Below are 133279 nucleotides of genomic sequence, written 5' to 3'. Positions count from 1 at the left end.
AGCAGTGGGAGGTAGAGAGGTCAGCGAGCTAGAGCTTGCAAAATAGTTTTAATTGGCTCAAAAGAGGAAGCATATAACTGTATTGTGGTTAGAATGTGTGCTAAAGGAGGAATTGTTTACACAGATGTTGGAGTCATTGACCATTTCAGAAGCAAACAGGGTAGTTTAAAAGGAGTGCTGTACAAACAAATATAATAGAAATTGAGTTAAACATTTAAGTATTTGGGGGCAATTTTTAACTTCTGCTTGCCCATTTCTTGCCTGAAAAATGAGCAACTGGCAGAGGAAAATCAGATGGGCACCTTGGACAACCCTTTGATTGTCTTTAAATGGGCACCCAGCATTCTTGCCCAGATCAGGCAGAAAGCTGTTTAAATGTGCAAATAGGGATCCGATTGCCATTTTCATGTACAAATGGAGGGAGTGTGCATTGTGCACACTAGGCTCAGTTGTACCAGGTGTTGAGCAGCCTGACCAGCGGTCCTTAAAGGGACTGCTGGAGGCAACTCCAAAATGGCATGTGAAATTTTTGTGGGGCCCGGTGGGACTCACTGCCAGCCCACTCTTGTCCCGCCAGCTGTCAGCTCTCTCAGCTCTTCCCCACCCTCCCAAACAGGCCTGACCTGCCAGCCGCCTCTGTGCAGAAGCCGGACGATTTTCAGCCTTCTGAAACCAGCAAACTGCAGCAGACCACCCGTTTGCTGCCTGCAGCTTGTTGGTTAAATTCAAATGACGCCTGAACCTATATCAAGTATTCAAAGGAGGGGTCAAGCCATTCAATACGAATCCAAATGTCCTGTGGGTTTTGTTTGAATATATGTTTGATTGGCAGCTCTATTTAAGTTTACAAAATACATATTTAAATTTCCTTTGCCCCAGTCAAAATTTGAATATTTTGGGCTGCATTCTCCTCCTGTTGGAGTTAGCTGTGGGGCAGGACTTCCACCTGCCTTTGTGACTCCGCTATTGACTCGCTGAAATTTTCTTTCGGCGCAGTCGTTTGGCCATGCAGGGTGGGTTGCGGATGATCCGATTACCACCAATAGAGGGAGGGGCATAGACTGCTTGTGCAGCCTTTAAAAGACTGCAGCCAGTTAAAGTGGCGGCATTACTTTTTCAGCTGCAGGAAACACAACTGCTAGGATGGTTGATGGAGCCATTAGTCTTGGGGGAAGGAAGATCAGCAACAGGGAGGGCTCCCAGATTTACAGTTGCATCTATGGCTAAAATCAGGGTGAAAAGAGATTGCCTGTTTGGCACTGAGGAGAGGAAGTCCCAAAAGAGGGTGATTCAGGCTGTATGGGGAGAGGTTTCAGAAGCATAGTCAATGCAAATTCAACCACCCCAAGAACTGCCACACCGTGCAGGTAGATGTTTAATGACCTCTCAAGGATGGCCAAGGTATGGCAGGCATTGTTTGCCAATCCACATCCTGTAACACTGATAGAAGCTTTACTCACCTCATTACCGTTCTTATTTTTTGTCTGTCACCTGGGTGTCATGAAAATTCACTAATGCAAAGGAGGACACCAACTGAACTCACAACCACTCTGTCAATTTACATAGTCACAAAGGCTTCTGTTAGTCTTCAAGGATAGTTCATTTAAAGGGACAATGCACATTCATCTCTCATTATGCATTATGGGGCAAAAGCAAGTCTCCATGCCACTCAGGTTCCTTTAACGTTGTCTTCTCTCCACATAAGGGAAAGGTGGTACACAACCACTGACAGAATTGGGAGAAGGAACATCATTATTGAAAACCCTTGAGTCCACATGAACAGAAAGCTCTCCAAATAATAGATAGACAGGAGACACTGTGGAAAACCGCAAGGGTGAGGTGGCACAGAAAGTTGGTCAAGGCAAGGCTCCTCATAAGTAATGTCAGCTTTATCTACTTTCTGAAAGTATTGCAGCGCTATTTTTCCAAGGGAAAAAGTCACTGTTTGCTCAGTAAAACTAACTTTTCTCTGTTTTACATCAAACGGAGTGCCTTGGAAGAAGAGGCTAGCCACTCCGACGATCACCCAGTGACTTCTAGAGCTACAGATATTTTCACATTCAGATCTGCACTTTCTGCCATTTCATCACCAACTCCTGTAAGTTATGTAAATCGAAATATAGTGATGAGGGCTTTCTCTTTGAACCTTGCATTTGTTACGGGTTACTTAGATACTGAGGAGGGAGGGGCACTCTGTGGTTCATGGGAAATGAGGGCTTGCCTATGGGAGTTGTCTGAGATTCTGAACCTAAGAAAAATATCTGGAGTAAAAACCCAAGCTGATTGCTTCTGCCCACATTCTGAAAACATTTGTAATTTAATGCCTGGAACCAGAGTTCTGCAGATGCATGTAAGCCCACTGCAAAATTCTCTTATGGCGGCAGGAGTGTAAATTTGGAATGATCTGCCGGTAGTATAAATGTGGTGCTGCTGGTTGCAAACCACTGGTCTCAGAATAGTAGGGCAGTATAAAGGCAGCGTATCCAATATGTAAGACATAGAATGAAGATACAGTTTGCAGTGCGTGAGTCATCTCTCTGAGGACACAATCATTTATTTATTCAAACGGTGACTTCAGTTACATGAACAAGATGTTGATTTTTTGAACTGTTTGGAGCTGATATTTGTGGGTTGAGAGAATTTCTTGGACTAAACTTACAAAAGTGAGCTATGCAAGAAATAAAACCGTATTACTGTAGGTCTGTTAAAAATATTAAAACAGTTTTAGGCTTTGACTTAATATTTTTGGCAGCGAACCTAAATTCTATTTAATTGTTGCTATAACTGTTGTAAACAAATTTTCATTTCTAAAAGTGAAATACATTGAATACTGTTTTAACAATGAATTTGCATTTATATAGTGCCTTTAGACATCTCAGAAATGTCTCAAAGCCTTTTACAGTGAACTGCAGTCACTGTTGTCATGTAGGGAAACACAGCAGCCATTATACACACAGCAGTGTCCCATAAACAGCTGTGATTGAATGATCTGTTCATCTAGTTTTGTTTTGGTGCTGATGGTTGAGAGAGGAAGGCTGGCCAGGTTACCAGAACTCTCTGCTCTTCTTCAAATATTGCCATGGGATCTTTTACATCCTATTTAAATCCCCAGAACACATCGATGGGGTCTCAGTTTAACATCCCATCTGAAGGATGGCACGTCTGACAATGCAGCACTCACTCAGTAAGGCACTAAAGTGCTTGCCTAGATTAAGTCCTCAAGTCCTATAATGGGGCTTGAACCCACAAGTTTCTGATTCAGAAGGTACCAACTGAACCAAGCTGATGCTTGAAATGAGAGGTAAATATTGTTATAAGCAATATGTTACACTGGTGAAATTCAATCGATTGTAAAGGAGGTCAAAAATCTTTATATGTCATTGGGCAAATGCACTGTGTGATTTGGTACTGTGCTGCTCAGACCAAGAAGGTTCCAAGTTTGATCCCAGGTCTTCGCTACATCAGCTGTGGAAGATTGAGGCACTACTATTCCCCTGTGCATCCTTGCGCTAGCAAGGAGAAAGTCAGCTATAGTTTCTGCTCCTGATTTCAATTCTGTTGGAACCGAGTATATGTGGACAGCGGATTAAGAAGAAAGAAGAAAGAACTTGCATTTAAACAGTGCCTTTCAAATTCTTAGGATGCTCCAAAACACTTCACAGCCAATTAAGTTTTTTTTCAAGTGTAGTCACTGGCCCCAATTTTGGTCTCTACCAGCCCATTTTTCACCATCAACCCGATGTTACTGAGACTAAAATTGCAAAAGTTACTTACCGCCATCTTTCTAACCAAGGCCTGCCCAGTGTGATTTTCGATTTAGGTGGCCAACACTAAACTATGCAATTCAAGATGTTTTAATCACATGGGTAGAACCAAAATACCATTTGATAGTCCTTAGTGTAGTGCCCACCCAGAGGTAACCTCACCCACTATACCAAGTGGGAAAGGGCCAGAACCATCATCACTTAAAGAGATCACTGGAAGAATAAAAATTAATTTATTTAGCAATTTTTTGACTTCAAGTTGACCTTACTGCTCTCCCTGCCCCTTGTTGATCATTTTCCACCACTGCCACCCCCGTTGTTTCGTCCAGCCCTCCCCTTTAACCTGTTGCTATAGGGCTGTGCTCTGTAGCTGCCCCTCCAGATTTCCTGTCCTCCAAATTGGCAAGCTGCTTATCAACACTCAACGTGTGGGCAGCTTGCCAGTTGAATTTAAATGAGGCATGACCATCAAAATGGTTTGGATCTCTCGCTGTCCGACATTGTGCAGGCATTCTGATCACTCTGCCCATTGCCTGCCTGATGTATGCCTAGGCCCTAAGCTCTGGAATTCCCTCCCTAAACCTCTCTGCCTCCCTAATCCTCTCCGCCTCCCTACCTTTCTCTACTTAGCCAAGGGGGCAGGCAACCTTGGACCTGGTCCTGTGTAATGAGTCAGGATTAATTAATAATGTCCTAGTTAAGGATCCCCTTGGAACGAGCGACCACAACATGGTTGAATTCCATATCCAATTAGAGGGTGAGAAGGTTGATTCTCAAACAAGCGTACTGAGCTTGAATAAAGGAGACTATGATGGTATGAGAGCGGAATTGATTAAAGTGGACTGGGAAAATAGATTAAAGGGTAAGACGGTACATGAGCAGTGGTGTTCATTTAGGGAGTTATTTTACAACTTTCAAAATAAATATATTCCACTGAGGAAAAAAGGGTGTAAAAGAAATGACAGCCACCCGTGGCTAAGTAAAGAAATCAAGGATAGTATCCGACTAAAAACAAGGACATATAAGGTAGCCAAACTTAGTGGGAGGATAGAAGATTGGGAATTCTTCAAAAGACAGCAAAAAGTAACTAAAGGATTGATTAAGAAAGGGAAGTTAGATTATGAAAAGAAATTAGCAAAAAATATAAAAACAGATAGCAAGAGTTTCTATAGTTATATAAAAAGAAAAAGGGTGGCTAAGGCAAACATAGGTCCCTTAGAGGATGAGACCGGGAAATTAATGGTGGGAAACATGGAGATGGCAAAAATGCTGAACAAATATTTTGTTTCAGTCTTTACAGTAGAGGACACTAAGAATATCCCAACACTGGACAAACAGGGGACTCTCGGGGGGGAGGAGCTAAATACGATTAAAATCACTCAGGAGATGGTACTCAGTAAAATAATGGGACTCAAGGCGGATAAATCCCCTGGACCTGATGGCTTCCATCCTAGGGTCTTGAGGGAAGTGGCAGTAGGGATTGTGGATGCTTTGGTGATAGTTTTCCAAAATTCCCTGGACTCAGGAGAGGTCCCGGCAGATTGGAAAACTGCTAATGTAACACCGTTATTTAAAAAGGGTAGTAGGCAGAAGGCTGGAAATTATAGGCCAGTTAGCTTAACATCTGTGGTGGGTAAAATTTTGGAGTCTATTATTAAGGAGACAGTAACGGAACATTTAGATAAGCATAATTTAATAGGACAAAGTCAGCATGGCTTCATGAAGGGGAAGTCATGTCTGACAAATTTGCTTGAGTTCTTCGAGGATATAACGTATAGGGTGGATAAAGGGGAACCAGTGGACGTAGTGTATTTAGACTTCCAGAAGGCATTCGACAAGGTGCCACATGAAAGATTATTACTTAAGATAAAAAATCACGGGATTGGGGGTAATATTCTGGCATGGGTGGAGGATTGGTTATCAAACAGGAAGCAGAGAGTTGGGATAAATGGTTCATTTTCGGACTGGCAACCAGTAACCAGTGGTGTTCCACAGGGGTCGGTGCTGGGTCCCCAACTCTTTACAATCTATATTAACGATTTGGAGGAGGGGACCGAGTGCAACATATCAAAATTTGCAGATGATACAAAGATGGGAGGGAAAGTAGAGAGTGAGGAGGACATAAAAAACCTGCAAGGGGATATAGACAGGCTGGGTGAGTGGGCGGAGATTTGGCAGATGCAATATAATATTGGAAAATGTGAGGTTATGCACTTTGGCAGGAAAAATCAGAGAGCAAGTTATTTTCTTAATGGCGAGAGACTGGAAAGTACTGCAGTACAAAGGGATCTGGGGGTCCTAGTGCAAGAAAATCAAAAAGTTGGTATGCAGGTGCAGCAGGTGATCAAGAAAGCCAACGGAATGTTGGCTTTTATTGCTAGGGGGATAGAATATAAAAACAGGGAGGTATTGCTGCAGTTATATAAGGTATTGGTGAGACCGCACCTGGAATACTGCATACAGTTTTGGTCTCCATACTTAAGAAAAGACATACTTGCTCTCGAGGCAGTACAAAGAAGGTTCACTCGGTTAATCCCGGGGATGAGGGGGCGCACATATGAGGAGAGGTTGAGTAGATTGGGACTCTACTCATTGGAGTTCAGAAGAATGAGAGGCGATCTTATTGAAACATATAAGATTGTGAGGGGTCTTGATCGGGTGGATGCAGTAAGGATGTTCCCAAAGATGGGTGAAACTAGAACTAGGGGGCATAATCTTAGAATAAGGGGCTGCTCTTTCAAAACTGAGATGAGGAGAAACTTCTTCACTCAGAGGGTGGTAGGTCTGTGGAATATGCTGCCCCAGGAAGCTGTGGAAGCTACATCATTAGATAAATTTAAAACAGAAATAGACAGTTTCCTCGAAGTAAAGGGAATTAGGGGTTATGGGGAGCGGGCAGGAAATTGGACATGAAGCTGAGTTCGGATCGGTCAATGCCCTGTGGGTGGCGGAGAGGGCCCAGGGGCTATGTGGCCGGGTCCTGCTCCGACTTCTTGTGTTCTTTAGATTTGTGGTTGGGATCAGATCAGCCATGATCTTATTAAATGGCGGAGCAGGCTCGAGGGGCCGATTGGCCTACTCCTGCTCCAATTTCTTATGTTCTTATGTTCTTATGTTCTTATGTTCTTCCTTTCAGACACTCCTTAAAATCTACCTCTTCGACCTGTCCTAATATCTCCTTATGTGGCCCAGTGTCAAATTTTGTTTGATAACGCTTCGGTGAAGCGCCTTGCGTCATTTTACTACATTAAAAATGCCATATAAATGCAAGTTGTTGTTGTTGAAGACAAAAATAGGGGTCACGTAGTCAAAGACAGCAGCAGGCTTGGCCATAACGGCACCCCATAGTTTCACAGCCTATACTTGAAAAATGGCTGCTGGGGAGAGTTATTGGAGGGTTGCTAGGATAGAAAGGTAAAGAGAAAATTGGTAAAACATAACTAGAAACCAGTTACTTTCATGAATAGGAATTTCAAAGTTTTTATGCATTGATTCACCAGCAGATGTCACTCTTTGCATTTACCTTGACAATCTCTCTACCTATCAATATGCTGTTGAACTTAAAATACAGAGCTGCCTCACTGAAAGAAATGATTTTCTTGTGTTTACTAGAATAGGAGACAGTTTATTTCTATAACTTTGTCCTCAGATAGAGAGTACTCTATGGCAAATTATATTCAATAAATTATATTCCAAAAACGAGGGAGTAGAAGTAGATGATACTTCCTGACCTGCTGAATGTTTCCAGCATTTTCTATTTTTATTTCATATTTGCAGTATTTTGCTTTTTATTCATACTGGGTAAAAGAAATATGCCCCAATGGGTAAAAAGTGTGTATTCCTTACTGCGCAGATAGAAACACTACAGGTGGGCGTAAATTTCTAAGTAGCTTGATTTGAGACTGTAAACATAATCAGGCTGAAATTGCTCAAGATGTGATCCTGGCACAGGGAGTGCACCTAATTAGCATGGGGCAGGCAAGCGAAAGCACTCCTGTAGGCAGGCACCTGCCTGCCCCATGCAGCTGGAAACTCCAACACCCATTCATCATTGGTGGGAGGGTTGCCCAACCACCTCCCCCCCAATCCCATTCATGTTTCTCTCAGTCCCCTTTTAGGAGGCTCATCTGCAAAAGCAAAAATAAATGTCTTTTGACCAAATGTTCGGCATCTTTCTGCATTTTAATTGGTATGATAGTGGACTTTGCTATTACAAGCAGTGAATATTTTCTTACATTTAGTTAATAGGGTATAGGATTAACTGAATAGAATGGTTACCAGGTATGCTTGCTGACCAAAACTGCTCTCAAGGAAATTTATGATTGGGACCAGTGTCGAGTTTATTAAAAAGCCAGGCCTGATTGTACAACAAAATCTATGCTCCATAAATCTGAAGAGAGTGATTCAGGTTATCAAAGCCAACTAGGAGAAAGAACTTGCATTTATACAGCACCTTTCACACCTTTTGAAGTGTTCTAAGGCAGGGAAATACAGCAGCCAGTTTATACACAACAATGAGAAAAATGACCCGATGATGGCTTAGAATTTGGTCTGCATAGCACCCGTTTTTCTGGTGCTACATGGACTACTAAGGCCCCAATATAGCGGGCAGGAAGCTTGTGCACATTTCTGTCCGGAAGTGCGCCGCTTGCCATATTAGGTAAGGACAAAAAAAATTAGGCCCTTTGCATATGCAAATAAGGTGCCTGACACCTATTTGAGGTCCTCTGTCCAAGATTGTTTGCTCTGAGGCAGCCAGCGCCATTGCTGGCTGTACTACATTTACCTGAGGAAGGAGGAAGTCTCCGAAAGCTTGTGAATTTAAAATAAAATTGCTGGACTATAACTTGGTGTTGTAAAATTGTTTACAATTGTCAACCCCAGTCCATCACCGGCATCTCCACATCATAGGGAAATCAAGACTAGGGATCACCTGCCAACCAAGAAAGTAAGTAACTTACCTGAGTGTGGAGCCGAGAGGAGCAAGAGTGCTCCTCCCAATCCCATGTTAAAGTAATTGATTGCCACTGCTTCCCCCACCCCCGCCCCCAATCCATCGCTGCCGCTCCTGGCCCCATCCACCGCTCCTGGCCACGATCCCCGATCCCCAATCTTCTCTGATCCTGGCCCCACGATTCCCGGCACAGTGACCCCAATCCCTGGTCCCGACCCCCAATCTTCTTCGGCCCCCCAATCACCGGTCCGACTTACCTTGGGCCCCCCCCCCCAATCCTCAGTGCCGCAACCCCGGACCCACTTCCGCTTGCAGCGGCCAGATTTTCCACTCGTCTTCGCCAGCAGACTCTAAAGCCATGCTGGCTCCATTATAATGAGTTCCGAGGCCTGAGGACACCAGGCAAACACTCCAGTTCTTCTATGAATAGTGCCATGGGAACTATGATGTTCACTTGAGAGGGTAGATGGGGCACTGGTTTAACGTCTTATCTGAGAGACAGCACCTCCAACAATGCCGTGATCGGTGTTAGACTCTTCTTAATGATAGCTTATCACTTAAGGGAAAGTAATGTCGTTATCTTCATATAGCGTTTGATGGAAATCAAAATGCTTCTCTGTTGTGAGGTTGAGCACAGATGCAATATTTTTGATAGTAAAAAATGGTATCAGATTTTTTTTCCCATTTCATTCAGGCTCAAAATTGAGACCGTTTCTCCAATTTGTAAGCATATATAATGTGCTTTGTTTGGGAACAGGAACCTGAAGAGTACTTTAGGTTTGTAGAAATTGTGTTGAACTCCAGTGTATTGTCACTGCATAGGAGTAGATAGAAGCAGCACTACCTTTGTATATAAATATAAATTAATACATTGTAAAACTAAGGCTGAGGAAGATGGCTACACAGCTCCAGCGTGTCTGGCCCCAAATTCAGAAGATGGCTTTAATTTTCAGTTCCCATACATTTAATGTGTTCAAAAGCAAGGAAGACATCATCTGGGATATATGAACAAGACTTCCCTTCGATTCATCCAACCGACCAGAGCAATTATTATGCAATCAAATCTGTAATATTGATATGCATTGTTTTATGTCTACCCAGAATTTGCCATACATTCCAAGAAATTGAAAGGTTAATCAAACATTTAAGTCTCTTGCCTAAAAGACAAAGAGAGGCTGAACCACAAAGCATGGGAACCAGGGTGTTCCTGGGTAAAACAGAACTGAAAGTGGGAGCTGGAGAATGTTACAGTCTGTTGGTAAAGATACTCTCACTGCGTTCTTTGGAGCAGAGCGTAATTTTGAAACATCAGGCTATTTACTGCTATCATTGTACATAAACCTGTATTATTCGGTATGTTTCACGCTTTGAAACATATATCTAGTTAGTTAATTTAGTTTCTAAACCCAACTTAAATGGCTTGGAGAGAAATAAAGTGCAGTGGAAACTAGCAATCTAGGATTGTGTGCATCCTGAGAGGTACAAGGTATCTTCAGGGAAAGTAAACTGTAGGGCTGCAGCTTCAGATGGATATAATGGCTGTTTACAAGAAGTGTGGCAAGATTATTTCAAGAGGAAATTGCCCAAGACTGAAGGTATTGCTAAAACTGACTGTCTTTTGCAAGCAAGGTACGTTGGTTGGTCAATGTTTTTTTAAAATCACTTTTCTGCTATTAATTTTCTGCTTACTTTTCCTCACTTAAAGGTTGTGACTCCTGCTGAAGTTTGCTGCAGTTGGCAGAGGTAGGCTGCTGGCATGACTTCCAACTCAGCATTCTTCATCAATGATCTCATACAATGTGTGTTGAAGAGCTATTTAACAATAGGTAAGAGGTAGGAGGAGGGGAATTGTAGCCAAGTCAAGTCGTGTTCCTACATACATTTTTCCAGCAGGCATCGCTGAACAGTAATCAGGCTACGCTGAGTATTTTCCCCTCACTAGCTCAATGATACTAAAGTTAACTGTAAAGCTCCCACTACCACCCTGGCTGAGAACATCATAGACCACCTATTCAACATGGCAGCCTTCCTGTTCTGTACAGCCCAGTGGTAACCCACACTGTCATTGCAAGGTTCTTTATCCCAGTGAACTGCTATATCTGCAAAAAAGGTGTGCCAGAGTGAACATGTGTCTCTGGCATTGATCTGGCATTGATCTTTCCTCCATACAAAGAGGGACCAGGCCTTCACCCAGCCACTCTTGTGATTATGTAGCTGACTGAGAATAGGAACCTATGTAAGGGATCATGGGCCATGCTATTCTAAGATGCTGAATATTTGCGATGATGGTGTCCCTCATAAATAACATAATTGCTGTGATTTTTAAAAATACAAAACTGCCATTTCAAAATCTACTGTTACACAAAATAGTTCCTGTCAGAAGAGATAGGATAATCTGGCTTGTGGATATCTCTTCAGTGAAAGAAAATGAAAGATGTACTTATGTAGGCTAAACTGGGTTGTGACAATTCCTTTCCTCTTAACATGAAACCCTTTGCTGCTTTGCAGGGTTCCACCCAGTGGCCTAATCTAAAACCAATAAAACTCACCCGGTAACAGCAGCGAACTTGAAGTGTTGGTAAAGGCTGAATTCATGACCCTGTGGTTTAGAAGTCCACTATGGTTCTGTTGAGCCACTGCACTTCTACATTATTCATAAATATTTATATGCCAGTGAGGCATTTTGGTGCTTTAACAAAATACAATGCAGGAATGTGGGTCGATGTTCGCAGTTTGTCATGTAATGGATTCCTGAACTCAAATTGTGCTGTCAGAAGGAATGAAGATCAAGGACTTGCTCACAGGGAAGGGAGAAAATTAGAGCACACACCACCATGGACCATTCTCACAAACCAGTCGGTAGATACAGAGAGGGACTGGCAGAATCTTGGCACCTGTGCATCATGTGGATAAATATACAAAAATCTCAATGGATAAATGCATCGAATAGTATGGCGCTGAGTACAGATCAAGAAAGTTCCAGGTTACACCATTCATTAGTGCTGAGTTTGCTGCTCTTAGCTGCTGTGGCAGTGGGGGCAGCACCATTGACTTTAGCATCCTCAAGCCTGGAAGAAGAAAAATTGGCAAGGGATCCCACTCCTGATCACGAGCCAGTGATCCTGCTTTAATGTTTGAGTGTAGATGTTAGGTGAGGAGAGGGTCAGGCATAGTTATTATAACCAGTAAGATTAAATAGTCTGCTGACACTCACTGTGGAGGCTCGCGTCAAGAATAGTCCCAGCTCATGAAATTATGCCCATTGTGAGTTGCTACTTTCTGGAGAGGTGAATTAAGAGGAAAACTGTAGAAAAAAAGAATTTGTATTTTTGGTGATTTTTTGTGCTTATCAAGATAACAACACCAGTGCCGGGGAATGCAACTTTCCTATTTTGGGCACTCAGTGCCAGTAGCATCAGTGAGAATTTTTCTGCTTTTTGCTCTAGCCATTCTTATGGCCTCTCTGAGTGACTCTGCCAATCTACTGCCAATAGTGCTGAATTATAGTAAATTTTATGCTATTAACCCACACCCCACCTGGAATTGGGTTGAGACTACTGAAATTGATTTCTATGTATGACTATTACAGAGGAGAGAGATGATTCGAATCCAGATCCCAAAGGATGTGGTAATCCATTGAACCATACAATCCCCTTATCTGATTTTCTTTACAAAAAATCTTTCCGCTCACTTGATGGATTAGCTGGTAACAGCAGTGGGTAGTTGAGCTATACAGACCAGGAACATTTTAGGTTCAGTCTATAGTTTGTGCTGAGTTAGCTGATCTCAGCTGGGACAACAGTTGTGACACTACACTCGGCCTGAGCAACCCTGGGTTTGGGAAGTGGGAAATCAACCAGCATTACTATTCCTGATTGCCATCCAGCAATCTCTGCTACAAGTGCATGTGTCGGAAACAGGTATCCATCCTGTTTAAAGTTACATCATTCAGAAAGAAAGACCTTACATTTATATAGCGCCTCTCAGGGCCAGGTACCTCGCTGGAAACTGTATCCTCGAATATTGATAGGCTATTCAGCCTTGTAGGACATCACAACTTAGCAATCCTGTCCTCACCCAACTTCTATACTCGTGCACTTTCACACGGTTTCACTAGATAGCAGATTTCCAGAATGGGAATCCTAGTTAAATTTTCCCATCCTTAGCCCAGTGACTGAGGAAAATGATAATGTCCCATCAGTATCTGGGTTGAGATGAGCTAAGTCAGCACAGGTAATGGATTGAACCAAATACCTTCCTGAGCTGCGTGAGTCTTAACCACAAACATGTTGTGCATGCACCTATTGAGCCATTGTGGAGCAATTACACATTTCTTGATTGAATATTTTGCTTCATATACAAAGTTAGAAGTGACAATGGAGATTTTTCATGCAACATATTGTACCTACAGGTGAAGCAATAAAATTAACAAAAAATTACAGAAGAGAGACTTTTAAGCCTGTAACAGTCACCTGTAGTCATTGAACTACAGCTAAATTGTTTGTCTTTCATTAGCATATTTTAACTAAAGTGGTCATTGCAATGGATGGACTAGGGAGGGGAAAATTAGTCTGGTCCTGATCCCTGCCCATCTATCCTTGCTAGTTGTGTGTGCATAGTTGTTTTTATAATGCTGTACTGCCTTGTTGCCGCCAGCTCCTGATCCATTGGTCTCATGCAGCCAGCAGCAACCTTATATTAACTTGCTGGATTCACTAAGCCCAGCAACTGGGAACACTCAGTAAAAACTCACGTCTTGGCTACTGGCCTTAGCAAATCTGGCAAGTTTATTTTGGGATCGTCGTTGGCTATCCAAGACTCGCGTCGGCAACTGATGAGACGAGTAGAACAGTAAAGCAATATAAAACCAGTTTGTGTTGCATGAGGAGATGATCAGAGTTGGTTGTGATAATATCCTGCCAAAACTCATCTTCGAGGCTTACACAGAAATATTGCCAACTTGGATAAGGTACTGGAAGGAGACCAATATCCATGGAACCATATCCTAGCAAGAAGTCAATGCCTTTAGCAAAGAAGACAAATGGATACTCTAACAGTCAATAACTTCAGGAAAGAATGGGAAGGGATATTCTAGGAAAGTGTCAACACCTTCAGGAAAGAAGACAACATTTGCCAGGGAAAGTTAGAGAGAAAAAAACTTAGAAAATTGCAATCTGTCGTGCTCTTTTTTGATCATAAACTTTGCACCGAATAGCTCTGTGACCTTGACAGCTCTGCTTCCTGTATCTTAGCCAACAAACTGTGTGTTGCCATACAAGGGAAAATACATCACATAGAATTACATAGAATGTAGAGCACAGAAACAGGCCATTCGGCCCAACAGGTCCATGCCAGTGTTTATGCTCCATACGAGCCTCCTCCCTCCCTACTTCAGCATACCCTTCTATTCCTGTCTCCCTCGTGTTTATCTAGCTTCCCCTTAAATGCATCTATGCTACCTTGTGGTGGTGAGTTCCACATTTTAACTAATCTCTGGGTAAAGAAGTTTCTGTTGAATTCCCTATTGGATTTATTAGTGACTATCTTATATTTATGTCCCCTAGTTCTGGTCTCCCCTGCAAGTGGAAACATCTTCTTTACGTCTACCCTGTCAAACCCTTTCATAATCTTAAAAACCTAAGGTCACCCCTCAGTCTTTTCTTTTCTAGAGAAAAGAGCCCCAGCTTACTCAATCTTTCCTGATAGGTATAACCTCTCACATCTGGTAACATCCTAGTAAATCTTTTTTGCACCTTCTCCAGTGCCTCTATATCCTTTTTATAATATGGAGACTGGAACTGTTCACAGTACTCCAAGTGTGGTCCAACTAAGGTTCTATACAAGTTTAACATAACTTCTCTGCTTTTCAATTCTATCCCTCTACAAATGAACCCCATTGCTTTGTTTGCTTTTTTATGGCCTTATTAACCTGCGTCACTACTTTTAGTGATTTGTGTCTCTGTACCCCCAGATCCTTCTGCTCCTCTACTCCATGTAGACTCTTATTTTCCAAGGAATATATAGCCTCCTTATTCTTCCTACCAATTTACCACCTCATACTCATCTATATTGAAATTCATTTGCCAATGACTTGCCCATTCTGCAACTTTAATAATGTCTTCCTGTATTTTGTCGCAGTCCTCCTCAGTGTTAACTATACCCCCCAATTTGGTGTCATCTGCAAATTTTGAAATTGTACTTCCGATTCCCGATTCCAAATCATTTATGTAAATAGTGAACATCAGTGGTCCCAGCACCAATCCTTTTGGCACAGCACTTCCCACCTTTTGCCAGTCTGAGTAACTACCTTTAACCCCTACTCTTTTTTATTTGTAGCCAGCTTGCTATGCATTCTGCTACTTGTCCCCTGACTCCACATGCTCTGACCTTAGTCATGAGTATACTATGCAGTACCTTATGGAAGGCCCTTTGAAAATTCAAATATATGATATCTATTGCATTACTCTTGTCTACCCTTTCTGTTACTTCTTCAAAGAATTCAATAAGGTTGGTGAAGCATGACCTTCCCTTTTGAAATCTATGCTGATTATTCTTTATTATATTTTTGGTTTCTAGATTTTTTTTATTACATCTTTGAGTGAGGATTCCATTATCTTTCCTACCACCAACGTTAAGCTAATTGGTCTATAGTTCCCTGGATTTATTCTATCTCCCTTTTTAAATATAGGAATCACAATAGCTGTCCGCCAGTCCTCTAGCTCTATTCCCTTTTATAATGAATTTATATATATATGTAATAGTGCCTCTGCTACCTCTTCCCTAACTTCTTTTAATATGCGCAGATACAATCCATCCGGAACAGGGGTTTTGTCCTCTCTAAGTTTGATTTGTTTATCAATTATCAGCCCCCTTTCTATCTTAAAATGTCTTTATATTTTTTTTAATCTCTTCTTCTAATGTCATGCCTACCATATTAGTCTCCCTGGTAAATACTGAGGCAAAATAATTATTTAATATTTCTGCCATTTCACTGTCATTACCTGTGAGTTTATCTTGTGTATCCCTTAGTGGCCCTATCTCTATCATGATTTTTCTTTTGTTATTTATGTGTCTGTAGACTATGTTACCATTTCTTTTTATATTCCTTGATAATTTCATAGTTTCTCTTTACCTTCCTAATTGTTTTTTTGACTTCTTTCCCAACTTTTCGTATCCCCTTTTGTCATCCTCTCCTTTGTTGTCTATGTACTAAGTGTATGCCTTTTTCTTCAGTTTCAATTTTGCCCTTATTTCTTTATTCGTCAATTTAAATAGGGAATTATTTATACTCCATGTAAAAATGATCTTTGTTTATGTGATTAAGGTAAACAGAAGCTATTTCAAAAGACTTAGAAATATTGAAGCCCAATATAGAGCTTTATATTATTTAGCCCCAAGTACTCCATGCCCCTGTGTAATAGTACAAGAAAAGACTGTTGAACAACAACTTTGAAGATATTATTTTTCAGATTTTCTGTTTTTAAAGCTCCATAAAATGAAATCAATACCAAAACTTTGCTTGGCTGCATTTGATGCTAAAGGCCTAATTTGTTTCCTCAGAACAATGTTAATTAAAACAAATTGAAGATTATTAGCTTTAGGGAACTGTAGTTAAAATGCTGTTGAGCATAGTTAGCCATTGTCAGCTCTGCCTCAAGGTTATAAAACCCATCTACGAAATTGGTGTCATTCTACAGAATTAAAGCACAAGGCTGTCAACTCTAATTCATTTGAAGTGAAACTCAATCATTTTTGGTTTAAAAATATGGCCTATTTTCATATTTAGCACTCCTAATAGTAAGAAGTGTTTACAGTCTGCCTCATTCTTTTTGATGGTAAAATCACATCCCTACCATTTCCCAGATTGTAAACAATTTTACAACACCAAGTTATAGTCCAGCAATTTTATTTTAAAATAAAATTGCTGGACTATAACTTGGTGTTGTAAAATTGTTTACAATTGTCAACCCCAGTCCATCACCGGCATCTCCACATCATTTCCCAGATTGACAGCTCTGAAACAAAGGAAAGAAAAAACTTGCATTTATATAGCATCTTTCACAGCCTTATGATGCTCCAAAGCACTTTACAGCCAATGAAGTAGTTTTGAAGTGTAGTCACTGTTGTAATGTAGGAAATGTGACAATTTGTGCACAGCAAGGTCCCAAAAACAGCAATGAAATAAATGACCAGATCATCTTTCTTGGCATTGGTTGAGGGATAAATGTTGACCAGGACAATGGGAGAACTCCCCTACTTTTCTTTATCTGGGGCCTGGGGCTCTTTTAAGTCCATCTAAGAGGGTAGACAGGACCTCGGTTTAACATCTCATCACAAGGGTGACACCTCCGATAATGAAGCACGCTCTTAGTATTGCACTTGATAAGTGTCTGAGGTGGGGCTTGAACCCATGACTTTCTGTTTCAGAAGTGGGAATGCTACCACTGAGGCAAGGCTGATACTTTGCAACACGCTCCCTTTTGCAACAGCGTTTTACCATGAAGAAAAATTAAAATATATCTCCTAGAAACTCAAATTTCACGGCGGCGTTGCAAGAAAATTGCGTGCACCTCTGTCGTCTGTTTTCTTTCTGTCTGGTTACATGATTCATGCAGAGTGCAGTCCAGCAGTATTGGAAGCCAGCCCCACAGAACATTGTGAGCCACTTGTGACTCATTTCACAGCTGGAGTTACTGTTAAACTAGAAGAACAACAGAATTAACAACGGTTCAGAAATAACGGGCGCACTGGCAATCCCAAAATGTTGGGTTGAAATAAAATAACATATTCTTGTGTGAATAATTTGTTTACCAATAAAAAAAAACTGTACCGGTTATGTTAAGTTAAATGAAACAAAATAAAAACAAGCTTTAAAATCTTTCACCATTCAAAACCACATTCAGACAGCCACCACTCAGGCACCTTTGTGGGCTGAGCAACATTTCAACTACCCAATCGCAAGGCAGTTATTCGAATACGATGAGCTATAAAACAAACCCGTGAAAGCTCGAAGTCTTGCGTTTGGTTAGGAATCTCCATACATCGTATGCTTCATTGGAGCCCCTTCATCATGGCTTTAACGTGGAGCGTGCTACTTGTTGCAGTGTTCGGTAAGTAAGTTTTATTCTGTGCAGTACTTCAACTTAATTTTACAATACTTTGCTTTGAGTTGTCAGGAACCAAACAATACTTCAGTGCTGCAGTGTATCGGGATGGTTCGTTTAAGTTTTTTTTTAAACAGTTAACGTGAATAGATTTTTTTTTGTTAATGAAGCTTTTATGCCACAGTATAAGGTCGGAAAATAATTAGATTTTATTTTTTTAAAAGGATCGGTATCTTCCGAACGCTACATAGCTGATATAAATATGGCAGGAATTCAGGGGACAGTGGAGTTTAACACCACTTCTCAGTGGATCCTGATAAATTTGCCGGCGGATTGCGGCCAATTTAACATTTCCTTACATGAATTTCCTGTCATGTACGGTAACTCCGAGGACCCCTGCAACGAGTCAAACATCGGTGAGAAAATTTATGGATTCATGGCAAACAGTACGAACGGGACACAGATGGAGAGCCGGCTTTTCCAGATCAAATCTGACCTCTCAGATCTGTCAGTCACCATTGACGGTTGTCGAAACGCAAGCAAAGCGTGCGCCACTGTATGGAAAGCAGGGAACACCAAGACCTGGCAGGGGAAATTTTTCTCCTCAATAGCCGGAGATATCTACATCCGCCAGAATGATGAGAGCTCGGCAAGAATACTGACTGATCTGATGGCGATCAACATCAGCAAAATGGAAATGAACGCGTCTGTCTACCTGGAAGTAGGGGCAGCGAGCTGCACCCCACCACCACAGGCAAACGGGCCAAAAAATTGGACATTACTCGGCACGTTCAAAGTGGGCACCCCTTTAAACCCTGTAAAAAGTCGCAGTGATGGGGTCATTTTACCAGCCAGGACCGCCAAACAATTCCTGCACATGTACGATGGCACGGAGTGGTCTTGCGCGGAAGTTCGGGCGGTAGAAGCAAAGCAGGTCTGGGCTTACATAGATATGAAAGCTGTCAAAGGAACTTTCAAGTTTCGTCAAGTTTCCCCATTTGATACTACTGACTGCACTGTGTCTCTGATGAATCTGCGACAGATGGCCAGTGCCTACCATGTCCATAATTTCCCAGTGCCTCAGCGCCGTACTCCAGGAGACAAGCTTTGTGGTAATGATAATCTAGGAGGACACTGGGATCCATTTAGGAAGATTTCTTCCAGTCCTTCCTATCCCCAAACCACAAACGAAACCCATGATCAGTATGAAATAGGGGACTTGAGTGGAAGACATGGCTTTTTAAAAGGGCTGGACAAGTTTGACAGCACTTTTAAGGACTGGAATCTCCCATTGTTTGGGAGGAATAGCATTGTTGGCCGTTCTGTAGTCATCCACCACCCCAATTCATCTCGATGGCTGTGCGCTACAATTGAGTACCCTGGAGAAGTTATAACAGCAGTAGCCATATTTAAGAGCCCAGTGGCAGGAAGAATCATTTTTCGACAGCTGAAAAACAATCCCTATTCAGACTTGTCCATTTTTATAGACCTTTCTTATACCAACTCATCTGCCCCAACAACAGTTGATCATCCTTGGCACATTCATGAATATCCCATCAGCTCTGAGTTGGATTCTGACGCAAATATTTGTTTAAGTACCAAGGGGCATTTTAACCCTTTCAAAGTAGATGTTGGTAGTAGGTATAACATGGAGTGCAGCCCGGACAGCCCTTTCCGATGTGAAGTTGGAGACTATGCTAAGAAACATGAAGCAATAAAGCTCACCAACCATACTAGAGCAGTTGACACCAAGTACTTCTTTACTGACAGCACTTCAGCACTTGCTGGGCCACTGTCAATTGTTCCTCGGTCAGTGGTCATTCATGGACAAAATCTCTCAGCTTTTCGCTTAGCTTGTGCTAATGTAACCTTTCTTCGCCCAGCTTCAGTGGAAATTGATTCATGGAGAGGTGTTGAAAAAGTAAATGGAAATGTGGCATTCAAACAACTTTCTGATTTAGACCGTACTATTGTGCAGGTTAATTTAACAGATCTGAATGGTGAAACAGGAACTTATGAAATCCAAACACTTCCCATCAAAACTGGTTCTTCTAACACAGATGCCTGTTCTGACACTAGTATTGAAGACCGTTACAACCCATTCTATGTGAATGGATCTCTGTCTCCTGCACCAGGCAATGGTACAGTTGACCAGTATGAAGTTGGTGACCTCAGTGGGAAATTTGGAACACTGAATGGTCTGAACCAAACAACTGAGAAGTATATGGACATGAACATGCCCTTGTTTGGACCTCACAGCATTGTAGGACGTTCATTGGTTATTTATCGGACAAATGGATCGCGGTAAGTTTTACAAACTTGTCAATTTTTGCTGCTTGAGGCTGATTGAATGGTTCACTACTCTTATTGCTCGAGACATTTTAGGCTTTGGATTATAGGTATCAAAAAGTATTTTTTCTTTTCTCCCAATTTATTCCTGTCTTCAAAAAGGTGTCTCAGACAGGGATACAGTTCCACGGACACTGGCAGCTAGCTACTCACTACCTTGTCCAAGCGGCTGGTCTTTATATGTGTAATCTCAGATAGTGAGTGACAGCAACCTGCTGAACTTTGGGGCCCAGTCCTGTTTTCACCCAATATCCATCATGCATACTTTCCATCAGGGGTCACTGGATAGAGATTAGGAGTGAAAGATCTAGCTAATTTTTCTCCTGCTAACTTTGAGGCATTGGTTCAACCGTACTGCCACCCTGACTGAAACTTGATAACTTAGCACAAACCAGGGATCAAACACAGGACTTTCTTGATCTGGTATGGCTCAATGGATTTATTCATTGCGCTATTGGAACAGTCAAAGGCCATTTAATATAATAGCTTCAGGAGCATTACATAGACATCTACTGCTAAGAAATGTATGTGTTCAGGTGCATACCCACAATCTCGGAAACCTCTACACGTTCAGGTGTAAGATATAAATTATATGTGCTCTCTTCCTCCAGTGTTGTGATATTTAAATAGAAATTTTGTCTCCCAACTTCTTTCCTGACTCTTGCTGCTGAGTCAAAATCTCCTCTGCTACCTCACTTAACTCCACTATGCTGCCTGATTGCTTGTCCAGCATCAAGTTGTGCTTGAACCAGAACTTTCCCGAACTTATTGGGCCAGATTTTGTTGTGAGCAGCAAACGTTTGTTAGACTTGCACTTGCCCATAGACTGTCCATGGGGTATAGCAAGCTGCTGTCAGCGGGAGATCCAAACAGTGCGGCGCCCTCTACAGGGCAACTGGGACTTGTGGGAACAGGGCAAGCAACTGTGTATCTCCTTAACCAATCAGATTGAAGAATTGTTAATGAGCAGTGCAGAGTCTGAACCAGGAAGTGTAAGTTAGAATAGTGAATTCAATGTCAAATCAGGCAAAGAAAGATTGGATTTAGAGAGAGAGATAAAAGAGACAGAAAGAAAAAGGTAAAAAAAAATCTCCAACAACAATTAAAAGCTGAAGGAATGTGACTCCAGACCTGTAAAAGTTAATTTTTAGTGTGAGAGAGGTCTTTTGCTCAAACTGGAATCACAACTAGATTCTAACACTGTAAAATATAAGAACATTTGTTGCTCAATGTTACATGATCATGTTTCCTTTTTCTGGAGAACAGAGGCTGATACTTAAGCTTGTAAATCCATGTGATACTGCAGCACCAGGCCAGATGGTAATTACTTTGATACAGGTGAATCAATTGGTTTGGTTGGCATCTTTAAAGTTGGTGTGTCATACATAAAATATGAAACTTTGCCTGTTATACAGGGTAATGTATAAAGTGCAGAAGTGGAGGTTTTGGGAGACTAGATATCATGGCTTAGAAATTGGACTGCGCCTGAACCGGTGCTGCACACTCTGCACGCACCTAATGAGGACCACGAAAAATTGGTCCGCCAACCTCACTTGTTTATTATTGGCGATCTGCAAGTGTCGGTCGCAGCAAGATCAGCCGAGATCATTACGATAGTCTGGGGGGCAAATGGGAGTGGAGCGAATGGCTGTTCTGGATGTCTGTGGAGGAAACATTATGGCGGGTGGTGCACTTCCGCCGTGGAATGAGCACACTCACGCCATCCAGCATATACTAAAATGATACAGGGGCTTAGAGGGTTAAATTATGAGGACAGGTTGTATAAACTTGGCTTGTATTCCCTTGCGTATAGAAGACTGAGGGGGTGATCTGATCAGTGTTTATAATGTTAAAAGGATTTGATTGGACAGATATGGAGAAACTACTTCCTCTGGTGGGAGAATCAAGAACAAGTGGACATGATCTTAAAATTGGAGACAGGCCATTCAGGAGCAAAATCAGAAAACTAGGACAATTGGAGCTTTCAAGACTGAGATAGGTTTTGCCTCTATTTGCATCTGCAAAGGGCCTAATGTCTGTTTCAGGTGCCCGCCAAGGATACTGACGGAGGAGCCTTTATGACTTGTGGTGTGGAATGCACATAAGCAAGCCGCACGCCATATTAGATGCTTAGGTGCCCGTTTTATTCCTGTAGGTGCAGCGTGGTCCAATTTCTGGACCCATTATAGCAGTAGAAGTGATCGGTACTAGGGATATATAAACATATATTACACTGTGTAGGTATTTATCTTGTGATCACCATGTCATTTAGGGGCATACACATTCTGTTGGTCTGTGGGAACTAAAGGTACAGCCACATTAATCATGGGTTTAAGTCTTGTATCATAGCATATGTTTTCCAATAACCTATGCCCAAATCTGTTACCAAATCCAGAGATTAGGAAGGTTATATTCTGAGATATTCAATTAATGCAAGGACACTTAGTGGATTATTCTGTATGTCCACTTCCTCTTGTCTTAAGTATTGCATACTATATGAAAGCTAGCATTATTTCAAGAATATTTTAATATTACATAGTGACCATCAATGTTTGGGAGTGTGTTACGAGATAGTGACACGTTGATTCTGTGCTCATGTGATTTGCCAATATCATCTGACTTCTGAGATGTATTGCATCCTTGAAACTTGCACCATTCTGTATTATGTTTAGAACATTAGTGGATCTCCGATTACGTTGTTCACAGCGAGACAGGATACAAAATTGGATTGACGACAGAAGACAGAGGGTGGTTGTAGAGGGTTGTTTTTCAAACTGGAGGTCTGTGACCAGCGGTGTGCCTCAGGGATCGGTGCTGGGTCCACTGTTATTTGTTATTTATATTAATGATTTGGATGAGAATTTAGGAGGCATGGTTAGTAAGTTTACAGATAACACCAAGATTGGTGGCATTGTGGACAGTGAAGAAGGTTATCTAGGATTGCAACGGGATAATGATAAATTGGGCCAGTGGGCCGATGAATGGCAGATGGAGTTGAATTTAGATAAATGTGAGGTGATGCATTTTGGTAGATCGAATCGGGCCAGGACCTACTCCGTTAATGGTAGGGCGTTGGGGAGAGTTATAGAACAAAGAGATCTAGGAGTACAGGTTCATAGCTCCTTGAAAGTGGAGTCACAGGTGGATAGGGTGGTGAAGAAGGCATTCGGCATGCTTGGTTTCATTGGTCAGAACATTGAATACAGGAGTTGGGATGTCTTGTTGAAGTTGTACAAGACATTAGTAAGGCCACACTTGGAATACTGTGTACAGTTCTGGTCACCCTATTATAGAAAGGATATTATTAAACTAGAAAGAGTGCAGAAAAGATTTACTAGGATGCTACCGGGACTTGATGGTTTGACTTATAGGGAGAGGTTGGATAGACTGAGACTTTTTTCCCTGGAGAGTAGGAGGTTTAGGGGTGATCTTATAGAAGTCTATAAAATAATGAGGGGCATAGATAAGGTAGATAGTCAAAATCTTTTCCCAAAGGTAGGGGAGTCTATAACGAGGGGGCATAGATTTAAGGTGAGAGGGGAGAGATACAAAAGGGTCCAGAGGGGCAATTTTTTCACTCAAAGGGTGGTGAGTGTCTGGAACGAGCTGCCAGAGGCAGTAGTAGAGACGGGTACAATTTTGTCTTTTAAAAAGCATTTGGACAGTTACATGGGTAAGATGGGTATAGAGGGATATGGGCCAAGTGCAGGCAATTGGGACTAGCTTAGTGGTATAAACTGGGTGACATGGACATGTTGGGCCGAAGGGCCTGTTTCCATGTTGTAAACTTCTATGATTCTATATAAAGAAAGGACTTCCAATTTTATAGTGGTTTGTTATGTCTCTTAAACATCTCAATGCTAGAGTGAGTTACTTTGTTATGCAGGCAAATGTGGCAGCCATTTTGCACTTAGCAACACCCCACAAACAGCAGTTGGATGAATGCTTCATTGGTCAGATTTTGGTTGTGGGAGGGACACTGGGAGAACTCTCTATGCTATCTTTCACTGTCACCCGTATCACCAGAACAGATAGATGAGGTCTCACTTTAACATTTCATTTAGAGGATGGCACCTCCAACAGTGTGGCACTCCCTAAAATATTCAACTGAAATGTTAGCCTGTATCGTGTGTTCAAGTCCTAGAGTGGGGTTTGTACCCTCAAACATCTAACTAAGCCAAACTGACAAACATGCTGTTTCATATCCGCATTGTAGTATGCGATACAGAAAGCATTGAATAATAGACTTGGTGATGAGAACAGTGAATAAAATTTTAATCTCAAGTAGTTTCAGTTGCAAAGGTAAGACATTCTATAGCTTAGTTTTGTTGAAGTCCAATAATAAATGACAGCCAGCACAGATTTGTTAAAGGCAAATTGTGTTTAACTAACTTGATTAAGTTCTTTGATGAAGTGACGGAGAGGGTTGGTGAAGGTAGTACGGTTGATGATGTGTATAAGGACTTTCAAAAGGCATTTGATATAGTACCATATAATAGACTTGTTAGCAAAATTAAAGCCCTTGGGATTAAAGGGGCAGTGGCAGCGTGGATACAAAATTGGCTAAGAGATAGAAAGCAGAGAGTAGTGGTGAACTTGGAAATGTATTGCCATTCCTTCATCGTCACTGGGTCAAAATCCTGGAACTCCCTACCAAACAGCACTGTGGGAGAACCTTCACCACACGGACTGCAGCGGTTCAAGAAGGTGGCTCACCACCACGTTCTCAAGGGCAGTTAGGGATGGGCAATAAATGCTGGCCTTGCAAGTGACGTCCACATCCCATGAACAAATAAAAAAAAATGGTTGTTTTTCAGACTGTTGGGAAGTATACAGTGGTGTCCCCCAGGGGTTGAAATTAGGACCACTGCTCTTTTTGGTATGTCTTAATGACCCTGATTTGGGTATACAGGGCATAATTGCAAAGTTTGCAGATGACACGAAACTCAGAAATGTAAACTGTGAGGCGGATAGTAACAGACTTCAGGAGGACAGAGACAGACTGGTGAAATGGGCAGATGCATGCATGGCTGATGCAATTTAACGCAGAGAAGTGTGAAGTGATGCATTTTGGTAGGAAGAATGAGGAGAGGCAATATAAACTAAATGGTACAATTTTAAAGGGGGTAAAGGAACAGAGAGACCGGGGGTGTATGTACACAAAACTTTGAAGGTGGCAGGACAAGTTGAGAAGGCTGTTTTGAAAAAAAAAGGATACGGTATCCTTGGATTTATAAACAAAGGTATAGAGTACAAAAGCAAGGAAGTTATGCTATACCTTTTATAAATCACTGGTTAGGCCCCAGCTGGAGTATTGTGTCCAATTCTAGGCACCACACTTTAAGGCCTTGACATCCTTCCTAGAGAGGTTGCAGAGGAGATTTATTAGAATGGTACAAGGGATGCGGGACTTCGGTTATGTGGAAAGAATAGAGAAGCAGGGGTTGTTCTCCTTAGAGCAGAGAAGGTTAAAGGGAGATTTAATAGACGTGTTCAAAATCACGAAGGGCTTTGATAGAGTGAATAAGGAGAAACTGTTTCTAGTGGCAGAAGGGTCAGTAACCAGAGGACAGAGGTTTAAGGTAATTGGCAAAAGAACCAGAGGTGAGATGTGGAGAAATTTTTTTACACAGCGAGTTATACTCTGGAATGCACTGCCTGAAAGGGTGGTGGAAGCAGATTCAGTAATAACTTTCAATGTCCAAGGGTATTCAATATTTAGGAAGGACAGGCAAAATGGAAAATAAGGTGATGTGGCGTTGTTAGTAAAGGATAAAATCAGAGCAATAGTGAGAAAGGATATTGGCTCAGAAAATCAAGATGTAGACTCAGTCTGGGTAGAGTTAAGAAGCACCAAGGGGCAGAAAATACTGGTGGGAGTTGTCTACAGGCCTCCAAACAGTAGTGGTAATGTAAGGGATGGCATCAAACATGAAATTAGAGAGGCATGTAACAAGGGTACTATAATAATCATGGGTGACTTTAATCTCCATATAGACTGGCCAAACCAAATTAGCAATAATACTGTGGAGGATGAATTCCTGGAGTGTGTACAAGATGGTTTTTTTTAGACCAGTACGTTGAGGAGCCAACTAGGAAACAGGCTATCCTAGATTGGGTATTGTGCAATGAGAAGGGGTTAATTAATAATCTTTTTGTGCAGGGCCTTTTAGGGAAGAGTGACCATAACATGATAGAATTCATCATTAAGATGGAAAGTGAAGTAGTCCAATCCGAAACTAGGGTTCTAAATCTAAACAAAGGAAACTACGAAGGTATGAGGAGTGAGTTGGCTATGATAGATTGGGGAGCTTCATTAAATGGCATGACTGTGGATAGGCAATGGCTAACATTTAAGGAACGAATGCATGAATTGCAACAGTTATACATTCCTTTCTGGCACAAAAACACAAAAGGAAAAACGGCCCAACCATGGCTAACAAAAGAAATTAAGGATAGTATTAGATCCAAAGAGGCGTCATATAAAGTTGCCAGAAAAAGTAGCAAGCCTGAGGATTGGGAGCAGTTTAGAATTCAGCAAAAAAGGACCAAGAGATTGATTTAAGAGGGGAAAAATAGAGTATGAGAGTAAACTTACAAGAAACATAAAAGTGGGCTGTAAAAGCTTCTACAAGTATGTAAAAAGAAAAAGATTAGTAAAGACAAATGTAGGTGCCTTACAGTCAGAAACGGGAGAATTTATAATGGGGAACAAGGAAATGACAGAGCAATTAAACAAATATTTTGGTTCTGTCTTCACAGAAAAGGACACAAATAACTTCCCAGAAATGCTAGGGAACCAAGGGTCTAGTGAGAAGAAGGAATTAAAGGAAATTAGTATTAGTAAAAAAAAAATAGTGCTGGGGAAATGAATGGGACAGAAAGCCGATAAATCCCCAGGACCTGATCATCTACATCCCAGAGTACTAAAAGAGGTAGCCATGGAAGTGGATGCATTGGTTGTCATCTTCCAAAATTCTATAGATAATGGAACAGTTCCTGCAGGTAGGAGGATGGCAAATGTAACCCCACTATTTTTTAAAAAAGGAGGGAGAGAGAAAACAGGGAACTACAGACCAGTTAGCATAACATCAATAGTAGGGAAAATGCTGGAGTCTGTTATAAAGGATGTGATAACAGGACACTTAGACAATATCAACAGGATTAGACAAAGTCAACATAGATTTATGAAAGGGAAATCATGTTTGACAAACCTACTGGCGTTTTTTGAGGATGTAACTGGTACAATAGATAAGGGAGAACCAGTGGATGTGGTGTATTTGGATTTTCAGATGGCCTTTGATAAAGTCCCACATAAGAGGTTAGTGTGCAAAATTAAAACACATGGGATTGGGGGTAATATACTGGCATGGATTGAAAATTGGTTAACAGACAGGAAACAGAGAGTAGGAATAAATGGGTCTTTTTTGGGGAGGCAGATGGTGACTAGTGGGGTACCGCAGGGATCAGTACTTGGGCGCCAGCTGTTCATAATATATATCAATGATTTGGATGAGGGAACCAAATGTAATATTTCCAAGTTCGCTGACAACACAAAACTAGGCCGGATTTGAGTTGTGAGGAGGATGCAAAGAGACTTCAAGGTGATTTAGACAAGTTGAGTGAGTGGGCAAATACATGGCAGATGCAGTACAACGTGGATAAATGTGAAGATATCCACTTTGGAAGGAAAAACAGAAAGGCAGAGTATTATTTAAATGGTGATAGATTGGGAAATGTTGATGTACAAAGGGACCTGGGTGTCCTTGTACACCAGTCACTGAAAGCAAACATGCAGGTGCAGCAAGCAGTTAGGAAAGCATATGGTATGTTGGCCTTCATTGTAAGAGGATTTGAGTACAGGAGCAAGGATGTCTTACTGCAGTTATACAGGGCCTTGGTGAGACCACACCTGGAGTATTATGTGCAGTTTTGGTCTCCTTATCTAAGAAAGGATATACTTGCCATAGAGGGAGTGCAGCGAAGGTTCACCAGACTGATTCCTGGGATGGCAAGACTTTCGTATGAGGAGAGATTGGGTTGACTAGGCCTGTATTCACTAGAGTTTAGAAGAATGATAGGGGATCTCATTGAAAAATTCTGACAGGGTTAGACAGACTGGATGCAGGGAGGATGTTTCCCCTGGCTGGGGTCTAGAATGAGGAGTCACAGTCTCAGGATATGGGGTAGGACATTTAGGACTGAGATGAGGAGAAATTTCTTCATTCAGACGGTGGTGAACCTGTGGAATTCTCTACCACAGAAGGCTGTGGTGACCAAGAAGGAGATAGATAGATTTCTAAACACAGAGGGCATCAAGGGGTATGGGGAGAGAGCGGGAATATGGTATTAAGATAGAGGATCAGCCATGATCATATTGAATGGCGGAGCAGGCTCGAAGTGCCGAATGACCTGCTCCTGCTCCTATTTTCTATGATTCTGTGATTTTCACGTCGGTTGTAATTTCAGTATGAAAACTGGTGTATCAAACAGTTGACTCATCTCCATTTGGCTCCACTATCTCCACCAAACTTTTTTCTTTACATTGGTGTCAGTGGGCCACTGGTTCCTGAAGCACGGGTCTTGAGCAGCTTCTAACAATATCAATATAAATCTGCCAGATTTGGTAACTCTGGATGCCAGATTTTTTTTTAACCATGATGAAGCAGATGGTTGAGTGGGGCTGATGCAATTGTATTGTGTTGGTTCAAGCCTAAATGTTAAACCCGTTTTCAGAATTGCCATTAATTGTTATGCATGTTTGGAAACAGCAAAAAAAATTCAGAGTACATTGATACCAGCATCAGGTGCTGTTACCCAATTTTCCACTACTTCTATTGCACTATTCTATGGTTACTAACTTTATACACCCAGCAGAAAACATTGGCCTTACTGATTAATGTGGATGGATTTGGAAAGGTTGCAGTAGTTCCGAGTGATACTGAAGTTGGAATCAGTACACTGCGAAATCTTACACACCCATAAATCTCTGGATTGAAACCCTGAATCTTTTTTAATGAGGTACATTTGCCAGCTATGTAAAATATGTAAAACTATTGCATTATTCATTCTTAGTCAGATAATATAACAATCATGTAGTCTATCAAATAAGGCCACTAACTCATAGTGATTAGGTCTCAGAGGTGCTCTAGTTTCCTATGAAACTAACAGCATCATTAAACATGTTCATGACATACTTGCAATCTATGATGCATCATGTACATATGCAATTCAGGAAAATGTTAACATTCATTAAGGTCTTTACAAGACTTGTTAATGACGTCTCATGACAAAATAGTGCCGTTTCCAACTGGGAGAAGTTAGCAAGCAATCTGATTTGGAGTTCACAAAGGATAAGGTATCACCTAGCATTCAGGGAGTAAACCATGGACTTTTGTATAATGAGCCATGCACCTCGTAGGAGAACAGACTTCATAGAAGAGTAGCCATAAAGAACAAAATCTATCCCAGGGATTGGGTCAATCACAATAGAAGTAGTCACCTTGATCTTGCAGAGGAAAGGTTGCTGATCAGGTTCAGACTCAATCGGTCGGCTGTGACGAAGTTGGGCCATTTAGTGTAACATGAGCACTTTTGGGGCAGTGAAGGTCACCATTGCCATTCACTTCTGCACAAGAACTTTCCAGCAGTGTTGTGTTAATCAATTAAAACAAGGAGGAACGTGATCACTGATTAAATTTACATCAAGTTCAGCAATGGCCAACAATATCAAGTCAAAAGATAGCAACAGTTTTATTTACATTACTGGGTTTCCCAAGGCGCAGGACGTTAATGACTGCATCCACATAGCCATCCAGTAAACTGAAATAGGAAGGCTGTTGCACCATCAAGTGGTATGTGGTTGCTTGCAAAATAAATGTGCATCAGTGCACTCTTCCCAGGGAACACACATAACGCCTACATTACGAACATACGAAAATGACGGACACGTTCTAGCATTATATTTTATAAATTCAAGCTCCTAGAGTGGTGCTTCACCTGCTTGGAGCGTATATCAGGAATTCAAATAGAGTGAATGTCTGGGGTACTTAAACAATGCTTCGGGCTCATTTTAGAGGTACCGTCCAAAGAAATTTGGCAAAATGGTGACCATCTGCAACATGCTGCACAATATTGCTGTGGACAGAGAGACCACCATGGACATGAATGAGGACAAGTAGCAAGCCATGGAAGAAAATCACAATCAGAAGTATGGGACTACGAGCAGCAGTTAAGCACAGACAAGGAGATTGACATGTCAGGAGTTGATTGACTGACTTTAAATTAACTCAGCATTTGGGATGTTTGTCTTGGCATGGGGGCATATGCCAAGTGATTGTAGTGCCTTTTGTCTCAACTGAGGTTTTTAGACAAAGGCCATCATTGGATCTCAGAAGGATTTTGTAGCTAACTGGTGCTGCCTCTTGTGCTTAAATAAAGAAGTATTGACCACATCTGAAAGGTCAATCAAATGTATTTCCTTTGTAACTGTAACAATGTAGCTATTGTCTGAGCCAATAACTTTCATTAGCTGTTCAAATGCCATACAGCCCATAATTATCTCTAGCTTCATAACTCACCCTGGATCCATTATCGCGTCTAACATTGGCTGGCTACATGTTCATACAGGTTCTATTTTTTTACTGAGTGCGTCTTCCCTGTGTTCCTGTTAGGAACATAGGAACAGGAGTAGGCCATTCAGCCCCTCGTGCCTGCTCCGCCATTTGATAAGATCATGGCTGATCTGTGATCTAACTCCATATACCTGCCTTTGGCCCATATCCCTTAATACCTTTGCCAAAAAGCTATCTATCTCCGATTTAAATTTAGCAATTGAGCTAGTATCAATTGCCGTTTGCGGAAGAGAGTTCCAAACTTCTACCACCCTTTGTGTAGAAATGTTTTCTAATCTCGCTCGTGAAAGGTCTGGCTCTAATTTTTAGACTGTGCCCCCTACTCCTAAAATCCCCAACCAGCGGAAATAGTTTCTCTCTATCCACCCTATCTGTTCCCCTTAATATCTCATTTGTGCATTACTACTGACTTCTGTCTCTGCTAGCCTATGTCGGTGTGCATCCTTTGATGAAGGGGAACAAAGTGGAGGGGAGGATAGACAGAGCTTTTGGAGGTATCAGCGGATTCAGAAGGGTCTCTACTTGGATCATTGTCATACATTGATAGACCAGCATCAGTGTCTTGAGATGTTGCTGCAACAAACACTATGCTTTCTGAGAAGTATTGTGCTGCCACTTGTGGCGTCATTGTGCTTCACAGATGCTGCTGATATTGGTGCCAGCTGGCATATCCCTCTCTACCTGACGCATGTCACGTTCTCTTATTCTCCAGTGATCTCTGTGAATAGATTCCATGATCTCTGAGAAGAGCCCGCCAGACAATAGTGAGTTCTGCAAAATTCTCACAGTTGTCTTTAATCTTTAACCAAGAGAATCAAATCCAGCCCTCAGGGCTTTGAAATTTGATTTATACTCTAGTTTTGGCATTGATGGGAAGTGATTTCTGCTTTGCACTAATGCTATGCTTGTGGAGTGTAAACGTATCCTAAAATTGCATTCATGTTGGATCCATTTTATCCCTCAATTCGTAGGTTCTATGTTGAGTTAATTTCTTAAGAAATTAATGGGTATTTGATTAGGGAAAGGATTGAAGACTATAAGGCTAAATCAAACTATACTCTGTAAAATCCTATAGTTCCCCAGTCTTGTTAAAATCTGGATATTTAGAAGGTTGCCATGAGAGTTGGCACACTTTTTTAAAATCAAGAACTGAAGAATAATTAGGTGACCTGTTGTACTGATTTTGACATGCTTCTAATTTTATTTATTTTTTCTTTTGGTTTCCACGATAATGCTGATGTTGGGGGGAAAAGTTTACAATGTGCAAATCTGCTTGCTGTGAATGCTACAGACGGAGAGTATATTCAAGCCAAGGCGGTGTTTAATGGTACGGTGAAGGGAACAATTACTCTGGTAAGGCTATGTTTTTTTTTCAATTACTTTTTTTTCCCCATTTAAAGATAAGCTGGTTCCCTGACCACCTGCAGCAATGTTATGGAATTAAGAACAGGCACAATGTGGTCATTTACATCTTTGTGATTGGTTCAATAATGTACATCAAGTTGCTCCTATAAGAAAACAAACGTGCAATGCAAAATTCCCATATCGTTCAGAAAAAGGTCCAAAAAAGACACGTATTTATCCTGAATTAACATAATGCTACATTTATGAATGGACATGGAACCAGTCTAAGTAGAAGACAAAAGGCCTAAAATTCCACTATTGTTTTGGGCAAATGTTGGGCATTTCTAGTGTAGGGGTCAGAATTTGGAATGTAAGCCAGATGCATTAGAGTTATACCCTTCTAAAATATCTAATAAATTCTGGTGGAACGAGGTGCTGGCAGAAGATATGCCCGCCCCAAAGTGGTGCATCTATGGAAATGACAGGATAATGAGAGTTGCTGTCCCAGAAATCCGGTCCTTTACACCAGAATTGCACCTGACTTACAGCTGTAGAAAACGAAAGCTAAGTTATATGTGTGACTTATCAAACCCATGATGTGCCCAAAACTGTACACAGTACTCCAACTACTAAGGTTTGGTATAGGCTCACCATTACATCTCGACAACTATATTCTATTGGGTAGAAGTTAGGCTGGGCCCGTTTTCGCTCGAACCGAGGATCGATAGAAATTGTTCCTCGGGCCTCATCAGCACACTTGGAACGAGCCGGCAGCTTATCTGACAAGAAAAAACAATTTAAGACTGCCTGGCACGCTGGCAGCAGTCCTTGGGTATTTCCCGGTTGGGGGCGGGTGTTGGAACATGCTACCGGGGAGGGCGCAATCATGCCACCTGTGGAGTCAGGAGAGCACTCCTCCTCCTCCTGGCTCCAAAAGAAGCCTATCCAGAAAGATAGGACAGGTGTGACTCCCTGAGGTTTGCTGCGCCTCTCTTAGCTTTATCTGCCATCCTTCTCTCCCAGGTTGCCTGCTTCCTTCAGTGCTGCCATTTTTTAGGTGCTCAAGATCCTGCAGCATAAGTCAGACACAGGAAGCCCGACAGCGGCAGAAATTCTGGCGGGACCCAGGAATGCTAGGTTTCTGCTCAGAATCCCACTGGTTATTTGCGCAGGGGCCTGGGATGGGTGAAACTTTTTGTCTGCCCCAAACATGGGTCCTGATGTCAGGGAGCAGAGCTAAGGGAAGGCAATTTCTTTGGCTACAATTTCCCTATCACTGACCTGCTTGGATTCTGGGATAAACCTGGCATGCAGGTCTACTCAGCTATGGAAATGGGAACACCAAGCGGTCCTATCCTGGATCCCCACAAGAAAACCGGCACAATGCTACTTTTTGGCTCCCTTATAAAGGGGGCTGTGGAGTGAGCACTTTGCCAGCACTGCTTTTGCTGCACCCCTCCTCTGTGCCATAGTGGCCCAGGCATTGGCATTCAAATTAAGCGACGCCGACCTGAGCCCGGATACTCCGGCAGAGTCAGGCGTGTTGGGAATTGCTGTGCTGTACTTCTGCCGATGGAGCGGGCTGAGGATTTTCGACCCCTGTGGCTCTGGTATTTTCTCTTGGAAAGTTTTTCTTACATTGCAAATGACTGCCTTTGTCTCTTTTATACTTTTAAAAAATGATGATATAGACATTTACATTAGTGCATAACAAACACTGGAGACGTGATCAATAGGAAGCATATGCCGACCTATAGTTTTCATGGTATTACTAACGGATCTCCTGTGGCATTGCTTACTGTGAGTCAGAGTCACTTTGCTTTGCTGTGTTGTGCACAATATATTGTGGGCAGTGATTTATGGTGACTGAATAAGTCAAGTTACCTTTTTTATAGAGTATTTTGAGGCTGTTAGTGGTATTTTTGGGTTTGAATTCTGTGACCATATACATTTTCCCTTGAAAACACGAAATCAGTGGCCTTGATTACTGTTTCATGTTCACTTATTCATATACTGAGTTTCACCTCTTTTAAACGCCAATATAAGTAGAAAAATTGTAGGAAAGATACAGTACATTGCAGATATTTAGAAGTTGTGTAGCAGCACTGGGAGGTTGGGGGGGGGGGTCATAAACGTGAATAGAGGTTTTCCTTCAATCTTACCTTGTCAAAGTATGGCATTACTGTAACCTTGGTACTAGTTGGTCATCAATTAGCTTTATTTCATTTAGCACTCTGAATAAACTCTTAGCACATGTAGGTTATCTGTCAAGGAGAGCAACTCATTTTTAATTTTGGACAAGCAATTGTAATTCCTTCATTCTATCCACTCCTCACACATGTAGACAAACACAATAGCCATTTGGTGCATTGCAAAATCCAATTAGATGATCAATTAATCTTTTGTGGTGTTGTTGGTTGAGGGAATAATGTTGGCCAGTACAGCAGGAGCATTCTCGGTTCTTCAAATAGTGCCACTGGATTTTAAATCCATCAAAAAACTTATGAAGGACAATACCTTTGACCAATGTAGAACTCTATCAGTATTACATTGGAGTGTTAATCTAGATTATATGCTTTAGCACGTTGGCCCAAAATGGCCTCCTTCTGGATAGTGGACTGCATTGTTAACTGACAACATTTCTCTGGAAGGAAACATGATGGCTCCATAGAAATAATTCTTCCCATTCCATGGCTGCTTGTTGGCTTTCCTCAAAACATATATCTATTCAAAGTTTATGTAAAGGTGCTAGGTGGAGTAATTTAGATTAATTTACTAAGCTTCACTTTATCAGCTGTGGTTGGCACCACTTTTAACCAACCTGATCTGCTAGTTGAGCTCTACGTATCCCACAAGAGCCTTTCTACTCTTTCTCCTGAATACTGTTGGATTAATTTCCAGTGATATGTGGAGGTTGCTGAACGCAGAAGGAAGAGGATCTGTCTTGCAGGATTGTCTTCATTATTTGAAGAAACATTCTCCACACATTGTGCTCCCATCTGACCATTCCTTCAGGCTTTGCGGAGATTTCACAGTGATATTTCATTTCAGCCAGTTCTCTAATAATATATAGCCACTCAAATATACAGCCAGTGCTTTTGTGCCATGTGGGGAGCCATCATCTGATGCTGTCATGTGCCAATGTAAAAATGATCATAAAGCATATCACAAGGCTTTCCCAGAACGTTTCCAAGCTTCTCTCGATTCCGGGGTTATGTGGAGGATGGAGAATAAAGACCCAGCACTAATATCATTCACCGTGATGGGCATAAAAATAAGTCATGAAGCAAAAGCCATTTGTTGTCTTTTTAGATGTCAGTATTTAAAAAACTCATCTTCCCATTTCCTTTCAGATATTCTATTGTTGATAATTCTTCTTTCTATTTCTTTCCTGACTTCAAGATGTTGAATTCCTCCAGCTAATTCCATTCTCATAATACATTGTTAAGCACTCAACTCCCTGCCACCATTCATACTGGTAAAACGATTAAAATTCAATCACACGGTTTAAGTTTGATTCTCCTGCTATTACCTCTTGGCAGAAGCTTAGAGTGTACCATTAGGTTTCAAAGCAAGTTTCTCCCTCCTTCTGGCCAGGCAGCAGACATTACCTGGAAAAAGGGATGGTCTGTACATTAGATCAAGGATAAACCAAAAGTAAAACTTGCTTATAAAAATGATGGCTTGCTGTTATCACAAACAACAATGGTTGAATACAGAAAAAAGTTCATGTGTAGAACAAGTTTGCCTTTTCAACATTTCTCTTTTTGGAGTTGTCTGTATCATAACAATCTACCTTTTATGAGTATAACCACTGTTGTGATTGTGGTAATTTTTTATTTTTAAAGTGGCTTTATCACCTCCTGGATCATCTTGTTTGGAAGACTTCACTGCCATGCTGCCTCTTTGGCATCAGCAACAAATTTTCACTTGTACTAGTGTCATATTTTATTCAGTGTGAACATTTTTACCTTTTACTTTTAATGAATACTAAAAAAAATTACATAGTGGTTGGGACTGTGACACGCCATCCATCATACACAAAGTAAAGATTTTTCGAAGGCACTTCAGTTTCATTTCCACACACTCTAGCTAACACTGGAGCCTTAGTGGATGTTTTTGTCAGCATGACTTGACTTGATTGTTGTAACTGCACTGCCTGTGAGGTTTCGTAAACATACTGGAGAAATGAGTCAGAAGATTTGGGTAACTATGGAATGGATATTCATGGTGACTTACTTAAAACTACAGCTCTACTGAGGGAAAAAAAACCCTGCAGTGTGCCCACATCATACTTCCACATAATTTCTTAATAATTGTCATTGTGATTCATAAGAATATAAAATCATTTTTAGGAACAGGAAAAGGCCTTTAGGCCCAACAGGCCCTCCATTTTATCCATCTGCCTTCTCCCCATATCCCTTCTCTCCTTGGGGTAGATTTTCAACTTGGTGCCCAGGCATGAAATTAGCATTGTGGATCGGCTTTTCTTTATTGAAACTGCCTGATTTTCATTTCCATTCCATTTCCAATTGGCAATGCCAGTTTTATGTCCGGGCAGCAAGTTGAAAATCTACCCCTTTATCGCTTCAGAAACATATCTAGTTCCTGGACTCACTTTTTTTCTTCCAACTTCCACATTTTTAATTTGTGCCCTCTGGTATTTGAACCCTTTCCAGTAGTGGCTTGAATCTCTTTCAAAATTTTAAATTAGGTCACTGTTAAATCTGCACTTTTCTAGAGAAAACCAGTCTCATTTTTCATCTTTCCTTATAAGTTGAATAATCTTTGTTGCAGGCCTGTGTACAATTTCAAGGACAATTACACCCTTCTTATGATTAGATGACCAAATGCACACACAGTGTTACAGACTGAGTCTGACCAATACCTGACGCAACAATACAATCACTTTGATTTATAGTTTATTCTTCTGGTAGTACAACACAGGACTTTATTTGTATTTCTTACTGTAATCAAGCTCTGGGCTGAAAATGTCATAAATTTATCTGCTTTAACCTGTAGATCTCCTTCTTGACCAAGAAGCTGTATGACACTTCCATCCCACACATGGGGGCTGAATTTCCATGGATCTTGGCAAAAGATCTATGGAAACCCCAGATGTTTCTCCAGGGTTTCCATGGATCTTCTGCTGAAGTTACAGCGGACGATTGGGAGAACCTCCACAAAAATTCACTCCCAAGCTCTCTTGGTTTCTTGCTCATATAGTATTTACTTATCCACACTGAACTGCAACTAACACCTACTGGCTCACTCCATTGTCCTGCCCAACATTTATTCCTCAACCAACATCACTTAAAGAACAGATGATCTGGTCATTATCACATTGCTGTTTGTGGAACATTGCTGTGTGCAAATTGGCTGCTGCGTTTCCTACATTATAATAGTGACTACACTTCAAAAGTACTTAATTGGCTGTAAAGCGCCTTGGGACGTCCTGAGGTTGAGAAAAGCACTAGAGAAATGCAAGTGTTTCTTTCTTTCTCGTCAATATAAATAATCTTTCCCTTTTCTGCCTCTGCTTTATTGTTTCTCCGCTTCTATTTGACCTTATTTCTGCAATGCTTGCTATTCTTTGGCCCAGTTTCTACAAATGTGTCAAAATGATCTTGGCTGTTAATCTGTGGAATTCTTTTATCTCAAAGGCAATAGTGGCATACTACATATCAGTTTTTAAAAACAAAATACTGCTCATTCCTTGTCAAATTAAGACATATTAATCTAAAATGCCAGACATTTCTGTAAACAGATGAGACAATGGAATATATTCATAGGTCCTGAAACTTTCTTTAACAATTCCAGGCAAATGTTTGAGAAAGGGAGTTGTTTCTCAATTGTAAAATAGATATCATCATTTTTAGGCAACATTTCTACACGAAATTGCTTTTTGCCTATTTTCAAAATGAACTGGTCTGCTGATGCATCATACAAGACATTTTTACCAATTATCCAGCCCTTGACTTATTTTCAAATACATTTGCAATTTAGCTGACTGACACGTGACTACAGGAAAGCTCCTCTTCCTGGAACATCTGCGTAAGCAGGGTCAGTGAAAAAACTGCCTCCAATGTTGGGGGGGGTGGGGAAGAACAGAGTCGAGTGTCAAAATCTGCTACACTGATTCAAGTTGCCCAACATCCAACCTTGCAAAAACATCCCACTATCTGTGTTCAGCCTAGCAGCAAACAGACCCGCCGACTTGGATGATTTTCATGGGAATGAGAAAATTGACATTTAAAAAAAAATCGCTTGGTCATTTTGTATTTGTAATCATTTTTCACCTTAACATTGATCCCGGCATAAGTGCTAGGATCGGCCTACTGGGAATCTCCCCTGTTGACCCCGCCAGACTTTCCAGGTAGAGGATGTTCCCTATTTTAATAATCAGGATGGCATCCATGGCACTATGACAGGGGAGGCTGCAAAATGCAGTGGTGACTGCCTGCTTTGGGATGAGGGGGTTGTTTCCAGGGTTCCCCTTGGAAACATCCTGCAATGTGGTCCATTGCCCAGTTTGTAAGGAGGCCAAGAAAATTAAATGTAGTGAAATTTCTTTGAGGGTACAAATCATGACCCAGGCCTGGACACGTATGTGATGCTTGCACTCCTCTAATGGCTGGTAAATCTTTCACTATACGTGACGGCTGCTGCTGTTCCACCAGGCCCTGAATAAGGAAACTCCCATCTTGGGAATCCCTCCCCTTGGCCACACCCCTCTGATGTGGGTGACCTTGTTTGGGGTGGTAGAAGGATTTCCTCCAAAACAAGGCCCCATGGAAACTGATGCCAGCAGGATTGCATTGGAAGGGCTACAGATTTTCAGCCCCAGTATATGTCCCCTGAGACTTCCCTTTCCCTTTAAATAAAAAAAAAATTATGTACAAAAAAAACAAATGAAATTTGAAATACACTTTCAATACATTCAATTTAGACTGCTCCTGTAGATTCTAGAATCAGTTCTGATATAACACTGTGGTAATATGATAATTATCTCACTAAAAAGGGGTATTGAAGGCAAAGTAATTACAAGATATTACTGTCGAATTTGGCTGATAGATCAGTTGTGTTTTTAATTAAAGGTATTTACACAGGTTATTCTAGCGAAGGTTCAGTGATTCATTGCAAATTGATTCCTGCCTGATAGGATTTAGGGGTTCAACATTGTACTGGAGACAGAATGAGTACATTGAAAATCAGAAATAATATGACTGGTGATGTGTCAAAATCTTAATTTATGGATGGCATAAAGTCATTAGTTTTAAAAAAAAATTACAATAATGAGCTGATGGGCTGAGTCCCATTGTACAGTACACCACCAAGATTGAAAAAGGTAGTAGAGTTGATGAAGTTAAATCAAGAAGTGATGATTAGATGATAACAAGCTTGGACTTAAAAGACGATTGGCTATTTGAATAATGATTATATTTGTACTTCATCAGCATTTGAATTCCTTGACAAAAAAAAGTTATATAAAATTAGATTGATAGCCACGGGTAAAATAATATTCCCATTCCCGTGGGAACATGCTGTTGGAAATGAATAACAGTTCTACTTGCTGTATCCGTATCAGTGTTTTGTTGCAGTATTTTGACAAGGTGTGCTTTTAAATGCCATTGAAGAGGTAATTTTAGCCACAATGTTGCTAAAAATTGAGATCCATAATTATATATGAAAAAGGAAGATGGCTCATTTATTTTCCATTATCATGTTGATGTTTTGACAGATTAATTACAGTCAGTTTTCAGACTGGTGTTTAACTTCTAAACAAAGAAGGGTGTACTGCACACTAACTCTTGGGATTTGGAGAGACAGTCTCTTTTTGTTGGTGAGGGGAATTGGAGCAAAATAAAGACAGAATGAGTCAGCACATATTGAACGCCAGAGAGGTGGTTTGATTAGGAGAGAGGGACTGCAGTTTTGATTAGTCTTCAGTCTACCTTGTCGTATCAGTGAGGAGAGCATTTGTGTGAGACAAGGGCAATAAAAGCTATGAAGCTCAAGTGTGGAAACAAATATGCTTTAAACACTGAAAAAAGAATTTCTTAAAAAGATCCCATGGGTCATTAGGGTTTTCACCTAATTGTGAAATAAACAATGCCTTCCAATTTTAACCTTAAATGTCTTGTAATTAAATTTTTCCTTAAAATTGCATCATTTTTCTAGGTTTTTTGCAAATTAATATTTTTCATCTGTGAAGATCACATATTGGGTGGTCAAGATTCACATATTTGGCATTCACGCATGCATTTTATTTTTCTAAATGAGCCATGGCATACATGTCACATATTACTCTAATATCTATCTGTCTTTCTATTATTAAAAGTCTTATGTGTGGTGCACACTTCTTTTCTGCAAATCTTTTATCCTTTTGTCATGATTTTTTATTACCCTTTTATGTCAACATTTATAATGGGGAAAACCCCATAGCAAGGTGTCAACAATTTTAAGATTAAAAACTCCTTGTATCAGCTTTGTGTCACATGTGGTTATGTTATTAGCCCTATATTATTTAGTTAGAATCAACAGTGCCTAGTGGCACATGAGGCAACCCATTTCTTTCACTGCTGTTTGTCCAGAGCATGATATTTGACTCCATTGGAGCATCATCTTGCCATGCATCCAGCAGCTCATAGTTCTCCATAGTTGATATTTATATTTGCAACTCTGCAACTGACTCATATTGTCTCTGGGTTGTTTCCATAACAATGTAGCCTTGTGGTCACTAGGTGGCTCCGTGACACGAGGTTGGAGTTGCAGGCCTAGCAGTGGAGGTCCGGTGGTTCAAATCTTTCAGGTCAACCCACCATTTTGCTTTTTACCCTATTTTGGGGTATTTTTTGCTGTTTATCAAGTGATTAAATTCTGATTTTGGAGTTTATCATCCAGTAAATGGGACACCCAACACCTCCTGCCTGTGATGCCCCGAGCTCCACCTACTAAATTTTTAAAGAACGTATTGCTATACAAACATTTAAAGTCATTATACTATACGTTTAAAGTCAGGCAGTGGCTATGGGGATGGTGGCAGCAGCAGCAAAGATAGAATGGGGGAATTCTTTCATTGCTGCTTGCTGTTCCATTCATTTATTGGTTTATTGTTAAATTCATTGTTTCATGAATTTATCAATTAACCAGTGCCTGCTTCTCCATTAATTTTTTTTGTCAGTGTATCCCCAGGTCTATTTATTTATCGTGGATGCTTGTTGCTTCATCAATTTATTGATTCATTGTTGTACTTGCTACTTTATGAATTTATTGATTTGCTGGTGCCTACCACTTTGTTAATTTATTGGTTTGTTGGCATGCTTGCTGTTCTATTCATTTTTAATTCACTGATGCTTGCTTCTCCATTAATTTATTAATTGACTGGTACCCCATCACTAATGTATTGATTTATTGATGTGCGTATAGTTCCATTAATTCACTGGTGCCTGTTTCCGCATACATTTATTGAATATTGTGCCCACTAGCCCATGAATTTATTAATTCACTGCTTCCTGCCTCTCCACTACTGCTGCCTACTATGTTAATTTTGAATTAATTGCTGTACCTGCTGCTGTATTCATTTATTAATTAGGTGGTGCCCACTGCTCTATGAATTTACTGATTCACTGGCGGCCAGTGCTCTAGTGATTTGTTAATTCACTGGTGCCTGCTTTGCTGTGCTACAGTGTTTACCAGTAACTTTTTGTTGTTGACATCATCATCAACATGTGATTGATATTGGATTCTGCGATTTGAATTTTCTTGTTGCGATTGTATAGTTTCCAAAAAGTCAAAAACATATTTTGTTGCAATTTAAGTTCCAGTTTATTCCGTTTAATTTTTAATCTCCATGTTATTAGAACACCCTAAAACGGAAGTTACTGTTATACCATCACATCCTTAGGAAACATTGAGTAAAAAAGTTTTAAATATAGTACAGGTCTTGACTCCCTGTGTGCAGTGCTGCAGTGGATCATATAATAAACAATATAGAATTATATGCACACACTCTCTGGCAGTATTACTCGCAGTAACTTAGATGATTTGTAAGGATCAAAGTGCTATACTCTGTAATGCACAATGTAATATTCTTCTAAAGTGAAGCAGTGTCCCTTTAAGGCCACAAAGTCTGATTGGTATAAAACACAGGCTAAGGTCAGAAATTAATTGCCATTTGGTCAGTGGACTCTACAGATTGTCAGTTTCAGACTGCAGATCAGAAACACTTGGCATTTTAAGATTGTTTTGCATCTGTAACAAAGTGTGGCATCTGGAGTGTGAGGTTGACGTGTGCTACACTTACCATTTTTAACATATCTGTCTGTCTATATATAATTTAAAAGACTTCTGTCTGGTGCACACTTCTTTTCCACAGACTTCACTTCTGGTTGTTACAATTTTTAAGTAAAACTTTTAGGTCACTAAGTATTTTGTAAAGTTGCTACTTAAACATTTATAACAGTAATCCCAATGTGAATATTTGTACAATGTTAAAACCCTATCTACCTGTCATGTTGTAGTCACAGGCTTACCATATTTATTGGCACTATGGTAAGTCACCAGGTCTGCCTGCCATTTTGTTTCTTTTACCCAAAGTTTTCCTATTTACCAAGTAAGGCAAGTTGATTTTTTAATTTGATAAAATACCTTCGTGTGACGAGCGCCAGCCGTGGCTCAGTTGGAGCACTCTCGCCTCTTGAGTTAGGAGGTCGCAGGTTCAAGTCCCACTCCAGAGACTTGAGCATAAAATCTAGGCTGACACTCCAGTGCAGTACAGAGGGAGCGCTGCATTGTTGTAGGTGTCGTCTTTTGGATGAGACATTAAACCAAAGCCCTGACTGCTCTCTCGGATGGACGTAAACGATCCCACGATCCTATGTAGGAGAAGAGCAGGGGAGTTCTCCCCGGTGTTCTGGCCAATATTTATCCCTCAACTAACATCACTATAAACAGATTATCTCGTAATTATCACATTGCTGTTTGTGGGACCTTGCTGTGGGCAAATTGGATACCGTGTTTCCTACATTACAACAGTGACTACACTCCAAAAATACTTAATTGGCTGTAAAGCGCTTTAGGACGTCCTGAGGTCGTGAAAAGCACTATATAAATGCAAGTCTTTCTTTTCTCTTTCTTTCTCTCTTCCCTCCCTTCCTCCTAGGGTTGTCAACTCTGATTCTGGGAGATTTCATCACGTGTTAATTGTAGCCATGTGATTTATATAAATTGTGTTAATTGTATTCACGTGGTGGGTATCAATTGGGGACTCTCATATCCATTTATAGGAGGGAGCTTATCTGGGGGGGTTGCACAGTATATACGGTGGATCTCTGTAAATAAAGGGTTGGAATCAACTGAAGACTAGGATCTAGTATTTTATCCTTCACCACCTGGCTATCTGACTTTTTACAACATGGCCACCTGCCTTCAATCAACCCGCCCCCACACTCCCACCATTGGTTGCCCAACACATCCAACCTCTTGCCAATGGAATGCAAACAGACTCTTTGTTGCCCGATTGGATGATCCTTGACCCTCAGTCAAACAGCCATATTCACCATCACCAATATTTTTATAACTAATAAATGAAAGTATTCGAAGTAAATGAAAAAAAAAGTACAATTTTTTTAATGCCACTTAATTTTTCCCCAGGTTGCTCGCAGCAGTGTCTGGAGATTAATCTTTAATTACTGGAGACGCCAGGACAATTTGAAAGGGTTGGCAACTCAACTCCCTCCTCAGTTTCTTTCTCTCCCTGCTGTACTCTTCAACTTCTACTGGTCACACAATTATTTTTAAAAGTGTCTGTAGCTCATGTACTCGCTCTTCTCCCTCTGACCCTCCTCTCCCTGGCCCAAAAACTAGCCCTGCTGTTCGCCTGCTTCTTCCTTTGCCCCACAACTGTACAAAATCATCGTTGCGGCTCTCCTTCTGCAGCTGAGTCCGCACAAAAAGTAATGGAACTCCATAATCCCACCCCGCAGCTTTTTGGGCCCTCTAGCCCAGGGCCTACCCAGCGACCTCCTACTATCTATTCCTCACCCCATTCTAAAAAATCTGCTGGCTGCTCTTGGAACCATTTCGCAGTCCTGTGTGCTTTCTATCACTTTTGGGACCCTGGCTTTCTCACCAGCTTCCTTTTGCTGATGTCCCTGACGCTTGATGATGACTTCCCATTCTCTTTTCTTGGCTCCACTCAAAATATTGGCTCATCTACCTTTTGGGTTTTTGTGCTGTTATGTGGTATGCTACAAAAATCAGTTTCAATGATCCAAGGCCCTGCTGCTCCTCAGGCCTTCCTAATTTGAAGTGCTTATTGTGCTAAATGAAGTTACAGTGGCAAGCATAGGTAACTAAGGGTGAAGAACACAAAGGATGGGTAGGTGAGGAACATAGCAACATTTTAATTTAAAATCCATATTGCCTTGTACTGAAGCTACTGGAAGCGATATATGAAATTAGGGGAGCAGAAAAGAAACAGTCAGAACAAGAGAAAGGATATGGGAGAGTCAGAAGGGTGCAGCAAGTTTAGAGGCTTAGGGAGTGAACAAGAGGTGGAGGGGGTTAATGGAGCAGATACTTGCTGTGAGTAACACTGCAGGAAATCCACTAGTGTATATGTATGAAAAAAGCTTTTTGAACAGTTAACCAGCACTGCGTAAAGACAGGGATGAGGTTGCTCCTTCAAGATTTTAGACCCAGGGAATTTTATTTAGTGAGAATTTCATGAAAACTGTTTCAAAACATGCTGATCGATTGAATAGTTTACTGATTCTGAGCGCTCCAGCGCCATTCTGTAATGGTCTAAGTGGCTGTGGCGATTACAGTGATATTAATTCAGCAAACTCAATCTCCCCATTGATTTTAATGGGGGGGGGGGAGCTATGATAATTAGCTGTTTAACTTTTTCGGCAAGGGTGTCTGTGGAACAGCACAGAAGTCCAAGCAAATAGTGGTGTGGCATGGCGTACTTAATGGCATAAGTCACAACATAGTCATCTGCTTCAGGTGCTTACCATTAAATGCTTTCAGAAGAAGGCTGGGCCAGAGGTAGTAGTCAACAGAAGGTCCACTGCATCAGATTATACCTGACAATGGCCTCTGTACCTTCTTCAGACTGTTGCTTATCCTTCTCTTGCTCATCTTGCTGATGCCCTTGATCCTCATGGGGGCTTTTGTCCTATGGGCCTCCTCATGAGGGCTTAATTGTAAATCAAATTTGTGCAGCATGCAGCTCACCGGCATAAGCCTTGAGACTCTAACCGGACAATACTGCAGGATGCCACTCGATTGATCCAGGCACTTGAACCTCATCTTTAACATGCCTATCGTGTGCTCAATGATGACTCTGGTGGATAAATGGATCTCGTGTGTCACAGCTCATCTGGGGTCATGAAAAAGCGCACAGGTGTCATCAGCCAAGCTGGTAGAGGATAGCCTTAATCTCTGAACAGCTACACAAAAACTTGCTTCTCTGGGTTATAGAGTGGTAACACTGTGAATTGCCTTAAAATAAAGGCATTGTAGCAGCGCTCAGGAAAGCAAGCATTCTCTTACATGATGGTATGCTGCTGGCCACAAATGAGCTGTATGTTGAGAGATGATAGGGACTAAATTCAACATTGTTGCGCCTGTTTTATGGGCCCAAAACGGGCGCAACAATAATCAATTTAGTAGGGCAGAGGCCCGTGCCAGATCTGCACAGGTGGTCTGACCACTGCTAAATTGGTGGAGGCCTCTTTTTTGGCAGCATTGGTGGCTGCCTGAAATGAGTGCAGGCCTATTTTCAATATTGTGCAAGCTCCAACTGGTATTTCTGGGTTTTGAGCAGTCTAACCAGCAGCCCCAAAACATACAAGAGTGTGGTATTTGTGGAGTTGGAAGAAGCAGGAGTGCTCCTCCCGTCTCCACAAAACAACTGTGGGCGGCCCACTTTCGTTCCTTTCTCCCAGACATACCTGTGAGCCTCAGTGCCAGCCAATATTGGGTAGGCTCTGACAGGCAAAAAGTAACCTCATCAAAAATGACACAATAATAAAGTTTTGACAGCACCTGTAAGGGGATTAGCTTGTTCCTTCAAACTCACTTCTGCTTTTAAGGTATCGTATAACAACCCTGCTGTTTTCTACTGGCATGATTATGATTCATTGTAAATGGCGGAAGATATCCCATCTTCACATCATTACCGCCCAATTTCTGCGCAGTCACCTGGAAGCTACTGGAAATAATGTCAAAAATAGATTGGGCAGAAATGTGGGCAAGGATCTAGCATAATTGATTCTCTCCCCATTTCCCACTACCATTTGCTGATGAGCAGCAAATTGGGTGGATAGCAGCAGGATCTCCAGCCTTCTGAAGCTTATACGTACACAATTTTGTACCTTCACTCACCTGACGAAGGAGGTAAGCTCCGAAAGCTTGTGATTTAAAATAAAACTGTTGGACTATAACCTGGTGTTGTGCAAGTCCTTACATTTGTCCAGCCCAGTCCATCACCGGCATCTCCACATCAATTGTTTTTCTGTTATGGAATCCATCCAGGAATCCAATTGGGTTAGATTCCACAACACTAAGAATCTTGCATAATTTAGCAGAAGTACTTTTTGAAATTGTCATCTGATATAACAAAGCCCTCAATTTACCTGAAAGACAAGTTTGCACCATTTGAATTTTGGTGATCTGGCTGAGGAATGCTGCTGTGTTATGGGAGTTGTTGGGTGTATAGATGACTTCAAAATTGTTAACAAATGCTTGGCAGCTTCTAAACATCTTTGACCTACTCGCGAACTCTTTTTAATTGTATGGGACAATAATAGCAGGTTGCAATGAATTTGAAAGGGACAACTTGGTGTTTGGGAGAGACATAGCACTATTGCTAAAATAGTAATAGAAGTGTCCCTTGGAGAGGTGGCTATAGCTTCAGAAATGAAGTGGTGATATATGGAGGAGACAAGTGATGACAACATGTCTGAAGACTTTACACCTTGGTCTGACTGAAATTTAGCTGCAAGATTCTTTCAACCTCCTCCACTCTTCTGAAAGCACTGAGTACATAGAATTGCATAGGATTTGCAGCACAGAAACAGGCCATTCGGCCCAACTGGTCTATGCCAGTGTTTATGCTCCACATGAGCCTCCTCCCACCCCTCTTCATCTAACCTTGTCAGCATACCCTTCTATTTCTTTCTCCCTCATGTGTTTATCTAGCTTCCCCTTAAATGCATTTATGCTAGTTGTCTTAACTATTCCTTGTGGTAGTGAGTTCCACATTCTAATCACTCTTTGGGTAAAGAAGTTTCTCCTGAATTCCCTATTGGATTTATTGGTTATTTATTGATCATGTTAGCTAGTTTGATGAGGTATCACATTTGTTATTGAATAAAAGAATAATTCTGCTTCTGCTATCACATTATAAGATTGTGAGGAAAATGTTAAAAGTAATGGACAATTTATACTGTCAGTATAATATAGTCGTAATTCCAATCTGCCTGATAGTCCAAGAAATGAAGTGATGCACTTGTCACTAGAAGATTACTTGCTCTGTGATGTCTCTTAGTAAATATTACCAATCTGAGAGCTGGACTGTACTTTATAACAATAAGCGGATCAAGGCTGATCCTGTTCTCCACCAACACCCGCACATGTGCTGGACCAATGAACCCTGCCATTCCTTCACCCCAACCCTGAGGGCACTGAGGCAATTGTGGTACCACTATCACTGTTCTGACTTGAGATCAGCTAACTCAGCAAACCAGGCATAAAACTTGGACTTCTTATAATCTGAGCAGTGTAATTACCAATGTGGCTGATGGGGATATGGGAGGGGGAAAGCATAGTAAATTTGGTTGTGTGGATGTTATTTTCCCCGTTTGCTTTACAATTGATTCATCCTCTTTGCAATTAATTCATTAAACTTTCTATACTTTAAGTTCATTCTAATTTTGAAATTGAAAACTGTTTCTAAGTACTACTACAACAACAATTTGCATTTATATAGCACCTTTAATATAGGAAAATGTCCCAAGGCACTTCACAGCAATTGACAATAATTGACACCGAGCCAAAGAAGGAGATATTAGGACGGGTGATGAAAAGCTTGGTCAAAAGGGACATTGCAGGACAGGGAAAAATAATACCTGGATTGAGAGAGGGCGTAAATCCCTTTATGACTTGGGAGGGGGAGAAGAAGGGCAGGATATGGGCTGGAATAAACTCCACAGGGAATCCATCCCATTTAGAATGTACCTTGAAATTCTGGACCGAGGCTGTGGACAGATTTTGTGCACCCTCCCTCCCACCCCCCCCCCCAACCCCTCTATGTCAAGGGTACATGCCCGGGGGAATTCCCAAGCAATCCCAGGAATTCCTTGTTTGAAGACCTCGGAGGGAATTTATGCCAGTTGAGATGTGGTGCGAGTCCCTTTGGGGTCTTATGATGGCCCCCACCTTCATTAGAAAAAGGGAATCAATCCCAGAAAGGATCAATTACTTTGTCTAACGTCAGAGTGTCTCCAGTGGGAGCTGAAGACTTATATAAAAAAATATAATTTTCTTCAGCACATTGGGGCTTGGGGGGTCCTCAAGCAGAGTGGCTCCATCTTTGAAGGGCGGATCAGGTTGGGATGGGGCAGGTCTTGCAGGCACCGATGGCTTGTCCTGGATATTCAAATGATCCTGTCCCCAGGATTTGAGAGAGTTTCCAGTCCAGTGTAGAATTCCTGCCGCATTTACATCTATGGAACAGGGTCCCAAGAATTTTGGGGCCAATGAGTCTCGATTTCTGACACAATGAGGGTACATGAAGGAGGAAGTATACATTGGAAATAATTTCCTAAACCCGCCGCCTGCCCAAGAATTTTTAAATGGCTGTTTTCGCTGGTTTCTTAAGCTCTGCACCTCAAATGAATGTCTGCTCCATTTACTGCTACATCTTAATCTTCCTGATTTAATTTAATATTCATCCTTCATGTGGAAGACTAAAAACAAATGGAAAGATCTGCTCCTTTGTAATTTTAATGTTGCAGGAGCTATGTGTAGACTGTCACAAAAATATGACATCTGATCTATTTTATATTGAGGATAGTTTACCAATAATAGTCTGAAGTCTTGCAGTGCTCATTATCAGATTTGTTCATCTTTTCCTGTTTCTCAATGCATATCAATATCTGTGAACATTAGCAACATGGTTCTTATCCTGTCTTTGCCATATGTACCTGTCAAATTGAGAGTACATGGATTACAGACAACTACAGAAACAGCGGTAGTTGCCAAGGCAATGTTCAATGATAGTTAACCAAAAGTACATTCATTATCTCGAGAATGCAGTAATGATGAGACTATAAGGGAATAAAGAGCAAATTGAAATTAAGAGACATTGAAGGTTCATCATTAGTTAACAGACCAATAAAAACTATATATATTTTTATGGTTGCAATAGTTGAAGCCAACTACTGCTGAATGATACAGTGTTTCTGTTTTGAAACCAGAGTGTTACAGTTAACTTCTCTTCACTGTCTAAGTTATTTGGCATAAAATATATTCATTTTTAGTTGAGGTGTGATGGTGTGAATTAAAAACATATTCTTCCTCTTTAGTGACCACTGCCAATAGTGGGCAAATCTTACAGATCAGTTGTTATTGGGACAGAATATGAAAATTTCTGGGCTCTGGGTTTCCATACACTTTTAGTATATATGATATTTTATACATTGTAAAATAGTCTGATATCATCCTAACTAGCCTAACTTGTATGAGAGCACACCTCCGTTCTAATTAGGTTGTATTGATTCAAACTCAGGTCTTTAGGAATTGAGAGCAATGTCTAAGACTGGTACCTTAAGAAGTGTTGGCACTATCTATCCAACAGGTATCGTCCTTGGCTCAGCGGTAGCACTCTCGCCTTTAAATTAGAAGGTTATGGGTTCAAACCTCACTCCAGACACTTGAGCACGTAATCTAGGCTGACACTTCAGTGCGGTACTGAGGGAGTGCTGAAGTGCCAGAGGTGCTATCTTTCAGATGAGAAGTTAAACCGAGGCCCTGTCTGCCCTCTCAGGTGGACGTAAAATATCCCATGGTATTATTTAGAAGAAGAGCAGAGTAGATCTCCCTGGTGTCCTGGCCAATATTTAACCCTCAACCAAACATCACTAAAAAAACAGTTTATGTGGTCATTTATCTCATTACTGTTTGTAGGACCTTCTGTGCTAATTAGCTGTCGTGTTTGCCCACATTACAACACTGACTACACTTCAGAAGTACTTCATTGGCTGTAAAGCACTTTGGGACGTCCTGAGGTCATGAAAGGCACTATGTAAATCCACAGTTCTTTCTTTACCTACAATATTAACCATGTGTGCAATACGTACAGAGCATTCATGCAGATGCAATAATGAGAATGGCCATCCACTACTGCTACATTGCGTTTCTGGTTGTCATGCTGTTTCAGTGCTATTGAAGCATATCAATAGCTGTTGAGAGAGTGAGAAAGATGCATTGCAAGTTTTCTTCATTACGATCAAATTCACATGCAAGAATAGAAACTGTGTTGAGAAGTAAGGATGATGCTGGAGGCTGCAGATGCAAATTTGCACACTGGTATGTGAAGGCTTTGGTTGTTCTGAGATGGATCTGTGGTGAAAACAAACTTCAGCAGTGCCTTAAGTGGCTCAGCTGTCCTACTTATGACTGCACAGTTGCCCATACAACGGGAGGGGGTTTAGAAAAGGTATACTATATAACTTCCAACTTGTACAGTGTCACCGTAGGGCATCCATTCTGTGGTTAAAAACCAATTGAAGAGACTTTCAAATTTACAGTTTTAGTATGGAACATGCAAACTCTTCTTGATTGGAAAGACCAGGTAAGGAAACACTTGAAAGAAAGAATTGCATTCATATAGCGCCTTTCATGACTCCCCAAAATGCTTTATAGCCAATGAAATAGTTTTGAAGTATAGTCACTGTTGTAATGGAGGAAACATAGTAGCCAATTTGCACAGAGGAAGGCCACACAAACAACAATGTGATAATCACCAGATAATCTGATTTTTAGTGATGTTGGTTGAGGGATAAATATTGGCCAGGACACTGGGGAGAACTCCCCTGCTCTTCTTTGACATAGTGCCATGGGATTTTTTACATCCACCTGAGAGGGTAGACGGGGCCTCTGTTTAACCTCTCATCCGAAAGACGGCACTTCCAACAGCGGGCCCTCGGTACTGCACTGGAGTGTTAGCCTCGATTTTGTGTAGAAGTCTCCGGAGTGCGACTTGAACCCACAACATTCAGACTCCAAGGTAAGAGTGCTACCACCGAGCCACGACTGACACTGTGGTAGGCTGATCTAGGTAAAAGGCTGCTTTGGGTGCATATTCCCACCCTGCCTTAGAGCTGTGAGGTGTCAGCTAAGCAGATATTTAAGTGTAGGAGTAAGTCAAAGGAATGTCATTTTAGAATAGATGTGAGCTCCTTTGATTGCTAGTGAATGATTGGAAAGACCAGGTAAGGAAACACTTGAAAGAAAGAATTGCATTCATATAGCGCCTTTCATGACTCCCCAAAATGCTTTATAGCCAATGATTTTGATTGGCCAAAGATTTTGATTGGCCAAACATTGATTGGCCAAAGTGAATGGAACAAAAGGCAATGGATTTCATCTCATTGAATTGATCTTAGTCAAGGAAAATAATGGTTTTGTATGAAGAAACATTTTGATCTGAACTGAAATATAATCCATTGTTCGTAATTTTAGGAAAGCACTAAAGACACATTCAATAATATCATTTTTAGTATTGAATTTACTGCAATGAAAATTAAGTTCTTCAGTCTGCCCACTATGTGGTAGTAAGCAGCTGGATCACTTAACTGCGCATTTATTGAATTTCTATACATTGTGGTGCATCTTTAAAGCAGACTCATGGAGGAGTGGCAAAATCCATCTTTGGCAGTAGTGCAAAACGGATGAAAGCGAATCGGCAGCCTGCTTTACACACCGCCTGATTGGAGTATAAAGCGGGCTGCTGATTCGCTACCGCCCATTTTGTGCTATTGCCAAGACAAATTTCTTTCCCCCCCCCCCATATGGTGTTATGTGACTTTGAAGGACTATCTTGCTGGTTTATGGCTGTCTGCCCAGGTGATTGTGAGCGCCTAGTACCACAGTTGTCTATACAAAAATCAGCAATGAGTTATAGTGGTAGAAATTCAATAGCGCCGAGCTTTGGGCGTAAAGGTGGCAATGTGACTGCAACGCATACCCAAACCGAGGCTGGCCAGAAATTGGGTCTCAGGGTCCATTTATATAGTGAGTTTTTTTTGTCCGGCACTTTAACAAAAAACTTTTTGTCTTCCTTTCAGGTGTCAAGGAACGCAAGCTTCAACAACTCTTAGATACCGACACCCCTCTTGATCCTTCTTCCCCTTCACTTTCCTCTGACCCTATCCCTCCCTCCAATCTCACCCTTTGTCGTGTTTTCACAATCCCCTCTGACCTTCTTCTCTCTGACCCTGAATGATCAGTCCTTAGCAAAGGTCTTAGCTTCATCCATTTACGCCCCCACCTCAATGAATTTCAAGCTCGACACGATGCTGAGCTCTTTTTCCGTTGCCTTCGCCTCCGTGCCCACTTCATTGGCCAGGAGTCTTTCCTCCACACAGCGGATCTTTCTCTCGTCTTCAGAATTCTCGTTCCACCTGGACCCCTCCCTCTGGCCTCTTGCCCTCTCTTAATCTTTTCATTGCGAACTGCTAGCGTAACACTGGCCGTCTCAATTTCTCTACTCCCCTAACTGCCTCTAACCTACCTCCCTCTGAACTTTCAGCATTCCGTTCTCTTGGTCCAACTCTGCCATTGTCATTAAACCTGCTGATAAGGGCGGCGCTGTTGTTGTGTGGCGAACAGACCTCGACCTTGCGGAGGCTGAACGCCAACTCTCCGACACCTCCTCCTACCTCCCCCTGGACCATGACCCCACCGCCAAACATCAAGCCATAGTTTCCCAGACTGACACTGACTTCATATCCTCTGGAGATCTTCCCTCCACGGCCTCCAATCTCATAGGCCCCCAACCCCGTATAGCCCGCTTCTACCTCCTTCCCAAGATCCACAAACAGGACTGCCCTGGGAGACCCATTGTTTCAGCCTGTTCTTGCCCCACGAAACTTATTTCCTCCTATCTTGACTCTTCCTTTTTTTTTCTCCCCTTGTCCAGTCTTTTCCAACCTACATCCGTGACTTTTCTGATGCCCTCTGCCACTGTAACAGTTTCCAGTTCCCCGGCCCTAACCGTCTCCTTTCAAGGAAGAAGTGAGCCCTCTGCTTCTTCCTTGAACGGAGGCCCAACCAGTCCCCATCCACCACTACCCTCCTCCGCTTGGCTGAACTTGTTCTTACGTTGAACAACTTCTCCTTTTTGATTCCTCCAAATAAAAGGTGTTGCTATGGGAACCTGTATGGGTCCCAGCTATGCTTGCCTTTTTGTGGGATATGTGGAACATTCCTTGTTCCAGTCCTACTCAGGTCTCCTCCCACACCTTTTTCTGGTACATTGATGACTGTATCAGTGCTGTTTCCTGCTCTTGCCCCGAACTGGAAAATGTCATCAACTTTGCTTCCAATTTCGAACCGTCCCTCGCCTTCATGTGGTCCATCTCCGACCCTTCCCTTCCTCGACTTCTCTATCTCCATTTCTGGAGATAGGCTGTCAACCAATATCTATTATAAGCCCACCGACTCCCATAGCTACCTTGATTATACTTCCTCCCACCCCGCTTTCTGTAAGGACTCTATTCCCTTTTCCCAGTTTCTCTGTCTCCATTGCATCTGTTCTAACAATACCACCTTCTGCACCAGTGCTTCCAATATGTCTTCCTTTTTCCTCAACCGAGGATTCCCCAACTGTAGTTGACAGGGCCCTCGACCGTGTCCATCCTGTTTCCCGCACTTAGGCCCTCACCCCTTCCCTCCCAGAATCATGATAGGGTCCCCCTTGTCCGCACCTTCCACTCCACCAGCCTCCACATTCAACTCATCATCCTCCACCATTTCCGCCACCTCCAGCGCGATCCCGCCACCAAACGCATCTTCCTCACCCCTCCCTTTTCAGTATTCCGAAGGGACCATTCCCTCTGTGACACCCTGGTCCACTCTTCCATCACCCCCAACACCCGCTCTCCTCCCCATGGCACCTTCCCGTGCGAGTGCAGGAGATGCAACAGCTGCCCCTTCACCTCCTCCCCTCGCACCGTCCAGGGCCCCAAACACTCCTTTCAGGTGAAACAGCGGTTTACTTGTATTTCTTTCAATTTAGAGTACTGTAACGCTGCACACAATGCAATCTCCTCTATATTGGGGAGACCAAACGCAGACTGGGTGATTGCTTTGCTGAACACCTCCGCTCTGTCTGCAGGCATGACCCTGACCTGCTGGTCACTTGCCATTTTAATTCACCTTCCCACTCCTATTCTGACCTCTCTGGTTTGGCCTCTTACACTGTTCCAATGAAGCTCAACGGAAGCTCGAGGAACATCACCTCCTCTTTCGTTTAAGCACTTTACAACATTCTGGACTGAATACTGATTTCAGTAAATTCAGATCATAACCACTGCTCCCATTTTTTCGGTCAGCTAGTGCTGGTAATGGTTCTGCTGCTGTTATTTACAGCTACTCCTGATCAGTATTTTGTTTCTTAACCTGTCCCATTACCAACTTCCTTACCTTGCACCGTCATCCCTTTTGTCATTTAATCACTCGTGCCCTCCACCCTATCACAGACCTTCCCTTTTGTTCTTTCCTCCCCTCCTCTCCCCTCCCTCCACACCCCCTCCCCCCACACCTTTCCCTGGCTCTGTATTTGCTCAAAAACTTGAACTCTTTTAACATCTTCCAATTCTGACGAAAGGTCTTCCACCTGAAACGTTAACTTTTTTTTCTCCACAGATGCTACCTGACTTGCTTGAGCTTCTCCAGCATTTTCTGTTTTTATTTCAGATTTCCAGCATCCACAGTATTTTGCTTTTGAGATCTGGGGGTATATGTGCACAAATCATTGAAGGTGGCAGAGCAGGTTGAGAAAGCGGTTAAGAGAGCATATGGGATCCTAGGCCTTATAAATAGAGAGATAGACTACAAAAGCAAGGAAGTCATGATGAACCTTTATAAAACACTGGTTCGTCCGCAACTGGAGTATTGTGTCCAGTTCCGGGCACTGCACTTTAGGAAAGATGTGAAGGCCTTGGAGAGGGTGCAGAAAAGATTTACTAGAATGATTCCAGGGATGAGCGACTTTAGTTATCTGGATAGACAGGAGAAGCTGGGGTTGTTCTCCTTGGAACAGAGAAGATTGAGAGAAGATTTGATAGAGGTATTTAAAATCATGAAGGGTCTAGACAGAATAGATAGAGAAACCGTTCCCATTGTTGGAAGGGTCAAGAACCAGAGGACTTGGATTTAAGATGATTAGCAAAAGAACTAAAGGTGACATGAGAAAACTTGTTTACATAGCGAATGGTTAGGATCTGGAATGCACTGCCAGAGGGAGTGGTTGAGGCAGATTCAGTTGTGACTTTCAAAAGGGAACTTGGTAAGTACTTGAAAGGAAAAAAAATTGCAGGGCTACGGGGATAGGGCGGAGGGTTGGGACTAGCTAGATTGTTCTTGGATAGAGCCGGCACGGACTCGATGGGCCAAATGGCCTCCTTCCGTGCTACAACCTTTCTATGATTCTATGAAATGCATTGATCACTAATGGAAGAAGTTATTTATTTTGCTGGGCTATTTAATACATTATAATTAAGTTGACTGAGCACCAAAATGTATCTTTTCTCTGCAGTGATTTGACCTGGTTATTCATGCTGTATTTTGTAAATCCACTCGTCAGGTTACCAGAGAGCTCCAGCACAACAGACACAACTCAACAGAGTTCCTCTACTGTGTTGCTGCTTTTCTACATTAGTTTGAATCAATTATCTTAAAACTTAAGAGCAAACATAATTTATTTGTCAAATTTAGAAGGAATGAAAATCTTTAAAATGAATTGGTCTATATTGTTGGACTGGGATCCCAACAGGTACTCTTGGGATGGTGCCACTGTTATTCCAACCTACAGGCTGGTGAAAGATACTGCAGAACATTTGTTCCAGGAAGAAGTGCTGGTCTAAAGGCACTTGTCTTGTATTACACAACTGCTGAATAACTGAAATTTGCTTTTTGTTGAACAGGCCAACTTCAGAATGAAATCGTAATCTGCTTTGGAGCTTTATGTAATTAAATGGTTGCTAAGGGAACTGATAGAATGGAAAAGAAACGTGGCTGCCTTAATATTACATCAGTTTTTTTTCTAGATCAGCCCCTTTGTCAATGCCGTGATTTTCATATTTTCCATATGAACCTACTCATCATATAAATCTTGTTTTGTAATTGTATGTGTATAAATGTTTAATGCAGGAGAGACCCAATAGGTTGCCAGAAGAAATACAGCTCTTAAAAAAAAATACATTATAAGTGGTCAGAGAACTTGAACCAATTGTCTACTTACGGTTATTGGGGCATAACCACTGACAGCCAGTCGAGTGATTAGATTTAATCTAAGAGGTGATGCCACTGGAAGCCAATGAGCAGCTTTCTATATATTACGGTTGATTTTTAACCTGTCGCTCTGGTGTATAGCTGACATTGTAGATTGACTGCCTGTTATAGAAACTGTCCAATATTGATTTCCACTGATTTCAAGGCCTCTCAAAAGCCCTTCGTGAGAACAGAAAAACAAAAGATGAAAAAGTACTTTAATTGAATTAGAAAAAGGAAGAGGAAGAGGAGGAGGAGGAGGAGTGGGAGGGAAAACAAACAAGCAAACACAGAGAGGAAGTATCGGTGGAATGTCCTGTAACCTGCTTAAAGGCAAAATAGGAGATTGTTAGATGACTGATGGATACGATACAAAGATCATATCAAGGCTGATACTCCAGTGCAGTACTGAGGGGGTGCTGCATTGTCGGAGGCAGACTTTCAGATGAGATATTAAAACCAAGGTCCTATCTGCCCTCTCAGGTAGAAGTAAAAGATCCCATGACATTAATTTAAAGAAGAGCAGGGGAATTCTCCTCTGTGTCCTGGCCAACATTTATCCCTCAACCAACACCACTAAAACAGATTATTTGGTCATTATCACATTGCCGTTAGTGGAGGCTTGCTATGCACAAATTTAAAATAAAATTGCTGGACTATAACTTGGTGTTGTAAAATTGTTTACAATTATGCACAAATTGGCTGTGCGTTTCCTATATTACAACAGTGACTACACTTCAAAAAATTACTTAATTGGCTGTAGAGTACTTTGGGACGTCTTGAGGTCATGAAAGGCGCAATATAAATGCAAGTCTTTCTTTCTTTTATCAGACAATGGAAAGAAGCATGAACGAAATTCATGACATTAGAGAAACAAAGAATGTTTGAATAGCCAAGGCAGTGAAAGGCACACCCAAGGTGAGAAGAGGGGAAAAATTGAAACCACAGAAAGCTGCAAATCAGATCTGGAATTAAAACAGAAGATGCTGACAAACATGGTGGGTCCACCAGCCCCCGCCCCCCCCCAAAAAAAAGCAGGCGAAGAAAACACTGGCCATCAGCTGGGAGGGCAAAGTAAGTAAAATTGAAATAATAGAAGGACTGGGCTGTATACACAAACAGAAAGTGTTTATGGTAAGATGGGCTGGGAAGGGTTGTTGTATGTGTGAAGGTCAATACTTTCAGAAGGTGCTAGACTGGGTCCCAGCTAGGAAAAGATAGCATGGGAGGCCAACACTGAGATGGTGGAGCGAGACACAGGGGATTGAATGGAAGAGTAACAATAGGCCGACTGCTGCATGAATTCCCAGGAAGAACATGATGAGGAAGCCTTTTGTCATCAATGAACAACACATCCATCACGATAGATTGATGATGCACACTGGACAGTATTAACAACTACTTAACCTTGCGCAAAATGTGCTCTGGATAATATTAACTAATATATAGATTTGATTGCAATTTACATGAGGCTTGAAATTCTGGTGAGGTGGGAGAACAAAGAAGGGCGGACTGCCCATGGGGAGCTTGCCGGAATATATGGCAGATCACAGATCTGTTGGGTTTTTGCCCTGTGTAAAATTCAGTCCAAATTCTGGTGATGGGGCGGGGGGAATGGTTTAGTCTTCTGACTCTCTACCATCCAAAGACTGCTTCGGGGATGTGTCTGGGGAAGTTCTCAGCCTACCCCGGGAATTCTGCCAATTCTGCTTTCCTTAGGCCCAGCAGAACTCATGCCATCTGTGGACCTAGTAAAGGCCCCAAGACTGCCCAAAAGAAAAGTAATTGATCCCAGAGGGGATCAACTGCTTTCGTCTTTCTGGCTATCTCATCCCTAACGGAAAAACAACAATGGAGGTATTTAGATCTTCATCCATTCTGATTTTCCAGACAGCAGCTGGGGCAGACATTTCTGTTGTGCCTGTCCCCACTAATTAAATGAACTCATTCCAAATTGGGGTGAAGGGGTTAATGTCAATGTCCATGAGCAGCTGGGAGTCCCACTATGCCACTCTTCTGGTGGTGGCACAGGGACCCTGGAATTTCGGGGCTATAGTGTATAAGCACAAATACCTGCTGTTTGTCAACACCAGCAGAACTCACCAGATCAATGAATTGGTTAATGCTGGATTTTTGAAACAACGTCAAAACAAATTTGCAAAAGTCAGTCCTCCATAAACAAATTTGTCTTAATTTGTATTGCTTTTTACAAACTGAGGCTTTCTTTTTTGAGGAGTCATTTGTTTTTGTGTAGGAAGTTTCCTTGGAACCTGTTTGAAATTGAAATGTCCTTTTATAAAAACATCAAAAAAAGTACGAGCACTTCCTGGCTCGAAGCCATTTTGCACTTATTTTAAAACTGGGTGAATGGCATTCAAGCTCCATTTTGTTGTGTGCTATCATATGGAATGCTTTCTGTAAAAACAAATTACACATGCCTACAAATCCAATGAATTTGATCATTGGCATGCAAGGGCTTTGAAATACACACAGACATCTCATTTTACTCTTATCTAATTACTGGTTAATAGACTTTAGACCAGCCTTGCCTCTCTCTTGTTATACTATTTTAAAAGGCATTGATCACATTTTCAATATGGGAACATTTGGTTAGGAATACAAATCTTTCCATCTGTTCATTGTTATTTTTCATTATTAACTTCCCTCTTGTCCCAGGGCAGGAGAGCATAATGTAATGGATTCAGTTTACTGTCTATTCATTAAACTTGTTTTGAGCTTTTCTACATTTTGAACACAGCAATCAATCTCTATAGAGTATATATTCCTTTGTGTGTAAAGTTAAAGAAAATTATTTTACCAGTCATTATATACCACTTAGTAAAATAATTTTTCTTTAATTTTACTCAGAGGATATATACTTCCTGTATGCCTAAATAAAGAAACAAATTCTGTTTTTATGTAAGTATGCTTTATTTAAAGACTTAAGCCTACAAATTACCGTGATTGTTGCATGAATACTTAATATGCCTGGCTCAAATTCCTTTTTCTACCAATGTAATTCAGGTATTAACCACATTAAAATTAGGTTACTGTCTCTGTTAAAATAGTGGAACAGGAGTAGGCCATTTAGCCCCTTGAGCCTGTTCCGCTATTCACAGAGATCATGGCTGATCTGTGACCTAACTCCATATTCCTCACCTCAGCTCCATATCCCTAATACCTTTGGATAACAAATATCTATCAATCTCAGATTTAAAATTTACAATTGAGCTAGCATCAACTGCCGTTTGAGGAAGAGAGTTCCAAACTTCTACCACCCTTTGTGTGTAGAAGTGTTTCCTAACTTCACTCCTGAAAGTCCTGGCTCTAATTTTTAGGCTATGTCCCCTAGTCCTAGACTCCCCAACTAATGGAAATAGTTTCTCTCTCTCTCTACCCTATAGAGGGAATTTGACACAAATATGTTAAGTATACATACGATAACATTATTCACAGTGATTTCCAGGCTTTTACTTTCTGAATCTTGGAGAGCAAACTTTTGGATGACTGAGAATTTGTGAATAATTTCACTGTAAAGTGGGTAAGAGTTTCTGATTTGAAATTTAGTGGACTGAAAGGTCACTAAAATTCATGGACTTATTCCCCTAATCTTTAGAAAAAAAAAGCAGACTACTCTTCAATCAGGAATCCACCTTCTGCAGAGATGCTGAACCTGGGCAGTATTCAAATATTGAGGTGTCAGCCGTGGCTGAGTTGTAGCACTCTCACCTCTGAGTCAGAAGGTGGTGGGTTCAAGTTCTACTCCAGAGACTTGAGCACATAGTCTAGGCTGATACTTCAGTGCAGTATTGAGGGAGTGCTGCATTGTCAGAAGTGCTGCCTTTCAGGTGACAAGTTAAACCGAGGCCATGTCTGTCCTCTTAGGTGGACGTAAAAGATCCTATGACAATACTCAAAGAAGAGGAGTTCTCCCAACAGTCCTAGCCAACATTTATCCTTCAACCAACATCACTAAATATCTGGTCATTATCTTGTTGTATGTGGGATTTTGCTGTGTGTAAATTGGCTGCCGTGTTTCCTACATTGCAACAGTGAAACAGTGATTACACTTCAAAAGTACTTCATTGGCTGTAAAGTGCTGAGGCACTATATAAATGCAAATTCTTCCTTTCTTTCTTTACTGAGGCCAAGGGGAAGATTCCCTTTGTGCATTAAGTATAACAAAATTGCTAACATATTCTTTAGAAATGCCATTATATAAAATGCACAGAGGAGATCTTATGCTCTGTTGCTGTAATCCAAGTTTACCACTCAAATGTGTAAATGCCTGTTTAGTGAGGTGGATCCATTTGTAGTTCTGGGTAGCTGCATTAATACTCATGCTTTTATTTGCCAACAATATTCTGGACTCCCTGATAGCTTAGTGGGTAACTATGAAACGCCTTGGGATATTTTTTTATCTGTCAACTACCGTGGGATGTATTTTTTACATTAAAGGCACTATTATTATAACAGGTCTGCGTGATGCGGCACTGAGCCATGCAGATCAGGAAGCTCCCAGATTTAATCCCTGGTCTGTGCTAGTTAGTTGATCTCACCTGGGGCCCATGCTTGATTGCTAGGAAATGACTCTTGTTGGCAATCATGTGTCTGTGGATGTTTGTGTTTGAGGACAGCATTGGTTTGGATGTGATGCTTCTTGCTTCATAATCAAATAATTCACTGCTATTCGTCATTATCCAGACTCACACGTGAAAAATGGCCACTTGGGTAAGTTACTTGAGTTGCTTCTGAGCACTGAAACAAGCCTCACTAGGAGTCACTGCATTTAGGAGAGGTAGGGGGAAGAAATATGCACACTTAAGACATCTGCATAGGCTACAGATGATCCTACTAATTTTAATCAGAATGCAATGGTACCATTGAGGACTTGAGTCATTAGCAGATGCTATAAATAAAACTTGCTTGATATTTAACATCAAAGTCCAGATTTCCTGTTTTCGGCTAATACTTGGTTGTAAGTACCACATTGATTTGACTTCCTAAAGAAGACAAAAACAAGCTTTATGAATATTGCTTTTAACTTGCTGTTTTTTGTTCCTGTTTATGATTTGCTGAAAAAAAATTACAATATGTGAGATTCATAGATTGATGAATGGACTGGATCGATTCCTGGGATGAGAGGGTTGTCCTATGAGGAGAGATTGAGTAGAATGGCCTATACTCTCTGGAGTTTAGAAGAATGAGGTGATCTCATTGAAACATATAAGATTCTGAGAGGGCTTGACAGGGTAGATGCTGAGAGGTTGTTTCCCCTGGCTGGAGAGTCTAGAACTAGGGGGCATTGTCTCAGGATAAGGGGTCAGCCATTCAAGACTGAGATGAGGAGGAATTTCTTCATGCAGAGGGTTGTGAATCTTGGAATTGTGTACCCCTGAGGGCTGTGGATGCTGAATCGTTGAGTATATTCAAGGCTGAGATAGATAGAATTTTGGTTCTAGGGGAATCAAGGGATATGGGGATCGGGCGGGAAAGTGGAGTTAAGGTTGAAGATTAGTCATAATCTTATTGAATAGTGGAGCAGGCTTGAGAGGCCATATGGCCTACTCCTGCTCCTATTTCTTATGTTCTTATATCTGAACAATTCTGAAAATAAGACAGTTTGCATTTCTGTAGTGCTGCTCATGTGCAGAAAGACATCTCTAATTGTTTTACAGTTAGCAGGACATTCAGTGTGATGCCAAGCAAGAGAAATAAAGAGGAGGGAAACTTTTAAAAATTAACTAGATATTCTCTTGCGATTGGCATCACCGGCACTCCCATAAATGAACCTCATAACCCTTATAATCTGGCCAGTATTTAGTTTAACAAAAGCTCGGCTTAAGGATCGTAACAATACGCTACTTGTTGCATGTACTGGATACTATTTTCTTGCACATGCCCCCGCGTGTGAGTTCCTGCCTTTTCAGAAGGCAGGCTGAAAAGCACTAGTGAGACGAGGCTGATTGTAAACTAACAAACTAGTTTATTTTACGTCAAATATATGAATGGATAGAAAGTAGTTTTCCAGTGAGATGCATCTATTTTCTATCATTCTTCATACCATAACACAACAAACCACGCATACGTACTGCTGTTCTGGGGGAAGCTCACTTAGAAGTTAACAGTTAATTAGGTACTTTTATTTGGTTACAGGTTGTGTTCATACCTCAGCCTTGGAGTCTCTCCTGCTGCAGTATACTCGAGAGAGAGAGAGAACTTTCTGTGACTCACTTCTCAGAAAGAGCGAGAGACAAAGACTGTTATTTAACCTCCACCCAGCTTTCTGTGTTGAGGATTGATTCGCTAAGATGCCAACCAAAGTTACCACCTTGAATGAAATGCTGCCCTCTCTCCCTCTTTTGATGTGGAAGCTCATGGCATTGGTATTGCCTATTCAGCTAAGCTTCTACCAGGTGCACTGAAAGAAAGCCCATTCTATCATAATGGCATAAAATACCCAGGACCAACCCATAACAACCTATATTGTCTCGGGACTAATACAATGCACAAGACAACCGTCTATGATGGCTATAATATCTGGCCTATCTGGTATTCCACCCGGGAATCAATCTAAACAACATTCGAAGTGGCTTGTGAATCTCTGAGAGTTAACTCTGTAAGATTAATCTAAATTCATATCAATATCATAACATAAATTAGACAAAAAACACTCTTTGGCCAAATAGGCAAAATTCTCAAAAGGTTACAAAGACCAAAGGCATGGTTAAAGAAATGGGCTTTGGAGAGGCTTTTGAAAGCAGGGAGTGAGATGGCAATCCTCGGGAATCTAGGCAAATTTGATGGAATAAAGGATCATCAGAATATATTTTAAATAATGGACAGCAGAAGGTGTTTCCAGTCTGTAATGATGCCTCGAAGGTTTGGATAATATTCGTAGTGCTTAAGCTTTCCCTTGTGATTTATAATGCTCTCTCAAACCCTTGATTAGACTACAGTCAAATGTGCATTATTGACATTGAGAGCAGCACAATAGCAGTAGCAGGAGGTGGCCAGGGTAGTGAGTGCCAATCCAAGCACCCCATGCGTACCAACTCAGTGCTGGAAAAGGTTTAATGGCCTTACTAGGGCAGGCAAGGTAAGAGGAGTAACCTGCACCTTCCAAAAATGCGCTGCATTAAGCATTGTCAGCCACTGACCACGACATGCCCTCACATAGCTCACACAGTTTTAAGGTGCTTGAATGGATTATTGTCAATTGTCAGCATGGGCCCCTAACCATACCGCCAACCCCCACCACCGAGTACCCCGCATCCAGCCTTCACCTAGGAGAAACAATGTGGCTTGGTTTAAAAGGCCACACATGACACACTGACATTAAGGGGTAGTATGGTGACAAAAAGCACTAGGCACACAGGCAGTATGGGTTTTAATTAAAATTATGGTGGCATTAAAATTATTGTGTGTACTGACATTTTTGGCAAGATTTTGAAGTGGCTTTGATGAGGTGGCATGAATGGAAGATTTGTGAGTTGATGTGCACAGTGAAAGGTTTGCAGATGCTGTTAAGCTTGGGTCCCAGGAAAGTGCACAGGTATCATCAACCATGGTTGTATAGAATCTACCCAGAGACTTGTCTTTCTGTGGTAATGAGTGATGGCATGGAGCAGAGCTTCCTGTAAGAATCTCTTTTTTGTTGCATTGAGGATGAAATATAGGTTCAGATGAAGAAAGCCGACTGGCTTTTTTGATTTTGTGCATCCAGAATAGTAACCCTCATATCTCTATCACAGCAATTAGCTTTTTTTAAATGAGACCAGTGTCCTTGCCTCAGCCACCCTTCCTAGCAATCCATTGTAGTTGTTGATCACTCCCTGTGTAAATAATTATTTTCTGCTGTCCTTCCTAAATTTGGCATACATAACTCTAAACTGTACTATTTTGTCCTGTTGCCCTGGCATATCTGGAAATATACTACTAGATTCCAACTGCTTGTGCTGGGTTCTGGACTGAGTGGAGGAGGGCAGATCTTATGATCTCAGTAAAATCTGCTGACCCTTTGAAATAATGTCCTGAATCCCTTAGAAGCCGGTTGCCATCATTCTCTCCAAAACGTATGACAGATGTCAGGTTGATAATACAAGTGAGAAACAGGCTGAATATAGAAAGTACAGAGGAGGAGTGAGAAAGGAAATAAGAGGGGCCAAGAGGGAGCATGAGAATAGACTGGCGGCGAACATAAAAGGGAATCCAAAAGTCTTCTACAGGCATATAAATAGTAAATGGGTAGTAAGATGAGGGGTGGGGCCGATTAGGGACCAAAAAGGAGATCTGCGCATGGAGGCTGAGGGCATGGCTGAGGTACTAAATGAGTACTTTGCATCTGTCTTTACCAAGAAAGAAGATGCTGCCACAGTCACAGTAAAAGGGGAGGAAGTTGAGATACTGGATGGGGTGAAAATTGATAGAGGAGATACTAGAAAGGCGAAGTGATACATTTTAGCAGGAAGAACGAGGAGACGCAATATAAACTAAAGGATACAATTCTAAAGGAAGTGCAGGAACAGAGACCTTGGGGTATATGTGCACAAATCTTCGAAGGTGGTAAAACAGGTTGAGAAAGCAGTTAAAAAGGCATGCGGGATCCTGGGCTTTATAAATAAAGGCATAAAGTACAAAACAAGGAAGTTATGTTGAACCTTTATTAAACACTGGTTCTGCCACAACTGGAGTGTTATGTCCAATTTAGGGCATCGCACTTTAGGAAGGATGTCAAGGCCTTAAAGAGGGTGCAGAAAAGATTTACTAGAATGGTTCCAGGGATGAGGGACTTCAGTTAAGTGGATAGACTGGATAAGCTGGGGTTGCTCTCCTTAGAGCAGAGAAGGTTGAGAGGAGATTTGATAGAAATGTTTAAATCATGATAGATTTAGATATAGTAAATAAAAAGAAACTGTTCCCATCGGCGGAAGAGTCAGGAACCAGAGGAGACAGATTTAAGGTGATTGGCAAAAGAACCAAAGGCAACGTGAAAAAAAAATTTTTTACGCAGCGAGTAGTTATGATCTGGAATGCACTGCCTGAAAGGGTGGTGGATGCAGACTCAAATGTGGCTTTCAAAAAGGAATTGGTAAATACTTAAAGAGAAAAAATTTGCAGGGCTATGGGGAAAGAGCAGGACAATGGGACAAACTGGATTGCCCTTACAAAGACCTGGCACAAGCTCAATGAGCCGAATGGCCTCCCTCTGTGCTGTAATCATTCTATGATTCTAAAACGGACCTCCAACTTTTGAAGGCCAATGATCAAAGCATCCATGTGGGAGGCTGGTTTGGTGGCCTTTCTGTCAGGGGATGGATACAGTTGTTTCTGGTGCTGCCACTCACTCCAGGAAGCACTGCAATGTGTTAAATCTTTCTCAGATGTGGCAATGAGGATGGCAGTGGACTCCATCATAACCTCTGTCATCTGTCTAAGATCCTCAGTGCTATCTGAATTTCAGGCACACTGTTTTTGCTGATCAAAGTGGAAAGAGCCCTGTTTATCAGAAAGTAATTCCCCACACACATACCACAGTTACAGATAAAAGTTATATTTTTCTGTCGTATTTGCTGGCGATGTGCCAAAATGCCACATGAAGCAACATGTTAAAATGTAATAGCTAACACATATGAAGTAAAGAATTTTCCATTACATACCAGTGTTAAATTAAGTTGTTTTAGAATGATCACCTGGCAACATTGCTTCTATTAATTTCCTTCTTGATTACATTTCCCTGATATCATGATTACCCTGTATTCTAAATATTTTACATGTTGTTTTGCTTTAATACCACCTTGATCTGCTCACACAATATGTTGATATTGTGTCAGGAAGAGATGTAAAAGCAAAAGGTGCAAGTAGCAGTTGGTGAAATAGATTAGAATTTCAGCAGCATAGGCACATTTTTGTGTTTATATATGGTAAAGATGCTGGGGCTGAAATCCCACAGGGGTTCTCCTGGTCTCCCACTGTAACTCTGGGAATTTTCCTCAGTGCCTTGTAAAGGGCAGAATTTCTGTCCACCCCGTTCGAGGCAAATAACAGGCCAGGGATTCCCTAAGCCAGTAGTTTCTGATCCTGTTCCACTGTGCGGACCCAGTGTCGCAGTGGTGATGGTATGTCCAGTGAGTTGTGGCGTACAGGTCTCCTCAAAGGTGCGTGAGCCCCACCAGTGGGCGCAGTCAAGGAAAACAGCCTAGACCCCTAAAGATCTATGCAATTCAGGGCCGCTATCTCATTCCCTGGGCAAGTGGGAGGAGGTGGGCAGTGTGATTATTTCTAAGCTGTTACCATAGTGATGTCATCTTTATGAACGGATCCTGAGCAAGAAACTCAGATTTCTCAGCAAAATTGAGTATGACAGCAGAAACTGCGAGGCTGCATTTTTACAATTAGTTTGTATTTGGAAAGTTTTGGGTTTTGTTCAAGGTTTTATACGAAAATACCACTTCTGCAACTATTCAGAAAATAATTTGTTAATGTCACTTAGAAAATCTAACAGTGAGGCATATATTTTCATAATTCTATTTGACTGTCTCATGGTGGTTACTGTATGAGCAGCAGTATCGATGCCATTGTTAGGTCATCTCTGGGTTGTGGAGATAGAGTTTCTTGCTTGCAAGGCATAATAAATTCCTCAATGGTTGAGCACCTTCCACATTTTGGTGATTAAATAACCTCTTGTATGCAAAGCTGAACAAGGGGTCACTGTAAGGGACAAGTTGGAGAAATCTGAAACTCCTGTAACTTGATAATGTGCTGTAATCCTCTATAGGGGCCCAAACCTTGTTGTTCCAGTTTTGTGAAGCATACATTTAGAAAAGTACATTTCACATTGTACTGTTGAATAGCAAAAGAATACAATAGGCAGACAATGCATTTCAAGACTTGGATTGTTGGCTTTTTTGATGGGCTAAATAAACCCCAGCTGGTCTGTGATTACAGGTTTCTACCGATATTGATTTTCAAGGTCTGAGCAGCCCAGGGAATGCATTGAGTATTCATTGAACAGTCACCAAATACTCAATCACCATTTTGTTTTGATCAGAGCAGAATGGGAAGAATGTATGAATCAGTGAAGTGGTACAAAAATATGGTTAAGTGAGCCTATATTGTTCATAGGGATTGTCTGGCAGATCAAACTTGGTTTTGAGTACATTTGTTACTTCTGTACAAATACGTTATCTGCAGTTTTTCCTTTGCATTATTACTAATGCAAGAGCCCAGACTAAACATACATTGATAGAGAAATAGGTAAAGGCAAGAAACTGAGGGCTGTCTCCCCAATGGCATTGAACTGTTGTTGTAAGGAATTTGGTGATATCACCCTGTTAAAGTGGAGGAAGGGGTTTTAAGGTTCGGAATGCAAGTAAAAGCAAGTGCCTCCCTTAACCAGAGTGCAGTGTGAAGGGTTAGTTGTGCAGCTCTTCATTTCAAAGGATTGAAGAATGCTTTGATGTCTAGGGAAGAAAAGGGAACGGGCCAGTTCATTATCTTGCCTGTCCTTGTCATAGGGAAAGTCCTATACTTTTATATTTAAAAACATACAAGAATAGAAATTCTAGCAGCATGTTGCACTGCTGGAAATGCAATGAGGCAGAACTTCTGTCTGCCACTTTGGGCTCCTTATGACACTGTCCCAAATCCTGGGGATGGGGTCATCAAAAAGTTGGGGTTTGGTGACAACACCTGTAGAAACACAACAGGGGCAACCACTCATTGTGACCATCAGAAAATCGGAATGGCATGCCGCCACACCGAAGGAGATTGTAGCAGGCTAGTTAGGCCAAATACCCACGCAAGATTTTTCACTTGCCTTTTGCTTACATGCTGGCTAGCTCATAGTCCAATAGCAATCAACCCTCCTGGGATCCCTTTAAACACTGACACAGTAGGGCCCACTTGTGGCCCAGAACAACACCTATACCAGGTCTAGGTAGTCCAGGAATAGCCCCAGATACGTCCCCAAACTACAACAAGATGTAGGGGACAAGTAGAAGAAGTACCTACTTCCCTCTCTGGCAGGATTTGCTGGGTTTGGTGTCAAGGCTGGAAATGCAGTAGACTTTTGTCCTAGCCCAAATTCTCGTGCCTCAGTTGATGCTGCATCAGAATTTTGGCCTGCAAACAAACAAAATTTCTACCTCAATAGTTTTTGATTTTATCCTACTAATCTGGTGATGTCCTAAAGATTTTTTCACTCCTGCCATTATTAGGTTTGTGCACTGTATATAGGTAGCAAACTCTGGTCGTCACATATATTTATACTGCATAACAGATAGAATAATTGCACAGCATTTGTTACTATGTTCAAAATTATTTCTGAAACAACTGCAGCATTAAACTGAGATTTAATTGGACAGTATAAAAACATTTGAATTTGAGACAGGGGAGAAGTATAGGGATTGTGTATATCCATAAATTAAACCTTCTGAAAATCTCAGCAACAAAGTTTAGGATTCTAAGATAGGTGACATTTGAATTGGAGAAAAAAAACTTTCAGAATTAATAATGACTTTAGGAGAGATCAGAACTTTCATGGTTTAATATCAGATTTATTTAGCTGTCAAAGTTATTAATTTAGATTACGTCCCTGGCTTTAACAGCATGTTAGCAAGGCAGCTTTGGTTTCAGCTACATAAACACAAAATGCGTGTCAGATTACAAAATTCAGTCTATAATTTACAAGTACAATGCAAACAGGAGAAGAGTAAGTACAGTATGTACTTACTTTCTATGATAACAATTTCAACCTATGATCATACAAGTGTTTTTCCATCACCCTCCCCTTTTCTGATTTATTGCAACAAGTTGATTATATTTTTGAATCAGACAGTTTTAACAGTAGCCTGGTGTGAGGAAATATAAATATGAAGAAAGACTTGAGAATTTAGATTTTTTTTGTAAGAATAATGCAGATTATAGGGCGATATGATAGAAGTGTTTAAAATTACGAAAGGATGAGAGAGAATAGATAGAAGCAGATTGTTTCTAGTAGTTGAGGGGTCAAGAATGAGAGGCCATAGATACAAGGTTGAATGTAAGAGATTTAGAACAGAGGGTAGGAGAAACTTCACACAGAGTTGTGAGGCTGTGGAATTCACAGGGTTAGTGGTTGAGGCAGAAAGTGTGTCATTCAAGGTTAAATGGAATAGATGGTGAAGGAAAAGCGGATGAAGGGATATGGCAGTAGGGTGGGCAAATGTGATTAGGACTATTTGCTTGCGTGAAGCGTAAGTGCTGATAGGGACTGGTTGGGTCAAGTGGCCTGTTTCCGTGTTGTAATTTCTCTATACATTGGGTGTAATTGTCAATCAAAAGCTACCAGTGAAGAAATCACTATTCTTAGTCAGGAAACTAAAGGTACAGTTTACTGCTGCTTTCATATCAATGCAAAGTGGTTTTGGATACACACTGATGCAAAAGGTAGCACCATAACTCAGGCATCAAGTCCTGATCTGACACTTGAATGCACTAAAGTGAAGTGGTGTGAGACTCCCCCCGCCACCCCTCACCAACCCCCCCCACCCCCCAAAGAGGGCATCCCACACCACTTTAAGTTTACGTTGACTGTTGTATGATTCCAGCCTGATGTGAAGCTTATGTTTCAAAACTGCACAGATGATCCACTGAGCCTCTGGGAACTTGTAAAACTTTGAATGGAATGTGTTGCTGTTAGTTGAAAGTAAATGCTCCCACTGCCCTCATTTAAAATGAAAAATTAGTTGCCTGAGGAGTGGAGAATTATGAAAGCATCAAAACTTCAGTTTGGTGTTGGTCAGACTTAGGTCAATGCACAATATAGCAAGGATCTTCTGACTGTGCACTTGCACCTGGCAGATGAGTTTCAGGTTGTTTGTCACAAAAAAGTATAACTAAAACAATTTGCTGATGAAAGAATGTTATTTGAAGGATTTTGTTGAATTTTCAGTACTTCATGTGGTGCGGTACTGTGAATGTTATTTTGTTGCCAGTATTATTTTGGTACGATAGCACCTGTGAGTTTTGCCCAGCATGTGTCAGGGATCCTTCCTTTTAGTTGAAGGAGAGCTGTCATCTCAAGGCCAGGGTCAGTGGCCACTTTAAGGTAGACCATGTACCAAAGTAGTGTTACTTGTGTTAGTATCATTCAACAAAAAATATTAGATCAGGGTGGTTGTTGTTGGCATAACAGAAAAGGAGGAAATAAGAGAAAAGGATTAAGGGGCATGAAAAAGTAGAATGTAGAAATGTAGTGCAGTCAGAAGGTCATATGCTAATATTTCTTCCAGTGAACAGTAACCAGTCCCTTTGTTTTTCTCCTCCTTGCACACTCAAGATATGAAAGATTATTACAGGAAATACGCAAAATAAAAAAGTGGACGACTAATGAGAATGTCAGATTGAGAACAGAACAGAGGAAATTATGTGTTTCCTGTTGGAATTGTTGATGTTTAATACACTCTCCCTTTATTTCCAGTTGCAACAGGTCTTTGCAGATGGGAGTTCAAGTGACACAACTATGGAAGTAGCCCTTGAGCCAGCCAAACCTATTGCAGGTGGTGTAAGTGACAACATCATTCAGTGGATTGCTTTTCATCTTGAGCCAGATGAACTTGAAATTAGTTCCAAGACTACTGCTGCAGTTAAGCTTTCACTGAACACAATAATAGGTTACCAGGTGCAAGTTACAAAGCTGATTCTAGGTAAAGGAATAAATGATCCAAATACAGTCTAATCCAATCTGTAGAATTCCAGTGAAGCACAATATATCCTCTTGCACTCTATGATTGTACAAAATTTGTTCTTAAATTATTTTCATGTAAAAATCTAAGTTTCTAACATCAATATGTTCTTGCTAATATTTCTATAATATTAAATTGGATGGTGGTTTTTTTTGGTAACTTCATTTCAAATGTTCTCTTTCCCCCCCCCCCCACCCCACCCAGTCAATCCCCTGCATTAACTTCCTTGGGAGAAACTTTAAGAACGTAAGAAAGCCTGAAATGAGATAAGGCCATTCATCCCATCAATTTTGCATCTTCCGCAGTTCTTAAACCTATCATGGGCTCTCACACCCATTCAATGTCATGAAGGAAAGCAATACTTAAGGAGTACCTGAGCCCAAACATAACCAAGCAATATTCATCAAATCCTACCCTACCACAACTCAGTCCTTGCCTACAGTCTTTATCTAAAAAAGAAAAAAGCATTCCTTTTTTTAAACTATTTATTCTTGGGATATAAGCATCGCCGGCAAGGCTGGCATTAATTGCTCATCCCTAGTTGACCTGAGAAGGTGGTGGTGAACCACTGCAAGCTATTCTTTGTAGTGGTTTGATATAACTGAGTGGCTTGCTAGGCCACTTCAGGGGTCAGGTTACGAGTCAATCACATTGGTGTGGGACTGGAGTCACATATAGGCCAGATCTTAGTTTTTCTAACAATCTGGCAGGTTCATGGTCACTTTTACTGATGCCAGCATTTTATTTCCAGATTTTTTAAAACTGAATTCAAATTCTCAAACTGCCATGTTGGGATTTGAACTCATGTTCTGGACAATTAGCTCAGGCTTCTGGATTACTAGTCCAGCAACATATCCACTACACTACTATACCCTATAAAGCCCCTTATAATGTCTCAGGATGTACAAAATTCTTCACATCCAACAAATTACTTTTTGAAGTGGAGTTCTGTAGGCAAGTATGGGCAGAATATTAATCATATAGTTATAATGATGTTGGTTTCCACATTATGCAACGGGATTTGTTTACTCCACAGACTAATGATCTAATGTGGCATGTTCATACCAATCCTCGACAGTATACAGAGTCGTGCAGTGGGGTAGGAGGACACTATAATCCTTACAATATAGATACAGAGGTAAGTGGTGCCTCACTTTAATCCCTTGTTACAGACTACAAAAAGCAAAATATTAATCACTGAAAATTATACTGCTACTAAGTGGTTGTAGTTGGGCACTCATTTTTTAATAATAAATAATAATATATTTATTAATATTAAATGAATAAATATTTTCCTTTGTGTGGAAAGTTAAAAGTTCTTTTACTAAGTTGTCATTGGTTTATTATGACAGTTTAGTAAAATATATTTAACTTTACACAGAAAGTAAAATAAACCCCTAAGACTGTTTAAATTAATTAGATGGACCTGTGGAAGACAAGGAATGGACAGATAGTGATATCTGTCTCTCAAATTAGACCCCTCCATACAAAAATAGTTTAACAATAAAAACAGACTAAGTTAATAGGGGTTGCCTTTACACAATAGACTGTTTGGGACACTGACACTTCACCATTCTGTAATTAGTCACCATGAACAATGATTCAAAGCGAGACAAGGAAGAGCACTGTCAGTTCCCCCACCCCAGATAAATGTCTCATAGCTACATAACCCTTCACAGATGCCTGGCTGAGGATTGATAGAACTCACACAACTGAATAATCAATTGTTGAACTACTTGAACTTCTGGGCCTACTAGAAATGTCTGTGCTTTATCGGTTGTTTAGAAAAGCTGTTTTCTTAGAAAGAATCTGATAATATCATCATCATTCAACCTTATTACTTCTTGTGGAGTCTAAATCTTCTACTGTTTTTTGCCATTGAACTGTGTTTTGGGCAACCACTTCCAACTGATCTCGTGTGTAGTCCGCTCTTTTTACTTTAGCATCCATAGTTCCTCGCCTTCTGTTTTTTGGTCTTCCTAGTCTTCTCTATCTGTGGGGATTCTATTTCAACGACTGTTACAGCAACACTGGTTTGGGGTTTTCTAAGAGTATTTAATCCAATCCCATTTTCTCTGTCTTATTTGCAACACTATTCTCTCCTGTTCAGTTTTTTCTCGCAGTTTCTTATTCTTGATGGTCTATGGTCAGCGAATACCCAAGGTTGTTCGTAGATATTTATTGACAAATGTCTGTAACTTGTTTATCGTGATCTTTGTTTCTCTCCATGTTTCCGCTCCATACAAAAGCACTGATCTGACATTGGTGTTAAAAACGCAGTTTGGTTTTTGGAGTTTAAAGTTTTGGATCTCCAAATTTGCTGATATGGTTTGGATTTTTTTAAGTTCCAATTTCTTTACACTTTGTTTCTGGTTTTTAAGCTAATTATTCAGTGCCATTCTTTACCTATTTTTTGGCTCCTTACCTCATGCTTTAATTGTCAATAGAGATCATTATGACTGTTAGATTGCTGTGGCTTTGCATAATATTCTGTATTACCGTAATGAAACTCGATGATATATCATAACATTGCTATTGTTTCAGCACTGTGCTAACAAAAGGTTAGAATTTGGTGTGTGACTACTCAGTGAAACTGAGATTCCAGTGACAAAATTCCATCCCTAATGCTTGTGCAGTTCCTGAACTGGGATCTGATGCTTTTGTTTCTGTAGATAATGCAGTGTATACTTTCCTGCTATAATCTATTAAGCACTCTGTGGATTCCATCTGCTAAGTATCTCGACCTTGACATTGCACAGCAACAACTCCATGAACTTTTTAATGTCAACAAATGATCAGCAAAAACAATAATGCATACAGAACAGACAACTCTTGTTTCTGAATTATGGCTTTGGCAAGGTCATGAAACAAAACATGCTGAACTTGAGAGTGTGACTTTCCTGTTTTTCAGTGGGAAACGGTACTCTGTTAGAATTTTACTTAGGTGGTTTTTGGAAAAGTTGTGCAGCAGGAAACCAAGGGAAATCATCAATGACAACCAGTGCCTGCATCCAAATATTATTGAATAATAAATGTCAGTAAGTAGCAGTTTGCTACAAAGTAAATCACTGAGTGACATCAGCACAGCATGACTCACAAGTGCTAAAGAGGTAAATTTTTCCACATTTTTCAACTTTAGTGTAAATAGGATTTAGTTCTACCAGTGAGCCCTGGGAGAAGTAAATTACAGCTCGAACAATTACTCCCTATTGAAAATCAAAATGAAGTGGAACTTTCTTGTTATATTTTGTTGATAATGATATCATGTCACAAACAGGACATTGGCAGTTTGGAGTTTTTAAGGTCGTTGCCTCAGTTGCCTGTGCATTAATCTGGTGCTACACAAAGTTACAGAGTTAAACCCAAGTATTTTCTTCTACTTATTAGTTCCAGTGATTCTGAAAACATGTTTATATGCCTGGATTTCTAGACCAATGTGTAGTGATACAGGGTAAGTGCCCATGCATGGAAGGTGACATGATAACAATATGGCTTTATAATAAGTTAGAATCATAGAAAGCTTACAGCATGGAAGGAGTCCATTCAGCCCATCGAGTCCATGCCAGCTCTGTGCAAGAGCAATCCAGCTAGTCCCACTCCCCTGCCCTTAACCTGTAGCCCTGCAAATTTTTTCCTTTCAAGTAGTTATCCAGTTCCCTTTTGAAAGCCACGATTGAATCTGCCTCAACCAGCCCCTCGGGCAGTGCATTCCAGATCCTAACCACTCGCTGTGTAAAAAAACTTTTTCCTCATGTCACCTTTGGTTCTTTCGCCAATCACCTTAAATCTATATCCTCTGGTTCGTGACCCTTCTGCCATTGGGAACAGTTTCTCTCTATCTATTCTGTCTAGACCCTTAATGATTTTAAATACCTCTATCAAATCTCCTCTCAATCTTCTCTTTTCCAAGAAGAACAATCCCAGTTTCTCCAGTCTATCCACTTAACTGAAGTCCCTCATCCCTGGAATCATTCGAGTAAATCTTTTCTGCACCCTCTCTAAGGCCTCCACATCTTTCCTAAAGTGCGGTGCCCAGAACTGGACACAATACTCCAGTTGTGGTCGAACCAGTGTTTTATAAAGGTTCATCATGATTTCCTTGCTTTTGTACGCTATACCTCTACTTAAAAAGCCCAGGATCCTGTATGCTTTCTTCACCGCTTTCTCAACTTGCCCTGCCTCCTTCAGTGATTTGTGCACATATACCCCCAGATCTCTCTGTCCCTGCACCCCTTTTAGAATTGTGCCCTCTAGTTTATATTGCCTCTCCTCGTTCTTCCTACTGAAATGTATCACTTCGCATTTTTCTGCGCTAAATTTCATCTGCCACATGTCTGCCCATTTCACCAGCTTGTCTATATCCTCATGTAGTCTATCACTATCCTCCTCACTGTTCACTACACTTCCAAGTTTTGTGTCATCTGCAAATTTTGAAATTGTGCCTTGTACACCCAAATCCAAGTCATTAATATATATCAAGAAAAGCAGTGGTCTTAGGACTGACCCCTGAGGAACACCACTGTACACCTCCCTCCAGTTCGAAAATCAACCGTTCACCACTACTCTCTGCTTCCCGTTACATAGCCAATTTTGTATCCATGTTGCTGCTGCACCATTTATTCCATGGGTTTCAATCTTGATGACAAGCCTATTGTGCGGCACTTTATCAAACGCCTTTTGAAAGTCCATATACACCACATCAACTGCATTGCCCTCATCTACCCTATTTATCCCGGATTATCATTTCTAAAAGTCTCCCTACCACCGAGGTTAAACTGACTGGCCTGTAGTTGCTGGGTTTATCCTTATACCCTTTTCTGAACAAGGGTGTAACATTTGCAATTCTCCAGTCCCCTGGCACCAGCCCCGTATCTAAGGATGTTTGGAAGATTATGGCCAGTGGATCTGCAATTTCCGCCCTTACTTCCCTCAGCAACCTAGGATGCATCCCATTCGGACCAGGTGACTTATCAACTTTAAGTACAGCCAGCCTTTCTAGTACCTTCTCTTTATCAATTTTTAGCCCATCCAGTATCTCAACTACATCTTCCTTTACTGAGACTCTGGCAGCATCTTCTTCCTTGGTAAAGACAGATGCAAAGTACTCATTTAGTACCTCGGCCATGCCCTCTGCCTCCATGAGTAGATCTGCTTCTTGGTCCCTGATCGGCCCCACCCCTCTTCTTACTGTTTATTGTTTACATGCCTATAGAAGACTTTTGGATTCACTTTTATGTTTGCTGCCAGTCTATTCTCATACTCTCTCTTTGCCCCTCTTATTTCCTTTTTCACTTCCCCTCTGAACTTTCTATATTCAGCCTGGTTCTCACTTATGTTATCAACCTGACATCCGTCTTACGCCCTTTTCTTCTGCTTCATCTTGTTCTATCTCTTTTGTCATCCAGGGAGCTCTGGCTTTAGTTGCCCTACCTTTCTCCCACGTGGCAATGTACCTCGACTATGCTCGAACCATCTCCTCCTTAAAGGCAGCCCATTGTTCAATTACAGCTTTGCCTGCCAATCTTTAATTCCAATTTACCCGGGCCAGATCCGTTCTCATCCCACTGAAATTGGCCCTCCTCCAATTGAGTATTTTTACTTTAGAGTGGTCCATGTCCTTTTCCATAGCTACTTGAAACCCTATGATACTATGATCACTGTTCCCTAAATGTTCCCCCATTGACACTTGCTCCACTTGGCCCACCTCATTCCCCAGAACCAAGTCCAGCAAAGCCTCCTTCCTCGTTGGGGCGGAAATGTACTGGTCAAGAAAGTTCTCCTGAACACACTTCAAAAACTCCTCCTTCTCTTTGCCCCTTATTATTACTAACCCAGTCTATGTTAGGGTAGTTGAAGTTCCCCATTATCACATCTCTATGGCTTTTGCACCTCTCTGTAATTTCCCTGCAAATTTGCTCCTCCATCTCCTTCCCACTAGTTGGCGGCCTATAGAATACACCTAGTAATGTAATGGCTCCTCTATTGTTTCTTAACTCTAACCAAATAGATTCTGTCCTTGACCCTTCGTGGACATCCTCTCTCTCCAGCACTGCAATATTCTCAATCAATACTGCCACTCCCTATCTTTCTTGAACACCGTGTATCCAGGAATGTTTAGTCCCTAATCCTGCCCTTTTTTGAGCGAGGTCTCTGTTATCGCCACAACATCATATTCCCACATGGCTATTTGCGCCAGCAGCTCTCCAACCTTGTTTACCGCGCTTCGTGCATTTACACACATGCACTATAAACCTATCTTAGACTTTCTTGTACTCTCTCTTCGTCTGGTCCCATCTACTACCATACTACTTCTTGCTCTAGTGCTATCTTTCTCTCCCAATCCTTTGTGCACCTTATTTCTCCTTTCCAATGCTACATCCTGGTGCCCACCCACCTGCCAAATTAGTTTTAAACCCCGCTCCCGCCCCCCCCCAGCATTAGTAAACCTCCTCGTGAGGACATTGGTCCCTGTCCTGTTGAGGTGCAACACGTCTGGCCTGTACAGGTCCCACCTCCCTCAGAACTGGTCCCAATCCCCAGGAATCTAAAGCCCTCCCTCCTGCACCATCTCAACAGCCATGCATTCATCTGCTTTATCCTCCTATTTCTATACTCGCGAGTGCGTGGCACCGGGAGTAATCTACTACCTTTGAGGTCCTGCTTCTTAATCTCTTTCCTAACTTCTTAAAATCAGCCTGCAAGACTTCATCCCTCTTTTTACCTATGTCGTTGGTACCGATATGGACCACGACCTCTGGCTGTTCACCCTCCCCCTCCAGAATGTTCAGTAGCCACTCAGTGACATCCTTGACCCTGGCACCAGAGAGGCATCATATCATCCTGGAGTCACGTCTGTGGCAGCAGAAACGCCTGACTGTTCCCCTAACTACAGAATCCCCTATCACTATTGCTTTTCTGACCTTTCTCCTCCCCCCTGTACAGCTGAGTCACCCATGGTGCTACGGACTTGGCACTTGCTGCACTCTGCAGAGGAACCCTTTCCCTCATCAGTATTCAGAACTGAATACAGGTTAGGGAGTTAGATGCCCTCAGGGGACTCCTGCACCACCTGTCTGGTCCTCCTTGTCTGTCTGGCGGTCACTCAGTCCCTCTCTGCCTGCACCCTCTTAAGCTGTGGGGTGACCACCTCCTGAAACGTACTAGCCACATAGCTCTCAGCCTCACGACTGCACTGTAGTGACGCCAGCTGATGCTCAAGCTTCGAAATCCAGAGCTCGAGCTCCTCCAGCTGATGACACTTCCTGCACCTGTGGTTGTCCAACCCATGGGAAGCGTCTTGGAGTTCCCACATGGCACAAGATGTGCATTCAACGGAGCTGAAGTGCCCCGCCATGCCTCTATTTATTATATTATTAACTAAACTTAACAAAAATAAACTTAAAGACTTGAGAAAAACACTCACCAGAAAAAGAACACTCACCAGCTACTCACCAATCAGCTCCTTCCCTTGTGCTGACGTCACTTTAGGTGTTTTTTTTCTCCTCTCGGACTCTCCTCTCGCTCTCGGGACCTCCTTTTACACTGTGCTCACCTCACCGACTCCCCTCCTGCTCTCCGGTCCTCCTTTTACACTGCGCTCACCTCACCGACTCCCCTCCTGCTCTCCGGACCTACTTTTACACTGTGCTCACCTCACCGACTCCCCTCCTGCTCTCCGGACCTCCTTTTACACTGCGCTCACCTCACCGACTCCCCTCCTGCTCTCGGGACCTCCTTTTACACTGCGCTCACCTCACCGACTCCCCTCCTGCTCTCCGGTCCTCCTTTTACACTGCGCTCACCTCACCGACTCCCCTCCTGCTCTCGGGACCTCCTTTTACACTGCGCTCACCTCACCGACTCCCCTCCTGCTCTCGGGACCTACTTTTACACTGCGCTCACCTCACCGACTCCCCTCCTGCTCTCCGGTCCTCCTTTTACACTGCGCTCACCTCACCGACTCCCCTCCTGCTCTCCGGACCTCCTTTTACACTGCGCTCACCTCACCGACTCCCCTCCTGCTCTCCGGTCCTCCTTTTACACTGCGCTCACCTCACCGACTCCCCTCCTGCTCTCGGGACCTCCTTTTACACTGCGCTCACCTCACCGACTCCCCTCCTGCTCTCCGGTCCTCCTTTTACACTGCGCTCACCTCACCGACTCCCCTCCTGCTCTCCGGACCTCCTTTTACACTGCGCTCACCTCACCGACTCCCCTCCTGCTCTCCGGACCTCCTTTTACACTGCGCTCACCTCACCGACTCCCCTCCTGCTCTCCGGACCTCCTTTTACACTGCGCTCACCTCACCGACTCCCCTCCTGCTCTCCGGACCTCCTTTTACACTGCGCTCACCTCACCGACTCCCCTCCTGCTCTCCGGACCTCCTTTTACACTGTGCTCACCTCTCGGCCTCTCCTCCTGCTCTCGGGACCTCCTTTTACACTGTGCTCACCTCTCAGCCCCTCCTCCCACTCTCGGGACCTCCTTTTACACTGTGCTCACCTCTCAGCCCCTCCTCCCACTCTCGGGGCCTCCTTTTACACTGCGCTCACCTCTCAGCCCCTCCTCCCACTCTCCGGACTTCCTTTTACACTGTGCTCACCTCTCTGATTCTCCTCTCGCTCTCCGGACCACCTTTTACACTGCGCTCACCTCTCTGACTACCCTCCTGCTCTCCGGACTTCCTTTTACACTGCGCTCACCTCTCGGACTCTCCTCTCGCTCTCGGGACCTCCTTTTACACTGCGCCCACCTCTTGGCCTCTCCTCGCTCCCGGGACCTCCTTTTACACTACGCTCACCTCTCAGCCCCTCCTCCCACTCTCGGGACCTCCTTTTACACTGTGCTCACCTCATTGATGGTTGAGGTTGATGATGCTCTGTTTCCAAATTCAGATTTACCAACTGGAAGCACGTCAATGGACTACAGGCAATCTTTTAACGCAAGATCACTGGCTATTATTGGAAGTTAATTGATAATTTTTTCACTTGCGTTTGCAGGCCAGCTACCAGTACAGCTGTTCTTCAGCTTATCCTTTGCACTGTGAAGTAGGAGACTTGGCATCCAAACAGGGTCCCATAAGTCTTGGGAACAGACATTTGAAGAATGACATCAATCTGCCACTTAACGGAGATTTTACTGGTAGGTTTATGCCAAAAATGTGGACATATGTTTACTGAACTGTCACTCACTGGCATTACAATGTGTGAACTTGGAACTATCTTGTGTTTGGTTTTTAACATCTAAATAGTTTTTGCTTGTAATGCATTACTTATGCAAAATACAGCTGGTATCATTCAATACAAGATACATTTCAGGGCTAGAATCATAGAAAGGTTACAGCACAGGAGATCATTAGGCCCATCGAGTCTGTGTCGGCTCCATGCAAGAGCATCCAGCTAGTCCCACTCTCCTGCCCTATCCACGTAGCCCTGCAAATTTTTTCTTTTCAAGTACTTATCCAATTCCCTTTTGAAAGCCATGATTGAATCTGCCTCCACCACCCCCCCGGCAGTGCATTTTAGATCCTAACCACTCGCTGTGTAAAAACGTTTTTCCTCATGTCCCTTTTGGTTCTTTTGCCAATCACCTTAAATATATGTCCTCTGGTTCATGACCTACCACCAATGGGAACAGCTTCTCTCTATCTACTCTATTTGGACCCTTCATAATTTTGAATACCTCTATCAAATCTCCTCTCAACCTTCTCTGTTCCAAGGAGAACAACCCCAGCTTCTCCAGTCTATCCACGTAACTAAAGTCCTTCATCCCTGGACTCATTCTAGTAAATCTTTTCTGCATCCTCTCTAAGGCCTTCACATCTTTCCTAAAGTGTGGTGCCCAGAACTGGACACAACACTCCAGTTATGGTCGAACCAGTGTTTTATAAAGGTTCATCATGACTTCTGGCCTACCAGAGTAAAATAATATTTGACATGATTCAAATAATAAAATTGTGTAACCCAATCCTTTCTAAAAGATGATTCAATTGTAATACTATTTCTATTATAAGGTTGCTGGATCTTGCATCCCATTGTTAAATGAAACTGGGCGACATGGACATGTTGGGCCGAAGGGCCTGTTTCCATGTTGTAAACATCTATGAATACTTTGCATCCATCTTCACAGTAGAGGAAGAGAACAAAATACCATTGGTACAAGGGAAACTAAAAATAAAAGAAGAACTTATTGGATTCAATATAAGTATTAAAAATGGTAATGGATTAAAATCTTTCACTGTATTGGACCCCACAGTGCAGAATTACAGGGACTTTCATCTATTAGTGGGATTGGAGCTGGATCATTGAGCTTAATGAATTCCAACCTTACATGCTCCAAAGCCTGAACAAATTTCAATGCTATGGTTTACCCCTTCATCTTCTGTACCGATCTCCGACTCCCCCCACTCCCTCACGACCTCCGACTCCCCCCACTCCCTCACGACCTCCGACTCCCCCCACTCCCTCACGACCTCCGACTCCCCCCACTCCCTCACGACCTCCGACTCCCCCCACTCCCTCACGACCTCCGACTCCCCCCACTCCCTCACGATCCCCAATGACTCGACTCCCCGATGACTGAGCCCTCTGATCCCACCAGTGGCCCCTGATGACTGAACCCCCCGACGACCGACCCCCCCCCCATGACTGATTTTCCCCCCCCCACCCCCGATGACTAAGCCCCCGACCACCCAGATGACTGACCCCTTCGATGACCCCCCTCCATGACCTCGATGAATGAACCCCCCTGATGACTGGGCCTTCCTCTCTCCAATGATCCCCCCAATCTAACACTTACCTTTTCACGTCCTCTTCTTTCCTCTTCTCCCATCCTACTGAGGTCAGCCTCAGGTTGGCCTGTCAGGTAGAAAACGGTCAAAAAAAACACGTCCTTATGTCAAAATTGTACGGACGTCCGGGAAACCTGTACTTCCGGGTTTCCCGTGAGGAATTCCACCCTGCCTCCCTGATAAAATTAAGCCCCAGATAACTACAGACCTGTCAATCTAACGTCAGTTGTGGCAAATTACTAGAATCTGTCATTAGGAACAGAGTGACTGAGCACTTGAACAAATTTGAACTGATCAGAGTCAGCATGGTTTTGTGAAGGGTAAGTCATGTCTGACTACTTGAGCTGAATTTTTTTAGGGAGGTCACTAACATGGTGGATAGGGGAATGTCTATAGATGTTATCTGTATGGACTTCCAGAAGGCATTTGATAAGGTTGCGCACAAGAGATTATTAGCAAAAATGAAAGCGCACGGAATTGGAGGCAACCATGCGGCATGGGTTGGGAGGTAGGAGACAGATATTAGGGATAAAGGGTACATACTGTGAGTGGTGGGAATGTGACAAGTGGTGTTCCCCAAAGATTTGTACTGGGGCCTCAGCTTTTTACTATATTTATCAATAACTTGGATGGAGGAATAAGGAGTTGTATAGCAAAGTTGCAGATGTCACTAAGTTGGGAGGCACGGTAAATAGTGCAGGTGGGAGCAGGAAGTTACAAAGGGACATAGATAGATTATTTGCCATAGTTTTTCCCACTCACCTGGAGTTCAATATGGGGAAGTGTGAGGTCATCCATTTTGGATCCAAGAAAGACAAGGCAGAGAATTTTTTAAATGGTTGGAAACTAGGAACGATGGAGGAACAAAGAGACTTGGGTGTCCATGTACACAAATCACTAAAAACTAGTGGACAAGTACAAAAAGCAATCAAAAAGGTTAATGGAATGTTTGCCTCTATATCGCGGAGGCTGGGCTATAAAGGGGAGGATGTTATGATTCATAGCATGGGTACGGTAGCATAGTGGATATGTTACTGGACTAATAATCCAGAGGCCTGGACTAATAATCCAGAGTCATGAGTTCAAATCCTGCCACGGCAGCTGGGGAATTTAAATTCAATTAATTAAATAAAATCTGGAATTAAAAAACCAGTAATGGTAGCCATGAAACCACCAGTTTGTCGTAAAAACCCATCTGGTTCGCTAATTTCCTTAAGGGAAGGAAATCTGCCATCCTTACCTGGTCTGGCCTATATGTGACTCCAGACCCACAGCAATGTGGTTGATTCTTAATTGCCCTCTGAAATGGCCAAGCAAGCCACTCAGTTGTAAAATCTCACTAAAAAAGTCATAATAAGAATAAAAGCGGATGGACCACCCGGCATCGGACCATTGGGCACCGGACACGACAAAGGCAAACCAAGCCCAGTCGACCCTGCAAAATCCTCCTCACTAACATCTGGGGACTTGTGCCAAAATTGGGAGAGCTGTCCCACAGACTAGTCAAGCAACAGCCTGACATAGCCGTACTCACAGAATCATACCTTTCAGCTAACATCCCAGATTCTTCCATCACCATCCCTGGGTATGCCCTGTCCCACCGGCAGGACAGACCCACCAGAGGTGGCGGTACAGTGATATATAGTCAGGAGGGAGTGGCCCTGGGAGTCCTCAACATTGACTCCGGACCCCATGAAATCTCATGGCATCAGGTCAAACATGAGCAAGGAAACCTCCTGCTGATTACCACCTACCTCCTCCATGTTGAGCATCACTTGGAGGAAGCACTGAGGGTATCAAGGGCACAGAATGTATTCTGGGTGGGGGACTTCAATGTCCATCACCAAGAGTGGCTCGGTAGCACCACTACTGGCCAAGTCCTGAAGGACATAGCTGCCAGACTGGGCCTGCGGCAGGTGGTGAGCGAACCAACACGAGGGGAAAACCTACTTGATCTTGTCCTCACCAATCTACCTGTCGCAGATGCATCTGTCCATGACAGCATTGGTCGGAGTGACCACTGCACAGTCCTTGAGGAGACGAAGTCCCGTCTTCGCACTGAGGACACCATCCAACGTGTTGTGTGGCACTACCACCCAGCTAAATGGGATAGATTCAGAACAGATCTAGCAGCTCAAAACTGGGCCTCCATGAGGTGCTGTGGGCCAGCAGCAGCAGAATTGTATTCCAGCACAATCTGTAACCTCATTCCTCACTCTACCATTACCAACAAGCCAGGGGATCAACCCTGGCTCAATGAGGAGTGTAGAAGAGCATGCCAGGAGCAGCACCAGGCGTACCTAAAAATGAGGTGCCAACCTGGTGAAGCTACAACTCAGGACTACATGCATGCTAAACAGTGGAAGCAACATGCCAAAGACAGAGCTAAGCGATTCCACAACCAACAGATCAGACCTAAGCTCTGCAATCCTGCCACATCCAGTTGTGAATGGTGGTGGACAATTAATCAACTAATGGGAGGAGGAGGCTCTGTAAACATCCCCATCCTCAATGATGGCGGAGTCCAGCACGTGAGTGCAAAATACAAGGCTGAAGCACTTGCAACTATCTTCAGCCAGAAGTGCCGAGTGGATGATCCATCTCTGCCTCCTCCCGATATCCCTTCCATCACAGAAGCCAGTCTTCAGCCAATCCGATTCACTCCACGTGATATCAAGAAATGGCTATGGGCCCCGACAACATCCCGGCTGTAGTGCTGAAGACTTGTGCTCCAGAACTAGCCGCGTCTCTAGCCAAACTGTTCCAGTATAGCTAAAACACTGGCATCTACCCGACAATATGGAAAATTGCCCAGGTATGTCCTGTCCACAAAAAGCAGGACAAATCCAATCCGGCCAATTACCGCCCCATCAGCCTACTCTCAATCATTAGCAAAGTGATGGAAGGTGTCGTCGACAGCGGTATCAAACGGCACTTACTCACCAATAACCTGCTCACTGATGCTCAGTTTGGGTTCCGCCAGGACCACTCGGCTCCAGACCTCATTACAGCCTTGGTCCAAACATGGACAATAGAGCTGAATTCCAGAGGTGAGGTGAGAGTGACTGCCCTTGAATCAAGGCAGCATTTGAACGAGTGTGGCACCAAGGAGCCCTAGTAAAATTGAAGTCAATGGGAATCAGGGGGAAAACTCTCCAGTGGCTGGAGTCATACCTAGCACAAAGGAAGATGGTAGTGGTTGTTGGAGGCCAATCATCTTAGCCCCAGGACTTTGCTGCAGGAGTTCCTCAGGGCAGTGTCCTAGGCCCAACCATCTTCAGCTGCTTCATCAATGACCTTCCCTCCATCATAAGGTCAGAAATGGGGATGTTCGCTGATGATTGCACAGTGTTCAGTTCCACTCGCAACCCCTCAGATAATGAAGCAGCAAGACCTGGACAACATCCAGGCATGGGCTGATAAGTGGCAAGTAACATTCGCGCCAGACAAGTGGCAGGCAATGACCATCTCCAACAAGAGAGAGTCTAACCACCTCCCCTTGACATTCAACGGCATTACCATCGCCGATTCCCCCACCATCAACATCCTGGGGGTCACCATTGACCAGAAACTTAACTGGACCAGCCATATAAATACTGTGGCTACGAGAGCAGGTCAGAGGCTGGGTATTCTGCGGCGAGTGACTCACCTCCTGACTCCCCAAAGCCTTTCCACCATCTACAAGGCACAAGTCAGGAGTGTGATGGAATACCCTCCACTTGCCTGGATGAGTGCAGCTCCAACAGCACTCAAGAAGCTCGACACCATCCAGGACAAAGCATCCCGCTTGATTGGCACCCCATCCACCACCCTAAACATTCATTCCCTTCACCATCGGCGCACTGTGGCTGCAGTGTGTACCATCCACAGGATGCACTGCAGCAACCCGCCAAGGCTTCTTCGACAGCACCTCCCAAACCCACGACCTCTACCACCTAGAAGACAAGGGCAGCAGGCACATGGGAACAACACCACCTGCACGTTTCCCTCCAAGTCACACACCATCCCGACTTGGAAATATATCGCCGTTCCTTCATCGTCGCTGGGTCAAAATCCTGGAACTGCCTATCTAACAGCACTGTGGGAGAACCTTCACCACACGGACTGCAACGGTTCAAGAAGGCAGCTCACCACCACCTTCTCAAGGGGAATTAGGGATGGGCAATAAAAGCTGGCCTTGCCAGCGACTCCCACATTCCATGAACGAATAAAAAAAAAGTTGTATGGAGCCTTGGTCAAACCCCATCTGGAATACTTTGTTGAGTTCTGAGCACTGCATCTCATGAAGGATATATTGGTCTTGGAAGGAGTACAGCGCAGATTCACCAGAATGATACCAGGGCCAAAAGGGCTAAATTATAAGGACAGGTTGCATGGCTTATATTCCCTTGGGTATAGAAGATTGAGGGGCGATCTAATTGAGGTGTTTAAAATGATAAAAGGATTTGATAGGGTAGATAAGAGAGAAACTGTTTCCTCTGTTGGGGGAATCCAGAACAAGGAGGCATTATCTTAAAATTAGAACCAGGCCATTCAGGAGTGAAATCAGGAAGGACTTCATCACACAAAGGGCGGTAGAAATCTGGAACTCTCTCCCCCAAAAGGCTGTGGATGCTGGGTCAATTGAAGCTATCAAGACTGAATTCGATAGATTTTTGTTAGGCAAGGGTATCAAGGGATATGGAGCAAAGGCAAGTAAAGTGGGTCAAGGTACAGATCAGCCATGAGCAGAAGCTGCACTACAGGAATTAGAAGAGAGCCTTATCTCTATTCTTTTCTTCCTGCATTGGAGATAAATTTGTAGAGTACCATCCAATTCCTTGGAGTTCAGAGTTGTCAATGATGCCAGTCCTTCCTTCAGACTCTGGTACTGTCCTGTGATTACTTGTATTGTATCAGTTTTTGATTGTCCAATTTTCCATTATCCATTTGATGCTGCATATTATTGCCCTTATACTTTTATTGTGAGAAGTAATTTATGGTTTAGATGAAGATGGCCTACATACTGATCCTTTGCATAAGAAGATAAGAAATAGGAGCAGTAGGCGGCCATGCGGCCATACGGCCCCTCAAGCCTGCTCCACCATTCAATCAGATTATGGCTGATTTTCGACCTCAACTCCACATTCCCGCCCGATCCCCATATCCCTTGATTCCTCTCGAGTCCGAAAATCTATCCATCTCAGCCTTGAATATACTCAGCATCCACAGCCCTCTGGGGTAGAGAATTCCAAGGTTCAAAACCCTCTGCGTGAAGAAATTCCTCCTCATCTCAGTCTTGAATGGCCGACCCTGTATCCTGCGATTATGGCCCCTAGTTCTGGACTCTTTAGCCAGGGGAAATAATCTGTCAGCATCTACCCTGTCAAGCCCCCTCATAATTTTATATGTTTCAATGAGATCACCTCTCATTCTTCTAAACTCCAGACAGTACAGGCCCATTTTACTCAACCTCTCCTCATAGGATAACCCTCTCATCCCAGGAATTAATCTAGTGAACCTCCGTTGCACTGCCTCTAAGGCAAGTATATCCTTCCTTAGATCAGGAGACCAATAGTGTATGCAGTACTCCAGATGAGGTCTCATCAATGCCCTGTACAACTGTAGTAAGACTTCCTTACTCTTGTACTCCAAGCCCCTTGCAATAAAGGCCAACATGCCATTTGCCTTCCTAATTGCTTGCTGTGCCTGCATACTAAGTTTTTGTGCTTCTTGTACAAGGACACCCAAATCTCTCTGAACACCAACATTTAATAGTTTCTCACCATTTAAAAAATATTCTGTTTTTCTATTCTTCCTACCAAAGTGAATAACCTCACATTTCCCTACATTATACTCCATCTGCCACCTTCTTGCCCACTCACCTTAACCTGTCTATATCCCTTTGCAGACTCTTTGGGGGTGATTTTAAACCCCAAGAACAGGTGGGTTGTGGGTGGGTGGGTGGGAGTTGAAAATAGTTGTTTTTTGGGTCGCATCCGCAACCTGGCTTTATTTCCTGGTTTAACATTGGCGCGTAAAATTACAGGCTTCCCACTGGGAATGCAAAGTCCGAAAATTTTGCGGTTGCGACCCAAAAAACCAACTATTTTCAACTCCCACCCGCCCCCAACCCACCCATTCTTGGGGTTTAAAATCCCCCTTTGTGTCCTCCTCATGGCTTACTTTCCCACCTAGCTTTATATTGTCAGCAAAGTTGGATACATTACACTCGGTCCCTTCATCTAAGTCATTAATATAGATTGTAAATAGCTGAGGCCCAAGCACCGATCCTTGCGGCACCTCACTAGTTGCAGCCTGCCAACCTGAGAATGACCCGTTATCCCTACTCTCTGTTTTCTGTCCTTTAACCAATCCTCTATCCATGCTAATATATTACCTCCAACCCCATGAGCCCTTACCTTGTGTAACAACCTTTTATGTGGCACTTTATCGCATGCCTTTTGAAAATTCAAATATACTACATCCACTGGTTCTCCTTTATCTACCCTGCTAATTACATCCTCAAAAAACCCTAATAAATTTGTCAAACGTGATTTCCCTTTCATAAAACGATGTTGACTCTGCCTAATTGTATTATGATTTTCTAAGTGCCCTGTTACCACTTCCTTAATAATGGATTCCAGCATTTTCCCGATGACCGATATCAGGCTAACTGGCCTGTAGTTCCCTGTTTTCTCTCTCCCTCCCTCCCTTATTGAATAGCCGGGTAACATTTGCTACCTTCCAGTCCACTGGGACCATACCAGAATCTAGAGAATTTTGGAAGATCATAACTAATGCATCCAGTATCTCTGCAGACACCACTTTTAGAACACTCTTTTACAATGCTAGCAAATTTGACCATTGTCAGTCCTCTACAAGACCATCATTAATGCAGCACCAAAGGAGGTGCTAGGACTTAAGCTGCACCTGAAAGTTCCTAACACAACTAATTCATTAATGCAAAGTACCAACTGGTAACTTTACACAGCCCTTCTCCTGCTTGAGGAACAGTCTACTGGGCATTGCCATTGAATGGACCTCTATCATTTTGCTGAAGAACCAGGGTTGATGGCATATGCATGTTTTACCTTTTGAATAGAAAGTAATTATCTTTTGAATGAAAGGACAAAAATGCCAAAATAAACTTTAAAAAAACAGATAATGTTATAATTCGTTTCTTTATTTTTAGTTGTGGGCAGATCAGTGGTGATTCACAACAAAGGGCCTAGTGGAACCTTCATGGACTGTGCTAACATTGTCGCTGACCTTCCAGTGAAATCACTTGTTTTTCCAAATGTGAGCTTATTCAGCAGGTAAGCATTTGACTAAAGTGGAAAGCTAGGAGTAAGTTACAAATCAACTATATAAACAAAGATCTATTTAAAATTATAGGAAGAAAATATGAATCTTCTTACGATTAAAAAATGAAATGAAAGAAAGGAAGTAAGAAGAATGAAAGAAAGAAAGAAAGGTCTCACTGTACCTGTCATAGAGTGGCCACCTCACAATGCCTCCATTCTGTTACTAGAGCTTTGTGTTCCCACTCTTTCGCTCTCCTTTTCAGTCACTGATTATGATCCAGCTCCACATTGGAACTCACTACTGCTTCGATCCCAGACTTGAAGCCTTTGATGGGGCAGGGGGCAGCCTACTGTGTCTCTCCTTTTTGTAAGCAGATAAAACAGTGATAATTTGAAATAAAAACAAAGTGCTAGAAACATTCAGCAGGTTAGGCAGCATCTGTGGAGAGAGAAACAGAGTTAACGGGCAGGATTTTAAATGGGAAAAATGGGTGGGTTGGGGGCATTGAAGATTGCAACAATTTCAGACCTACCCCCAACTCGCCCATTTACGGTATTCACTAGGGCAGGAAGAGGGGCGGACAACCAACCCGCTCTCAGGAGGCGGGTTGGTCACTAAAACCTTTTAAGGAGGCGGTGGGCCTCCATTTTGAAAGGTTTCGCGATTTCAAGTTCTGGGGCTGGGATTCCTGGGCCTTCTCCTTCACACGTGAGAGGAGGCGAGAAGACCCAAAACTGCAGGTAAGTGCCTTTATAGCACTGCTTTTGGACACAGAGGAGCAGGAGTGCCACCCCCAGGCCCAACAAGCCTACCTGCAGCAACGCCACCCCATGATCGCCGATGCCTCCCCAATGATCGCGACCCCCCACAACCATTGCGACCCCTGCGATGACCCCAATCCCGACCCGACCCGACCCCCCGATGACTGGCTGACTGACCCATCCCCTGATGGCTAACTCCCCCCCCCCCCGGTGACCCGCACGCCCCCTCCCCTCCCCTCCCCTCCCCTCCCACCTCCCATCTCCCATATACATCCATACAATCTCAGACTTATCTCTTCCTCTTCTCCCGTCCGACTGAGATCAGCCTGTCAGACGGGAAACCGGCAAAAAAAATAAAAGACGTCCTTATGTCAAAATCGTAAGGACGTCCGGGAAACCCGTACTTCTGGATTTCCCGTCCGCGAATCAACCTCCCACCCCCCTTCCCGGCTCCAGGCTAAAATTATGCCCAATGTTTCAGGCCAATAACCTTTCATCTGAACTGGACAAATCAAAACAGTGGTAATTTGTCGCTTTCATAATTTTCTTCCAATAAAAACCTAAGAGACAGATCCCACACAGTTCAGTGTTGATGCTTTTAAGTGAATCCTCTCCACTGAATGACGCATCTTAGAAAAAGGATTGTTTTAACCTGCCTGTAGGTCCGATTGGCAGTGGGCTGGAAGCAATCCTCTTTCTGTTGCTGTCCCTCCCCATAAAAAGGGAAAAGCCAGGTAGGGACCAGGAAGACATGAAAAGCAAGAAATATAGGGTTACATACCCACATACCCATAAAGATATGTGCTCCAAATCTCTTCCCCAACCCAAAAAAAAACCTTACCATGAATGAAAACTATTTGTTATACAGAAACAGGAAATAGTCTTTATTAAGGCACTGTTGCAGTCCTTTAATTCCTTTATTCTGAAATAATGTTTTGTTTTTAATGGTACCTCTGCTGTCAACAGTTACTGTACGGTATGAATATACCACAATGCACTTTCCCCACTTTCTATTCCTGATTTGTTTTTAATAAAATGAAAATTAGGAAAAGACAAAGGTAAAAATGGTACTCGGAAAGGGGCGGTGCCACTACACTAAGCTGTCAGGTTGGCTTGGTTCCTGGAATAAATTCTAGTCAATGCCATTCATATCAGCCAGTGGAGAGATTTGTGTTGCAGCAAATGATGTTTCTGTCACCGTGCACACTTTTACAATACTGCTTTCACGCTTTGATGTTCATTTTTAATGAAAATTTACATAAAATTAAACAGTTTGACAGAGATGATTTGGGAGATGGAATTGCTTCACCAGTTGTGTCGAGATGAATTTTTGGTTAATTTCTATTTGGTCTCATTTTGTTAGGCTTATAGTAAGCAGATCATATTAACACCTGGGATACAGCATGCAAGCAGTGCAGCTAATTAGGAAGAGAAAAAGAATAACAGAAGATAGTTAACAACAATACTTTGCATTTATATCGTGCCTTCAATGTAGAAAAATGTCCTAAGACACTTCACCGAGGTGGAATCAGACAAAAATGGACGTCGAGCCAAAGAAGGAGATATTAAGAAGGATGATCAAAAGCTTAGTCAAAGAAGTGGGTTTTAAGGAGGGCCCAAGAAGAGGAAAGGTGGGTAGAGAGGCAGAAGAGTTTAGGGAGAGAATTCCAGAGTGTCAGGCCCATACAACTGAAGGCACAGCTGCCAATGGCAGGGTGAAGAGAACGGGGAATACACAAGAGGCCAGTGTCAGTCAGAGGAACAGAGAATTGTGAGGGGAGTGGGGATTTTAGGGCTGGAGGAAGTTACAGAGTTAGGGAGGGCAAGACCTTGAAGGGATTTAAACACACAATTGAGAATATTAAATTGGAGATGTTGGGGGCCAGGAGCCAATGTAGGTCAGTGAGGACAGGAGTGATGGGAGAGTGGGACTTGATGCGGGATTGGACAGGCAGTAGAGTATTAGTTGAACTGAAATTTACAGAGTGTGGAGGATGGGAGGCTGGCCAGGAAATTAAGGGAAGATTTAGGAACTGCCAATTATGTGCAGCTGGAGTTTAGTCGGCTAAAACTGCACAACTTACCAGAGCATTATTGAGCTTCCCGAAGCATGGACAGCTGGAGCTACTCTAACAATTAGTCTATTAAATTGCAGGATTATCTAGAGCTGAATGGAAGGAGTCCCAGGCACAATCTCCCTAATCCCTTCCAGGTTTTATCAATGATTCATCAGCCAGACTGACTCAGTAACAGTGTCCTGGTATAGTACAGATCTGTCTGGCTCAGGTATCGGATTATCAAGTCTCCCAATTCCAGGCATATTATCATGGAGTCAACTTGACCGTAATAAGTCCCCACTTACAGGTTGAAAATAATCTACTGGCAGTATTTTTGTAGCAGTTGATGACTTCCTTTGTAACTGATATTGAAACAGCTCTATTATTTCATTACAGATTATTTCTGTTAAATTTAAACTCAGCACAATTTAACTCTATATACCATTTCTGTTCAATCTGAAGTCACCACAGTTGTTCACTCAATATCTGATAGTGTCAGGGAAACAGGTTCATTATTTGCAACCTGCACACTACATATCCTGATAAGCTTTTGGAAAGTCACAAAAATGTTTACGAAAAGCATTTTGTACACAATTCAACATTGCAGAGTTTTCTGATATTGGTTGAAGGTGCTGAGCAATTGCCTTAGATAAAATTTTGTGCCAAACATATTCTTCATTTAAACAGGAACTGATGGTGTCCTCTGAATTCGACAGGAGTATTACGTTGGAGATTGATATTTCCCAAGCAGCTTTTTTTTAAGCGAAATCCTGTTTCTCACCACTTACTCCGTGTGATTGGTTCAGGGGGATGGATATTTTTAATGTTCTTCCCCTTGTTTATTAGTGAAAAAATTGCATTAAAGACCCATCTGCTAGAAATTGTCATGTCAGCTCTCAAACTCATACAAAAGGACTCAGCTAATGTTAACAGTGGATCCATCAGTGATTGATTTACTTCTCAGTCCTGGATGGCAATTGGGAGGCATCAGTAACTTTAAAGCTCGATGCTGGCTGTGTACTGCTGTGTATGTAGATGACCTGAACTGGCATTGATAGTATCTGATCAGCAATTTTTCAAGTTTGAGATCAAAGAGTACTTGGGGAAGCACTTCACACCAGTGATCTTTTATATCATCTTACAGTCTTCTATTAAAAGGTTCACAGGTCATTGGACCCATTAGCTCATTCTCTGTGATTACTGTTATCATCTTCCTTTTCTCCTCTTTGCTCTCTTTTTTTCCAATCTTACTCATATGCCTCTATTTCTTCAGTTCTGAAGTTACATACCTGAAACATCAAAACTTGCCATTTTTATTCTCTCTTTACATACATGGACTGACCTCCTATATATTTCCAGCATTTTTTGTATTGATTTCACATTGAATGTAGTTCTCCTGCAATACAAAACTGTACCCTTTAACAGATACAAGTGTATCATTTAAAAAAAAGTGTTACTCCCAAATAAAATTAGATGAAGAAATTAAAGATGCTGGGAATATTTTATATGTTTCCAGTTTTACTATAGATACCAGCAGCTGTTTTCTTGTCAGTGAGAGTTAACAGTACTGATTTGCATTTTCTGCTCACACTGTTGTCTCGTTGGGGGAGAGCACAGCTCTATGCACAAGAGTTTAACACACATAGGACTAGAAATTGCTTTGCATTGCACCCGTTTTTAGGGTGTAAAATGGGCACAGAGCATACCAATATTAGCAGTGGAATGGCCTGCACTCGATCTGCACATGCAGTGGTGTCACTGCTAAATTCGTGCGGCCTGTTTTTTAGGTGTCCCGGGTGGACACCTATAAAACAGGCACCATGCCTCTTGAATATGTAAATGAGGAGCATAATCGAACTCTCCTGTTCACTCCCCACACCCTTTAATGTTCCTCTTTTTCAAACAATTAATTCCTTTTTAAAAGAATTTATGGACTCTACACTGAGAGAATCCGATATTCCATCCTTTCTTATGTAAATAAATATTTTCTAACCTCCCCATTAATTTTTTTGTGATTATCTTAAATTTGTGCCTTCTCACTGACCAATGGAAACAATCTATTACTGTTTACCTTATCATAACCCTTCATAATCTTGAAGTCACTTCTTAACCTTCTTAGCTGTAGTGAAAAAAAGGCCTAACTTGGAAATGAGTTTGAATCCAGACAGATTTGACGGAAGGTCTCTTTCTACCAGCTGTAATTGTCTTATGTGAATCAGATTCAGGACAATCTCAGTTCAATTCCGAGTAGATTTGAGTCCATGGCATAAAACTCCCTATGGTTTGGCACTTAACTAACAGAATTTGCCAGTGTCACAAATTGCACACTGAATGTAATAAACTTAAATGTGTTTCTCTTTCTAGGTATGAATTCCGCAGTACTGTTGCTGATGTTCTAGGGATTCCTGTCTGGAGAGTAACCATTTTACCTGGGGGCCCATCTGCTGCCAGCACAAAGGGATGCCAGCAAATCACCTTCTACATGTCAGGCAAGTTTTCAAACACGTTCTACTTAACAATTGCAATATTTATGCAAGAAAAGAATATTCTGAAGGTGTCACAATAATCTTGCCTTCAGTTCGCTCCCTTATCTCCATGCAATCTGTTTGGTGTCTGAATTTATGCCTCCCCTCCCCCCGGTGAAGTCCTTTCGAATGTTTTACTAAATTAAAAGGTATTATCTAAGTTTAAGTTGTTGTTGTAACCTACAGAGTAAAAGGATTTTATCCTAGTACCAGCAAATAGAGTAAGTCCAATGTGAAAACATTTAAATGATTGGGTTCAGGTAGGAAAAACAATGAAGTGCATTTTCTTTCAAAGATATTAACTTGTGTTTTAAATCATCAATACCATTAACCATAAATATTAAGCACTCAGAAGTTATTTTTGGGACATTTCTAGGGTGAGGTATTATGGAGGGTGTGTGTGAGAGGGGAGCCCTCTATTTCGTGCCACTGCTAAACACACTGGAGTGAATTTTCACTTTTACTGCGGGGATGTTGGTGGATCGGCCGTCTATTTTACACATTGCCCGATTTATGTTTCCATTTGGAAATGAAAATTAGACATGGTGTAAAATGGGAGGCCAATCCATTTCGGCCCGGCAGTGAAAGTGAAAGTTCACCTTACTATCTTCACACACTGCCTGTCATGAGGCTGCTACCTGTTTGAGGCAGTGTACCTGGAACAACGTAAATCTACAAATAAAACTCTCATTAAACACACACACGGAAATAAATAATAATGTGCAGTAGTTAACTATGTATAAAGAGAAATTTCAAATAGCACCAGCTGCACTGAACAGGCAACCTTCTAGAAAGGTCAGACTAACCCCCACCCCAGCAAAACAAATAAGTAAATAACTTAATTCAAGGTTAAAATACAAAAGAACAGAAGGTTTTGAAGGTGACACGTGTTAAATTGCTTCTTACGAATTTGCTAAAGTCCTCCCCACTGAGTCTTGAAGTGGCCCCATGAAGATTCTAAATGATGTGTTGATGATGGTCTTAAGAATCATCTGTCTCAGTTAATTAGGTGAGGAAGGTATGGAGGCTGGGAACCAATTATAGGCCAATGTCATTAGGTTTCAAAAATCATGGACCACTCGAAAAAGCTCCAAAAGGCAGCAGAAGGAACATTTTTCATAAATATATAATTTACTTATAAAAGTTGCCACAGAAAACTCAGTCACAATTGCAGACAGAACAGAAGTGTTTAGCAGAGTGGTCACCTTATCTGTGTTTGGTCTCTCCAATATAGAGGTGACTGCAGTATGAATAGTGATTGGAGGAACTACATGTAAATTGCTGTTTTACACAGAAGGACTGTTTAGGGCCCTGGACAATGGAATGGGAAGTGAATGGGCAGTGTTGTATCTCTTGGAAGATGCCAGGGCAAGGGTGACTAGAAGTTGGGGGTGGTGGAGAACTGAACCAGGATGGTATGGTCCTTCTGGAAGGTGGAGAAGGTCGGGGGGGGGGGGGTGGAGATGTGTTTGGTGATGGGATCATGTTGTAGCTGGTGGAAATGATAGAAGTTGCTTTGGTGAATAAAGAGGTCGGCAGGGTGGAAAGTGAGGATCAGTGGGACTCTGTCATAGTTGTGGGAGGAGGTCAGGGCAGAAGGTCAGGAAATAGGATGGACCTAGTCAATGGCCCTGTTGACTACTGCAGTGGGGAATCTTTGGCTGCGGAGAAAGGAGAATATTTCAGAAGCTCTTGTGCGGAAAATGGAGCCACAGAACATCTACGATAGAAATGGAGAAACTGGGAGAAAGAGACGGAGGGAGAGATTTTGAGGCCTCTTGTGCAGCAAAAACTGGGCGTAGCACCCTGAAAATGGTGGGGAATGACTTGCCGCCCCATTCCTGCTGTCGATGTGGCCGCCGCAATCTTCCATCTGGCCTACTGCTGGGAGTCTGGCGCACCTGCCTGAATCAGGCAATAGACCCTTTTAATATACAAATCGGGGTCCTATGTATGTACATAGGACCCCATTTGCTGTTTTAGGACCGTGCTGGTAGACTGTGCGCTGTGCAGTTTTGTCAGTTCTATGATACTCGGTTCCAATTGCTACCGAGCGACCCTGTTGTAAGTGCAATGGGTGAGGTCACGATCGGGATGCGCTGTGGTGTCCTTGCAGTTAAATAGCCTGCCAACTTCACGGTCAAGGCTCAAACATGAATAATGGCAATTTGGGAGAGGTAACAGAGGTGCCCGTGGAATCGTATCACACCAAGTAGTCAATGCTTTCAGTCGAGGATGGGAGGAGAGAAAATTGCCAAGAAAATCTACTGTTTTAAATGAAAAAGAAAACAACAACACTGCCACCAAATCTGATTTGAGTACTGCTCAGCATGACTGAACTAATCAAGGAGCTGAACTTGATGTAAAGACTTACAGCATATCATTTAATCAGTTATGCCGTATGCAGTTTAAATTGGAACTAAAGGACATCAACCACATCTGAATATTTTTCAGCTCTTTGAAATTTAGCCCATATTAGCTTACACACAAAACGTTAGAAACACTTTGCAATTAGTTTCTTAAAATTGATGTTTGACTTAGGTACTGACTGGAGTGGGAGTGATTCAATTTCCCTTTCTTTTCAAAAACTGCTACATGCCAATTTATGTTCCTTATTCTATTAACAGAAAATTCTATTTTCTTACATTTTCTGGTTTAACGGTATTTTACTCATCAAAACTTTGGTGACCTACAAGTTTAAATTTACCTACACATTTACCTGAGGAAGGAGGAAGCCTCCGAAAGCTTGTAAATTTCAAATAAAATCGTTGGACTATAACTTGGTGTTGTAAAATTGTTTACAAGTTTAAAGGTAAACCTGAAAAATGCTTTTATAACACAAATCTAGGAATATGGAAAGGCTGTTCATTCCATCTGGATCACTTAATGATTCAGGTCTTGTTTCAGGAACTAGTTTGTCCTAGTTAATACCTCTGTTAAAATAATGGACAAAAGATTTTTATACAAAGACATAAAACTTTCAAATGTTAATATTTGCAATATAATTTCAAGGCCATTGTAGTGAAATGAAGGATACAAGATCATAATTATGGGCGAGGAAGGTCACCCAGAGAGATCCTGCTGTCCATCCACTGTAGCATCCAATTGTTTCTTAAATGATTCCAGTATTTTTGCTTCCACTACTCTATTTGGACATTTATCCCACATGTTGATCATTCTTAGCAGGAAATTCTTCTTCATACAATCAGTCCTAAAATTACCTTTTACTTCCTAATCTGAAAAGCCCAAGTCTATCTAGTCTTTCCTTGTAACTCAGACACCCAACACAGGGGATCAGCCTTGTTGTTGTTCCTCTCTGCATTGCCTCCAGCACTAGAATGTCTCTCTTGTTTCTTGGCACCAAAACTGGATGCAGTATTCAAGGTGCAGACTAAGCACAGCATTATAGTTTAATCATTACTTTCTACTGTTTTGATTATGTCATTCTACATTCTATTAAATTTGCTGATGCTGTTCTGTATTGATTGAACATATTTAGCATCCAGTTTACGAAGACTCCTAGGTCTCTTTCAACTTCATCCCTAGTTATTTTAGCGCCATTCATGGAACACACATGTTGTCTATTTTTTCTTCCTTAAATACTTGGCTTCTGGTCTTAAGGTATTTCTGACTCCCAGCTCGTGTTGAATTTTATCATCCTGTGGTTGTTATCTCCCGGGGATACTACGACTTTAATTTCTTATTCATTTTCTGGGTCATTAACGAATACCGGATAAAGATGAGCATTTCCTTATGTCCCAGTGCATCAAGAAAGTCACAAGAAGCAGTCATGTACTACATCTACCAACTCTGACTCTAAACAACTTGGGGTAAATTTTAACAATGAGGCGGGATCTCAGCGGGGGGTGGGGGTCAATAAGCGGGTGGGAAACCGGGAAAAAATGTTCACGCATGTTCTCGAGGGATCGCGACTCAATTGAAGGCACTTGATTCTATTTCCGGGTTTTGCGTCTCCAAGCTGCCAGCGGGCGTACTACACACCCGTGTGACGCAATTTAAAGCCCACTATTTAAAGGGCCAATGCAATAATGGATTTTGAAGGGGAAAGGAGTAAAAAAGAATGGTAGGACATAGAGGAAAGGCAGCACCCAGACGCCTCCCTTGAGATACTACTGGCTGCTGTGAGAAGGAGGGAGTTGTTATACCTAGGTGACAGAAGGAAGAAACCTGCTTCTGCCACCAAGAAGGCATGCCAGCCATGGCAGAACAGGTCAGGAGCATGGTGCCCAGGACTTGGGTGCAGTGCAGGAAGCGATTTAATGACCTAACCAGGTCAGGAAAAGTGAGTAGTTACTGATTCACCTACACCCTGTGGTGCATATCACCCCCCTCTCACTCTGTATTGCCAAGCCTACTCCATCACATCACTCCTCATACCCACTTAAGTCTCATTATCAACTTACCTTCACTTTCTGTGTACTTCCTCACCTCCCTATTTGTGAACCCACCACTCCCACTCACCTCAATCCTGATGCAATGTGATGAATCTGTCTGATACTCCTGATGCATCACTTTCGTGGGCAGCCTCACCCAAAGCAATGCATCCATTGGGTGACCCCGTCACCCTCACCCACTCACACATTTGTTCTTTCTCCTCTTGTAGGAGAAGAGAGCACAAAATGCACGAGAAATGGGTAGGACTGGAGGGGGGCCACCACAAATAGTGGCCCCGACAGAGGCGGAGTAGGAGGCATTGGATCTAAGCTGGACGCAGGAATGCCTGGCTGCTGGAGATGCTGAGACTGGCACCCCACAAACGTCTGGTAACAGAATTTTAACATCCCTCACACATCATGAATTGATGTTATCAATGATTGACCTGTTGCACGCCTCAGGATGCTTATTGCAACATCACTTCTGCGATGATTCTTAATATTGCTGTATGTTATCTTCCAGGGCCTTCAAGGAGTGCTGAACAGGCCGACGACATGGACGAGGGCGATTCCTCAGAGGAGCTCCATGTCTCTGAGGGCACACCGTCACATTATAGTGAACCATGCACCAGATACTCACACCTCGGTGGATACTATTAGAGTGTTAGTTGGGCTGCTACTTGGTGAGTCATCACACACTAGTGAGCACGAGAAGACACTGGTGGCAGGGGCAGCTTTGGCGAGTCTGCGTCGGTGGACGCACTCTTCTCCAAGCTCTGTTCGGCTGGACACAGATGCTGAACCCCAGGGGCCATCCTTGAAAAGGAGAATGATCGAGCTATGGATGCACCTTTGCGATGTACTGGAAGACTTGCCACGTTCAGTCTCCACAATAGTGGAGAGGATGGAGGAATCCACCTCCAGCATCAGTGGACTGGTGGCGCAGGTATGAACGGGAATGTCTGCGATGGAAAAAATGGCAGGCTCCATGGCGCTTCAAGCACGGCTCACAAATGAGCCCATTCAGGCCCTGACAACGGCTGTGCGGACTCAGGGTGAACACCATTCTACCGCCTTAAACAGGCAGACGGATACATTAGCAGTGGCCTTACAAGCCATCACATGTGTCCTCCAAGCTGTTGTCCTGCAGAGCGGTAGGAATGATGTGACCCTGGCCCAGGAGAGGGATGATGGCATAAGGGCTCGTGGAAGTGGGGACTCCACTCAAAGCACTCCCACGTCTCACCCATTGCACCCCCCCAAAAAACGGTACCCCCAATGCTGCCTTTAGATGGCCGAGTCTGTCCCTGCACAGATGCAAGTGGAGCAGTCCTTGGAAGGGCCTTCACGGGCCTCAATACCCAGAGGGTGTAGGCCCAGAGCATCTCAGCGGTCAGGGCGGGGACCTAAGCAACCTTCCACTACCTCTGCTGAAGCCACAGGGGATGCACCCTGTAGAAGTAGTAGGAAGGGGAAGGCAAAGGTTTTGTGATCACCAAGGGTATGCACAAGGTCTTTGTGGCGCACCTCTGTCTTGTGGAGCTGCAACTTCCAGAGCTGCAAGCCGTGCCTGCCGCAGATGGTGATGTGCCTCCTTCTCAGATGTACTGCTGATTAAATCCACTGCACCCCCTATCCTGATGGTGTCAGTTTGAGGGGGTCCAAAATGTAGGTAAAAATGCGTGAACACAAGAATTCTGAGTATGAACAAAGAAATCTCAGTCTAAACATAAAGAGCTCCCAGCCAAAGGTTTGTCTGAGTACTGATTGCCCTGTTGCAAAAACTCACCTTTTCTTCATGTGTCAATCGGTTTAAAGGTCCAAATGGGTGCCGGCTGCAACTCGCCTCCGTTTTTTCCATGGCCTCTTTCAGAGGCCACGAGAGACACGTTAAGGGAAAGTTAAAATCGTTTGGCTGAATACACAAAAATGTAATCCCCTTAACTGCTTCAACTGCGTTAATTGGACCTTTAAATATTGGCCCGCCGGCTTTAAGTGCCGACGGGACTTCCGGGTTTCAGAAGTGCGCACGCACCCAGATGCGTCTGGGTCAAACCCGGAAGTCGGCGGGTTGGAGCCGGGATTCGGTCCTGCTTCCAAAACCAACAATTTGCACTGCCCACATGCCCCCAACCCACCTGTTCTTGGGGGTTAAAGTTTTTACCCCCTTGCGTTTTCCCAAACTATTGTAGGTTGACTGAAGTCTCCCATTAAAATAACTTTCCTGATTTTACGCACTCTTCCTAGAGCAAATTGTGTCCTGTCTTATGCTGAACAGATGGTCTATAACATAGCCTTCGTGTTCGCTTGGATTTTTTTTAGCATTAGTGATGTCTAACCAGTGTAGTTAATTTTGCAGCTTTTCACCTCCCACAGGATCAAGTACTTTTACCTCCCAGGTAAACCTGACATATGGGACTACACTATGTCCTTTTCTGCCCATTCTATCTTTTCTAAACACCCTACACCCCTAAATGTTATATTAATTTCCATCTGTAGGATTTCACTTATTTCTGATATTCCCACGACATCATAGTTCCCTAAAACCACAACAGCCTCCAGTTTTGGCATTTTATTTCTAAAGCTTCTTGCGTTCATGTATATGCATCTTGTTACATAAGAACATACATATGAATTAAGAGCAGGAGTAGGCTATTTGGCCCCTCGAACCTGCTCTGCCATTTGATAAGATCATGGCTGATCTGATTATGACCTCAACCCTACTTTCCCGTCTACCTCCTATAACCTTTGACTTCCTTGTTAATCAGGAATCTATCTAACTCAGCCATAAAAATATTCAATGACCCTGCCTCCACCGCTGTCTGGGGAGGGGAGTTCCACAGACTCACGACCTTCTGAGAGAAAAAATTTCTCCTCATCTCCTCCTTAAATGGGAGACCCCTTATTTTTAACCTGTGTCCCCTAGTTCTAGTCTCTCCCACAAGGAGAAACATCCTCTCAGCATCTACCCCTTCAAGTCCCCTCAGGATCTTATATGTTTCAATAAGATCACCTCTCATTCTTCTAAACTCCAGTGTATACAGGCCCAACTTGTCCAACCTTTCCTCATAAGATAACCCCCTCATCCCAAGAATCAGTCAAGTGAACTTTCTCTGAACCGCCTCCAAAGCAATTATGTCCTTTCTTAAATAAGGAGACCAAAACTGCACACAGTATTATAGATGTGGTCTCACCAATGCCCTGTACAACTGTAGCAAAACATCTATACTTTTATATTCCATTCCCCTTGCAATAAATGACAACATTCCATTTGCCATCCTAATTATTTGCTGTACCTGCATACTAACTTTTTGTGATTCATGTACTAGGAAACCCAGATCCCTCTGTACCTCAGAGTTCTGCAATCTCTCTCCATTTAAATAATATACTGCTTTTCTATTCCTCCTGCCAAAGTGGACAAGTTCACATTTTCCCACATTATACTCCATCTACCAAATTTTTGCCCACTCACTTAAGCTCCCTATATCCCTTTGCAGACTCCTTATGAACTCTTCACAACTTACTTTCCTACCTACCTTTGTGTCATCAGCAAATTTAGCAACCATATATTTGGTCCCTTCACCCAAGTCATTGATATAGATTGTAAATAGTTGAGGCTCCAGTACTGATCCCTGTGGCATTCCACTTGTTGCATCTTGCCAAACTGAAATTGACCCATTTATGCTTACTCTCTGTTTCCTGTTAGCTAACCAATCCTTTATCCATGCTAATATGTTATCCTCTACACCATGAGCTCTTATTTTGTGTAGTGGCCTTTGATGTGGCACCTTGTCAAAAGCCTTCTGGAAATCCAAGTATACCTCATCCACAGGATCCCCTTTATCCACGTTGCTTGTTACTTCCTCAAAGAACTCTAATAAATTTGTCAAACACGATTTCCCTTTCACAAAGCCATGTTGACTTTGCCTGATTGCATTGAGATTTTCTAAGTGCCCTGCTATAACCTCCTTAATAATAGATTCTAGCATTTTCCCTATGACAGATGTTAAGCTAACTGGCCTGTAGTTTCCTGTTACAGATTTGCCTTCTGTTACATTCCCCAGTGTCTGCTTATAGCTGGTTTCCAGTTCATGTGAGTTTCTGAGTCCATACCTACTTGATGACTACCTTGTACCCTACAATCTGAGATCCTGTTTCCTCCCTTCCCTCACAGAAACCTGTTCTGTTTAACACAGTTCAGATTGATTATGCACACTGTTTATTACAGCAACTTTATCAATAATTTGGTCCTAAGTTACACTCTTTATGAACTCTTCTGCATCAAGGTGTTATAAATCTCACTTGTAACATTTACCTGATGTCGATAGCTCTACCCAGAGCACAAAACATACCCTTTGGCACTAAAATAGGCAATTTTACCCGGCGGTCACAGGATGGCTGGTGCAAGCAATTGAAAAATGTCACTGGTACAATAGAGGGTTCACTTCTGAGGATGCAGCTAAGGCACACAATAGGAGCAGAGTAGAGGGAGCTTTACTTAGCATCTAACTATTGTACTTGATCTAGGAATGCTTGATACTAATATTGAGAGTACCCAAAATGGGAAAGTTCCATTTCCGAGTGATAACATGCTCAGCCTAATAAACACAATAAAATTACTAAAAAGTAATATAAACTAGAGGGCACAATTCAAAAAGGGGTGCAGGAACAGAGAGATTTGGGGGTATATGTGCACAAATTGTTGAAGGTGGCAGGGCAGGTTGCGAAAGCGGTGAAGAAAGCATATGGGATCCTGGGCTTTATAAATAGAAGCATAGAGTACTAAAGTAAGGAAGTCATGATAAACCTTTATAAAACACTTGTTCGGCCACAACTGGAGTATTGTGTCCAGTTCTGGGCACCGCACTTTAGGAAAGATGTGAAGGCCTTAGGGAAGGTGCAGACGAGATTTACTAGAATGATTCCAGGGATGAGGGACTTTAGTTACGTGGATAGGCTGGAGTTGTTCTCCTTGGAATAGAGAAGGTTGCAAGGAGATTTGATAGAGGTATTCAAAATCATGAAGGGTCTAGACAGAGTAGATAGAGAGAAACTGTTCCCATTGGCGGGCGGGTCAAGAACCAGAGGGCATAGATTTAAGGTGATTGGCAAAAGAACCAAAAGCAACATGAGGAAAAACTTTTTTACGCAGCAAGTGGTTATGATCTGGAATGCACTGCCTGAGGGGGTGGTGGAGGCAGATTCACTCATGGCTTTCAAGAGGAACTTGGATAAGTACTTGAAAGGAAAAAAATTGCAGGGCTACGGGGAAAGGGTGGGGGAGTGGGACGAGCTGGATTGCTCTTGCAGAGAGCAGGCATGGGCTCGAAGGGCTGAATGGTCTCCTTCTGTGCTGTAACCATTCTATGATTCTATGCCTATATTTATAAATCCCAGGATCCCATATGCTTTTTTTAACCACTTTCTTAACCAGTCCTGCCACCTTCAAAGATTTGTGCACATATACCCCCTGTTCTCTCTGTTCCTGCACTCCCTTTAGAATAGTACTATTTAGTTTATATTGCTTCTCCTCATTCTTCCTGCCAGAATGTATCACTTTGCACTTCTTTGCATTAAATTTCATCTGCCATGTGTCCACCCATGTCACCAGCCTGTCTGTGTCCCCTTGAAGTCTATTACTATCCTCCTCACCGTTTACTACACTTCCAAGTTTTGTATCATCTGCAAATTTTGAAATTATGCCCTGTACACCCAAGTCCAAGTTATTAATATAGATCAAAAAAAGCAGTGGTCCTAGTACCGACACCTGGGGAACACCACTGTGTATCTTCCTCCAGTCCGAAAAACAACCGTTCACAACTACTCTTTGTTTCCTGTCACTTAGGCAACTTCGTATCCATGCTGCCGCTGCCACTGCCCCTTTTATTTCATGGACTTCAATTTTGCTGACAAACCGATTGTGTGGCACTTTATCAAATGCCTTTTGAAAGTCCATACACACCACATCAACCGCATTGCCCTCATCAACCCTCTCTGTTACCTCATCAAGAAACTCAATCAAATTAGTTAAATACGATTCACCTTTAACAAATCCGTGCTGGCTTTCCTTTATTAATCCACACTTGTCCAAGTGACTATTAATTTTTTTCCGGATGATCGTTTCTAAAAGTTTCTCCACCACCGAGGTTAAATTGACTGGCCTGTAGTAGCTTGCTTTATCCTTACACACTTTTTTGAACAAGGGTCTAACATTTGCAATTCTCCAGTGGTCTAGTACCACCCCCGTATCTAAGGAGGATTGGAAGATTATGGCCAGCACCTCTACAATTTCCACCCTTACTTCCCTCAGCAACCTAGAATGTATCCCATCCGGACTGAGTGACTTATCTACTTTAATCATAGCCAGCCTTTCTAGTACTTCCTCCTTATCAATTTTCACCCCATCCAGTAGCTCAACTACCTCTCCTTTTGCTGAGATTTTGGCAGCATCTTCCTCCTTGGTGCAAAGTACTCATTTAGTACCTCAGCCATCCGTAGATCTCCTTTTTGGTCCCTAATCGGCCCCTCCCCTCCTCTTCCCGTTTACTATTTATATGCCCATAGAAGACTTTTGGATTCCCTTTTTGTATGGTAACTTATAGCATAAAACTACATTAAAAAAAAACTAAACTTGATTTAGTTATAGCAAGTAGCGTTTTTTAGTGCAGTTAACATTCTCTAAATTAAGAGTAATTTAAAGGAGTAAACTCATTAAAGAGAGTAACTAACGAGCTTAAACTAAGGCAAGTCATGGCAGCAGAGCTCGCACCCGTGATATGCTCCTCCTGCGCTATGTGGGAAGTCATGGACACTACCAGTGTCCGTGGCGACCATGTGTGCAGGAAGTGTGTCCAACTGCAGCTACTGGCTAACCGCATTTTGGAGCTGGAGCTGCAGGTGGATTCACTGTGGAGCATCCGCAGTGCTGAGATTATCGTGGATAGTACGTTCAGTGAGGTGGTCACACCGCAGGTAAAGATTATGCAGGCAGAAAGGAAATGGGTGACCGCCAGGCAGAGTAAAAGGACTAGGCAGGTAGAGCAGGAGTCCCCTGGGGCCATCTCCCTCTCAAACAGATATTCCACTTTGGATATTGATGGGGGAGATGGCTTATCAGGGGAATGCAGCAAGAGCCAAGACCGTGGCACCACGAGTGACTCAGCTGCACAGGAGGGGAGGAAAAAGAATGGGAGAGCAATAGCGATAGGGGATTCCATCGTGAGGGGAACAGATAGGCATTTCTGCGGCCGCAGACGTGACTCCAGGATGGTATGTTGCCTCCCTGGTACTAGGGTCAAGGATGTCACGGAGCGGCTGCAGGACGTTCTGAAGGGGGTGGGTGAACAGCCAGAGGTTGTGGTCCATATCGGTACCAACGACATCGGTTTAAAAAAAAGGGATGAGGTCCTGCAAACAGAATATAGGGAGTTAGGAAATAAATTAAAAAGCAGGACCTCTAAGGTAGTAATCTCAGGATTACTCCCAGTGCCACATGCTAGCGAGAGCAGAAATAGGAGAATAGACCAGATGAATGCGTGGCTTGAGAGATGGTGTAGAAGAGAGGGGTTTAAATTCCTGAGGCATTGGGACCGATTCTGGGAAAGGCGGGACCTGTACAAGCTGGACGGGTTGCACCCAAGCAGAACCGGGACCAATATCCTCGCCGGGGAATTTGCTAGTTCTGTTGGGGAGGATTTAAACTAGTATGGCAGGGGAATGGGAACCAAAGGGCAGGTACAGATAGGACAAATTCAGACCAGGAAATGGGAAGTAGAAAAGCAGTTAGTGACGTAGTTAGCGACTCTCCAAGGCAAAAGAAGCAAAGGTTAAATAGTGTTCAGCACAGGAATTTGATGGGGTTAAAGGGTATATACTTCAATGCAAGGAGTATTACAAACAAAGCAGATGAGCTAAGGACACAGACACATGGCAGCATGATATCATTGCTATAACGGAAATCTGGCTTCAAGAGGGGGATAATTTGCAGCTCAATATCCCTGGATATAGAGTTTTCAGGCAGGATAGAGTGGGTGATAAAAAAGGAGGGAGGGTGGTTAGCATTATTGGTTAAAGAATCAATTACAGTTGTGAGAAGGGATGATATGCTAAATGGATCATCAATCGAGGCCACATGGGTTGAGCTAAGAAATAAAAAAGGTGCAGTCACACTACTAGGAGTGTACTATAGACCCCGAATAGCGAAAGGGAGATAGAAGAACAAATATGTAGGCAAATTTCTGAGTGCAAAAATAAGAGAGCAACAGTAGTAGGGGACTTCAACTACCCTAACATCAACTGGGATTCAAACAGTGTGAGGGGCATAGAGGGTGCAAAATTCTTGATTGGTGTCCAGGAGAACTTTTTTAGCCAGTACATGACAAGCCCAACACGAGAGGATTCAATTCTAGATTTAGTCCTGAGAAATGAAGATGGGCAAGTGGGTGAAGTGACAGTGGGTGACCATATGGGGATGGTGACCACAATTCAGTTAGTTTTAGCATTATTATGGAAAAGGACAGAGTTAAATCAGGTATAAACGTTTTAAATTGGGGGGAAGGCAAATTTTACAGAACTAAGAGGTGATTTGGCAGAAGTGGACTGGACACAACTACTTGAGGAGAAATCAACGGCAAGTCAGTGGGAGGCACTAAAAAGTGAAATTCTACGGGTACAATGCAGACACATCCCCTCAAAGAAAAAGGGTGGCACTGCCAAATTTAGAGCCCCCTGGTTGTTTAGAAGTATACGGGGCAAGATAAAGCAGAAAGAAAGCTTATGACTGTCACAGAAAGCTAAATCCTGCAGAAAGCCTAGAGGAGTATAGAAAGTACAGGGATGACGTAAAAAAGGAAATAAGGAAAGCAAAGAGAGGGCATGAAAAAATATTAGCTCGTGAGATTAAAGAAAACCCAAAGATGTTTTATCAGTACATTAAGAACAAGAGGATATCTAAGGAAAAGGTGGGACCGATCAGGGATGATAAGGGTAACTTGTGTGTAGAAGCAGAGGATGTGGGTAGGGTTTTAAATTAATATTTTGTCTCCGTATTCACAAAGGAAAGGGATGATCTGGACGTAGTAGTTAAAGAGGAGAGATGTGAAATATTGGATAAGGTAAACATAACGAGAGAGGATGTACTAGAGGGACTGGAATCCTTGAAAGTTGATAAGTCACCAGGGCCGGATGGATTGTTTCCTAGGCTATTGAAGGAAGCCAGGGAGGAAATAGCGGATGCTCTGAGGATCATTTTCCAATCCTCACTAGATACAGGGGAGGTACCGGAGGACTGGAAGTTGCTAACGTAGTACCATTGTTTAAAAAGGGTACGAGGGAAAGGCCGAACAGTCTTACCTCGGTGGGCAAACTATTAGAATCAATAGAGATAGGATAAACTGTCACTTGGAAAGGCATAGTTTAATCAGGGATAGTCAGCATGGATTTGTTCAGGGAAGGTCATGCCTTACAAATCTGATTGAATTCTTTGAGGAAGTGACAAGAAGGATTGATGAGGGTAATGCAATGGATGTTGTCTACCTGGATTTTAGTAAGGCATTTGACAAGGTCCCATGTGGCAGACTGTTGAGAAAGGTAAAAGCCCATGGGATGCAGGGAAATGTGGCGAATTGGCTCAGTAACAGGAAACAAAGGGTAAAAGTTGATGGATGTCTTTGTCAATGGAAATCCGTTTCCAGTGGTGTACCACAGGGCTCAGTGTTGGGCCCCTTGCTGTTTGTGGTATATATTAATGATTTGGACTTGAATGTAGGGGGCATGATTGGCAGACGACACAAAAATTGGCCGTGTAGTTGATAGTGAAGAGGATAGCTGTAGACTCCATGAAGACATCAATGGGTTGATGGAGTGGGCGGAAAAGTGGCAAATGGAGTTCAACCCGGAGAAGTGTGAGGTGATGCACTTAAGGAGGGCAAACAGTAAAAGGGAATACGCAGTAAATGGGGAAAAAATCGAGAGGGGTAGAGGAAGTGAGAGACCTTGGAGTGTATCTGCACAGGTCCCTGAAGGTGGCAGTACAGGTAGATAAGGTTGTGAAGAAGGCATATGGAATGCTCTCCGTTATTAGCCGAGGTATAGAATACAAAAGCAGGGATGTAATGATAGAACTGTATAAAACGCTGGTAAGGCCACAGCTGGAGTATTGTGTGCAGTTCTGGTCACCACATTACAGGAAGGACGTAATTGCTCTGGAGAGAGTGCAGAGAAGATTTACAAGAATGTTGCCAGTGCTTGAAAATTGCAGCTACGAGGAGAGATTGGATAGGCTGGGGTTGTTTTCCTTGGAGTAGAGGAGGCTGAGGGGAGACTTGATTGAGGTGTACAAAATTATGAGAGGCCCAGATAGAATAGATAGGAAGAACCTGTTTCCCCTAGTGGAGAGTTCAAGAACTAGAGGACATAAATTTAAGCTGATTGGCAGAAGGATTAGAGGGGACATGAGGCAAAACTTTTTTACCCAGAGGGTGGTGGGTGTATGGAATTCGCTGCCCGGATTGGTGGTAGAGGCAGAGACCCTCAACTCTTTTTAAAAAGTACCTGGAGCTGCACCTAAAGTGCTGTAAGCTGCAGGGCTACGGACCGGGTGCTGGAAGCTGGGATTAGAATGGGCACCTGCTTGTTCTTTGAGCCGGCGCAGACACGATGGGCCGAATGGCTCCCTTCTGTGCTGTATCTTTTCTATGGTTCTATGTTAGCCGCCAGTCTATTCTCATACTTTCTCTTTGCCCCTCTTATTTTTCACTTCTCCTCTGTACTTTCTATATTCAGCCAGTTCTCACTTGTGTTATCAATCTGATATCTGTCATACTTTTTCTGCTTCATATTACTCACTATCTCTTTCATCATCCAGGGAGCTCTGGCTATGGTTGCCCTACCCTTCCCCCTCATGGGAATGTACCTACACTGTACCCGAACCATCTCCTCTTTAAAGGCTGCCCATTGTTCGATTACAGTTTTGCCTGCTAATCCTTTGATTCCAATTTACCCGGCCCAGATCCTGAGGGAAGATTTCTTCTGGTTGCTATATGTCAGCAACGTTATAAACATAGGAAAAAGATTTCTTCTAATTGTTATCTCAGGTGAGATCCTAAATATATTCTTTTAGAATGGTTTTGTGATTTTCCAAAACTGTGAACATAGGTCTCCCTGCTGTACATATAATGTTGCTAATGCATAGCAACCAGAATGAATTCCCCCACCCCTTTGGTAAACACCAGTACACAGATCAGTTTCTAAATGACGTATTGCTGTATTTTTGTACCCAGTGAATGATCCAGCTGGTACCATTAGAGTGCTGAAACAGTGAAATCTATAAAATGGTCATTTGCGAATTTTTTTTTTTTGCAAAATAAAATTACATTTAATTCACTGGAGATGGGTCAGATTTTAACTGCGGGCCACTGTTTGGCAGGCGAGCAGCGGTGTAAGTTAGAAACTCACCCGCTGCCCAAAAATTTAGGCCTGGGGTATTTTAACTCCTAGGCGGCACGGAGGCTGCCAGCTGACAGCAGGTAAGTAGTGGGATCGGCTGCCGGGCTATCCCCGGAGGTCCTACAATTGGGGTGGGGGGTGAAATGACGGCAGGGGAGGCCTAAATTTCCTTGTGGGGCATGGAGAAGCACTCCTGCTTCTCCTGTCCCCATAAAAAAGTAAGAAACAAAATTTTAAAATTTACCTTTGTGGGCCTCTTGTGGACCTGATCCAGTTTCTTGATGGGTTGGCCTGACGGAAAACTAACTACTGCTTCCTGTTCAGGCTGCCGAATAAAAATTGCAGTCAGGTCCTGATGATGTCATCGGGACTTGACATGTATATGTTAAAAAGGACCTCGCCAGCTTTGGACGGGTGTCTTTGTTGCCTGCTCAGTTGAGCAGGTAAAAATTGCGGAAGGTCAGCTCCCAGAGGCTCCAAGGAGGATAAGTGACTGTGGCGATTTTAACTGGCCACCTGCCTGGTTTCCACCGGATGTGTAGGGGTTAAAATCGCCCCCAGTGTATCTGACTCAGCCTCATGAGTTGATGGGCGGTTCACTACTAGGAACATAGGAACAGGAGTAGGCCATTCAGCCCCTCGTGCCTGCTCCGCCATTTGATAAGATAATGGCTGATCTGTGATCTAACTCCATATACCTGCCTTTGGCCCATATCCCTTCATACCTTTGGTTGCCAAAAAGCTATCTATGTCAGATTTAAATTTAGCAATTGAGCTAGTATCAATTGCTGTTTGCGGAAGAGAGTTCCAAACTTCTACCACCCTTTGTGTGTAGAAATGTTTTCTAATCTCGCTCCTGAAAGGTCTGGCTCTAATTTTTAGACTGTGCCCCCTACTCCTCGAATCCCCAACCAGCAGAAATAGTTTCTCTCTATCCACCCTATCTGTTCCCCTTAATATCTTATAAACTTCGATCAGATCACCCCTTAAACTTCGAAACTCCAGAGAATACAACCCCAATTTGTGTAATCTCTCCTCGTAACTTAACCCTTGAAGTCAGGGTATCATTCTAGTAAACCTACGCTGCACTCCCTCCAAGGCCAATATGTCCTTCCGAAGGTGCGGTGCCCAGAACTGCTCACAGTACTCCAGGTGCGGTCTAACCAGGGTTTTGAATAGCTGCAGCATAACTTCTGCCCCCTTGTACTCCAGTCCTCTGGATATAAAGGCCAGCATTCCATTAGCCTTATTTATTATTTTCTGCATCTGTTCATGACACTTCAATGATCTATGTACCTGTACCCCGAAGTCCCTTTGGACATCCACTGTTTTTAACTTTTTACCATTTAGAAAGTACCCTGTTCTATCCTTTTTTGATCCAAAGTGGATGACCTCACATTTGTCTACATTGAATTTCATTTGCCACAGTTTTGCCCATTCACCTAATCTATCCATATCCCTTTGTAATTTTATGTTTTCATCTACACTGCTTACAATGCCAACAATTTTTGTGCCATCGGCAAACTTAGATATGAGACTTTCTATGCCTTCATCTAAGTCATTAATAAATATTGTGAATAATTGAGGCCCCAAGACAGATCCCTGCGGGACTCCACTAGTCACAATCTGCCAATGTGAGTACCTACCCATTATCCCTTCTCTCTGTCACCTTTTGCTCAGCCAACTTCCTAACCAAGTCTGTACTTTTCCCTCGATTCCATGGGCTTCTATCTTAGCTAACAGTCTCTTATGTGGGACCTTATCAAATGCCTTCTGGAAGTCCATATAAATAACATCCATTGACATTCCCCTGTCCACTACTTTAGTCACCTCTTCAAAAAACTACTGTTATGTGCTTTATAATTGCCTGTGACCCAATGAAACACTGGGGGTAATTTTCAACTTCAGTGGAATGAAAATTGGGTGGGCAGCACAGCACTAGTCTGGCAATGTGCTATGCCGTGGAACTTATGATTTTCTACACTGAGTCTGTGATTTTTGTGATCTTTATCAGAGGCCAAGTCTATACCATTTAGCAGTCAGCCTGAGACTGACCTGGGGAGAGGCCTGGGAACAGTGAATAGGAGGGGAATTTAAAATGAGAAGGGGGGAACATTTAAAATATCTTATGATTCATTTATTTTGTTTATGTAATATGGTTCTTTTGTGCTGTTAGTACTTCTGCTGCCCTCTCCATCCGCTACCCCTGCAACATACTTTCTGGCTGTACGCTCCTAAACCCTTTTCCTCCAGACCAAGGAGATGTTGTTTAATTTCCACTGGGAACGAGCTATTACTTTATAATCTGTGTAACTGGAGAACTCTGCAACTGTTATTTAATGCCAATAGCTGCAGGTGGACCCTTTGTTTGCTATTCATTCTGCTTTCAGGAACTCCCGATATGTTCTGCTCATTAGGTCTTTTAAAATGCAGAAATAATAAGAAAAAAGGGATAATTTGAGGCAGTTCTTCTCCATCCTCACAGTTGCTTCTGTTGCATGTTGATTGCATCTTGGAGGAAATTCCTGTTGAAAACATGAATGAACTGTTCCTATTTCCAGGCCTTTGCTGGTCTGCCATCATGTCTATCAAATAGGTGGTCACGCCTCAGTCAGTGATCAGTTATACAAAAAGTAACTCCAATATTTGTTTGACTGCTTATGTGGGAGATTTGATAAGATGATCCGATAAGCTTTGCTGTTGTCTTTTGTTCAAACCAAAGATCTTTAGAACCTCAGTTAAACTAACTCAAGATATGTAAAATGGTATAAGCAGCACATACCACAGACATTTGAAAACAAAGCCAGAGTGGACATGACACTACACACATTGATAAAACAACACACTAGCCCCTGCAGCATAACCAGAACAAGCGACTTGACTTGGCAGCTGATCTGTTATCACTCGGCTCTGCTCAGAAACTGGTCATTTCATTGCCTTCTCGACTTTTTATGCAAAGTTGCAGTATTGGACACCAAATCGCACTGCATGTGGTAACAGTAGAGGTTGTGGAATTTATCTAAAGTTAGATACAGAATATAACTCCCTCTATTCTGCCCCAATAACATGGCTAGCCTCAGAAGATTCTCCCCCCATCATGCCAGGTTGAGATTTCCATTTCCTGATGCTGACAGTTGATATGGTGCAGCTTCCCGTGCATCCAACTCAGCTCACACAAGGCTGCACCATATCACTTGCTGTAACCATAACCTATTTATATCTGCTTAAACAGGCAAGTATCAAGTTGGATGATCATTGCCTCTTTAAAAAAAATGACTAACTTTATCATTCTTATTTTTCACTGTGGTTCTTTTGATTTCAAGAACATATACCTTTGTTTAAATTCTTCATGCTGATGATATTGAGGGTGGGCTGTTTGTGTGTGTGACTGGTTTGAAGGTGTGGTTCTATCTGATGGTATGAGTAGCTGAATTAGTATCAATACATGAAGATGCTTCAGTGATCTGGTTAATCAAACGTGTGTGTTAATTCACTTAAACATACCTTAGACCTCAGTAGTTCCTCCCAGCCAGTCCTCCATAACTTTATAAGCATCCACTTTTAAACAAAGGTACACAAAAAAGTGACTGACAAAAAAAAATTCATTAGACATAATTTTAACTGATTCATGTATTTAACTTTCTTAATTTCAGTCATTATATAGCATCTTATCACACCCTCAGAATGTCCCAAAGTGCCTTACAGCCAACGAATTACTTTTGAAGTGCAGTCACTATTATGTAGGCAAACACAGTAACCAACTTGTGCACAACAAAGCCCCACAAACAGCAAATGAATGGCTAGATAATTTGTTTTTGGCACTGTTGATTGAGGGAGAAATGTTGGCAAGGATGGCAGGAAAACTCCCTGTTCTACTTTTAATAATGCTATGGATCTTTTACGTCCACTTGAGCAGACAGACAGGGCTCCTGTTAAACGTCTCATCTAAAAGATGGCACATCTGACAATGCCATACTCCCTCAATGTTGTACTGAAGGGTCAGCTAGATTATGTGCTCAAGTTCTGGAGCAGGGCTTGAATCCATAATCTTCCGACTTAAGAGCAAGAGTACTCCCAACTGAGCCCAGTTTAACCGAAATGATGGTGAGCTATATTGAGCATACTTAGCTCCATAGTTGGCAGCAGCCCTCTCATACCTCGTCTAAGTAACCTGTCATCATTGGTAAGCCCAGAGTTGAGCATGATTCTTTTCTCACATGGTAGCCACACGTGTACTTTCAGCTGGTTGGTTAGATAATAATCAAGCACAAGGGCAGTGGATGTTTCTTTCCCCTTTTGATCTTGGGGCACTAAGGCTAATTCTAGTGACCCATTGCTGAATCAACTCAGGACCTTTCTGCCCTGTATGACTCAGTGCTACACCATGTGTTTAATATATGTTAAAACAAAGAACTTGTATTTATATAGCACTTTTCATAACCTCAGGACATCTCAAAGTGCTTCACAGCCAATGAAGCACTTTTGAAGTGTAGTCACTGTTGTAACGTAGGGATACACAGTAGCCAATTTGCGCACAGCAAAGTTCCACAAACAGCTATGAGGTAAATAATCAGATAATCTGTTTGTGTTGTTAGTTGAATATTGGCCCGGATACTAGGAGAACTCTTCTGCTCTCTTCGAATAATGCCATGAATATTTTACGTCCACCTGAGGGGGCAGATGGTGCCTTGGTTTAACGTCTCATCTGAAAGAAGGCACCTTCGGCAGTGCAGCGCTCCCTCAGTATTGCGCTGAAATGTCAGCCTAGATTATATTCTCAAGTCTCGGGAGTGGGGCTTGAATCCACAAACTTCTGGTTCAGAAGTGAAAATCCTAAGGCTGACAATCTTTGTGGTCAGTTTTCCCCAAAGCTTCATCAGTTCTAATTCAGAACCGACATTTTTTTCCTCTTTTCAGGAAATGTTGATGAGAAAAAACTGGACAATTTAGAACAAGAGAAATTGGGTAAATTCAAGGCCTCCAAAAAATGTACAGCAGGTATGTTGCTGTGTTACCTTTGTGAATACTTAAAAAGATATGTTTTTGGTGCTTTGTTAAGTAACTAATGACAGTGATGGAGAATGAATCGTGTCTCCATTCCAATGTGATTGCAGCTCACACTACATAAGTACATACTTGATCCGAGTATAGAACTCTAGTGTACCAATTCCATTCTCTCCCATGTAGCCCATTATTCATTCAAGCTTAATTCTCATGTAACTCTCATTATATCCACTGCAAAGATGTAAACTGTGTTCAACTGCATCATTGTATCACTTCCACAGTAATAGTGATGTATGATGAGATGTTGCTGTATTATTTCTGGCTCAGACGGTGTGCAATTTATAGCTGTTTTTACAATATTGTATGACTCGATGGAACGGTAGGTTAGTACACTGCTGTTTCACCTCATAAGATTGAAATGTCTTTCTCTGCTGGTTGAAAGGGTTCTATGTGAAATGAGTTTTTCAACAGCCTCAGTCCAGTTTTTAGTGGGTAAAGCGTTACAGGTAAAGACTGCCTATGATTGAGCACTAATTGTCACCCAATCATCAATTTTGTTCAGAGGTAACGAGGATGGCTAGAATAGGAAATTAAAAAGTTACATTGGGGTTAAAGTGAATTATTTGAGTGATGTAAAAACACATTCTACATGTAACTCCTGCTGCCTGGAGTGTATGATTCTGACTCGGGGTGCAAAATGTGGAAAAATGATCTGTGCGCCAGCACTGACAGCATTCACATTAATGAGTGTAAGGTTAAAAAAAAACTTCATGTTGTTTTGACATTGGATAGGCTGTGTTGGAGTTTTGGTCGACAAGACTGTATGTCAGAAAATTGAGATTTAAAAACTTTAACATGGGACAGAGGAAAGGCTCACTGGAGTTTTGAGCTGTTATGTTGAACGGTATTGAGAAGTTGGTTTTAAGCCCAAGGTTCCCTATGTGGTGAGTTCTTGATCTAAGCTGTACTATTGCAAGGAGGAACTGAAGGAGTCCAGGAGTGAGGGAGCACGGAGTAGCAGCTATCGACAGAGTCTGGTTTCGACAGAGTCTATAATTGGGGATTTGGTGAGTGAGGGGATTCGGTGCAGTTAGGGGTGAGGTGCATTTGATTAGTCAGCGGAGAGGAGCGTACCGAGAGCGGGTCACAGCAACAAAAGAACAAAACTGCAGTGTGACGTTACAGGTAAGGCAGGTAGGTGGTTGGTGGTGAGTATCTCTTCTATTTTCTTCTTTCTTAGGACTGTGGGCTAATGAACTTCTAGCATAAAACTAAATTTTAAAAAAAAATCTAAACTTAATTTAAGAAATTAAACAAGGCCAGTACTTGGTTCAACCTTAAAATAATTTGATTGGCATTGTAGTAATTAATTAAATAAATAAAATTGTTATGACAGGGCAGGCGATGTGTTGCAACTGCAATATTTGGGAGCTACTGGACAGTTTTGTCCAGGGCGACTACATCTGCGGTAAGTGTCTGCAGTTCGAGGAACTTCGGCTCCGAGTTGAGGAGCTGGAGTCTGAGCTGCAGACATTGCGATGCATCAGGGAGGAAAGTTAACTGGACACTTTGATCCAGGAGGCAGTCACGCCCCTTAGACTAAATACTGTAGAATTGGCACGTGGTCAGGGACAGGAGGGTGTGACTGCGAGTGAGGCAGGTACAGGGATCCAGGAGGTAACATTGCAGGAGCCTCAGCCTCTGCACTTGTCCAATAGATACGAGGTTCTTGCAGCCCTTGTGGACGAGTGCAGGGACTGCAGGGAGGATGAGCAAACTGGCCACGGCACTGTGTTTCAGGGGGGCATTCAAGTGGGGGGAGTAAAAAGGAATGCGGTTGTAATAGGCGACAGTATAGTTAGAGGGTTAGACACTCTTCCTTGCAGCCAAGAGCTGTGTTGTCCCAAAGGCTGTGTTGCCTACCTGGTGCCAGGGTAAAGGACTTCTCCTCAAGGCTGGAGAGAAACTTGGAGTGGGAGGGGGAGGATCCAGTTGTCGTGGTCCACGAAGGTACCAACGACATAGGTAGGACTAAGAAAGAGGTTCTGCTGACGGAGTTTGAGCAGCTAGGGACTAAATTAAAAAGCAGAACCACAAAGATGATAACCTTCGGATTATTACCTGAGCCACGAGCAAATTGGCACAGGGTAAATCAGATCAGAGAGATAAATGCGTGGCTCAAAGATCGGTGTGGGAGACGTGGGTTTCGATTCATGGGGCACTGGCACCAGTACTGGGGAAAGAGGGAGCTGCTCTGTTGGGATGGGCTTCACCTGAACCATGCTGGGACCAGTGTTCTGGCAAACCGAATAACTAGGCCGATAGAGAAGGCTTTAAACTAAATAGAGGGGGGGAGGGCTCAGGTGGGGTGAAGTTTAGATTGATAAAGGGAAAAGACAAGGAAGTAGTACAGGAAAGTGATGGGGGTAATGATAAACTGAGTGTGTCAGGAAGGGACAGAGTGTATAAACATAAGAGTGCACTAGCAAATGGGGCCGGGGTAGGAAAGAATGGTAAAAAGACAAAATTAAAGGTTCTTTATCTGAATGCACACAGCATTCGTAATGAGATAGATGAATTGATGGCACAAATAGAAACAAATGGGTATGATCTCGTGGCCATTACAGAGACGTGGTTGCAAGGTGACCAAGGTTGGGAGCTAATTATTCAGGGTTATTTAACATTTTGGAAGGATAAGAAAAAAGGTAAAGGTGGTGGGGTAGCTGTTAATAAAGGATGAAATTGGTATAATAGTGAGAAATGATCTTGGCTCAGAAGATCAAGATGTCGAATCAATTTGGGTGGAGGTAAGAAATAGCAAGGGAAAAAAAATCACTGGTAGGACTAGTATATAGGCCCCCTAACAGTAGCTACACTGTAGGGCAAAATATTAATCAGGAAATAAGGGGGGCTTCTAAAAATGGAAATGCAATAATCATGGGCGATTTTAACTTTCACATAGATTGGACAAATCAAATTTGCAAAAATAGCCCTGAGGAGGAGTTCATAGAGTGTATTAGGGACTGTTTCTTCGACCAGTACGTCGGGGAACCAACCAAGGAACAGGCCATTTTGGATCTGGTAATGGGTAACGAAACAGTATTAATTAATTAATGATCTCAAAGTAAAGGCTCCCTTGGGAAGCAGTGATCATAACATGATAGAATTTCACATCCAGTTTGAGAGCGAGAATCTTGAGTCTAAAACTACTGTGTTAAACTTAAATAAAGGCAATTATAAAGGAATGAGGGTGGAATTGTCTAAAGTGGACTGGGTAAACAGATTATATGGTATGATGGTGGATCAGCAGTGGCAAACATTTAAAAAAGATACTTTATGACTCGCAACAAAAATATATCCCTGTGAGGAGGAAAGACTCCACAAAAAGGGTGAACCAACCATGGCTAACTAAGATGTGGAGATGCCGGTGATGGACTGGGGTTGACAATTGTAAACAATTTTACAACACCAAGTTATAGTCCAACGATTTTATTTGAAATTTACAAGCTTTCGGAGGCTTCCTCCTTCCTCAGGTAAATGTCAGGAAGCCTCCGAAAGCTTGTAAATTTCAAATAAAATCGTTGGACTATAACTTGGTGTTGTAAAATTGTTTACAATGGCTAACTAGGGAAGTCAAGGATGGTATCAGGTTAAAAGAAAAAGCATACAACATGGCAAAGATTACTGGTAAGCCCAAAGATTGGGAAAACTTTAAAAACCAGCAAAGGATGACAAAAAGAATAATAAAGAGGGAGAAAATAAATTATGTGAGTAAACTAGCAAGAAATATAAAAACTGACAGTTAAAGCTTCTACGAGTATATAAAAAGGAAGAGGGTAACTGAAGTGAACATTGGTCCCTTAGAGGATGAGACTGGGGAAATAATAATGGAAAACAAGGAAATGGCAGAGGAATTGAACAGATATTTTGTATCTGTCTCACAGTAGAAGACACTAATAACATACCAATAATAGTAGAAAATCAAGGGGCAAAGGGGAGGGAGGAACTAAAAACAATCACTATCACTAGAGGAAAAAGTACTAGGTAAACTAATGGGTCTAAAAGCTGACAGGTCCCCTGGACCTGACGGTTTGCATCAGAGGGTCTTAAAGGAAGTGGCTACAGAGATGGTGGATGCATTGGTTGTAATCTTCCAAAATTCACTAGATTCTGGAAAGGTCCAAGCGGATTGGAAAACCACAAACGTAAGACCCCTATTCAAGAAGGGAGTGAGACAGAAAGCAGGTAACTATAGACCAGTTAGCCTAACATCTGTCATTGGGAAAATGCTAGAATCCATTATTAAGGAAGTAGTAGCAGGACATTTGGAGACTCATAATACAATCAAGGAGAGTCAACATGGTTTTATGAAAGGGAAATCATGTCTGACAAATTTATTAGAGTTCTTTGAGAAAGTAACGGGCAGGGTGGATAAAGGGGAACCAATGGATGCAGTATATTTGGATTTCCAAAAGGCATTTGATAAGGTGCCACATAAAAGATTACTGCACAAGATAAGAGCTCATGGTGTTGGGGGTAATATACTGGCATGGATAGAGGATTGGCTAACTAACAGAAAACAAAGAGTCGGGATAAAAGGGTAATTTTCAAAATGGCAATCTGTAACTAATGGGGTGCCGCAGGGCTCAGTGCTGGGGCCTCAACTATTTACAATATATATCAATGACTTGGATGAAGGAACAGAGTGTCTTGTAGCCAGATTTGCTGATGATACAAAGATAGGTGGAAAAGCTAGTTGCGATGAGGACACAAAATGTCTGCAAAGGGATATTGATGGGTTAAGCGAATGGGCAAACATTTGGCAGATGGAATATAATGTGGGAAAATGTGAAGTCATCCACTTTGGGAGGAAAAATAAAAAAGCAAAATATTATTTGAATGGAGAAATACTACAAAATGATGCGGTACAGAGGGATCTGGGTGTCCTCGTACATGAAACACAAAAAGTCAACATACAGGTGCAGCAGGTAATCTGGAAGGCAAATGGAATATTGGCCTTTTTCTAGGGGGATGAAGTATAAAAGCAGGGAAGTCATGCTACAGGGTGCTGGTGAGACCACACCTGGAGTACTGTGTACAGTTCTGGTGCCCTTATTTAAGGAAGGGCACACTTACATTGGAGGTAGTTCAGAGAAGGTTCACTAGGTTGATTCTGGGTATGGAAGGATTGTCTTAATGAGGAAAGATTGAACAGGTTGGGTCTATACTCATTGGAATTTAGAAGAATGAGAGGAGATCTTATTGAAACATACAAGATTCTGAGGGGACTCGATATGGTAGATGCTGAGAGGATGTTACCCTTCATAGGGGAATCTAAAACTAGGGGGCATAGTCTCAGAATAAGGGGTTGCCTGTTTAAGACGGAAATGAGGAGGAATTTCTTCTCCCAGAGGGTCGTGAATCTTTGGAATTCTTTACCCCAAAAAGCTGTGGAGGCTGAGTCATTGAATACATTCAAGGCTGAGTTAAACAAATTTTTGATCAGCAAGGGAGTGAAAGGATATGGGGAAAGGGTGGGAAAGTGGAGTTGAGGTAAAAATCAGATCAGCCATGATCTCATTAAATGGCGGAGCAGGCTCGAAGGGCCGAATGGCCTACTTCTGCTCCTATCTCATTTTTTTTTCATTAAAATATACTTTATTCATAAAATTTGCAGCAATACATACAATACAGTTGTCATATCACATTCCAAACATACACAATACAGATTGTACAATTTGCAGGTTACATCAAGTACAGTTCAATGAACACATTGTACATAATTACAATTCATGACACTCTAGGGTGCCTCATTGCATTACACTCAATACAGATTATTGATTACATATTCATTACAGGTACATTACATCAATTTGAATTTTACATTCTGCCCGGGGGGGGGGTTTCCCTGATTGCAGCCCCTTGGTATACAATGGCGGGAAGGCTCTAAACGGTTGCCTTTCCCCACAGGGCCTTTGCGGCGTCCGCACCCAGCCTCAGTGCGTCCCTGAGCACGTAGTCCTGGACCTGCTCCTATCTCTTATGGTCTTATAGTTCCATCTGCACTAGGAGCTAGAGAAAATTAACAAACCAGGCACTCCACTCTTGTAAACATCCTTATGACCAGTTGTAGGCTTTGCTTAGTGACAGTTTGGGAGCAAATCTCCAGCCTGTCTAAAATGGTTTGTGGGACAAAGAAAGAATATCATTATTCAAAAGAAAATCTCAATTCAAAAAAAAGAGAAAAAGATGGATATTCCTAAACTATCAAATATTTAAATGTATCTAATGTCTTGTAAATTACCTGAATAAAATGGTAACATCTTCTGGGCTGCAGTCATATTGGAGACATAGAGATGACAGTTTACATGAGGCCAATTTTCTTTTTTCTCATTATTGATAAATGGAGGGAATAATTGTAACCTCTTTGTGGTTTTTAACAGATCCTATTGGTGTTGCTCCAGGCCTTTCCCTGAATGCTGAACAATTTATTTTCTGGCTACTGACTCTGATGGTGCAGCTTGCCCTGTACAGTGTATTTGAATAGTTACATTGCAAATGATGTCAGCCATTTTCTTCAGCACCTCCATCTGGTCCAGAATGCTGACTTCATGACAAAAAAAATGTAATGCATTTAAATAAACCCAGGAATTTTACTTTTATTGATTTCCTTAGATTGCACCAAATGGTCCATTCTTAGCCTTGCACTTTATTTTCCTATGAATCAATGTGTATTGCCTTGAAATTAGGATCTTCAAATATTAGTTTATGAATATTTAATGTTCTTATGAAATTAATTTGCCTGCTATTTTAAAGAAGCAGGTTAATACCTCCATTAAAACAGCGGACAAAGGAACATCATACCAACACCCTAAGCATTTGTACACTAATATTCAAAGAACGTCATTTTAAGGCATCAGAGGTCTAAGGTATTATAAAATAATGAACTCAGAAGAATGTTTTTGGTAAATATTATACAGTATGTCATATAAGAACACACGCTTGAATACAATTCAAGACTATATTCTAATCTGTGTGTTATATAAACAGGTGGGAAGTTGGCCACATCTTATTATAGAGAGAAATTGAACAGATATTTAGTTCTACAAACCATTCAGGTAGAAACATTATATATTCAAGTGATGATTCGAGATGAGCCTTGAACTGTGTAAAATACATATGTAGTGTGACTCGTGCAAGTGTATGTCACTTTTATAAAGAATGATTAAAAACCTTGTCTGAACCTGACTGTAATAAATTCAGAAATTGCAGCCTTCACATTAAAAATTAGATTGTTGACTTGAAACTCCACTATGGTGTCTTTTTAAAAAATATGTACTGTAAAGTTTACTTTGATGGATTATTCAGTTTAAAATCTTATTTCTGTACTGCATTAGGTGTCCATGTGAAAGAAAGAAACCTTACATTTATATAGTGCCTTTCATGACCTCAGAACGTCCCAAAGTGTTTTACAGCCAATGAAGTACTTTTGAAGTGTAATCACTGTTATAATGTGGATACAAACAGCCAGTGTGCTCCATTTGAATTATATTCAAGCATGTGTTCTTATATGATATTAATCGCAATGACATTTACACAGAAAGATTACCCGTTGAATCATAGCAATTACAGTATTCAGCCCATTGCACTGTACTGGTACTAGCTCTTAAAATGGAGCCAGCTACCCTAATCCTATTTCGCTGCACTTTCCTGTTGTCCTTTTATTTTCTTCCTTTTCAAATATTTATCCAATTATTTGATGTTACAATCTCTGCTTCAATAGCTATGTATGGTAAAGCATTCCATGTTGTAATATCCCTTTGTGAAAAAAAATTATAGTTTCCCTTCATTCATCTGGTGATAATCCTGAACCCATACCCTCTTGTTAGTGGATCTCCAGCCAGAGGAATCAATCTTTCACTGTTTACTCTCTCAAACCCTTTCATAATCTTGAAAACCTCCAATAGATTGCCCATAACCTTCTCTGTTCCAGTGAAAAAAATCCCCCAATTTTTTTGAGCCTTTCTTGCTGAGAATAACCTCTCATTGCAGGTATCGTTGCTGTACCCTTTCCGTGTTTCTTATATGCTTCCTATGAAAGGGTTCTCAGAAATGCACTGTGACATAGTCAATGTCTTGTTGGACATCACTTTCTTGCTTTTGTGTTCAGTGCCTCTGTATAAAACCCAAAATTTGCCTTTTCATTTTTTTTTACTTGCACTCCCATCTTTAAAGATCTATTTATCTGCACCTTTAGATCATTTCTATTTCTGAACTGTGTTTAGAATTTTACTGGTTAGTGTTTACATCTTTTAAGGATTCTTTTTTCCCCAAAATGTACTACTTGACATTTCTCTGCATTGAACTACATCTGCCACCAACCAGCCCACTCTGATAACCTATCCATATGCTCTTGTAAATTTCTGTATTCTTCCTCACAGTTGCCAGGCCTGCTAGTTTGGTATCATCAACAAACTTCAATATTCCTTTTGCGCCTATGTGCAAGTCATTAATATAAATGGAAAGCAAAAGAGGTCCCAGCACAGATCCCTGGATGCACCATGGCCAAATAACATCTATTCATACCTATATTCCCTTTAAACCACGTGCCTTAATCTTCATAACAAGTCTCTTGTGGAACCTTATTAAGCACCTCCTGAAAATCCATATATACAACTTCCACTGCATTCTCTCTATCTATGCACTTTATGATTTCCTCAAAAGAATAAATTAAATTAGTCAAGTGCAACATGCCCTTTACATGATTAGCCCATGCCTCTGCAAATGTTCATTAATTCCATTTGTATTATAAACTCTAGAAGTTTATCTACAACTGAGGTAAGACCAACTGGCTTTTAATTTCCTGGCTTTTATTTTCCCCTTTCTTGAACAGGGATGCAACACTCCAGTCCTTTGAACTATCCCTGTTTATAAAGATTTTTTGAAAGTTATGGTTAGTGCCTCTGCTAACTCCTTCCCATTGAATATGTAGTGCTTTGTCCATATCCTCTTCAATTACTCCTGCATTCCTACTTCCACCTTCCTCTGTAAAAACTGAGGCAAGTTACTTTCAAGTACAAGATGGCCCCTTTGTCTCTACCCCATCTTTAACTATACTTTTACTTCTGATGTGCTTGTAAAAGCTTTCCCTTTATATTGACTGCCATATTTCCTCTTAGACTTTTCAATCTCTCTTTTTAATGAGCGACATACTGCAACTTTATCAACAAATAATTTGCAGTTGATTACCCGGAAATTCTATGCCAGTGAATATTGTCTATGAATTTATATTTCAATTGCCAATAATGGTTTACTGATATATAAACTACTTTTGTGAGTTTTTGAGCCCTGTGGTTTAGATGCAGTATGTCAATTTATTTGTCAGGAAACCACTGCTTGCAATTTTTTTATCCTGTTTATACCACATTTATTAGAGAAATTAATAAAATGGCTCCCGAGGTAACTCCTGCGAGAAATAAACCAATCCTGGAGCAACCACAAGTATAATATAATTTGCAGTAACACCTGATAAATACAAGTTATTCTGACAGATTTCTGCATATATTTACCAAAGTACCATTGAGTTCATTGTAGATTATTCCATTTTTGTGTTAATGTTTTGCTTTTAGTTATAATTATTATGTAAACATGAAAAAAAAGTTGCATTTGAAAATTGATGCTGTGCTATCCAAAACTAATCACTTGTTGAAAATCAATTTTCTTAGGTTAATTGATTTTATGTACAATCATGGAAATTTTTATATAGATTAGAATATTGCAGTTTTCTTTATAAGGAATTTAAAGTTGATTAGACTTAATTAACTCATTTGAATTGGTTAATCTGTGTATTTGTACGTGACTTTCCAGAGAAACAATGGGAAGTAATCGGTATTGTAATTATCTTTGAATTGGATATTTTAGGTGTCAGACAACATAAATAATTTGGGAAGCAAGTACTGTGTGTGACTAAATCTGAAAGCAGAAATAAAGTCAGGTATTGGACTAAATGAGGGTAATATTCACCTTGACCACTTGGGCATAACCCAGTGCAACGGATTGCCCACCCATTATAGAACCTGTTCGATTTTTATTTTCATTGAAATCGATGGTAATGCAAATCGGGTGGTTCTATTATAGGTGGGAGATGCACACTGCCAGTTTACTGCCCAAGCAGTAAGGTGAAAATGACCCCTAATGAATTGAAACAAGGTGAAACAGAACTCAGAATTAGAGTAGCAAAATGACAAGTAATTGGGAAAGCTCTTTTACCAATGCCATTTACACAAATTGGACCTGTTTTATATTCCCTCACGTTAATTTGTTTCATCTGTCTAAATGCTGTCTGTTTTACATTGTAGTAGTTGATCTTTGGTAAGAGCCTTTAAAAGATTGGTAATGGGGAAAGATAGCATTTACCATAGTGGTGACATGTATATGATAACAGCAGTAGTGCCTGAACCCAGAATGTTTGGTACAAAATCCATTTTTTTTCTTCTGAACAGTTTTATTTAAAAATGTAATCTTTTTATGTAGAAGGTTTTACATTTATATTGGATTTTCAAAACTACCCAAGAGATGTTATTGTAAAATGATGGCAAGATCATGCTTTCTATTTGCCAGTTTTTTTCCCCCAATTTTCTCTTCCCTCGTGAAGGTGCTGACCAATGCTTGGGTCTGTTTCCAGAGGCACCAGCAGCTCTCTGACACCTTATCAAAGTGTCCGTTCTTCACTTGTGAGCTTTGACAGTGAGCTTTGGCAGGCTATTGACCATGGACAACGTCACCCAAAATCCACCTTTCAGACAGATCACAGGATACCCTGTGATCTGTCTGAAAGGTGGATTTTGGGTGACGTTGTCCATGGTTGGTACCCTGACTGATTTTTTTTTCACCTCAGTAACGCAGGGCACTGAGATCAATTGTAGGATCCAAACTGCCACCTCAGCTAAGATCAGATAACTGTTCACAGTCTGCTGTGTAAGGCATAGCAATATACCAGGCAATGTCTTAACCAGTTAGGCCATTGGGAAGCTCATCCACAATTTTTTCCTATAATCAAATATGCTGCAAATGCCACAACGTGTTAATGGCTTACAAGCCGTGAACTTCTGATGGAAAATTGGGTTATTAGGGTTTTATTGGTTACCATCTCTACTTTACCACTACTCTTTCAATATCATAGTAATAATGCGACAGTCACCTTCTTTAGTGGGAAATCTTATTATGTAACACTGAAGCACAAATAAGAGACACAGCTACAATATTCGTGACCACACCACCCACACTAAAGTGTGAATTTTTGTATTGCTTTGTCACACCGACTTGATTAAACCAACCTAGTCAGTTAGGAAAGCTTTATGGATTTTACTTAGTTCTAAGTAATGATTGGTGTAGTACTGGAATTAAAAAATGTCTCGCTATGTTAGATACCAATCCCCCAAAATTAAGACTGTTCAAATACTTAAAAAATATAAATTAGTTTGGTTTAAAGTAATTACATTGGAAAGAAGATTTACTTTATTTTACTGAAGCCACTTTTATATTAGTCTTTTAAATTGGATTTCAGGAGCCTGGCATCGTTGAGCTGGCTCCTGACATTTATGCTGGTAATTCCAGTTTCCATAGACTGACACAGACCTGTGGACCAAATTATAACTGGGTCTGCCACTGTTCAGAAACTGGATTCAACAGCATAAACACTGGAATCTGTCTTATTAGAAGACCAGTGCAAAAGGCTCTTGGATTTCAGAGTTTGGGGTATGCTCATGCATTTTCCCTATGTACAGCAACAGGCTCCAACCTTTCATTCTTTGGATTCAGCTTATTCTTTTGCTGGTGTGAGAAAGCAGGAAACCCAGAAATCTTCTACTCAATGTTGAGAATGTGCAGAGGCTAATTTAACAGTTTCAAGTAGGAATTATCTATCTTGTTAAAAGGAACATTGCATAACACAAGCGCTTGGGAATGGGATTGATGTGGGAGTAGATATGGGTCACACACTTGAGACCACTAATGTATGCCATTCAGTTCCCTTCACTTTTTACATTTAAGTATCCATTAAAAGTCTTTAAAGGGGATAGAGAAGAGCCAGAACAGCTTTGTATATTTTTTGTTGAGTTAACATCATGTGCAAGTCACACAATAAAGTTTTGGCAACAGAATGGCATGTTTATATGTGTATTGCTTCAGCACATGAATGTTTGTCAAACAAACAGTAAAGATTTGCCAAACACTCCTTAACAAGATTGTGTGCCCTTAAATTTTATAGATTTAGGATTAATCTTTACAGCAGATAAATGTTGTTTTCTCTCAGACACTTCTCAAACATAATATGGACCCTTGCTGATATCACCCGCACTGGCAAAAATCCCCATTTTGTGGCTCTTGCTGACAAGGAAAAGAATTCAGAATTTTATAATATTCATAGTTTTGGCAGAAGAAAGCATTACTTGGGCATTTTCAAACAGCATCCGAGTAAATCAGGGTGCACCAACGTTAAAGCAACATACTTGTTTTTACCTTAAAATTATTGTTGCAGTTGGGAACATCTATCAATAATATAGTAAAATTCTTCAATCAACACACATTTCCTGTCAATTTTTCCATTATAAATTTCTACGTCCACGCTTACAATAGAAACTTTGTAAACGTATCACTGTTATACTTTCTGGCCAGTGGAAGTGCTACAGTGCCACCACTAGCAGGAGGGTGTACTTACAGCGTGACAAGTTATCAAAGGCAGTTTCTATTATAAATATGGAAATAGAAAGTTATAATGGAAATATAAAAATAAGACAATGTATGACTTTAAAATGAGAACCGAATTATGTTTGCATGTCCTGGTTAAATTATCCCCCCACCCTTTAATCCCGCTTCACCTGAAGACTACACTTGGGCTGGGAATTTCTTCAGAGCTGCTCCCATTCCACAGCCGTACCTTCACTGGGAGTGTGATGGAAGCCCCATTTACGTGTGTAAACAGGGTTTCCACCGCACTTCCAGTGACTGAGCGGGAGCAGCTCTGAGGAAATTCCCAGTCTTGGTCTTGACTCCCCGTGTGCAAATTCCATGGTAGAATGACTAGTAGGGCTATACTTTTGGTTTGTGTAGGCATTGTGCTATAGCATCTAGATTTTACTTATTTATATATTTTTTTAAATAGCAACTGTAAGAAAGGACTCTTTCTCTTAAATTGAAAACACTGGGAAAATGACCTAAGGACTTACCGTCCATTCTGTCCCTCCAATGAAGGAAATTACCATTTTACCAATTTCGTTAGGAGTTGCATTGTGCAATTATTTCCTTGTTAAAAAGTACTGCTCTAAGCCCTAAGCTCTGGAATTCCCTCCATAAACCTCTCCGCCTCTACCTCTCTCACCTCCTTTAATATTTTGTATATTCTGTGAGACCTGGCAGGTAACACCTGTCTGTCTGCACACTGATTGCCTTGGCAACGGGCAGTTGAAAAAACTGTCTGTACTCACCAAGCATTGTTCTGTGAATTATAAATGCGATTTCATTTCGAGGACTTCATTTCACATCGTTCACCTGACGAAGGGGGAAGCCTCCGAAAGCTTGTGAATTTAAAATAAAATTGCTGGACTATAACTTGGTGTTGTAAAATTGTTTACAATTGTCAACCCCAGTCCATCACCGGCATCTCCACATCATGACCTCCTTTAAGACACTCCTTAAAACCTATTTCTTTGACCAAGCTTTTAATATCTGTTTAATATCTTTTTATGTGGTCTGTGTCAAATTTTGTTTGATAATTGCTCCTGTGAAGTGCCTTGGGATGTTTTACTATGTTAAAGGCGCTATATAAATGCAAGTTGTTGTTGCTTGTTGTGACATAATATTTCAATATAAATGAGCCTATTTATCATCAAGTACAATGTATGGTATTGAAGATGAGCTAGTCTCACAGCTTTCTGCACCTTTAAAATTAGCCCTATATATGGACTAGGTTTAGAGGACGGTTAGTTACAAAGCTGAACATTGATATAAGATTGCTCAATGTTAAGTGCCTGTAAATTTTGTAAATATTTTGATTTCATTAAATGTTCTTAAATAGATAAAACCATTCAAGTATTGCTTTGTGTGGTAGATAATAATATTGTCAGAATGTCTCTTGTCTCCTATTTTGCTTTGCTTTGCTTTTGCTTTTATCCTGTAGCTCATGGTCCAAATTAAATACAGCGATTATGTAGAAAAGGTGATGGACCTATACTATTACTGGTGTTGACTATGGTGGCAATAGCTCCAGAGGATACCACTACCTTGGTCAAACAGACATCATATGCCAATTGTTCCATTGTTGTAAAGCATGACTCTCAACTCCACAGATTCACTTGACATAACACAGTTAACAGCAACACTTTTAAATCAGAGTGATAAATATCCATAGAAATCATGCATGTTGTTCTAGTTTTCAATTAATTATGTATGGTGCTGATGCAATTTCCTGGTGAAATAAAACATCCACAACGAACATCTTGAGATATTTTGAATCTGTTTTCTTTATTTATTTTCCAATTTTCCACTCCACTTGAGGATACTGATTCATGCTGGAGCAGGGATGAATGGGTGGAGGGGGAAGGGAGAGGAGCACCATCCAGTTACTTTCCCAAGTGGCCAGTCCCCATGAGTACAATCAGTATTGTCAAGCTATTCAACTATAGCGAAAAGGAGCAGGAACCCATGGTGATTTTCTACTCCCTAGTCTGGAGACACAGGGGTCAATTTTGAGTCCCAGCTGAGAGCAGCTAACTCCTTCTTGGGACCTTCTTGATTTTTATGGCTTCATAACACACCATTCAGTGCAACTGAACCAAAAGGGGCTTTTGCGTTGACATTTACTTGACTGGATATAATTTCAATGGAAATAAAAATGGGGAGAGATGTAAAACCGATTCGCTATCACCCGTTTTACACTATTGCACAAAGTCAAAATTACCCCCTGCTTGTTTGGATTACACTTACTTTTCTTTCATATTTAATATCAGACTTTCAAATGTTCTTTTTTTTTTCTTGACAGACTCTTTTCTTTGCAGTACACTTAATTCCTTTTAGTTTGTTCCCTATTCTGCTGAAGTTTGTTTTCTTGAAATTCTGCCCTGGTCCTTGCTGGGACCAGATGATCTCCAAATTTGGTCATATTTTGATCAATTGTTCTCACAGATTCCATCGCTTCTAAATTGTGGATGGCATTCTGAATGATCGGAAGAACCAAGTGTAAATGTGAGTTCCCTCGGTAGCACATGACGGTGGAAATTAATAGTCGGTGATGTTTTCATACAAATCTTTTTTGTGCTCAGATCAAATTCCTCTTGGCACTATTTTAATGGTGGTTTATTTTAAACAGGTTAATGCCCCAGTTAAAATATAGACAGGAATTTGATATATATGCCTTAGGCTTTCATATATTAACATCGGCAACAGTAATCAGTCTTGTGCCATTTTCACTGGTTCAGATTCTGTTGCCACACTTCCACTTGGTCGTTCCCTGTGTAATGGGATAATCTTAGTCCATATCTAATAATATTCATAAATCTGTTGTTGGGTTAAGTGGTTGCAAAGTTTTATATTGCTCTATAGTTGTAAAAATAAAATGTAAAAAATGTAATTGCATAAAAAGTAATATAACAGATTGACTATTGGCAATGATACAGGAGGATTTTTTTTTGTGGGGGTTCTTTAGAAATGAATTTACAGTTTATTTACACATACCTACAGTCCGGTGTCCTCACCTGCACTAAATGTCACACTCCTGTCACTCTCCAAGCTGCACTGGCTCTTGTGCTCCAGAGTGTCAATTTCAAAATTCCCATCTGTACCTTCAAATCTTTCCATGTTCTTACCTCACCCTACCTTATTGGTCTTCTGCCTTCCATCTCCAAAGGCATCTCCACTCTCCTAGCAGCAGACTTCTCCTCACTCTTCGTTCTGTTCATTGTACCATTGCCGGCCAGTCATTCAGCAATGACACTGCTCCTGTTTTTAAAAACTTTCTTAAAACCCTCCTCTTGGATTGTGCTTTCAGTTCCATTCTCTAGTCTTTCCACATTTCCATGTTCAGTGTCCATCGTATCTCTTTCCACTTTATTGTAAAATCCTCAGATGTTTTTCTATTCATGAGGAACGCTATATAAGGGCAAGCTGTTGTTGTATACTATTTCATTACACATAGCACACAAAAGGAAATCTTCCCCAATAGTTCTTGCAAGATCACATCCCCACCACAGCATCAACTGCCCCTTAAATGATTCTAAGGCTTTTATCCTCCAGTGCCCTACTTGGAAGTCCATCCCATGTGTTGATTACTCTTCCTGACATCCATCCTAAATTTGCTTTTTGCCTATTTAAATCTATGCCACCATGATGTGCTTTCAGGCTATATCCCCTTGTACTTCAAGCTTATCTTTTCTATACTGTTTAATTTCTTATATACGTCAATGACCCTCTGTTTGTCATTTCCTTTCAGGGCACTCTTGTAAATTTGATCAACACCCCTGCCACTGAACCCCACCTCTTTGAACAAGCTTTTGGTCGTCCCTCCTAATATCTCCTTGTTATCTGAGTCCATTTTTGTTATTACTCCTCTGTAAGCACTGGGACATTTTTCTACATTAATGGCGCTATATAAATGCAAGTTGTTGATGTTGTTTCCATCCCCATCATCATTGGTGTATTGAGCTACAGTATGTATGATCTAAAGGAGGCACTGCAGCAACCCACCAAAACACCTTCCTCCCCTGTGACGTCTACCACCAAGGACAAGAGTAGCAATATTGTGGGAACACCATCACCTCCACGGTTGCCTCCAAGTTGCACACTATCCTGACTTGGACGTATATCGCCATTCCTTCAACATAGGGAATCCTGTAATTCCCTGACTAGCGTCATTGTGAGAGCACCATCACCACAGCAGCAGTTCAAGGACAGTTCCACCACCACCTTCTCAGGGCAACTAGGGTTGGGCAATAAATGCAGTTCTACCACATCTCAAGAACAAATAAAAATAAAATTTAAAAAGTGAAATAGGGAGTATTAATAATTGAAGGAAATAGGAGTAACATCATTTCTATTTCAATTGATTTTAAAGGTTCCAGATAGTAGTAGGCCTAAAAGGAATACTGGGGAGGACAGTCTCTTGTCAAAAGTGATAAGGCTACTTGTTTCTATGGGGTATTGAAGTAATAATGAAAAGCTTCTTCAATACTTGGGGTACTAAATGACAACACTCCCTTGTTAAAGGGAGTAAAGTGATGATATTCCCTTACTTAAAGGCTGGATGAGTGCATTTTATGGGTGGTAAGATTACTGTTAAATAGCATGCTGGTGGTGATCACTTTTAATGGAATAACTGATGAACTGGGTGAGACTACCTCCTTAAAAGGAGTCCTGGTGGTCCAACTGTCTATTCAAGCATTTCAGATGTACAGCGTGGTTAACCTCACAAGCAGAACCCAGACTCAGAATAGTTACAAGTGAAACTATTGTAAATGAACAGGAATTGAAAATAAACGTTGCTTTTCACCACCTGTATGTGAGTCTGCTTTTTAAACTGGGTATT

At 41.8% G+C, this 133279-nt stretch overlaps 1 protein-coding gene across 1 annotated transcript; it reads left to right on the top strand.

The window, feature by feature from the left end:
- The first annotated feature begins 17752 nt into the window (after positions 1-17752).
- On the top strand, positions 17753-130195 carry cusr (Copper-only SOD repeat protein). Its single transcript, XM_068002098.1, has 10 exons — positions 17753-17828; positions 18047-20126; positions 32059-32158; positions 71178-71261; positions 72479-72580; positions 80442-80583; positions 89406-89529; positions 94701-94825; positions 115618-115698; positions 122148-130195. Exons 1-10 carry the CDS (start codon positions 17765-17767, stop codon positions 122249-122251), a joined length of 3006 nt encoding a protein of 1001 aa, XP_067858199.1. The 5' UTR covers positions 17753-17764; the 3' UTR covers positions 122252-130195.
- Positions 130196-133279: the final 3084 nt, after the last annotated feature.

Source organism: Heptranchias perlo, chromosome 21 (assembly GCF_035084215.1).
Source record: "Heptranchias perlo isolate sHepPer1 chromosome 21, sHepPer1.hap1, whole genome shotgun sequence".
NCBI lineage: Eukaryota > Metazoa > Chordata > Chondrichthyes > Hexanchiformes > Hexanchidae > Heptranchias > Heptranchias perlo.
Note: the sequence above shows the minus strand (reverse complement) of the source record. Positions and strands in the feature narration are given on the sequence as shown.

Coding starts and splice junctions, on each gene's coding strand:
- cusr (XM_068002098.1), top strand. CDS start 17,765: ATGCTTCATTGGAGCCCCTTCATCATGGCTTTAACGTGGAGCGTGCTA. Junction 72,581..80,441: donor CTTACAATATAGATACAGAG/GTAAGTGGTGCC, acceptor TTGCGTTTGCAG/GCCAGCTACCAGTACAGCTG. Junction 94,826..115,617: donor AATCACCTTCTACATGTCAG/GCAAGTTTTCAA, acceptor TCCTCTTTTCAG/GAAATGTTGATGAGAAAAAA.